Raw genomic sequence first — 144,179 nt, 5'->3', positions numbered from 1 at the left:
TGATAGACATTTTTCCTTTTTTTAATTATCTTTATTTAAACACTGTGATTACAAATATGATTGTAGTTGTATGATAAGTCATGTAAAGAACATCCCCTTTCACCAGTGCAAGATTCCCACCACCAATTTTCCAGATCTCCCTCCTCCCCACCCCACCCACACCTGTACTCAAGACAGACTTTCTATTTCCCTCATTCATTCACATTGTTATGATAGTTTTCATTGTAGTTATTTCTCTAACTGCACTCATCACTCTATGTGGTGAGCTTCATGTCATGACCTGCACATGGGAAGATGGGGGAAAAAAGGGTTGGGACTGAGGCAGTAAAAGATTAGAAATGAGCTTTGTAAGGCAATATCAAGGTCACAATACAAGATGGATATTATGCATATGTAAACTATATGCATACAATACTATCAATAGGAGACCAAGGAGAAAAAATTTCCAGTGACTGTCCCAAAATAAATCAGTGCTAGAACGACCCACCCTCCTCCCAAAGCACATTCTCATTACTGTAGGGAGAGGTAGGCGGAAAGCCTGATGACCCTTGTAGAGCCCACCTGGATTGACGCCCAGGGAAGGCCTGGAGTCTAGGGGAAAAGGAGAGGGACGGAAGGGGGCCTGCCAAGCGTCCCAGCTCTCCTCAGGCTAGGAAGAAGGCCTCGGGCATGGGGACTCCCAAACCCCATACCTGAGAAGAGCTGGCCTTCAAAATCAAAGGGGAAACCAGAAGCCAGATATCTGCCCGCCCTCCTCCCCATGCACCTCCCCCCTGGAGTATGGAAGGAGGAGGGAAGCCTGAGGATCCCTAAGAATCCACCTGAACCCACTTCTGGCCATCTGAGCCAACACCCAGGAGGGCTGGAGTCCAGGGGGAAAAGAGGGGGACTGCTGGGGGCCTGCCAAGCCTCCCAGCTCTCCCCAGGCTAGGGAGAAGCCTCCAGCATGGGGCCTCCCCAAACCCCATACCTGGCAAGAGCTGACCTCCAGAATCAAAGAGGAAACCGGAAGCCAGATATCTGCCCGCCCTCCTCCCCATGCACCTCCCCCCTAGAGTACGAAGGGAGGGGGGGAAGTCTGAGGACCCCTAAGAGTCCACCTGAACCCACTTCTGGCCATCTGAGCTGGCACCCAGGGAAGGCCTGGAGTCAGGGGAAAAAGACAAGGATGGCTGGGGGCCTGCCAAGCCTCCCAGCACTCTCCAGGCTAGGGAGAGGGCCTCCGGCATGGGGGGGGCATTATTTCTTAAGCTATTTCTTCTCTTTCATCCCCTACTCTCTCCTTCTCTGCTCCTCTGTCTCCTTCTCCTGTTACCCTATTCCCTTAACCTTTCTTTTTAATTCCTGATAATGTACATATTGTTTCTTAATGTATCTTTGCTTTAAAATACTCTGACTTCAGTTTGCTGCTCTCTCTGGTGGGTCTTCTAATTTCCTTATCTGCAGCTCATTTCTCTCTCTGCTCCTCTGCTTTATTTATCCTACCATTATACCTTCAATTCTATTTTCCAGATTTACCATTGCATTTTAAAAATGTTTTGAATTTGTCAATTCATTTAAAAAATGATTGAACCAGGGCCAGAGAGATATCATGGAGGTAAGGTGTTTGCCTTGCATGCAGAAGGTTGGTGGTTCAAATCCTGGCATCCCATATGGTCCCCTGAGCCTGCCAGGAGTGATTTCTCAGCATAGAGCCAGGAGTAACCCCTGAACACTGCAGGGTGTGGCCCCAAAACAAACAAAAACAAAAAAAACAAAAACAAAAATGGTTGGATCCTCTTGTAACCATTACTTTGAAGACTTTATCAGGAATTTTGCATGTCTTTAGGTCTTTACAGGATTCTCATATTACTCTCTTGTTTGGGACATGTTGCTCTGACTCCCTATTCTGTTTGATTCTACATTTTTGCCTCTATGTGTTACTTCCTCCTGGTCTTGAAATATCGGTCTTGTGAAAATGATGTCCCAATAAGTTAAGGGGTTCAGATCCCTTTAGTCACCCAAACTAGTCACTCAGCAAATGTGTCTTCTAGGCTGCACCTATCTGCCTTGAAATATCAGGGAAGCATGTCAAATCTGTAAGTCTGATCTAGCAATGTCATCATTATAAGATGGCCATGTCAAGGTGAACAGTTCTGCATTAGTGTAGGTGTTCTGTGGATCTGGTCCTACTTTGGCCAATGGTACTGTTCAGGTGATAAATGGATGGTCATGATCCTTCCCATGCATGATTTATGGTGCAGCACTTATACTCAGTGCTGAAGGAACCAGCTGGATGGTTGTCATAGAATTATATTATGGAGTCTGGAGCAGATTATGATCTCAGAGTACTTCAGGTGTGATGCTATGACATGCTTCTAGACACAATCTGCAACGTACATAGCAGGGATGAGTAGAGTTCAAAATAGGGATTGCCCCACACTAGCAGGATGGAAGGATACTCCAATATGTATCAGCAAGGTTGCAAGAGATTGCTAAGATGCTATCCACTAGGATTCTTAAAACTTTAGGAATTTCTCTAAAGTTTATTCTTACAAGGTACTTTGAGGCAAGTGGGCTTTGCTCTACTGGAATTTAAACACATTTCAAATGAATGTCACTGTCCTGAGTCCTTTGGCAAGTAAGTTAGTGTGCTTTCCTATTGTGGCAAGTTCTTAGTTACCTATAGCTTTGTGTTTCTCCTAGAAGTGTTTGGTAGTCATTGTTTACCTGACTCTTAAGGGTGGAGCACTCTGGAATTTTTTTGAGGGGGGAGGTGTAGTGGGGTGTGGTGACACTCAGGGGTTACTCCTGGCTATGCGCTCAGAAATGGCTCCTGGCTTGGGAGACCATATGGGACGCCAGGGATCGATCCGAGATCTGACCTGGGTCAGCCGTGTGCAAGGTAAAAGAGCTACTGCTGCACTATCGCTCCTGCCCCTGGGATTGTTTTTTAATGGGTTAAATCAAGGAGTCCAGTACCTGATTCCAAACACAACCCTCTTCCCATTTCCGAGAGAAGTTTCATACTTGACTACTAATTGTCACATCTCTATTTCTTTCCTAGTGAATAAATTTCTTTATCTCTACAACCTGTCTTGGTACTTCTTTGGAACCTCTATCTATCAGGATTTTAGATTTTCTTTAACTATAGATTTGTTATGTACACCTAAATGAGTGAGTTCAAATTATTACTATTGTGCTATCTATAATGTTTATATTATGATATAAAACCCAATGCATTCTAATTGCCTGATGTAGGAAATTGTTATTTTCCTACATAATATTCTGAAAACTCAGTAATTCTACCTTTTATGATTACACCTATAATCAAATTGGAGTGCATAGAATGAGATATGAATTATAACTTATGGGGCCGGCGAGGTGGCACTAGAGGTAAAGTGTCTGCCTTGCAAGCACTAGCCAAGGAAGGACTGTGGTTCAATCCCCTGGTGTCCCATATGGTTTCCCCAAGCCAGGGGCAATTTCTGAGCACTTAGCCAGGAGTAACCCCTGAGCATCAAATGGGTGTGGCCCGAAAAACCAAAAAAAAAAAAGAATTATAACTTATTGTCCCATATATTTTCAGAACTTAGAACCATTTTTTTAAGAGACTATCCTATTACATTGCTCTATAAATGTCTCATCATAAAACTAGTGTCTCTATGTTTGTGGGGTTCTTTATGGATTCTGTATTATTTCTTTTAATACACTTATGTTTTCTTGCATCAATAATTGTCTCTTAATTACTATAGTTTCATAACAAAATGAGATCCTTCATTGTGCAAATTTTCATTTTGCATCTAGCATAACTCTCTCAACTTGTTCTTTTAAAAAATGTTCTTGTTACTTTTGGACATTTTAATATGGATTTTGAATCAGCTTGTCAGTTTCTGAAAAGTGTCTGCCAAGATTTTGATTGATATTGCACTTTTTCTGCATGGAAATTTCAGAAAGAATGTGTATCATTTCAATGCTATGCTATTGTTTTTCAAAGTTTTTCTTAAGTATAAGTTGGTAGTTATTTTCTTTTCCCACTTTGAATATATTATTCTATTGTCTTATAAATTTCATTATTTCTGTCATAAGTTGCTGCTAATTCTAACGTTACTTCTTTAAATAAATGATGTTTCTTTCAAGATTTTTCTACTTTTTAGTTCTTTGTAATTTAATGTGTTAAGATTAATATCTTTATATTTACCTTAGTTGAGATTTAAAGTTCTTGAATCTATCAGTAAAATGAAGTCTTATCTATTTTAAAAAATGTAACCATTATTTCTTCATGTATTATTTCTGCCCAATTTGCTCTTTCCTCTTTTTTTGAATTTCCAACTAAATGCTTTAGAAAAGCTGTATTCATATATCTGATATTCTCTTACCTGCATTAATTATTTTTCTTTGTCTGACTTAACTTAGCTTTTTTTTCTCAAATAGCTCTCAGTTTACTAATCTTCTCTCCATTTGTGATAATATATGATAATCCATCATACATCTAAATTATTAATTTCAGCTATTTTAATTTTCCATTATAAAATTCCATTTCACATTCATAATTTCATTTTCAGCTAAAATAATCCATATGGTAATATAATTTCTAATATTATTAATTATTAAAATGATATACCAATGCAGTTCATATTGTAATTGAAATAGAACTAGAAAGTATCATGTAAAGTAAAATAAGATAGAAACAGAGGACAAATAAAAGATGATTTCACTCATCTGTGCTATATAGAAAAACAAATCAAAGGCACAAAAGTAAGAATTGATAACAAAATTTGGAATATAGATCTGAGAGTGCAAAGTTAGGGGGAAGGGAAAGAATAGAAGACACACTGGGAAAAATATGGAAATATGCATAAGTGGAAGGTCTTGAGCCTATGATGAGCAATGCTAAGGGAAGTAAACGGTATGCACCAAAACCATAAATGCTAGTTAACAAATAATAAGGTCAAGAGTGAGAGGGAAGGAACACTGGATAAGAGTGGACAGAGAAATATGGGAGAGGGGCAAGGCACTACAGTGGTAAGGTTGGGCAATATCTTCATAGATCAGTACCAGAAATATGAACACTATTTTAGTTCTCTCACCTATAATTAAACAATATAGTTCCTAAAGCTAAAAAGTAAAATAAAATTGTATGTGTAATAGTTCCAATGTCCTACCGCTGTGCTGTCTCTCTGGCCCCATCATCATCAGTTTCTTCAATCAGATGGTTTTGAAGGATCTCATAATTTTAAATTTGACTCTGGGTAACTTTATTTTTTCATGAAGTTTTGCTTCACTGCTAACAGAGTTGTAGAGACCAATTACTCAACCCAATCAAAGACTGAACTATTACAACTGAAATTCAATCTTTTGAGAGGGCTGTTTTACTTCTTTGCCTCTGTCGTCAAAGTATAGCCAACCAAAAAACTGAGAGGCTTATCTTTATCCCTGTTCCTTATTGGTTCTGAAGTCTCATTTTATTTCTCAGTATAGTAAGACTACCATTACTCAACTTCTCTGCTCTCTGCTTGTGAATCAGATCAAGGCACTGGGAAATTTAACTAAATGTTGAACTCATCTCCTTAGATTATCCTTTTATCACAGATCTTAGTACCTCAAGTAATTGCAGCCTTGGTAGTTCTTTGATGTCATCAAAACAAATCAATCAAATAGTTTGACTTTTCTAATTGACCTCGACTAAAAATTTGTTGATCAGCAACTATGTCCATCATTACATACTCAAAGATATATTGTATGTGATGAAAGAAAACTGTAAAAGAAAATATAGATCTTATTTATTATAAAAATACCAAGGACTTGGAATAGAGCTTAGTGGTAGATCATTTACTTCACATGTTTGAAGACCTTGTTTTGATAATCAACACTCCCTAAATATTGATTATTTATTAGAATGCCTAGAGAAATATCATCTGAAAAAATCATCCAAACATTTATATTTTTGCTCTCTTTGCTGTGCTTAAATTTTCTTACTCTATAATTTTGTAGTGTTTGTACTTTATTTTCAGTGAGATTATACTCATATAGAAAGGGCTTAATGTAACTAGTTCAAAAATGAAATACATAAAAATGGCATAATGAACAATGTAACTGGAAAATAAGGTTGTCTTCATCTCTGTTCCCTAATTCTCAAAAGATGAACTTACAGTATATCCAGATATTTAGGGAGAAATACGGAATCACAGTAAGCTTATATTCTACTTATTATATAATACGATCTAGGCAATATTCCCATCTACTAGTTTCATCAACTCATTTTTCTGAATAATCTTTTAGGTGTGATTGATATATCATATTATACTAGTTCTAGGTGCTAGCTCTAGGAACACAACATGATGACTTTGTATAGAATCACATATGAAAATAATTTCAATCTGTCTAGATTTTATATAGCCATCAACAGTTATAAATTATTTTCTTATCATAATCCTTTTTCTTTTCCTTTCTTTTTATTTTATTTTTTTGGTTTTGGGGCCACACCCAGCTGCACTCAGGGGTTACTCCTATCTCTGCATCCAGAAATCACTCATGGCAGGCTCGGGGGACCATATGGGATGCCAGAAATTGAACCCAGGCTCTTCCCAGGTCATTTGTGTACAAGGCAAATGCCCTACCACTGTGCTATCTCTCCGCCCCCTTTTTATTTTTAAAATAAATTCTTTAATTAAAGGGGGCTGGAGAGATAGCATGGAGGTAGGGTGTTTCCTTTGCATGCAGAAGGACAGTGGGGAACCATCCCGGCATCCTAGAATCATAGAATCAGGAGTAACCTCTGAGTGCTGCTGGGTGTGACACCCCCACCAAAAAAATTCTTTAATTGAATCACCCTGGATACACAGTTAAAAAGTTGAGTTTCAGTTATACAGTTAAAATAATTGAGTTTCAGTTATACAGTTATACAATGTCCAATGCCCTTCACAAGTGCACATTTCCCACCACCAATATCCTCAGTTTCCCTCTCATTCTCTCCTCTGTCTTTTCTTCTCTCTCTCTCCTTCATTCCCTTTCACTCTTTCTCTCTTTTTCAAGAAAAATATTTTCCTTGATGAACTAACATAAAATAGAGGAACTAGTCTTATATATTAAGTTAAAACTAATATAGAATTCCTATCTCAGGAATTTAGTAAAAAGTTGATAATAACTAAGATCTCAAAGGTTCTCACAAGTAAAAAACAATATTTGTATTATGTTTAATGTTAACCAAACTGATTGTCATCATTCCACAATATGTGTATGTACCAAATCATTATTCATATGACTTAAACTTATACATTGTCATGTTAATTATATCTCAAAAACTATGTGCAATGTAGGAACTTGACTTAATTGACTCAAGGGATAAGAGTATATATTATTTCAGGTAAATAGAAGCCAGGAGAAAAAAATCTATTAACTCAGTGACTCATGGGATCATCTAGATTTTATATATATATATATATATGTGTAATAAATACTGATACATATAAATAAATATAGATATTATGTATGTGGATATATGTTTTGAGGCAACAACTAGTAGTGCTCAAAGTTTACTCCAAGCTCCGTGTTCAGAGGTTACTCATCACAGTGTTTGAGGAGATAAATGTGGCACTGGGGATCTAACTGGTAATGTTCAGTGCAAGCCAAACATCTTAACACCAATACTCTTTATCCTAGGATCTATATTCATTCCAAATTTCACATTTGTCAATGTGCTCAACATTAATCTCAAGCTAGATCCTCTCATACTGACAAGTTGTGCCATTTCCAGAGTTGGTGTTGTTTAGAAAATAAAATTATTTATACCATCTTGAGGATTTCTTTTTTGGGAAAAGAAAATTTTTCTTAAAGCCCTTCTTGAACTCTTTACACATATCCCAGAAAATTTATTTACAGTCAATGAAAAAATTAATCACTTGAAGTGAAATGGAGTTGATATGGAAGGATCTACCTTGGATGAATATTACCTGATGAAAAGTATAAAAAAAATTCCATAAAGGAAAGCAATATGGAGATTCCTCCAAAAACTGGAAATTGGGCTCCTGTATGATCCAGCTATAGCACTCCTAGGGATATACCCTAGGAACACAAAAATACAATACAAAAATCCCTTCTTCACACCTATATTCATTACAGCGCTATTTACAATAGCCAGACTCTGGAAACAACCAAGATGCCCTTCAACAGATGAATGGCTAAAGAAACTGTGGTACATATACACAATGAAATATTATGCAGCCATCAGGAGAGATGAATGGCTAAAGAAATTATGGTGCATATACACAATGGAATATCATGCAGCCATCAGGAGAGATGAAATCATGAAATTTTCCTATACATGGATGTACATGGAATCTATTATGCTGAGTAAAATAAGTCAGAGAGAGATGCAGAATAGTCTCCCTCATCTATGGATTTTAAGAAAAATAAAAGATATTCTTGAAATAATTTTCAGAGACAAAATAGAGGAGGACTGGAAGGTCCAGCTCACAACATGAAGCTCACCACAAAGAGTGATGAGTGCAATTAGAGAAATAACTACATTGAGAACTATCATAACAATATGAATGAATGAGGGAAGTAGAAAGCCTGTTTAGAGTACAGGCAGGGGTGAGGTGGGGAGAAGGGAGATTTATGACATTGGTGGTGGGAATGTTGCACTGGTGAAGGGGGGGGGTATTCTTTACATGACTGAAACCCAACCACAATCATGTTTGTAATCAAGGTGTCTAAATAAAGATATTAATTAAAAATAAAGAAAGTTGACCCTGAGATATTCTATAAAATAATTTAGATATTTAATAATATTTCAAAAAATCAAAGAATTATGTTCTCTACTTAGTTCATCAAGAATATTTTGTGACTGAATAATAAAAAGGTGCACCAAAACAAGCCTGTATTTATAAATTTAATTTTATGACTAAAACGAGGTACAGAAATGAAAAAAAGATCCATAAAATCAAAACAACATACATTCCTTAATATATATGAGTGAATTAAAAATCTATGGTACATATATACAATATAATGCCATGCACCTGTTAGGAAAAGGAGTTCATGAAATTTGCTTAAACATGCATGGAGTGGAGAGTGTTATGCTGAGAAAATGAATCAGAGGGAAAGGGATAGATACAGAATAAATGCTTTATTTGTGAGATAAAAAATGGTAGCATGGTATTACTATCCAGAGGCAATAGAGAAGAGAGGTCCAGGAAGACTAGTCCATGGTAGGAAGCTTGCCACAAATAGTAAGAGAGTGCAGTTAGGGAAAGAGAAGGGAACACTATGATAGTGTAGTTGAAAATGATCACTCTGGACAAGAACTGAGTAATGAAAGAAGATAAAGTGATATGCACAATGCCCCTTCAGTAACAATATTGCAAACAGTGTCTAAAAGGGAAGAAAAGGAATATATGTATACATATACATATATATGTATGGGGAGAAAGGAAGAGAAACTGTGAACATTGTTGGTAGAAAAAGTGCATCGGTGAAGGGAGTTGTACATTGTATGAGGGAAACTCAATCATGAACAACTTTGTTACTGTGTCACCTGGTGAGTAAATTAAAGAATTTATTTATCTAAACAATGATGCAAAGTTAAAAGGAAAATAAAATAAATAATTTGCAGTAGAAAACCAGATTTTGGGCCGCACCTAGTGACGCTTAGGGGTTACTCCTGGCTCTGTGCTCAGAAGTCACTCCTGGCTTTGGGGACCAAATGGGATGCAAGGGGATCAAACGCTGTTAGTCCTAGGTCAAAGACGTGCCAGGCAAACATCCTACCACTGTGCCATTGCTTCAACCCCAAAGCCAGATTTCTTAAGAATTCATTTTGAAAAACTCTCCCTAGGGAAAAATGTATGTGCTAGGTAATTATGAAAATATGTAATATTAAAAATTATCAAAATTTTGACACATGTGTTACCAAAATAGAGATATCTTTCTTAACTCCTGTCCTATAACTAAGTTAATGTTAACAAAATAAAAAATAAGTTTACATTATTATATATTTATAGTTCTACATAATTTACAATTTAACCTTTCTTCTTTTTTCTTTCTTCCCCTCCCTCCCTTTCTCTTTCTTTCTTTCTTTCTTTCTTTCTTTCTTTCTTTCTTTCTTTCTTTCTTTCTTTCTTTCTTTCTTTCTTTCTTTCTTTCTTCCTTCCTTCCTTCCTTCCTTCCTTCCTTCCTTCCTTCCTTCCTTCCTTCCTTCCTTCCTTCCTTCCTTCCTTCCTTCCTTCCTTCCTTCTTTCTTTCTTTCTTTCTTTCTTTCTTTCTTTCTTTCTTTCTTTCTTTCTTTCTTTCTTTCTTTCTTTCTTTCTTTCTGTGATGCTCAGCACTTCTGGCTATGTGCTCAGAAATCACTCCTGGCTCAGGGACCATATGGGATGCTGGGTATGAAACCCAGGTCCATCCTGGGTCAGCCACATGCAAGGCAAACACCCTACTGCTGAGCTGTTGCTCTGGCCCCCTACATAATTTAAATTTTAAAAAGTTTTTTTTATTTTCTACAGATAACATTTTTACAATAATGAGAAAAAGGCTGAAGAATTTTGATTGATTTGCTCATGATAATCTGTCAAGGTCTAAGACTGGGTTGGGGGGTGTCAGGAGGGAACCTGGACTTGGTGGAGGGAAAAAAGATGGGTGGAGGGATAGGTGCTTGGGTCATAATATGTCTAAAACTCAAGAATAAAAAATTTTTTGGAAATCTTGGTTTTTAATAAACTATTTTTAAAAAGAAGAAAAAAAACAGTATTTACTCCCAGTAGAAAAATAACAAGAGAGCACATGTCAGTAAGCAGTGTTAGATTACAATTAAAGTACTAATAACTAGGACTTGTTGTGAGGGTCTTGAATATCAAATGGAGGAATTTAAAAGGGAGTAAATGAAAAGTAAAATAAAAATCTTGAGAATGATTTGATTCAAGAAGATATTTCAAGATATTTCATAGGGTTTGGACCAGGCAGCATTCCCACCAGCAGTGGATGAGAGTTCCTTTCTCACCACATCATTGCCAACAGAGATTGTTCCCATTATTTTGATATGTGCCATCCTCACTGGTATGAGATGAGATCTCATTGTTGTCTCTATTTGGATTTCCCTAGTGATAAGTGATGATGAGCATTTTTTCATGTGTCAGTTGGCCATCTGTTGGTCTTCCTCAGAGAAGTGTCTGTTTATTTCCTCTCCTCATTTTAGATGGGTTTCATGAAGTTAATCTTTGTAGAGTACTTTGTATGTCCTAGATATCAATCCTTTATCTGATTGATATGTTGAGTGTAAAATTGTGTTCCTATTTAGTTAGCTGTCTTCTAATATTAACCTGTATTTCTTTTGCATATAGAAAATTTTTAGTTTGATATAGTACCATATATTCAGATTTGATACTGTAGCCCTTGCCACTGGCATCCTATCATCAAAGACTTCTTTGAGGGTAAGTCTTAGAGTATTCTTCTTATGTCTTCCTTAATAAATTTTATGGATTCTGATCTAATCTCAAGGTCTTTAATCCAGTTTGAATTAACTTTTGTGTAAGGTGTGAGTTATCTATCTTTAATTCTTATAGATGGTTATCCAATTGTTCCAATACCATTTGTTGAAGAAACTCTTATTTTATTTCAAGTTCTTGTCTTCTTTGTCAAAAATAAGTTGCCCATATACATGGGGGTTTGTCTCTGGTTATTCTATTTTGACCCATTGGTCTGAACGTCTGTCTGTCTTTGTTCCAATTACCATGCTGATTTAGAAAATGATATGGATGGTTCTCAGTAAACTCAAATTTGGACTGCCTATGACTCAGCAATTCCTCTTTTGAATATCTATCCCCAAGGCAGAAAAACATTCACTCAAAAAGATGTATGCATATTGCTCATTGTTCATTGCAGCACTCATTACAATAACCAGGACTTGGAATCAACCTAGATGTCCAACAACACATGAAGATGTGGTACATATATATAATGGATGCAATCATGCAATTTGCAGCAACATGTATGAAACTGGAAGCTATTATGTTAAATGAAGTAAGCCAGGAGAAGATTAAATACAAAATGATATCATATATATGATATTTATAATAACTGCATAAAGAAACACAATGGTTTAAATGGGTGTTGTCTGGAACACCCTTGGCCCCAAGGAGAAGGAAAGAAAGGAATGGAAACTTAAATATAAAAGGATGGGGCCAGGGATCAAGTGGTCTCAGGTGCATTGGTATTTTTAGAATAGGACAAAACCAAATATCCAAACCAAAGACAACAACAATGGAATCAAGAGATTCAAACTTTAACGATCCAGATTTAAAATGGTCCTGTTATACTGGCAGGTTGGGGTGGTAAGTGGGGTTGGATGGGATGCACTTAGGGAACATTGGTGGAGGGATATGGACAGGGGTGGTGGAATCGGCCCTGATTAATTGTATGTCTGGAACCCAACTATGAAGGACTTTGTAAATCACAATGGTTTCAATAAAATATATTTTTTAAAAATGAAAAATTTTAATGAAAATAGATCAGACACTGGTTTTCAAAAAAACAATTCATTAGTAGCTTAAAAAATAGCATATAGAAAGGCCAGATTAAGCTTCAAATTTATTCATTTGTCTTCAACTAAATTTTAGTGAGCATATACTTTGTGGGATGTTCTATATTCAGCAATAGGGATCAGAGAATGAATAGACAGTTGTAGTGACTACCTATTTCAATTCAATTCTCTGGGAGGGGTGTCATCATTGATCTGATAAACTGGGTCATGCCACAGTAACAAATAAATATTGGTATTATGTGATTGGTCACCATCCAGAAATATTCCTGCTCATGTAAATTTTAAGGCATGAAGACCTTTTTTTATTCTCTTCTTAAGCCACTAGGAACTCTTGGTCTACAAAACAGCACTATAGGGCAAGAGAGATAAAGTAATAGTGTCAGCTTGGACAGACACAAGACTGTTCATATTCCAGTGGATAGCACTGGTCATATGACTCTTTTCCAAGTGACCAGAAAGGCTGGGAAATATATGCATTTAACTACCTCTGCCACAGAATTTAATATTAAATAACTCAGGTAAAGATTTATTTACTTATAAAGTACTATTGCAAGGAGTGGTTATATAAACATCACTTTAGTGACAACTGCTTGAGGAGGAAAAGTATCATATTAACCTTGCTTTCAGGCTGTGGGCACAAGGAGAAGATAAAGAATAACAAGTCAATACTAAAGAAAGGTGACATTTTTATTTCTTTGCCCTGCAGTGATGCAATGTAGAAAGAAAAGACCTCAATTTGCATTGCAGTTCTTCAAAGTGCTACTTTTGTATCCTTAAGCAAGTTTTTTAACCTCTGCAATTCCACTTCCTCAACTTAAAAAAAAAAACAACAAATAGGGTATTCTACCAACCAGAGTAAACTGACAAGAGGATTAAATTTTTGTTATGTCTATATACACAATTGTCTACCTTACACAGTAACTGAAACCATGTTTTCTTTCTTTCTTTTTCTTTCTTTCTTTCTTTCTTTCTTTCTTTCTTTCTTTCTTTCTTTCTTTCTTTCTTTCTTTCTTTCTTTCTTTCTTTCTTTCTTTCTTTCTTTCTCTTTCTTTCTTTCTTCTCTTTTTCTTTCTTTCTTTCTCTCTCTCTCTCTTTCTCTCTCTCTCTCTTTCTTTCTTTCTTTCTTTCTCTCTTTCTTTCTTTCTTTCTTTCTTTCTTTCTTTCTTTCTTTCTTTCTTTCTTCTTTCTTTCTTTCTTTCTCTTTCTTTCTTCTTTCTTTCTTTCTTTCTTCTTTCTTCTTTCTTTCATCTTTCTTTCTCTCTTTCTCCTTCCTTCCTTCCTTCCTTCCTTCCTTCCTTCCTTCCTTCCTTCCTTCCTTCCTTCCTTCCTTCCTTCCTTCCTTCCTTCCTTCCTTCCTTCCTTCCTTCCTTCCTTCCTTCCCATATGTGATACTCCCAGGAACTAAATTCAGATTCACCACATGCAAGGGAATCATTTTGCCTGCTGTATGCTGTACTATCTTTCTGACCCTAGCCACATGTCTTTGTCGCTCTCTTGGAGCCTTTTGCCACAAATCTAACTCTGGGTCTGGTCTTCATAACTCTTTTACATTGCCCTTCTTCCTCCTCCTCTCAAACCTTCTCAGACTCTTAATCTCACAAAGCTCTTCTCTTCAACACTCACTAAGTGCTCCAATTAGACCATTTGACTTGGTAAATGTTGCTTTGGGGACTCCCTACTCAACCCTCCCCTTTGTGGAAGGGTGTACTTCATGCTGCATTAACAGCTGGTTGTTCCTCTAAACTTGTTTCAACTTGTGAGAAGTAAGTGAGGAAGGTGTGAGCGAAGCTTTGAGAGTCAGGGCATGCTTTTCCTATCTTTCCCCCTCTGCCACAGAGAGTAGAGAGAAGCTTCTTTATCAGTTTTGTAGGTAAAACACAAGAGCAGAACAGCAGCTGGCTGAGGGTGATTTAGAAGACATTCTCCTTCAAAATCTAATGCTTTCTCAGCAAAGCCTCCCCTGATTATCCTGACCAGAATAGCCTCTCCCTTTTCTAAGTGACATCCCAATAATGTCTGGAAATAAGTGTAGACTATCTTAGATGGCTTTGCTTACATATTTTACCACTCCCACATTTTCCTGTGTCTTATAACCTCTAGTATGGATGTGGATCTTACATTTTTTAATTTCTGTACTTACAAGTACAGAAAAAAATGCATTTAAAGCACAATGATTGGTCATATGCTTATGCAGGTCCAACATCACATCCACCACCAGAGTGTCCACTTAAAAATCTATAGGGGGGGTGGAGAGATAGCATGGAGATAGGGCATTTGCCTTGCATGCAGAAGGACAATGGTTCTAATCCCAGCATCCCATATGGTCCCCCGAGCCTGCCAGGAGTAACCCCTGAGTGCTGCCGGGTGTTTCCCAAAATTCAAAAAAAAAAAATCTATAGGGGAGCCAGAGCCATAGCACAGCAGATAGGGCATTTGCCTTACATGCTGCCATTCGGGTTCAATCCCTGACATCCCATTTAGTCCTTTGATCCTGCCAGGAATGATATCTGAGTGTAGAGGAGTAACCCCTGAGCTCCATTAGTTATGACCCCAAAACAAAACGAAAACATCTGTTGACAATAAATGAGGTGAGTTTCAGTTTGGGGTAAGATAGAATAACACATTCTATTCTCTATTGTATGAGATTATTCAAGTTGGCACCACTGTACAAAATGGGAACTCAACTGGTGATATTTCTAGTTGCAGAGTTCCATCTTTCAGCAAAACATTAGCTGACATGTACTTTTAGATTGCAGAATGAGTTTCTTGGGATCGTCAAATGTAAAAACGTCCTGAATCTTTTGTTTTGCAACTAAGAATTGGTCAGTCCTTATATATGTTATCCAGAAAATTGGACTTTACTTAGATATAATGTTTTATTCTGTTGTCAGAATGTGAGAGACTAACAAGGGTTTTATTGACGTCTTTTTTGGGGGTGTTAACTTAATTATAAAATATGAAGTTCAGAGCTAACGTGTTGGGTGAGAACTCCCTGGGCACGGCACCTCTAGCCCCTTAGCTGGCGGGTCTGAAGATTGCAGGGTAACAGCGAAGAAATTAATTCATATGCAGTCAGTTAAAGTTTCATTGGAGTTATCTTACTTTTATTTTAAGGTCCTGTCAGTCATATGCTTTTCCTCATATGGCTTCTATGCTAAGCTTTTGCCAAGCAGCTTCTTCTTGCTGCTTCTCCTCTGGCTCTCCGTCTCTTTCTGCCTCCTCCCTTACTGTTAGCCAGACTCTATTATTCTATATTCAAAATCCCCCTGCCCATCTTAGGTGTGGGTAGATCTGACCATCCAGGAGGGATTAACATCTCAACAGAAAATTTAGGGCATTGGGGGAAGGGATGCCTTACAAAGGGTGTTGGATTTTGGAGCCATACCAGGTTCTACAGGAGTTATTCCAGGTACTTCATTCAGAAATCGCTCCTGGCAGACTCTGGGGCCCATATGGGATGCTGGGAATGGAACCTGGGTCAGTCAGCTGCCTGCATGGCAAACACTCTACCCACTGTGCTATTGCTCCAGCCCTGTAGTGACTTCTTTTTTAGAATTATGATAGCATAGCATTACTGTTGTTATTAGTTCATGAGATCAGAGAAAAAAGATGAATAAACAATTTAATGGAGCAAAATCAAATCTTAATTTTAATTTCAAGTCTAAGAGAAAACAAGATACTTGCAGAATATGTTGTAAGTAAATGAGGAGAAAAGCAGGATGGTCCAGAGTCATAATAAAACAAGTAGAACATTACCTTGTGCTTGTTTGATCAGGGTTTAATTCCCTACATCCCATATGATCTCATGAGCCCCACCAGAATTAATTCCTGAAAGCAGAGCCAAGAGGAACCCATAACTCATCCTGAATGTGGCCACCAAATCAAACTGAAAAGGCAGGAAAGAAGGAAATAGGAGGTAGCCCGAACTGGGATCTGAAGCACACATGTTCTGAGGGTATCACTTGTTTGCTAGTGATTCTAATTAGGGACAGTTTTAAAAAGCCTTCCTCTATAATGACTGTCATTTCCTGCCTGCCTAGAATGCCTGGCATGTGTGTAGTGATGGAAGGGTGGCGGGTAAATCAAAGGAGGGTGATGCTATTTCATTGCACAACTCTAGAGGGTGTACACACATTGTGTTTATGTAATGGTAGGAAATGTCATTCTTTTTTCTCATTAATAGGCTTCACAAAGAGTCACTGGCCAAATCCACTCTTTAGCACTTGCCTGAGTCACTTGCCAAATCCACTTTTCTATACAACTTCTATCATATACTTCATTCTTCAATTCTTCAAACTTTAGTTCAGGTTTTTTTGTTTTGTTTTGTTTTGTTTGTTTTGTTTTGTTTTTTTGGTTTTTGGGCCACACCCGGTGACGCTCAGGGGTTACTCCTGGCTATGCGCTCAGAAGTTGCTCCTGGCTTGGGGGACCATATGGGACACCGGGGGATCGAACCCGTCCTAGGCTAGCACTGGCAAAGCAGACACCTTACCTCTAGCGCCACCACGCCACCCCCACTTTAGTTCAGTTTTAATATTTTCTCTTCTTCCAACATTTTACTGACACAAGACACACTGAGTAGATTAAACTAAAGAATTGTATCTTCTTATCTTTAAAAAGAAAAGCTCTTTTTGCTAACTAGCCTCACTTCTTTAAATGTGTCTTTTTTTTTTTAAGTGCAAGTCCTCTAATCTAACTTGTAAAACATTTAATATTTTGGACATACAGCTTTAATGACCATCCAAAAGTCAGGGCAGTGGGACAATGGAACTGCCCGACTATTGTTCAATGGCCACAAAGCCATGAGGTGGCTCTTTCTACAGGGTCAGAAGGTCAGGCTCCACAGCATTAATTTTGCTGAGTTTCTTTGTTATAAATAACAAACAAGGTCATTTATTTTCATTTTCTTGTTTCTAATTGCATGCATCTACTCCCAAGGATGAACTCCATAAACAGGTGGCTGGAATGCTGGAGAGAAAGCTTGAAACGGTTCCAGAAAAGAGGGCATGTCCCACTCTGGTGAAACAGTTTGATGAGTTAGAGATTTCGTCACTGCAGGAGACGCACCTGCACTATTACTCGAAAAGCAAACATTGGTCTGTTTGGCACGCACAGATCTATGTAAATTAGGAGAGATTATTTTGCTGCTAGGTCTGTGATCAACTACAATTGTCTTCCATTTCATAAGAAACAGAATCTTTATTAGACCAAGTTTTTTTTCTTGGTGATTTTTTTCAATTTGATTGTACTATCATTATTAAAAATAACATGTCATATAAATTGAGCTTAGAAACACATAGGCTTATCAAAGAATGTCACCAGCAACTCCAACTATGAGAGATATTTATGGGCAATGGTATATAGATCTGTCATGGAAGGGTTTAATTAATATCTGCCTAATGATTTTCTCTCCTAAATGCCCTTTAATGCCCCTGAGCTGTCCCTAGATGAAGAATAAAAAATAGGCTACCCTCCTACCCATTTGCTGAGAGAGGATGGATCTTCAGCTTCCATTGTTTAAGCAGTATGCTTTGAGGACAATATTGTAGGGGCCCCTCCTGCTGGGAACCCTCTGAGATTCCTGATTTTCACTCCTGTAAAAGCCTCCTCCCCCATCACTACCTTTGTCTCTTTGGAGAAAAAAAAAATCTTTTTCACTTGAGCAAAATAAAAACTACCCAGTACTTGTTTCTGGAGTGTAATTATAAACTACATTGTACATTCTTCCTGGCTTTGATGCTTATCTTGAGAGTTCAGTGAAAATAAATTGTTTTTTATGAAAGCAGAGAAACCATTTGATAAACACGCTGTCTTTGAAAATTGTTCCTGCAAAAGAGGTCATTCTTTCACTTTAAAAGAAATAGAATATATTTCAGAAAACAGGCAGGACAACGCTTTAGGGTTTCTGTGAATACAGGATATATATACACATATATATGTGTACATATATATATATATGAGCACACACACACATATATATACAGAAACAGAGAGCCAGGCAGGGTGTAAATATCTTGAAAATTGCACACCTCCTGATTGTGTTGCATGTATTTTTTTAAAAATAGCTTTATTGAAGAGCAAATATTCACTGCATTTTATATTTTATATTTTTGGGAATGAATTCACAGTTCAGTACTTACTCATTTTGTTACTAAGAAAAAAGTGGGACATTGGGGAACCTATTCATAATTACTACATATATGTCAAAACCTATGGGGCTATCTATTCTTAGTAAAAATAATAGTCAACTGGGAAAATATTAGCTATTTGGAGCTCTTCTTTGACTGGTAGTACAGAGAACAATATGGCCAAAATTGGTTGGAGTAACATGTAAGTAATGTGAATCCTACTCTTAACAATATATATTTATTGTTATGTACAAAATATTTGCATATTTTCCCCCAAGTGCCCAACTTTTTATATTTTTGACCTAAGTGAAACATATCTAAGTAGTACATACTTCCAGAGCACAAAAGCTTGAATTCATTTAAAATTGAAACTAAGGGTGGCAATGCAGGGGGATTTTTTTTCATATCGTCTTTCCTGTGTGAACATTCTCTTGGTGATTAGTTTTCCAGTCTGAGCTGGAGATGTGTAATGAGGGCCCCAAGGTCAGAATTCTTCCTCTATACCATGTGTACATTCACTATTGTGAGAGCCTTTGTAGGTCTTGACTTGATTTTATCTGCATGGTGATTTAGACTATGAATGTGAAGTGTTGATTCTCTGCAAAGCTCTCCTACATTTCGTGGAGATGAATTAGGCAGATTCTAAGAATCCATGCTAGATAGAAAAGCTAGGCTTCATGACACAAAGCCAAATTCAAATCTAAAACTAAGTATAAGACATTTAACCAATATAATGCATTAGCTGTTACTATGGGAATAGAGTAGAAACTTGAGTAGTTTCTGGTCTTGTTAATTTCCATTTGGAGCTGCTGTTAATTTGACTATATTACATATTGCAAACAAGAATCAAAATATTTGGATAGAACTTTTCATCACAAAAAATCAAGAAAATTAAACTGTATATAATGCTTAATAGTATCCTCATCTCATCAGGGCAAGTAGGACAAGGAATGAATAGTGTTCATAGATTCCGAAAGCAGAGTTCCAATAAGATCTTGGCTTAAAAATCTAAGCAGGCTTAACGCCATTCTTGTGGGGATTTCTTGCTTAATTTGGAGCCAGATAAAATAGAGGAATAAAGTTTTGAATTCTGTCAAAATGTCAAAGAGTTTTCTTAGTAAGTGAAGTTTATGTATTATATCCCCCCTTCTTCTAGCCTCTTTTTAGAGATTCTTGGTTGACACATACTATTCAATTAGAATTATCAACCTATTAAGACTGACAGTTTAAACCCAAATAACATAAAATCCCTCTAAGGAGTTTTCTTATGTCCAGAAGTTGTATTTTGGCTGCATAACGGATTCTTGTTCTACCCTTCTAAATCGATGATTGCTAGCCCCATTCAGCATAGTTTCAAAGCATGTTTAAGATATGTTATTGAAGACATTTCTTCAAATTCAAGGCTAACTTAGCACAAAGGAAACCTTTGTCTATGGTATTTCAGAAACAAAACTGCTGACAGATTGAAAGGGTGACACCTTTAAGATGACAAATAGCATGTCAATTACAATTGTATTAAAATTTAAAAGCATTATACTAAAGTTTTTAATAAACGGGCTTCAAATCCACCAAAACCCTTAAATGAGAGAACCTTCATAATGCAAGGAGCAATGGGAAAACATATAGCTTTTATTCTGAATATACAGAGGATTAAAAACAGGGAAGTGCAAAAGGCCCCACCACCATAGGGTATTTGCTCTTATTCAAATCAGGGAGCCCAAGTTGAAATTATTCCTTAACCACATTGTCTGAAAATGACATTACACTGGAAAAGCATTCTTTCCTTCCTCTCCCCCACTTCTTCCTTTATTTCCTTCCCATCTGCCTTTCTTAAATGAACATGTATTTATTGTCAATCATCTAAGTATCAAGCAGTATCAGGAGGCGTGGGGGGTCTGCAGTAATTAGGGTTCTGGGATATTGCAGTGTTCAGGGTTGGACTCTTCAGTAGCCTGTCCATGCCCTCTCCTTTGACTTCTATTTTTCAAATATCCTAAAGGCGCAGTGCCCTACCTTAGGGAACTTTCTTCATCAGACTACTCTATAGCAGCAGGTGCTGTGCCACAACATGAACACAGGGATGGCAGGTGAGAGAGAGGGAAAATATGCATATGCATGGATGTGTGTGTCCAACTCATGATCCTCTTTAAGAACATCTCTGTGTGTTACTTGGGACCCTCTTCCTCAGACACAATGCCAATGAAATGGAGCATGGAGGAGGCACACAGAACATAGTTGATGAATACATGGAGAATCTGACAAAACTGGGAAGCTGGCAGGCTTCCCAAATAATTTTTTTATTTTTTCCATGTTAAGTACCCCCACAAATATGCTTTTAGAAGGATCAGAGTTTCTCTCTCCCCATTGCCCTCCCTTTATTTTTAATAATGATTTTTACTTTGACCAAAGTGGATTACATATCTTTCACAGTAATATTTTAGGTACATATTGACATAGGATCAGGGGAATTCCCATCACCAAAGTTGTCCTCCCTCCATCCTTGTTCCTAGCATGCATCCCATATTCCTCTCCTTTACCCTCCCATTGTCCCTTAATCAAGATCTACACTCAGATATTATTTGCTTTCCTTTCCTCCTAAATCATCATTATAAAATATTGCCTGAATGAATATTGTTTCCTCCCAACGGCATTTGCTTTGAATTTGGGGGAAGGGATTATAAGAGAAAGGCTCTTTCCAAAGAGGTGATATCCGGACCTGCTTCTGCCAGGCTTTGCAAACTCCCAAGAGCCTCCTGGGAGCAGGCTTACATTCTAGTAAGTTTCTAGACTTCTTTGCTTAAAGCTCAGGGCAAGTACAACAGCTTACATGCAATTCCAGTACCCACAGCTAGTGGGGTTTCCACCGTGAATATTTGTATTCCTGATCCTCCACGTCTGATTAAAACTTCAGGTTTAGTCTTTCTCTCTAACTTTGATTATACTTTCCTTCATCCTCTGTAATCAAGCTTAGATTGCTCCAGATGCACGACAGAATGTACAGAAGGTGAGCAATCTGAGTGCCAAGGAAAACTGTTCTCTAGCCCTGGGGGGGGGGGATTGAGGGGGGCTCCTTTTAACAATTCTCTAGGAGCAAAAATAATTTCTCTTTTGGTACCCCAGATCAGCAGGCGGCTCCTCTCCCATGACCAGATGAGGCACTATCCGCCATTGTTACATACTAATAGTGAAACTTTAAAGATGTTCTCTTTCGAGACAACAGGTGGCCGCTGCAACCGGCAGTTCTGATTGGTGGAAAGGCCACAAGCGCCCAGTGGCCCTGAGAAAGGGCCTCCACTTCAGTGTTTCAAGAACCTGCTCAATGGGGTGTTGTCCTGATAATATCTCAGCTCACTGCCAATTTGTGCAACCCGCTGGGCCATTAGGGAGCGCCGCTGGGTTGTCAACGTTAAATGGAGACTCTAGAGGGGAGACCAAAGCTTTTTGGGGGGGAGGGGGATCGGAGTCAACCCGGGGACAATGCGAGCAGTTGTTCTTTTTCTGAATACACACCGCGCTCTCTCAATCTCCACACTCACGTTTCGACTTAAGAAAAGAGTAAATACACAAACTTTTCGCCTGATTGAAGTTTATTTATTTATTTATTTATTTTTCTGCTTGGCTCTAGAAAGATATTAGGCAAAGGTATACAGGTGTCATCGAGCCCCAAGTGCCTACTTTAGAGAACAGAAGCACAGGGGGGGAAAAAAAGCCCCGTGTGATGATTTCTTATAAGTGTTCGAAAGCTCTGGGCCAGCAAAGTATTAATGTCAGCTAAAATATTTGCAGATTTCTCCATTCTGGGTGAAGTCGCTCCTAGAGAGCACAGAGATAACCATACCGAGGTCATTCTCGTTTGGTATAAAATCTTTGCCCATCGCCAAGCCAAGGTGGAGGAGGGCCAACTCTCAAATAAATCAAAAGCCAATAAAGTTGAGGTGTGTGTGTGTGTGTGTGTGTGTGTGTGTGTGTTTGTGTGTGTACACACTTCGTTTAAAGAAACAGAAAGAAATAAAGGGCGCTTCGGTGGATGGGTCAGTGCAGCGTAAGGAAGTTAATCACCCAAAACCTTTTAGGAAAATAGGGACATTTTCTCTCTGAGAATTGTGAATGATCTGCTCGGATCCAATTACTCCAATGTCTTTCGAATACAAACAGGAGCGAAGAAAATAGACAGAACCGACTCCAAGGCTTACCTTGGGAGGCCTGAAAGCTCTCAGTCGGCCTACCTGTGGAAGGAAGGCCAGGTACCAACAACACCCCGTCTAGAAAACACAGCACAGGTGCGCCCACCTGGGCTCCCGGTTCTTGGGGAGGCATTGGAGCAGGTTAGCTGCAGGGCGAAGGTTCCTACAAGTCCGGGCCATTCACAGAGCCAGGATTGTGCAGGAGGATCGAGGCACCACAGCCTGGGACCCGCGGGGGTGCAAGAATGGAGCCCCAGAGGGGAACTCAGTCAGTGCAAAGGTGTGGGGGGACGGACGGACGGATGGCAAAGAGGTGCAGGTGGCCAGTCCTGGGGGCGTCAAGGAACTCTGTGATTAGGAGGGTGAAAGAGGAACCAGTGGGGGCACCGGGCGAGCCCGATCGGCTAGGAGGAAAGAGGGGAGTGGGGAGCACTCCGAAGCAGCGGGGACAAAGAGGACCGGAGAGGCCAGGGGGCGAGGTGGGAAGCGGCGGGGCCGGGGCTGGGGCTGTGCGCGGGCTGCGGGCTGAGCCCCGGGGCGCGTGCGGGGCAGGGTGGGCGAGCCGGGCCGGGCCCGGTCGGGCGGGACGGGGAGCGCACCGGCGGGGCGGGCGGTTTGCCAGCTGCCCGCGGTGGGAGGGGCGGAGCGGCGGCGGCGCGGGGAGGGGACCCGCGGCGGAGGCAGGAGGGGAGACAGAGAGAGAGGGAGAGAGGAGGGGCCGGGCCCCTTGTCTCCTCGGCTCCGCTCCTCAGTCCGCCCGGGAGGAGGAGGACGAGGAGAAGGAGGAGGAGCGGGGCCAGCGCCGCCGCGGCCGTCCCAGCCTCGCCCCGCGCACCTGAACTCCACTCGCCGCGCCGCTCCGGGCCCCCCGCGCCCCGGGCGCCCGGCCCGCGCGCGGCGCTGCCTTCGCTGCCCCACGGCGGGGCGCGTCCCCCGGGCCACCTCCTCCCGCTCTCCCGCGGCTCGCGTGGCCGCGCCTTTGTGTGCGGCGGCCGCAGCTCCCGGGCGTCTCGGGCTCGGGTCTCGGGGCCCCCTCCAAGCCCGAGCCCCGCGCGCCGCCCCCCGGGCCACCCCGGCCGGGCGCTCCCGACGGTGGATCTAGCGGCACCAAGGAGGCGGGCACCGGCCCCGGCCCAGCCCCGCCACCAGCCCCGGCCCCGGGCCCGGCCTCGGGATGGATGTGAGGTTCTACCCCGCGGCGGCCGGGGACCCCGCCGGCCTGGACTTCGCGCAGTGCCTGGGGTACTACGGCTACAGCAAGGTGACCGGGCCGGGGCTGGGCGGGGACGGCGGCGGGGGCCAGGCGTACCCCGCTTCACCGACGGCTGCACTTTTCTTTCTTCACTCCTTTCTCCCCCCTGGTCCCCCGCGTTTTCATCTCTGACCAACTCTGTCCCCTTACTCTTGCTGCCCCTTCCCACACACACACCCTTTTTATTATTTGTCCCTCAGTGGGCGCTGAGCTCTGGCCCTCTGCTTCTCTCCTATCTGTCCCCCACTTTCAGTACCCACTGTCCTGCACACACCCCCCCACCCCTCCCCGGACTCTCTCTCTCTCGAGCTGCCCCCGAAATGCAAAGAGCCACTGGAGAGCCGAAAGAGAGGGGACTAGCATGTGATTCTTTGTTGTTGTTATTAGTAAACACGATCGCCGCCCCTTGACTTGGCGGGATGGGGTGCGAGCAAACGCAGGAGCCCCTCTAATCTCGTCGTCCGATCTCCTTGCCCCCTGCACCCCCGACCCAAGCCCATCCCTACTTACTGGAGAGCTGGACCTAGAGCCTCTCTGGAGAGGAGATGAAAAACTTTTGAGTGTGCCCTGGATGGGGTGGGGTTGGGGTTGAAGTTGGGGTGCGAGGAGCGGTGGGAACCCCCCCCCCCGGAGATAGCTTTTGCTGCCTACTGGTCAGGGCGCTTGGAATCGCGGACCATTGGTGCCTACCCCTAAACTGGTGAGCATAGGAGATTCATTCTCCGCTTGCATCTGTTAGGGAGGGGGAGGCTTTGCATTATTTGGGGGGGGGGCTTAAGATTGGACTTCACCGCACCTGGGTCTCTCCACTTCCCCCCTATGCCTACACCGAGGACCAAGTGCTTCATGTACCCCCAAACGGCTCACGAAAGGGAAAGGGCAGATGGAGGATTGGGCGGTGAGAATTGGTGCGCTGGCTGCTCCCTAGCGCAGGGTCCGCGCGGGCTGGCGATCCGTCTCCTCCCGCAGGCCCTGGGGCCAAGCTTTGGAGAAAACATCACCCCGAGGGCGACATTCAGAGAAAGAGCTGGGCTCCGGACCGCCAGTGCCTTTTCAAAGTGGTTTTTCTTTTTTCCTTCCCCGCCTCCTCCCACCTCCTCCCTTTCTCTTTCAAATCTTAGTTTGTTTATGATTGCTGGGATAACAGAGGAGGAAATAAGGAGCCGGGCTGAAAGAAAGGTGTTATGCAAAACTAATGAATAAATAACAGGAAGAGGAGGAATTGTATCTTTGGAGTAACAAGTTTGCTGTGCCCAGTGGCTGATAGAGGCTCGTGTTCCCTTCTCCCTTTTTGTACTCTGCTCCCAACTACAGGGCTGAAGTTTGTGAGAGACCTTTAAGGTCTTTTCTTTTTTTCTCATGCCCGTGCCATCATCTGCTCAGCTCTGTGCTCAAGACACTGGACTTCGCTGCCAATGTAGAGGGAAGCACATATTCTACATGTTTTAAACTGTGGTGGGTGGGGTGTCCACACACTTAAAATTCCAAGAGTGATCCTTTGGGCATTGAACAAGAAGCAAGAAAAGGCCTATACTCAAAAGTTAAAAAGGTTGCTTCTGTCCTCTGATTTTGGATTTACGCAGTTTATTAAATGCTTTAAAAAGTCCCCCATGTATACTCAGTTAGGGACTTAGGCAGCCTAATTAAGTATGGAGTGTTTCTGAGAATCCATCTAATTGTTCCAGTGGGGTACTATTTATCTTCTTACAACTTAGCCTGTTGTATGCAAGACTTGTCTAGCCTGGCATGCTCTTATTTTTGGAAGCCATTACCTTGCCTAATGTAACTACTTCTTTGATTTAAAATCAGCAACACTGGAATAACACCAAAAATAGAAACCTTTTGTATTAATCCAGTCACTGCCATGTGTGGCAAATCTCTGTTCACTAGGATCCCAAGGGTTCTTCAAGGAACGAGAAGAAATTGTGTGTGTGTGTGTGTGTGTGTGTGTGTGTGTGTGTATGTGTGTGTTACGTTTTGAGAAAGGCTATTTTGAGTCAATTTAAACTCAGAACATTTATTTTAGAGAGAAATCTTGAAGGCAGACCTTTTTTTTTTGAGATGATTGTTCAACTTCAGCAGTGGAGATGCAAATAGATTCCCTGTCATATTTTCTTAATGCATCTAGTTGCCTGCAGTAACTTGATTTCTTGGTAATCCAGCAATCTGGTCATCACAAGTGCTGTATGCATCCAAGTTATCAAAGCTAGACATCACACTTAATATTGGTAGCTATCAGACTGTACCTATCTTTAGCGATAACTAGTTGCCATTACTTCCTTGCAGATAAAAATGCAATGATTTAAAACTCAGCCAAATGATTTTATTTTCTTAATTTCAGGAGTGAAATTAACCCAACTTTATTTCCCATAATTTTTCTTTATAGGAAGAATATAGTGTAAGAGGAAGTATCAACTTTATGGGTATAAAACAGCAAGTGCTAATTAAGGGCTTGTAGCATTTTGTTTTGCATAAGCAAACTTGAGTGTCTGTGTAGTACTGTTTATTGTAGGTTTTTATAAGAAATATATAGATTTGCATCAGACATGCCTTTATTAATTTGGAAATCCTTGCAATATTGATCTTTTAGTACTTTAACTTTTGTTGACATCTATTATCTTTTGGGATGGGACATGGTAAATTTCAAAGAAAGTATGTTTCTAACCTTTCCATGTTTTAATGACCATCTGGGAAACTTTAGAATACAGAACCCTTTGCTTCATTCTTAACAAGTGAGAAGTTAGCGCTTATCTTTAAGTTTATTTACAAACCGTGAATAATAGGGTTTCATTCATTTCTTTCTTTAACAAATGACCAGAGTTCTTTGTATAAATGATATGCATGTGTATTATCTTCACATTCTGTGTGTATATGGATCCTTTTTAAATGTCAGCACTCATGAAAGTGTACTCTGTCTATGGAGAATGGATGAAAGAGTTTTGAGGGTTCAAAAGTCATTGCAAGTAGGAGAAGAACTTCAAATAAAATATAGTCAGGATCATTAAAATCAGTTAATAATTCATGAACCAGCCACTGATGTATAAACTTAGTCATCTCTATTTTGTAAGGGCTAATTTTCATTTTAATTTCAAGTGGAAAATCTACATTTTGAACATTGCTTTTTCTGGAGTGCTAAATTAAAATCTATCTACTCATCTATTTAAGGGCATATCTTGCTCAAGTGAATAAGTGACCCGTTGTCTATATGTATGGAATTTTTCTTTTATGGAGCTCACCAGTCTTTTCACTAATAAGAAGATAATAGACAGCCTGTCACAGTTACCCAAAAATGAATTAAGATACTTAGCATGAATGTAAGGTAGTGAAAAAGTGTATTTATAATGAATAAAGACTAAACTTTAAGTTAGTTTGTTCTTAGGGGTTCCTCCCACCTCCTTTCAGACTTCTTACCTTTTTTTTTTTTTGTAGAATAGTTTTATGCTCTAACCCATGCTTTCTAATTATTATTGATCTCTTTAATTAAGACATTCTGTTGTGAATGCTTTCACTCCAGTTTGTGGGGCACTGCATAGGCTAGCTTGAAAGGTAAAATGACCTGAAGGGTAATTTGCCACTTGTCTTTCTTCTTGGAGACTGATTCAAATTGAGAACATCTTGAGAAAGGATTTGATTGAAACTGTTCTTAAATTGATACCTTGCTTTAGCATAGAACTAATGATTTTATTCCTAGGGTCTGGGTTATGGGGGTGTTGAATTTCAAGAACAGATGGAGAGATTTCCATGTTAGATCTTCAAACAAGATATTAAAGCCACATTGTGAAATAGAAACACGTTTTTCTAAGGACCTCTCAGGAGTCAGAAGTTCAGAGTGTTTGCAGGGACAGCTGTGCCCCCCTTTCTGTACCTGCATGTGACTGGGGCTTGTGGTCAAGTAGAGAGCAGGCCTCACATTTACAGGGTAGCCTGCTTCAGCCCCAAGTTGTTCTCAGATAGATAGTCAAATGTAATGATAATACTCTGATTATATATGTATTTTCCTATAATGTAAAATGCTGGCAGCAAATTAATCATAATTAAAAGCATTCTCTAGGCCCCCCATACACTGTCCCAGAACAACTTTAGGCATTCATTCTTTTAGGAGCTTTTCTGTTAGATAAGATCAAGCAAATAAAAAACCCAAAAATCATTTTTTGATGTCACTTATGATTTATATTCAATAATGTAGAAAGTTCCACTTCCATGTCTGACTGTGGACAGTTCAGTTGGGCAAGTGGAGGAAGTGGAATCTAACCACATTCAATATCCTTCTAATCTGATCATTTGAGTTCTTTCACTTGTTAATTTTATGGTTTCAAGTCAATGGAGTAGTTATAGATCAGGGGTTGGCAGACTGTGGCCCAGAGGTCACAGCTGGCCTGCTGCCTGTTCTTGTTTGGTTTGTGAGTTAAGGATGCGTTTTACATTTTTACATGGCTGAAAAAAATCAAAAGAAGAATATTCATGACTGAAAATGACATGAAATTTACTTCTGTGTCTATAAAGAAAGTTTCTCTGGAACATGGCCCATTCAGGTGCTTTTGTATTGTCTGTTGCTATTCCCACAGTGTTGGCAGAGTCCAGAAATTGTAACAAACACTCTGGCTTCCAAAGATTCAATATTGACTTTCTGCCCTTGAAAGAAAAGTTTACTGACCCCTGTTCTAGATAATAAAACCCTTAGTCCTTCCTTTGCTCCAAATCTCAGCAGTAGAAAGAAAAGTAAGTTAACAAGATGGAATAAGTTTATTAACTCACAGAGGTGTCTAAAATAGAATAGTGGGTTCTCAGCACTGGCTACATATTAGCCATGCCTCATAAATCGATGTGTGTATATGTGTGTGTGTGTGTGTGTGTGTGTAATGGTGGAGGGAATAACACAAGATGACTTGTGAATGATACTTCTGCTTGGTTTCATCCTTAACAGAATGGGATCATTACTCTGGGCAGTAGAGTTTGTAAAGATTGCCTTTTAAAATGTGCAGTCCTGACAGAAAGCTTTGTTTTAAATTTAGAGAATCTGCCCTGTCATTTGTATAGTTTAAATCACATCTTTAAGGATCCTCAAGGTATAGTACAACCAGGAAAAAAAAGACATTTGTGGCAAGAATGCATGACCCATGAGAATATTGGGTAACTCAGGTTGGTACAAAAGGCTTTTATAGTATTTGATAGGTCTTGAGCACTGTTGATCTTGGCCATTTCCACCGGGGTCAGATACTGAAATGCATCTACATACTGTGTGTAGTATATGATAATGTCATATATGAGTTGTTGGTAATTAGTTGATTTATATTATGTATCTATTCAGATATTTATTTTAGTTTTATAGTTTGTGTGTTGTATGTAAATAAATTTGTTCTTCGTATTTGGTTTTTCATTGAACTTTTTGAGGGGCCTCTCAAGCAGTGCTCAGGGATCTGGGGCTACTCCTGAGGATATTTGGTTAACCAGGCTGTGAGATTCCTTGACTGGGTCTGGTAAGGTGCTGTTGCTCTGGTCTGGCAGTTATAGGGGCACTAGGGCCACCCAGTGGTGCTTGAATGCTTTTAAAGTAAGTAACATTCAGTGGTGCTTGAGATGGAACCAGAAGATTTCTGCCTTTAAGACCTAGATCCATTGCCCTTGAACTCTCCCTGGCACTTTCCCTCCCATTTAACATCTCTGTTGGCCCTTTCAAAACTTGTAGTTCTAGGTGATTAGTCATAGAGACTAATGGATAAAACGGCCTACTGATATTAAATAGAGGTCTTCAAAGTCTCCATTTTGCTAGCCAGTGTTATGGTAATGCTCACTCTTACAAACAAAGAAAAAAAATTAGTCATTTTGAGATTAAATCAGTGGAATGTTTGTGACCATAGTACTCAAAAGTAAGTGTAAACATTTCAAGAACTCTACTTCAGGTGGAAGCTGAATCCCCTTTGAGAATTTGTTTTATATAATCTGCATTAAAAAATTCCTTGCACATAAATGTGGATATCCAGATTTTCTGTAGAATAGTCATCAAGTGGTCAATGGTGGATTCATACTCTAGCATAGTTGTGTCTGATGTTTCCAATGGGATGCTTTCCACAATTCATCTTGTTCTAGCTACTATTTCTCTGTGCAGCCTCTTGCATTTCTCTCATGTTCTAGGGGGTCTTTGAGTTTGAAAACTAATACAAAGACTTAAATGAGCAATGTATGATGTTCAAACCTAAGTGACATGAGGTTATTGTCATTGGAGAAATGTATTATCAGCATTCCTTTTGGTGTTCAGGGTACTAGCAGATAAAACAGAAAAAAAGTATTGTGTGGTTATCTCAAGCTTCTTTGACATGTATGAGTCACCTGGGTAACTATTTATATATAGACTATTGGGACTCATCTATAAAGATTCTGAATTACAGGTCTGTATGAGACTCCTTGGTGATTTGATGGTGTGTCTATTGACTATACTAGGCTCAAAGCCTTTGCATAGAAGGCCTTCTATGGGAAGGTAAAGAGTTTGTGTTAGGTATGTTTATCATTTAGAACTTTTGGGCTGCAGGTAATTAAATACCCAACGAACAGTAGCATAGACCATAAGGACATCTGTTTACTTACAAAGAAGTCTTTATTTAGAGAGTCTCAGGCTGTTCTGTATGGTTCTGTCATTTCTTCAGACTTCTCCTTCTTTTTTCTCCTGCTCCTTTTTGCATTGTTGCAATCTCTGCAGTGTTCACAGATTGGTGCCAGTAGCTCAAGGAAGCTATGCAGTGGCAGTGGTGGGAGTGATTGAGGAAGATTATTTTCTCTTTCTGTACATTTCTTATCAAGATGAGGCATTTTCTAAACAGTTCCTCTAGACTTCAAAATAATCTAATTGATCAGAAATGGGTCACATGCCCGAGCCTAATCATTGACCAAGAAGTGTGTGTGTGTATGTGTGTGTGTGTGTGTGTGTGTGTGTGTGTTGAAGAGGTGTTGGTCTAATGTTATGTGAACATAATTCATACCATGTTTTGTTAGCAAGGAAAAGGACAAGTTAGCAAGGGAAAGGACTTGCTAGTCTTCTAACAAGTCCTTCTAAAAGGACTTCTAGAGAGAAAGGCAGCCTTCAATATCTTCTACTGTGTACTCAATGAATTTCAGTGTGCTGATAGGATTTGCACTAAGAAGATGTGTCTTTGGATAGAAGAAAAGGAGGACCTGGGCAAAACAACTCTGTAAATGGAGAAAAAGGAGGCATAGAGCTTTAGGATGTTTGAGCTTGGAGATGAATGAACCTTGAACAGAAGCAGAAAGATCAGAGGGGAAGTGGAATTGAAATTAAAGAAAAGTTGTTTTTGAGTTTATTTTGGTAGAGTATTCCCATAGAGACATCAAACATATTAGTCATTTATGAATTAAAACATTTCATATTTGTTTTTTGATGTAACAGGTGCAGTTTCAAATTGGATTTTGTGACATATTAATACTGTTAAAAGTATCTTGGAGCATCTGTTTTGACTATATTAATAAGGAAGAATGGACTTTTTTTGCCAAGTATACCTATAAATTCAATGTATTTTGAAGGTGGATTCAGTTCTTTAAGAAAGACAGCCTGTTTAAAATATAAGGAATAGAGGCTTTTATTCAAGGTCTGCTGAGCTTCTGACAGGTTTTATCTTCTCCCTTTGTAGTAAATCATTTTAGTTTCTTTGTTGCCTAGGTTTGTATCCTTAATCCTTTCCTCAGGGAAGCCATGTTCTCTTAAATATGTTCCAGGCTTGTGCAAAACTCATCAGTAATTGGAAAATGGCCTTGTTGTATGATAGGCATTCTGTATTTAAATTAATTCAATATTACTTTTTCTATAAAAGAAAATTTGCCATTTTTAATAACCTATAATTTAAATTGGCTAAAATCAAGAGGTATTTGGGTTTCCCTCTAGTCATGACTGAATGAAATACAGTCATTATATTTGAAGAGATAGATGTTTAATCTGGGCCCTTATGTTCTTAATGTTGCCAGTTATGTGGGCATTCCTATGGAATTGTTTACATAGAATCATTACATTAAATATGGTGATGAAATGAGTTTTTAGAAAATATTTTAGATATATTCCATCTAAAACTATTGGCTACTTGAAAATTGTTTCAAGTAGATCAGTGTTGTGCTCCATTAAGAGACTTAAAGAGATATTTGATACTTAATATTTGGTTCATTTAAAAAGTCTTAATAAAATGTCATAAAATTTATAAAGAAATGATTAAAACTGTCGTATTAACAGTGAAAATGCTGTTACTCATTACTGGAAGAAACTTCAAAATGGGTGAAATATATGTGAAAGGTTTTATAATTCTTTTCCAGACTTCCAAGGAATGTTGTTGAGACTTTCTGTTAGCTTTGCTTTCATCTGATTGGCTAATGCTTTGCTCAGGCTAGACTGTGTTGTAGAAGATACATTAAAAGCTCCCCGTCATGTTCCCGCAGCTCAGGCTGCAAGACAGAGAGACTCATTTCCACATATTTTAGCAGTTTCTTTGGATTAATTCAGTGGACAGACTTGAGCTTCAGGATCAGTTCCAAAGCCACATACCCAGCCTAGGAAAAGGGTGGGTGCTGTCGCCTTTTGGAAACCACATGAGTTCTGAGTCACCAGAAGCTGCAACTTCTCTTCTCCCTCAGGAAAAGCAAAGTACTGGCATCATAAAGAGGGAAAGTGGAGTTGTGGTGGAGAAAAGTCCATTTAAATGGCCAAGGAAAGGAAAGCCTGATCGTTTGGGAAATTTATGATCTTTAAATTATCCTTACTAACCATTACTCTTTAATGTAATTCAGAAGTAGTCCTTGCTTATTTGAGGTGGGTATTCTTATTATTTATTTATGCTTGTTAGGAAGGCCCATTTGTTGGGGGGCAACATTAGAAGTGGTCTGCCTTTGAGAAACCTCTATTTGGTAGAGGACTAGGTGTGTGCTCTTAAGTGTTCATGAATGTGTGTGTCTTGTATGTTTGAGGACATAAGGGAGGCACAGCCATACAGAGACATCTGACTCATGTCGAGATATCTGAAGTTAGTAGATGGTATAATTGAGACTACATTGGAAGAGGGAGAAGGAGCTCAGGTGGAATTATAGGTAAAAGCAGTCAATTAAGCATGGAATGGACAAGAAATGTTATTTTAGAAGAGAAATATGAAGGGATATGAGGCTTAACTTTCTGAAGAGCCTAACCGAGGCCACAGGAGATATCTGTCTGGTATGTCCCATCATACAGTGAATGGAGGTGAGTGATATATATATGTGAACATTTCCTGTAGTGAAAACTTTGATGGGCTGAAACCAGATTGTGTGTAGCTAAGACATCTTGTGAAAGAGGTGTGTGTGTGTGTGTGTATTTCAGTTGGAACTAGGAGGTGGCTGGTTAAGTAAGAAGACATTTTCAAGACATTATCTGAGAAGGCTTGAGAACTAGACCCTCCCTTGAGGACGCTCTACTGTGGGGCCTTTTCTACCACCTGAGTATAGATAGCTTGAGAGGGAGGGAATGATTGGATAACAGAGTATGTAATCAGTTGGTGTGAAAATGAAGGCTTAAAGGAAGGGTTGTGAACATGAAAGTTCATAACTATTTTGAGACAATAGGAATAAATGGAAGTTAACTAAAGCTTCAGTTTGAATGGCAAGGCCTAGAGGGATAGAGACAGGGTAAAAGATAAACATGAGGGTCAACAGATAAGAACCCCAAATCTGTCTTTGCCAACTTGTACTTATTTCGATCAATAGTCTCCCTACCCTTTTTGGTGTATCCTATCAACCCTTTGTCTTATACTTTGACATTTGCTCTTCCCTATGTCTAGAACCTAAGATCTCAACATTCAGCTTGTATGTAGGCCATGCTACCCTCAAACATAATCTGGCCATTAAAATATAACTAATTATTTCAAGTTAGATTCTATTCAGATGTTCTTACTTCAGTCTTTCATTTCAAATTGTTAGTTTTTGCACAGCATGCATCTATTTTTATTTACTCCTTTGGTCATATTTCTTGTTAATCTCTTTCCACTAGAGAGTAAACTCCAGGAGGGTAGCTTCTGTCGGCTTTCATGATATAGAACAGTACTTTATGCAGCAACAAAATGTGATAAGGATTAAACAAGAGGTGAATAACTACATCGTTGAGTTAAAAATATAGCTGCAATTTAATCTTTGCATAAATATATGCTTTGTGCTATATTGCTCATATTGTTCATGTCCCCAACTAAACTCTAAGTTACACGGAATGAAAGGTAAGTGGACAACTTTGGTATATTTTCTGAGTGAGGTTTGGGAAAACCTTGATGTATCTAAGTTTGAGATTTTTGTGTATAAACTGTAGTGTTATATTTTGATAAGCTACATTCAATTTTGTAGTTTTTATTCCCTCCTTGGTGGGTCCTCTTTGGAAGATCTCTCTTTGAAGCATTGATACATCATGAAAAGGATATCTTTTCTGTCCTTTCTCCAGTTTTGGAGTTTTATTTTGGGCATGCTTAAAATATCTGGTGATTTATGTTCTTTGCCGGAACTGCAAATCCTTATGTCCTAATTTTAATTGATTACCTATATTTTAGGCTCAAATTTCTTTTCAAAAGACTTTCTGAGTTTTTCTCAAGTTCTTATCATGACTAACGAAGTTTTAAGCTTAGTCAGTATTCAAAAATCTAGATTTAAAAAAAAAACGTTTTTTTGTTTTGTCAAACTCATATTTTAGATTACTCACAACAATGTATCCCATCTGAGACTTGTAGTTCTGTGTGCATTTTTTGTGCATTTTATCCACTTTTTTTGTTTTGTTTGTTTGTTTTTGGGTTTGTGGCCACAACCAGTGGTGCTCAGGGATTACTCTTGGCTCTAAGTTCAGAAATCGCTCCTGGCTAGGGGGACCATATGGGATGTTGGGGGATTGAACCCACATCTGTCTTGAGTCAGCTGCATGCAAGGCAAAGGCCCTATCACTGTGCTGCCACTGTGGCCCTTTCATCCACTTTTGTTAACCCTTTGTTAGTTTGCTTTGTTAGTCCCCAAAGCCTGTGGAATGCAGACACATCAACTCCCCTCCCACTTTACGCGCAGCCCTTTTCTCTCAATGTGAATTAGTGTTAGTCCTAAGTCAATATCATTTCTCAATTTTCAAATAACCGAAAACTCTGTTTTCCTATTAAAAATGAATGTTGTCTAGGTTCATCTGCTTCTTCTCATGGTCATTCCTCATAGTACATACACCTTCTTTTCAACTTCCAATCAGACCCACCTTTCCTCACTCATTCTTAGAAAGGCAACTGATTGCCTTGAAAAGAGAACCTAGGAAGTAAGGTGCTTATCTCCATGTGGCTATATTGGTTCCATGACTGGTCCCACATATGATTGGCACCACCTTCCCCCTCCCAATAAAAAAAGAAGGGAACACTCAATTTTTATTTCCTTATAATTAGAAATGGATGATATCCAAACATTTCTAAAAAACAGAAACCAGGGCCTGAATAGTAGTACTGTGATGCAGATAGGCACTTGCCTTGCAAGCAGCTGACCGGGTTCAGCCTCCAGCATTCAGTGTGCTCCCTGAGACCATCAGGAGTGATTTCTGAACTTAAAATCGGGAGTAAGCCCTGAGCACTGCGGATGTGCCCCCCAAACAAAAGCAAAATTAAATAAAACAAACCAAAACAGAAACCAGTTCTCATCCAGACTGAGGAGAGCATTGTCTACTCTTTGGGATAAATGCCTCCAATAGTGTTTCTCTTTTCTGATGGCTGACTGTTGGTTCTGCAGATCCCCCTCTCTCTTTTGTTCTATTCCTTCTGCTGTCAGCATGCCCAGATGTCTTTCTTCTATATTCTGTTGCCCAGTCTTAAGTTGGGTGAGTGCCACCTCTCTTTCAAACTTGCTCTCTCCTCAGTCTACTGCTTCCCATTTTTGTTTAAGTCAGACCCCCCACCTCCAATTCATGTAAAATGAAGATTATCACAAATGGAACATGCTATCATTTTCTATACAAAGAAGAAAATCTCAAAAATAAATATATGAGGAACATAGTTGAAAGGCCATTGGGGACCTAATTGAAACTCAGCAGAGAACTTGCTTGCCTAAGGCTTTGTTCTGTCTCGAAAAGGGAGATTTGCAAGTGTCAGAGAAGTTGGAGAAGATGTTTCAACACCAAATGGACTCGGGAGACTTTGGTTATGGCTGGGGGCTTAAAAGGCAATGCAGCATGGAATGACTCAAGGTAAAGAGTGGGCCTGACAGTTGGATTGCTAGCAAGTTCTTGAATCATGCTGATGCTGCTAGTTCCCTTCCTCGAGAAAGGACCAGCCATATTGTGCATTTTCATCTTTGTGCACTCCTTCCTTCACATCTCTTGGAGCAATTACACAAACAAGACATCCTTACCTAGGGTTCCATGCTATTCTCCTCTAAGACCTCCTAATACTCTGTAGTCTATTGCTGGTCTTCTTAAGTTACTAAAACTTTATATTCTTTCCACTGAGATTTATCTTTGTCAAATTAGACTTCATTCATGCTCCTCAAAATTGGCCTATGTTTCTGCTAAGCTCCATTGTCACCTCACTATCTAGTTATGTCTTTACATGGAGAGTCTACTTTGGGCTAGGCACTACTAGGTTCTGGAATGTGCTAGAAATTTCCCATCCTATGCTATCTTTTTCTCTACCTTTCTCCCATGTATTGGTTCCCTAATATTTTATATTGTAATACTTCTCTTGCTCTTGGTTTCTCCTCCAGTCTACTGCTTTACCTTATCTTCACAGGGTTGGAAACATTCTCTTAAAACTTTATGTCTTACTCTTTTGCTTCTGTATTTATAGTTTTTGTTTATTATTTGTATATGCCTTCTATTTCTATGTGGATTCTGCACTTAGTGGTTTCATCTCTGATGGTGATGTATCAGTTATCTGCTATTGTATAAAACTTTGTGACTTAAGACAAGCAATGCATTTTACTTGGTATTCTGTAGATCAGCAATACATCTGGAGATCATAGGTTCAGGTGCTCTTCTCTGAGCTGCATTGACTTTGTGTGTGTGTTAACAATATCAGGTTGGGACTAGAGAGATAGCACAGCAGTACCCAGGACGGACCTGGGTTCCATTCCTGGCATTCCATATGGTCCCCTGAACCTGCCAGGAGCAACTTCTGAGCACAGAGCCAGGAGTTACTTCTGAGCGCTGCCAGGTGTGACCCAAAACACACACACACACACACACACACACACACACAAAATATCAAGTTGGCTGGGGATTTGCTAATGGAAGCTGCTGCCTATTAGCTAAGACACCTCATTTCTTCTGTATGTAGTTTCTCACTTCCAACATCCTGAGGTGTATATAAAAACCTTGACCCCAGGTTCAAAGTGCTACAGTGTTCCTTCTGCCACACTTAGTGACCCCTAGAAAGACACAAGAGGAGTCCAGATTCAGGGGAGAAGAAAAGGGAGAGACATTGGTTGAGGAGACTTAAAGAACTGTGGACATATTTGCAATTTGTTCCAATGCCTTAAATCTTGAGCTTTAGTTTGACCACATTTTTAAATTTTCTATAAAGCTGCTATTGAATTTCACTTTTAATATCTGCCATCTACAAAAACCGGTATTGCTTTTATCATCAAGTTTTTCCTCTCTCCCTCCCTTCCTTCCTCCCTCCTTCCCTCCCTCCCTCCCTCCCTCCCTCCCTCCCCCTCCCTCCCTCCCTCCCTCCCTCCCTCCCTCCCTCCCTCCCTCCCTCCCTTCCTTCCTTCCTTCCTTCCTTCCTTCCTTCCTTCCTTCCTTCCTTCCTTCCTTCCTTCCTTCCTTCCTTCCTTCCTTCCTCCCTCCCTTCCTCCCTCCCTCCCTTCCTCCCTTCCTCCCTCCCTTCCTTTCTCCCTCCCTCCCTCCCTCCCTCCCTCCCTCCCTCCCTCCCTCCCTTCCTTCCTTCCTTCCTTCCTTCCTTCCTTCCTTCCTTCCTTCCTTCCTTCCTTCCTTCCTTCCTTCCTTCCTTCCTTCCTCTTCCTTCCTCCCTCCTGCCTCCCTCCTTGCTGTAATCAGGGCCTCTGCATTTAGGGACTGTACTCAGTCCTGACAGGACTTTGGAGACCATTTGAGAATTGACACCCAGAAGGTTGACAGTGAGCAAGGCAAGTGCTATAACTACTCCATGCTCTGTACCCTTTCTCCCATTGTTTCTAAGTCCAAAACATTTTATTTTGCATTCTGGGCCTTTCCTTTTCTCCATACAATGATAGTTATGCCATCTTCATTTCTCCCTGCTTGTCTTTCTCTTTCATATGCCCTTTCCTCACCTTTTTTTTATATGCCCTTTTTTTCTATTCCTAGTTTAGTTCTTAGTTTCTACATCTTTTAACCCTCAGTTTAATCTGTGCTTCACTTCTGATAGAGTCCTCCAAAAATTATCCATATAAAGTGCTATCCTCTCTGTAAAACACACTTATGGCTTGGCTTGATAAACCACAGTTCTTTCCAGATATGCAGCCTTTCTTTTGGCCTTATCTAACTATTATTAGTATAAATATTTACTTAAATTTTTTTTACCTTGATACACTTTCAAAGTTATATCACTGATACCTCAGGCAACCTTTGTATTGCTTGCTGTTGATATAAATACCCAAAGACTCAAAGCATGCATATTTAAAAATGTAACTTTATTGATATAATATGAAATTAATCCACTATGCATAATAGATACCAAAGTGCTGGCCCACAAGATAGATTGTTGTATCTTTAGTTTGACAGCAAAGAACTTCTACAGGTGGTATTAAAGTTACCATGTTAAGCGATGCAAAATTTTTAGAGAAAAACTGGTGAGGGTTCTTAAACATTAGAACTCTACTGTGGGTTATTGCAATGTGGGTTATAGACCAATGTCTCAGTTGTCTATTTTAATAATTTTTCACATTATTTAGAACTATTAGTTAGTTTTGAAAATATTAATTTAAAATCACATCTGTTCATGTTCCCTAAATGTCAGTTATCCAGAATAAATTATTTCCTGGATATCAGAATAGCTTTGCTCTGTCTGAATTAGTAAATCTCAAATATTCTCTCTAGTTTCGGTCTAATTTGACAGTTTTCTAATTGTGAATGGAGTCACATTCTATATAAGAGGCGTCCTTTTTATGGCTTGTTTCAGATTCCTAGAAAACACTAGTTGTGATCTGCACTGCTTTGATTATCCGAGTCCCTCTTGAAAGTTAGACATTGTGGAAATACTGGCCCTCAAGTAGGTGTAAGACAGTGGGTCACAATTAATGCTACCCTTTCCTCTGTATTTCTTGAGTCTGCATGCTTGTTAGGGAGTATCTGTTGAAGTTCAAGGCAGAAACCAAGCGAAGGACAAGCAGATCAAGCTAAAGGAATTCTGATGGGCTAATGAGAAGAATAAGAATAATGATCATAGATGACAAGAGACTATGGCTAGGGGAGAAGAGGCCTAAAACAGCATCTGGTTTGGAGAGGAAGAAGAGATGGATTAAAAAATCTGAATTAAGATTCACTCTTTACCCTGGAGATGGGCTTATATCTCTTAACCTAATAGATGTGTTCTCAGTGAGCCTTTTCCCCTTTGGAAAAGTAATACATGTTCTCTTGAGCATCTCTCTCTCTCTCTCTCTCTCTCTCTCTCTCTCTCTCTCTCTCTCTCTCTCTCTCTCTCTCTCTCCCCTCTCCCTCACATTCCTCCAAGTAAATTTCTTTAAATAAAACTATTTTTTGCTTCATTTAAAAAAAAAGAATGAAAATTCAACCCTTACATAATAGAAACTTTAGATAATAAACAACCCCTTATTACTTTAAAAATCTCTCATTTAAAATGACCATTTAAGAACATGAAAATTCTGCTTTCTGGGATGAGATTTTTTCTGCTGATAAAGTCTGCTCTCATATTTAGTTGTTGACCCAGCATTTTGTCCTATGATTTCTTATCAGAAATTATCATCTTGAAGTCTCAGCCACATGGTTCTTTTAAGAAAATTTTGCTTCAGGAAATCTTAATGGAGGTTTCGCTGAAGAAGACTCCCTCTGTGTCTGCATGAATGGACTAGGCCAGTGTGAGGTTTGAGTCCCTGAAGGAGTTGAAGACTGAATGGGACATGCTGTGTACACCATGGCCTAGGTCACTGTGTTGAATTGCATACTCATAGGACCTCCATTTACATGAATAATATTGGATTGCACTTTCATAAACATATTTCTTTTTTTTGCAGTTCAATTAACAAATGCTATTAATGAGTGTTTTTTTTTTAAATAATTATTTACTAGAAAATCTTAGGTGATTGTATTAGTAAGAGCTGAAAAAAATCACTTAGCTTTATCTCTTGGCTATTCTTTTTGTTTGTTTCTTTGTGTGATTGGTTGTATTTTGGGCTACACCTGGCAGTGCTCAGAGCTTACAAGCTCTGAGGGAAATGGGGGAACTATGTGGAGTTCTGGGGAGCGAATCTATGTTGGCCACATGCAAGACAAACCTCCTGCCCATTCTGCTATCACTCTAGCCTCTTCTTTTGGTCATTACTGACCTTATCATTCTTGGTTCTATTTATATTGGCTGCCAAGAACCTTGGTTTCAACCCCAAACACATTCACATCATCCAAGTGAGCAACCTTTTGTAGTACTAGGCATATTGACTTTATTGTTCTCTTCGTTTTCCTTTACTTTGACCTTGTAAACCTTATTCTTTTCAGAATAAAATATGTTACTAAAAGTTACTCCAATTCTTTTGTGGAGAAAAACAGGTTCTGAATATATATTCAAGTCCTTCTAAGTACAATGAGTATGCTTACATACTCATTGTAAAGGATACTTTACTTAACCCTCAGGTAGGGACATTTCCACTTAAAAGTATTTAATTGTCTTTCTAAGTCAATATTGTAAAACTAAGAATGTCTTTTTTCCCTCATCCCTTTTAAAGGATGAATGTCACTCTCAATTTATAGGACTTGCTATAGTTTGTTCATTTCCCCGAGAATTTCATTGAACCTATTGAAATAATAGAAATAAGAAAATTGGTGTCTGTTTGGACACTTTAATATCTGAATTCTTATTTTAAGAGGTACATATTCCTGAAAGTTTACATTAAGGCCCAGTCACATCTCTTTTCATGTATTGCATAAGATATGGCTTTAATTCTACATGGAGTTGTGCTAAGATCAATTTGGCCTGGGCAAAAAGGGGTTGTCCATTGGGTCAATGCCAAACGTGAACAGGTTTGCACAGACCTCTCAAGCCCCCTCTCCCCCAATGCTGGAAAGAGTTGCTTGACACAGTAGCAAACATATCCTTTGAGAAGTGTGTCTGCCCTGGTGTGGGGAAGCCTGCCAGCTGTAGTATGAGTCCCACTCCTGTGAACAAAACTGTTAACCTTCTGGAAAAGCAGCCACCCTCTCAGAGTGCTTGAAGGTGACTCATGATGGTGTAGAGGCACTTGGCTGTTGTCCTGGGCTCACTGCTTTGTTTGTAATTAGCTTCTTAAAAAGTGAAGTAACTTTGAAAGGTAGCCTGACTCACTCCTCCCTCATTGGTGCTGCGTATCTAAAGTTACACATAAGAGAGCTGAGGGATTTTGATGACTCCACATGAAGCAATGAAAAGGATGACTTACCAGCTTTGTGATCTCCAGAACTTTTTTTTAAGCCACTCAGTGTCCTCATCTCTAAAGCCAGGATTTTACTCTGGTGAGTGCTGAAGAGACTGTGATAAATGAAGGAGAATTTTAAGTGCTCCACAGAACTTATATTTTGAGGGCTGGAGAATCCATCCCACTTCCTTGGATTACTCCCTGTGATAAGCTTGCTTTATAGAGAAAAATAATGCTAAAGAGTGGTTGCAAATATTGACTGTTACACTTTTTTATTTTTATTTTTTGATGGTAGGGGACATACACCAGTGGTGCTCCTGGATTGTAACTCAAAGACCACTCCTGTTGGGGCTTGTGGAATCATTAAGAGTGCTGGGGATTGAAGCAGGTCTGCCATTTTCAAGGCAAACACCCAACCCACTGTGTTCTCACTTCTGTCTTAAACTTTCATTAAAGGTAGCTTTTGTCTGCATTATTCTAAAATATTCTTGTTATCCTAAGAACAGATACATTGGATAGACTACATTCATAGTCTATGTTAGAGAAACAGGAGGATGTTATGCATTGAGCATTGCTTGGGGAATCCCCTGTTCTTTGACTAATATGTCACTCGAACAGTTTCTTAGCCTTGGCATGGTTGATGTTTGGTCCTGGATAATACTTTGGTCTGAGACTCTTCCATGCACAGAAGAGATTTAGCACCCTCCCAGGGCACAGCCAGATGTTCCTGGGGCAGAGACAAAATTAAAGTAGAAAACCACTTAGCTAGAGGAATATTTTAGAAAACTTTCTGGATTTGTCATTTAGAAAGTGCTAACCGAGATGAGTTGCTCCTTTGTTACAAAGGGCATTTATCTAAATATAGGGAGGTTATTTTTCTCAGAGCTGATGGATCTAAAAGGAGAATCCACCATTCTGCATTCTTCAGAATAGTTAAGATGGCCCACGTCCATTCTGAGGCATAGACTGTTGCTTGGGAAGAAGTTCCTGGACCAAGTTAGAGAATTTATACTTGTATTTGCATCTGACACCTTTAAACTGTTCTCATTCTTTTTTCCCCTCTGATTTCCACTTTCAAAATCTCTGGGTCAGTAAAAATATCTTTTGAAAGATGTAGTAAGTTAAAAAGGGAAGGTTGATATTCATTAAAAGGACTAACTGTCCTTGGCTAGGAATTGGCTTAAGAATGTCTTCTTGTGTCTGTAGGTGCTCGATCTAAGTTAGTTACAAAGCTATTTGAAATGAAGGGTTTATGTATCCTTATGGACACATTTGGAGCTGTGATTGTGCTGAAATAACATATAGGATCCAGAGTTGAAAAATTCAGACTTATTATTCCATTTTTTCTTATTTATATAGAAAAGGGAACACAGAAGTTGGTTATTTTTTGTTTTATTATGCATGGTATATGTTCTTGTTATTTCTTTATATTTATTTTTGAATCATGTGACTCGATTTCAGACATCTTCAGTCATTCATTCTCCAATGTCTTTTTTTAAATTTTAATTTTATTGAAACCATTGTGATAAACAATGTCCTTCATAATTGAATTTCATATCTGCAGTGAATCAGGCCCAATCCCACCACCAGAGTCAACCTCTCTCTACCAATGATCCCAGAGTGCATCCTGTACCACCACCCTTTGCCCCCTGGTCTGCCAGTATAACAGGCCCATTTAAGTTTAGATGGTTAAAGTTTAAAATTCTCCAATATTTTTGGCATTGTTGCTCATAGGTCATAACATGCATGGCATTTTCAGGAAGATTTGTCCTGCCAAATGAACTTTCAGAGAGCCACAAATATGCTAATTTTGTTTGCTGCTATAGTCTCCTTATCCAGATGCAGGTATATAAACAAACCTTACTACCTGTCTAGTTAGAGGACTTTATATGATTATTCAGTGTCCTTTGCTTCAAGATTTATTGACTGGTTATTTTATATGTTGTTTGACAAATTGACAGGTGTCTGAAGGAAGTTTGTAACAATGTGCTTAAGACAGATTGGCTATCCAGAGTTTTTTTTTTTTTTTTTTTTGCAGTTACCCTAAAATCCTACCTGGCTGATCCTTCCTAGGGCAGTTGTTACCATACCCCTCCCCTCTCCACCATGCCTGGAATTCCCAAAGGAAGGCAGGAGTGCCATGGACAACAGTGTCCCTTCTCTGCCTCTGATCAGGGTTTTATTGTCAGGAAATCCCCCTTTTCAGGGACTTCATTGTCTGCATCCTCTAGCCAGCTTCCCCCAACCCCCACCTTCTGCCCGCCAAAGATTTCAAGGCTTTATGGAAATGAAAAGTTGCTCTTCTTCACAAAAAAAGATTGGGGGAGATAAAGTGATTAACACTTACTTTGTTCGAGAATCCATCCACACTACCATCCTTGAACACTCATTTGGCTTGTTGGAAGAGTAATCTCTTTCAGAAACACTGGACAGAATTGACCAATTCATTATGTATGTAAGTCTGCTTAAGAATGTTTAATTCACTGAGCCCTCATCTCCTGGCTTCCTAATCTCCTGCTTTGGCTCTTCTATTCTCTTTGAGTTTCTGTAGCTCATTTCTCTCTTGATTATTGAATCTTTCCCTAGACATTCCAGACTTGGTAGCATCTCAGTGAGTATATTTATGGAGGAAACAATTTCATCCTCTTATAGGCTCTTGTTGATGACTGAATTGTTTTGAGGCAATAACTTAAGGCACCACAAATTTGGGCAGAAAAGTATAAGGCTGCTGAAGTCAAAGACAACATCAGAGACTGTCTTAGAGGTAGTGACAAATTCTCTTAAAAAGTAGCACTTTGGATAATGGGCAGTTTTTGCTGAGCTTATTATGGAAGATCTGAATGAGAATAATTCACATGTCATTATTTATGAGCAGACTGATGTTATACTGTTTAAGGATAGGAACTAATAATGCAGTTTTAGACGTATTTTTTAGGGGCACACCACATCCTAAGACATGCTTTCTAGCAGTGATCAGGGAAACACAAGGTGGCAGGGATTGAACCCAGGCCTTCTGCATTCATGTGTTCAGCCATTTGAGTTCTGTGGTTTTTTGGGTTTTATTTATTTATTTATTATTTATTTATTCATTCATTCATTCATTCATTTTTGGTTTTTGGGCCACACCTGGTAATGCTCAGGGGTCACTTCTGGCTCTGTGCTCAGAAATTGCTCCTGGCATGGGGAACCACATGGGATGCTGGGGATTGAATCCCGGTCTGTCCTAGGTCAGCTGCGTATAAGGCAAATACCCTACCACTATACTATTGCTTCACTACCTCCTTTGGGCTTTAAAAATATGAGTATGCATTACATTCTTTTTCCTTTTTTTAGTTTTATATTATTCTTATCTGTAAGGGGAGAGCAAGAATAAGCAAAATATTTGAAAATGGTATAAGAGATGTGCATGTGTCCTTATATGTGTATGCATTCATTTATCTGCACTTTATGAGACTGGCAGAATTCCCAAGGGTGCAAAGGAGTATGAGAACAATCCCTCCCATTAGTTGCTGTTCCTTATACTTTATGCCCCTGTTATCTCTCGCTACAAAAACCAAAACTAAGTATCTCAAAAAAAAATTGAGTTCAGTTGATAAATGCTTGGCAGGCTGTGCTGCTTTCTAATTAGTATTTACACCTCTAGGTATAGCTGGTCAAATTAGTGATGGCAGGATGCATGGAATCTCTTAACAGTTGGCCAGATCCCCGAGGTATAATTTCATTATTTATTTTTGTGTGCACTTCTAGCTTAGTAATTTCAGTAGGTATTCTTGACACTAGATACAGGAATTTTCACTTCATTTCTATTAGGAAGGCTTTTCAGGAAAAGTACCCTCCCCAAATTAAAAAAAGAAACAAAACAAAACCAAACAACCTGTACTTGTTCAGGTGAATCTTTAAGTGCTTCAAAAACAGGGATCACGTATCTCGTCTTCTCTTTATCAGAAACCATTGCTGCTCATTGGATTGACTGTGTCAGCATAAATTTAGAATCCTAAGTAATCATAAAATCTGGTTTAAAAAAAAAAAAAAACAACCCAAAATCTACCTGTCTTTTTTCTTTTGCTCTCTGAAATGTCTTACCTTTTAGGTTTTTGAAATCAGAATAGAACAAAATTGACTTTTTCTTTTATAGTTTTACCTTAGCTAAAGGAACTTTCTTTTGGGAGGGGGTGAGAATTTTACCTTAATCTGAGTGAGGTGGGTGAACCAGAGGGAAAACATGGCATTCTACAAAGGCGGAAAATGGGAGTGTTAAAGGGAGATGCAGAAAGAATGGCTTTGAGTTTGTGAACATCTTGCTTGTCATGTTTCCAAGTTTGACCTTCGTATTGAAGGTACTTTAAGCTCAGCACACTTCCAGGGCTTTACTTGGATTTTTTGTTTGGAACCTGAGTGGAGTGAGGGGAAGGCAAAGGAGAGGATGAGAAGAGAACCGTCTGCGTTCTTTTCACAAGACCGCAGTCCCTTGAAGATCTGGGTGGGAAAAGGAAAGGCGTGGAGCCTTCGTTTGTTCAGTGAATGTTCGTCTTGTTCAGTGAATGCAGAATCTCATTAAGAGACTTTGTAATCATGTACACGTACCCGTGGTGATTTGAAACCATTTGCATTTATGTTCCATCCATGTAAATCATAGTAATTTTAGGAAGAATTGCAAACATCTAAAAAATTCATTTGAATACATTTCTCAAAACTCCGTTTTTAATATATCCCTTTTCTTTCAGGCAATCTCATGTCATATCAAAATTATTTTTAAAAACCAAAATAGACCACTTTTAGGCCCTACTGGACTCAGCAAGTTATTAAATTTCACATCTTCCAGGGTTTATTTTTTTCTGATGCCACAGTTCAAGATAATGTTTTTTTAATACTACATGCAGAATTCCAGAGATTCATAATAGCTTATGACATCTTAATGTCCACAGTGACATTCCACTGGTACTATCCAACAGTGATAAACAGTCCTCAGCTCAATAAAGACGACATTCTCTGAGTAAAGCACAGGAAGGTGAAAACAGTCCCTCAATCTTATGAGTAATGTTCCACTTCCTGAATGCTAATTTTGAAGCAAACACATGTTTAAATTTAAAGTTTATGCCTTCAATTCAGAGTCCTTTTATTCTTTCAGGAAAAAAAAATATCAAACAGCAATACTTTAAATGAATTTAATGAACTGCAAAGACTGACATTTTCACTATAAAAGTCACACTTCATTTAATGAGTAGTTAAATATTGATGCTATATTAAAATACAGGCGGAATAAAAATGGCACAATGGATTTCAAAGTAGGAATTCAGGGTTCTTTTATGTTGAAAATTTCATGAACTGAAAAAAGTATCCTTCATCACAATATCTTCATAAACACAAACATTCCAGTGAAATGGCATATTTGCCTGAAGTACATAAATCCCAGTAGATGAACAATGGTAAGTCTTTCTCTTTACTCTTTGATTCTATTTCAGTCCTTGTTGTTAAAAGACCAAATGATGTTAAATGTGGTTTCTGTCCTCAATGGGAAGGATACTGAAATTACAGAAGGTGGGAGGTAGATTTAGTTCCCTTTAGCTGACCTACTTGGATATGAAGAAAACAAGAACACTATATATATTGATGACTATTTTAGAAAAGTCATTGAGCTGGCTCCCATGACTGCTATTCCTCCTCTGCTCAGATCTTTCCAGTTGCTTCCTCACTCATTCCTGACAAAATCCAAGTGTACAGATAGCCTATGAAGCCTTAAATATTGCTTTGGTCTCTTTGACTTCATGAGGTGTGTCTCATGTCCACCACCATCCTGGCTTCTCATTATATCCTGCAAAATTCAGCTACTCTTATTACCTCAAAACTTTTATTTTACTTTCCTCGGCTCCAACTTTGGTTTCTTCACTTATTTTTATGGCTTGCTTCCTCTAGGACTCAGTGTTTTTCCTCAAATGTCATTTTTACCCCCAGGGAGACATTGCATGATTTCTCTATGTAAAATTAAATTCTCCCCCCACCATATTTTTTTCCCCACACTCAGCAATGCTCGGGGGGTTATTCCTGGCTCTTCCTTCACTCAGGAATTACTGCTGGTAGTGATTGAGAAAACCATACCAGGAGAATTACTTTTGGTAATGCTGTGATGCTGAAGATTGAAACTAGATCAGCCACATGTAAGGCAAGCCCCCTAACTGGTATATTATTGCTCTGGCCCTATTTCCCTTTCTTTTTTTTTTTTTTCTTAATTTTTTTTGGCCGCATCCAGTGACACCTGGGTTTCTCCTGGCTATGCACTCAGAAATTGCTCCTGGCTTGGGGGACCATATGGGACGCTGGGGGATCGAACGGAGGTCCGTCCTAGGTTAGCCACTTGCAAGGCAAACGCCCTACTGCTGCGCCACTGTTCCGGCCCCATCCCTTTCTATTATTATGCTTCACCTTTCCTCTTTATTTCCCCCCTCAAAGTGTTTGTTTTAAAACAGACTCTTATTTGTTTACTAGTTGTTTGCCTCCTCTCTCCCCTTTTCCCCCAGTTAGAACATAACCTTGTTTTGTCTCTCGTTCATTGCTTTCTTTATCCCCATTGCCCAAAACAATGCCTTTTGCAGTAGAGTCATTCAAGAACTCTTTGTAGACTGCAGGAAGACATTTTTGAGGTAGAAGTGGGATTTGAAAATATTCCCCATGGTAGTTGGAAATGGGGACTGTGTAAAATGTAGACTTGGGGGCCATCTGCCTGGAATAAGTAACCAACTCATAGGCAGTGAGTTGGTGCTGACCTCCCAGTGTTAGCATGGAAGATCTGTTTTCTGGGAACCCATTTTATTTCCTACAGACAGGAGTGCTTAGCCACACTAGCCATGAAAAACATAGGAAGTGTTAGAGTTTGCAAGAGGACAGGACTTAGAAACTCATATATTGTAGAATCTAATGTGAGGAGACACTAGCTGTAGCTGACTGACTGAGGGCTACAGTGCACATAGGAACTTCAGACTTACTATGGCATGGTTATACTTCAACTCTGAACAACAGAAGTCTTAAGGAATTATCTGAATGCCTAATTTTTCAAGGAAAATCAAATTCTGATTTTATGATTTGCTAGCTTACCCAAAAACTTTAAATGCTTACAAAACATGTGGCCTGTGAACTGTCATTGAACTCTTCTGAAGTAGAAGAGATACTGGGATTCTTGTGAACTTTAATTGTGAAGATCTCTATGCAGAGTATAGTTATTAGATGTCTTTATTGTTAAGGGAAATGAAATACATCGTTAATTTCAGGTGAAGATTTTATGTAGTTTATATAGAATAATTTCAATATTTGTGGACTATTAAATATTTCCAGGAGTTATTCTAAGCACTTAACATTTACTTACAAAATGGTAAGCACTACTCATGTCCCAATTAACAACTGAGAAAATTGAGGTATGGCTAGATTAAATCACTCATTCAAGGTCACAGGCTAAATAGTGTTAGGTCTGGAATTTAAACCCAAAAGATTCATCCTGGGGCTTATGTTCCTTACAGCTATGCTTTTCAAATTTTAATGAGCATCAGAATGTATACAAAAAACCATACATTTTTTGTATATGTGTAGCATACAAAAAACTTTAGGGCCTATTAAATTCTAGATTGTGGGGGACTGGAGTGGTAATATAGCTAATTAAGTATGGCACTTGTCTTGTATGCAGCTGACCTGAGTTCAATCCCTGTTACCACAGTCAGTTGCCAGAGTGACTCTAGAACACAGAGTTTGAGCACTTCTGGGTATGGCCTCCAAAATCACACATACAACATTAAAATTCAGATTTGTCAAGTCCTGCATTTAAGAGTTAGTTTGGAATAGGCCAATAAATTGGGATAGGCCAAGAAGGCTTCCAGAGATTCTTCCAGAGATAAGATAATCTAAATTTGTTTATCACTGCTTGAAAACCACCCCAAGCCTCTGGAGGAACCATTGGGAAGAATGCTCTTGCAATTTCTGGAGCTATGCACACATGACTGATTTTTGCAGTCGTACCTGCATTCTATGATGATTGCAGTGTCTTCCACAAAAGCCAGCATAGATAGAGGCAGAATATATTTAACAGGTACAGAGAATGGATTTTATGAAAAATGAAGCACTCCCTGCACTCTTATAAAGTTTATTTTCTGCTAAATATCTTGCTTCCCAACATTTCACAGTGAAGTCAGGAACCAGTACACACTGGAGTGATGTAGGGAGGACCAGCGGAAGCTGGGTAGTGGTGAATTAACTACCATTTGTTCAGGGAATGTGATGTTTAATGACAAGCATATGTCATGAAGCCATATTGAATTACATTGAAAGCTTTTCTTTTTTATTTCCCTTCTGTATTATATCAGTGCAAAAACTCTGGTATGAAATGAAATTAGTGCCTAATTCTTGCTAAGTTTTTCTTTTTTCAAAGAGAGATTGAGAGACAGGAAAGGGAGAAGCCTAGTAAGGGAGAAGAGAGAAGATGAAGGAGGAGCAAAGATGAGGAAAAGAGAAGGATACTATTGTTTAGGCTGCAATGGTTCCATTGGTTAATCAAATTGTTTTTATGCAAAAAATTACTTACAGAGAATTTGTAGGTCATAGTACTCAATTCATACTTTACAAATTCTAAAGGATCTGAAACGTTAAACTATTAAGTTTACAATAACACTTTCACTGCAGGGAATTTAATATTTGTGGGTGTTTGTGAGATTTCTGTTCTGCACCCTGACTTTTTTTGTTTGGTGTTTCACTTGTAGTGCTCAGACTCTGCACTCAGGGATCACTCCTGGTAGGCTCAAAGTATGCCAGGTATCATATGATTATACTCAGATCAGTTATATGCAAGGCAAACACCTTCTACCACTTTGCTATGACTCTAGTCCCTTCTTCATTGAGACATTTTGCTGTAGAACTCTGTGGATTTGATAATGGAGTGCTGTCTCAGATAATGAGTAGAATGTAGCGAATGAAAACACTATCATTTTTATAAATCTCGAAAACTTTTCATTGGAAAACACATTTAGCCTCAATTTTTTGGATAGGGAAAGATGGGGCTTACTTTTACTGGCAGAATTCATAGAAACAAATACATAATTGAAATTTGGCAGACACTGATTTTAGATGACAAGATGAAATTTGAGGTGAGTAATATTAACACTTGCAGAACAAACATAACATCTAATGGGATTTCTCAGCTTTTGCTTGCTAGACACAACCTGCAGTGGTTGCATCTGCTTTCTGCATGATTACTGTAGTTTGCCTAAAATAAGGTGCTTGCCCTGCCCTTGGGCTTCTCAGAAAGAAAAATGATTATCCAATAAATTTCCTAATTTCATTGGAAATCTGAAGATACTCAATCGAGCCAATTTGTAATGATTCAGAAATACTATTTCAGGATTTAATAACTGCGCCAATTGCTCGCATTTTTTTATATTGAGATTTTATATATTGGACTTCACAATGTTAAGAATATCTGACTGCCAGTATCTGCCACCATCTCCAGTTTCCAGGAGCATTGACTGTGTGTAAGTCATTTTGGTATAGTGGTCTAGGAACAGGGAAGTAGGATGAAATAGACAATGGCCCCAGAGAGAAATTCCTAAAAATAGACTCAGGATATGTACTTTGGGTATGTAGAAGGTAATTCCCTTCAACATCCTGTTTTGAGAGAGAGAGAAGAGAGACAAGTGAGTAAGTACAGTGGGTAGAGCACTAGTCTTGCATGTTCCTGATAATTACTTTCAACATCCTGTTGAGGGGGGGGGGAGAGAGAGACAGAGAGAGAGAGAGACAGAGAGAGACAGAGAGAGAGACAGAGAGACAGACAGACAGACAGAGAGAGAGAGAGAGAGAGAGAGAGAGAGAGAGAGAGAGAGAGAGAGAGAACAGTGGGTAGAGAGCACTTGCCTTGCATGTTCCTGACTCAGGTTTGATTCCCTCCACTGTATATAGTTCCCGGAGCACCACTAGGTTTTATCCCTGAGCACAGAGCCAGGTAGAAATCTAGTGCACAGATTTGTCCCCCCTCCCCCCAAAAAAACCCCAAAAAACCAAAAGCAACAAACATACAACGGGCTTCTTTCCAAGACCTTCGTTCCAACCCTTTGTCTTACTAACTTGCTTTCCTTAAATTCAGTGCAAAATACAAACATATCCCCCAGTTAATAAAATGTAAAAATAAGTTTTTTTATTGTTATTTTCCCTTGTCAGCCTCCTGGAGGAGACCCTCTTACAACCAACTTCTCTACCCTTTCCTTCTTTTCCTCAAAATTTTTTTTTTTTTTTTTTTTTGGTTTTTGGGCCACACCCGGTAACGCTCAGGGGTTACTCCTGGCTATGCGCTCAGAAGTCGCTCCTGGCTTGGGGGACCATATGGGACGCCGGGGGATCGAACCGCGGTCCGTCTCCTAGGCTAGCGCAGGTAAGGCAGGCACCTTACCTCCAGCGCCACCGCCCGGCCCCTTTTCCTCAAAATTTCTAAGCATTTGGTTGTTGCAGTCTCCAGTCCTCTGCTTTCATTTTTACCACCTAAGGACAAGAACATGAGTACCTTATAATGATTTAGCTCCTTATGTTGTTGAGGTAGTGGCTGGTGGTGAGGCCTATCTTCTCAGTATCAACACAGTTAGTAATTTTCTTTTGATAAATTAGAATATTAGCTTTTTACTCAACAGAATTTAGAAGCATAGAGGACACAGAAATGGTAGAGAAGATTCAGATAGATGCTTACAAAAAATACACTTCAAGTTATTTGGCCAGTTCAAGTGCTGGGCATTCTGATATGAGATTGATTACCTGTTAACCAGCTACTTATACTAGACCTAATCTTCTCGGCAGGCGGGCTAATGAAGCATGGTAGTTAAATTGACAGTGTATTTTTTTTTTATCAAATTGTCTGATAAATGAACAACTCTTCACATTTCTAGTTGAACAGAAATGAAAATGGGAATAACTAGGTATAGTTTTCAATATAGCATGCACCAGCTCATGTAGGTTTCATGGGCTTTAAACAATTTGTAGCCTCATTTGTACATAACTCAAGGCAGTTGAGCTTTAGTGCCAGAAGAGCTCTACATGCCTTGAATGATACTGTTTCCCTTTGATCTTCTTGGCAAGAGTTGTCCCATAAGCCATGAGGAAGGATTTTCCTATAACTGGCGTTTTTTTCCTTTATATCTTCCTTTGGCTTCTAAATTCAGGCTCATTAGTCATTTGTCCTTTGTATTTACACTCAAGTGTACATTTTGGTAGAGAAAAGTGAAATAAGATATTCAGCCACAGAATATTAATGATTATTGAAATGTGATTCAAATCAGAAATACGTCCTACCATGGGAGAGAATGTTTGGAAAAGCAGTTCATTGTTCATGCTTGAAATCTGTGAAAAAAAAATAAACTGAGTAAAGTAGATTTTCTTTATTTTTATATTATTCAGATGGACATTAAGCTCCCAGATTTAAATTATTTTAAGCTATTCTTCATCTTCGTGCCATATAGTGTTGCCAGTATTACATTTTTCAAAATAAATATAGATATTTGAAGAATGTGTGGTGACAATTCTTGTAAATATTCAAATTTTGTATTAGAATATTGATATTAAAGCTGTATTAGAATTGATATCATTAGTAGAAATATAGAGAAGATGTTTTATTAAATACTAATTTTGCATGTTATTTAACAAGTAGCTTTTAATCTCGCTTTTTAATTCAAGGTTGATGGTCTGGGTTTTACATATTGTATCCCTGAATAGGCCATTCAATAACTATGCAAAATATCTATTTCTCCCATGGGTATTTGTGCTTTGATATATTCTGATCCTTATTAAATTTAAACAGGATCAAATTTATACAGCTCTGGCAGAGATTTATTAAAATACACCGAATGGACAGCTTGTGGGAGCATAGTGTACTATAATAACATATGCCTTTTACTAGAGAATAGTAATTATTGAGAATCAAATAAATCTGTAGGAGGTTAAGTATATATGGAAAAGATATCAATTGCAGTTCTGTAAATCTAGCCTGTAATATTATTTGAGGATGTGTTACTGTGCACAATAATGAACCTCGTCCTTTAGACTCTAAATATTTAGCAATATTTAAAAATGCAGGTTTTAGGGATGCTTTAAGTTCCAAAAAGAGAGGGGAAAGGATTCAGCATTATCAGAGGTGTTACATGTGTTGAATATACTCCATCTGTAGAGGCACCTGTTTTTTACTTTGCCCTACTTTTTATTAAAGTGAAAGCAAATGGAGATACAGTTTGAAAAATTTGTTTTCTAGAAGCAGAAATCTGTCTTTTTTGCTTGATAGTTGGGAAAGGGATCTCCTATAAAAACATTTTATTTTTTAGCCACATCCAGTGATGCTCAGGGTTTACTCCTGGCTATGTGCTCAGAAATTACTTCTGGCTTGAGGGACCATATGGGATGCTGGGGGTTGAAACTACGGTCCATCCTAGGCTAGCAGTGTGCAAGGCAGATGCCTTACCCCTTGTGCCACTGCTCCAGCCCCTATTTTGTAATTTAACAGTGCATGTGTATGTATATTTTTTTCACTTGGGGGGACATAGGGGTATTCCTGTCAGTGCTTATGATTCCATATGTGGTAAAGGGATAAGGCTCTTGCTTTGCATGCAATTGAGCCCAGTAATATATATAATAATATATATGACAATGTAAATAAAAGTCGTTTTCAATGTTTCTGTGGGGGTAGGGATGACATATAGTACCTGGGATTAAACTCAGGCCTCTCACCTTCTAGGCATGTGCTTGTTCATATTTGATTTCTTTTGTTTATTTTTGGGCCACTTCCAGCATTGCTCAGGGTTTTACTTCTGGCTCTGTACTCAGGGTTACTCCTGCCAGGGCTCTGGGAACCATAAGGAGTGCCATGAATAAAACCCAGTTTGACTGCTTTGCAAGGCAAGCACCATACCCACTTTGCTTTATCTCCAGCCTCAGTTTTATAATATTAATTTTAGTTAATGTTAACCTTTTTCTTCTTAATTTTATGATTTTCTACATGTTTTCAAAGTGTCTCGCATGTTTAATGTGGCTGAAGAAGTTGTGTCATTCCTAGTTTATTCCTTTTGGTGTCATAGTGAACACTGGGATTTGAGCACTGGTAGGTAGGTATAGTTCATGCATCCTGTTCTTTTGGGTCCCAGGGTTCTAATATATTATACTTCATGAATTATTTAATTAGGTTACATTTGTCATTATTAGTGCTTTTGCTCTTCTCTTTTCTATTCATAGACACTCTTGGGAGCATGCTAGGCTATCAATAGAAAGAAGGAAGCTACCATTGTATAATGAAGGCATTGCCACAACAAAGCATCCTGACTTGCTACCCAGGGTTCAGTTTTTAAGGGGAGTTCATGAGAATTGAACCCGGGGCTTCAAATCTCAATAGTGCTTTACCACTGACAGTATCCCTAACTCCTGGTATTAGATTAAAAACAATTTCATTCTTTCTAGTCTAGAGAAACAGGCACAGGTAGAGATCGGATAATCTTCCCTGATAAGTCATGTGAGTGTTAAATGAGAATTGACAGAAGTATCTGGCATTCAAGATAATCTTTTACTTTCCAGAGGAAGTGAATTAGGACTTGGAAATTTCCACACTTCTAAATTCAGCTCAGTGTCAGTAAATCATAGTTAAGGTAGGGTGTGGAAGTTTAACCTAATTTTTGAACTAACTGCCAATGAGATGTACATATATCATATATTTTGTGTTATAGGAAAATGGGTATAACTCTTTGTAGTTTGGGGGCTGCTTGCTTATCTTATAGGCCCCACATCCTCTGGTCCTCAGTGCTCTTTTCTCTGGGCTCACTTCTGATGGGTCTGAACCCAGGTCAGCTTTGTGCAAGTCAAGCACCCTACTTGTTGTGTACTATTGCTCTGGTCCCTGTAGTTTTTTTCTTTCCTCTTCGTTTTTTGGGCCACACCCAGTAATGATGAGGGATTACTCCTGGCTATATGCTCAGAAATCACTCCTGGCTTGGAGGATCATATGGGACACGGGGGGATGGAACCGCGGTCTGTCCCAGGTCAGCTACGTGCAAGGCAAACACTCTATCACTGTGTCACCACTCCGGCCCCATGGTCCCTGTAGTTTTATTTTTAGTCATAGTATTTGTGTGACCATGATGTTGTAGGTAGATACTTTAGAAATTATGTTATTCAGGTCTCATAGTATATCATGATTTGTGAGATTTTTTTTCAATCAGATTCATGGAGATATAATTTATATACAATAGATTTTGTGATTTTAAATGTATGTTTTGTCAATCTGAAGAAATTGTTATGAAAGACTTGTTATAAATGATAACCATTAATATATATATATAAATTATAAAAATATGTATTTTATATAGTTGTGGTTGTGAACATTCACTAACGTGGAAATATAGAAATTTTCATCACCATGGAAAGTTCATTTCTGCCTCTTTGATTATTTACCCTCAAACTATGATCCTCATGTTCTCCTGAGACTCATCAATTTTTTACAGTGGCAATTAAGTTAAACCAATAAATATAATATGGTAGATAGAAGGATAATAGTAAGCTTATTTTGGTTAATGTGTTTATATGTGGATTTGGCTTTTGGGGCCACACCTGGCAGTTCATGGGGCCTACATCTGACTCTGTGTTTGTGAGTTTCTCCTGGTGGTGCTCAAGGACAATATGGTACCAGGAATAAAACAGGCTGGTTGTATTCCAAACAAGTGCCTTAACCCCTTTCTGTCTCTCTTGCCACATATTTTTTAAATCTTTTGTTATAATTTTTAATGTTTTGTCATTTTTAAAAAGAGGGAATATGAGAAATTTTAATCAAAAGTTTATATATCAATCACAGTGAAAAAGGTTTCATTACATAGGACATAAATACAGTTGATTCTGTTGACAACTTTTATCATCCTTGCTGATGATTGAGAGACTTCTCTAAATATATAAGTGATACATTCTGATCTTTTTCTCCTGAAATTAAAAAGTTCTTATTAATGTGTTTTTTGTATATAGGGAAAATACTGTAAATTTTTTTTGTAATATTGAGTGTTGGTTAGCTCCACAGGGTTTCATAGACCTAGTTTCTGAAATTTAAATTGATGAAAATATTTAATAAGACAGTTTATTAATTGAAATGTGTTAACATTATTCTTTGGTTGGCTCATTTTCTTGAGCGTTATATCCTTGATCATGTTGGATCAAGCTGTGAAGCTTGAAAGTTATTTTACGTTCAAAATCATCAGGTATAATAGCACTTTGGACATGATTGACCTCAAAATCCCATTTCAATTTTGAAATAAATAATCCTTTAAATTTTGAAAACAAATATATGTGTGTATTTAATTTTTGGTGTGTGATTATATGTGTTTTTACCTCTTTATACAAACATAAATTGCAAATGGAATTTGCAGTGATTGTTTTTAGAGTAACTAAAATGTATATATGTATGCAACTTTCAGAATATTGATTAAAGATATAAATATATATCTTGACATAAAGATAAATGAAATTTTAAAATATTGTAGATGCTGATTATGCTAAGGTGCAACAGTGAATAAAAAGCTATGTAATAGATAACTGCTATATATGTATACTGAATATACCAAGAAAAATACAGAAAAAGGGAATAAAGAGGAAAAGTTTCACTATTTCTTTCTTTTTTTTTTTTTTTTACTTCTTTCTAATGTAGAGTAACATGATCACTAGCTCCATAAATTGCCAAGCTCTTAAATCTTTTGCAGTAACAAGGGCATGTTTTAGTGTTGTCAGAACTTTTGTTTGCACCTGGTGTTACACTTGATCACTGAATAATTGAGTGATAATGACTGCTATTTTTAAACTAAAGTTTAGCATCAGGGGAGGATGAGAAGAAACACATACTGCCCAACTTCCCAAAGGGAGTAGGGAAAATATTTATAAGTGTTAAAAGCATTATAGAACTCTTGAAAGTACATACAGTCAGCTATGACAACTCGGAACAGAAGTTAAGAATGATTTGATCTGCAAAATCTAGCTCATTTTTTTTTAACCCCAGAAAGACAAAAATTCAAATGGAGACGTTCTGGTACAATTTAGAAAACCCGGTAAACTGGGATTAGGAAACACATTCATAACTAACCAAACAAAATTGTTCAGGACCAAGGACAGGGGTCCAAGTATGCCTCTCCCCACTTAAAAAAATTTTTTTTAAGTCAAGTGTTCATTGAGATGCTTTTGAAATATTCATTTGTTTCATTGTCTCACTTAGCAATTACCTGCTCCATATAAACTGAGTGATAAAACCAGATACCCCAGGGGCCAGAGTGATAGCACAGTGGGAGGGTGTTTGCCTTGCATGCAGATAACCCCGGACAGACCCAGGTTCAGCCACTGCATCCCATATGATCCCCTAAGCCTGCAAGGAGCTATTTTTGAAGTAGAGGCAGGAGGCCAGGAGTAATCCCTGAGAGCAGTGGGTGTGGCCCAAAAACAAAAAACCAAAAAACAAACAAAATCTTACCACCACAACAAGAAAAAACCAAAGCAGAAACCTCAGAGCTCTGCTCATGTGGCAACTGTATTCATTTTAGTTCTTTGACAGTTAATTCTATGATAAACTTAAAAGTTTTCTTTTTGTAGGCCCAGCCTCTTCTCACCACCATTGACCCTTCCACAGTAATTCTGATCTTTATATGAATACTTCATTTTAGGGACCCGTACTCTTCCTCCTACCTTCTTCACAGGCTATTTCTGGCTCTATGGAGCTTACTAGAATGGTTCTCTTGGCCTTTTACAACCATATTGAGAAAACAATATCTGGTTTCCTTAATGTTAAGTGGAGGCTTCAAGATGAATGCAGTGTGTGGTGTGAACAATTTAGTAACTAAGTAGCAGGTGTGATCGTGCTCTAGTCACTTGACTGGAGTTAAATTTGTAGCAGTGGCTCTGCATTTATGGCTGAAAGACAGAAAAATAAGGAAAATATATTGTACTTAATAAAACAGTATCTATTTAGGTACTCACATCTTGAATTTGTTGAATGCACACAGTTGAGTGACAGTTGAGCATAGTGGGAATGCATGGATTTGTGGATTTGCAGCCTGAAATAACCTCTTAGATGTCTGCATCATGATTTCTTAGTGCCTTTATTTACAATATTTATTATTTCTGAACTTTGATATTTTTTCCAGAAAAAATTGAACAGCACCTACTTTGTAATAAAGCAGTTAGAAAAATATATGTAAATGACCTGCCCTCCTTCTAATTGTTCTTTTTTTCCTTCTAATTGTTCTTAATGCATGAGATAAAGTAGGAACTTCGCTTTATTTATATATTTTGGTTTTTGGACCACACCCAGTGATGCTCATAGATTGCTCCTAGCTATGCGCTCAGAAATCACTCCTGGCTTGGGGGATCATATGGAATGCCAGGGGATCAAACTGAGATCTGTCCTGGGTCAGCCATGTGCAAAGCAAATACCCTACCACTGCACTATTACTCTGGCACCTCACCTTATTAGCTTTGCATGATCATTAATTTTTTTTTAATTACCTTTTCATTTCAACTTTAGTTCACTCTTACTCAGAATGGAATGTTTGATTTAGGATTAAAGTTGAAGCAACTCAGAAAAATCACTCTTATTTGAAAAGGAAGACACTGTGTCTGAATAGGATCCTGAGTATTCTTGGAGCTTTGAAGTTACTTTTCCGTTTCAACTCTGAGTGTGTCATAACTCATTGGGTTTTTGGTGATTTTTCATGCATGGCCTTCATCCTTACAGCTATGGTAGTTAACTCAGTAGTGGGAATGGATAGGTGTGGTTCTAGCTTCTCTACATTAAATAAGCAAAGAGCCAGTGGTTGAAATATCACCCTTCCCAACAGGTATTTCTAGGAACAGGTGACATGGTAACATTGGCCATGGTTTGGAAGAGGCTGCTGCCAAGAGTGAAGACTCATTGGGTATGAGTAAGAAAAGAATCATTACTTTTTCTGCAGAACATTGCCTGAACAATGTTCTCTGGGGTCTTCCCCAGATGTCAGCCTCTTTGCATTGATAGCTGCATTAATTTTTTTCTTAAGCTCCAATAAAAAAACCAGTTGCTGTTTATTGTATTTAGCTATTTTTTCATGATATTGTACTAGAGCACACAATGTGATATCATATATAGAAGAAGTTTTTGAAACTGCACAAAGAAAAATGCATCAACTTTTGGATTTAAGAGTAATAGTTATTCTTTTTGCTTACCTTGCTCACACAATGTTCTTTACTCCTGCCTTCCTCTTTAAGCTCTCCATAATATTACTTTGTATTCACTATAAGCCATTCCCCCCCCTTTCTTTCATCATCTTTTAAAAAAATACGGGGCACATTCCTAACTCAGCACTTTTACTGGTCTTGGAAAGGAACTCCTTCTCAGCATTTTTGTCTCAGCTCAAAATATCACCTCCTCCTGAAAGTCTGTCCCACTAGCCTCTCCAAAGCATCCTTTATACTCTCTCTCTCTCTCTGTGTGTGTGTGTGTGTGTGTGTGTGTGTGTGTGTGTGTGTGTGTGTGTGGTCACACCCTATGATGCTTAGGGCTTTCTCCTGGCTCTGTATTTAGTGATCACTCCTGGTTAGACTTGGGTGAGAAGGATTAAACCTGGGTTCCACGTGCAAGGCAAACATAACATCTCTCCAGTTGTCTAAATTATTTTTTAAGTCACAAATCTATCTTTGTTTTTCTCTTATGAAATTCTTGTTTTAAAGGGGGTGATAATTGGGCCACCTGGCTGTGCTTAGGGCTTATACGTTGCTCCTCATTCAGGCATCACTCCTGACAAGGCTCTGGGGACCATGTGTCATGATAGAGAGTGCACTCAGATTGGGGGTTAGGTGCATGCAAAGCTAGTGCCCTACTACTGTACAATCTTTCCAGCTTTCTTAAGAAATACTTATTTGTTGGGGCCGGAGCGATGGTGTTTGCCGTGCACGAGGCTGACCCAGGATGGACCTCAGTTTGATTCCCTGGAGTCCCATATGGCCCCCCATGCCAGGAGCAATTTCTGAGCACATAGCTAGTAGTAAACCCTGAGCGTTACCGGGTGTGGCCCCCCCCCAAAAAAAACCAAAAGAAAACAAAAAAGGAATTCTTATTGTTACTAATATTATCTCCATTTATCAGTGGCAGAGACAGAAACCTTGGTGTATTTTGCTTCTTACTGTATCTAAAAAAATAGATTAGTGCTGAGCATTTCTGAGAAATATAACATTTGTTGCATAATTGGATATATTGAACAGTAGTCGTATTCCAGGTAAATTAGGAAGCAAATATTGATGGTATTTTGATAACTTAAATATAATACCTCAACTTTATAAGGTTCCCTAAACAAAAAAAAAAAAAAAAAAGAAAACATTCTGCCATGTTGGCAACTATTTCTGAGGGAGATTTTTAATCCTTTTGATTTAGTTGAAAGAAAATCAATTTGAGCCAATATTTCTGTATCTTTTCCAGAATATGCCCTGATTTCTGGGACATGGTAATAAAAATATCTTCTTCTTTTCATAGATAAACTATCTTAAGGATGAACCACCAAATGCTGTCAAACAAATACAAGCTGTACGGATTGTCAGTATATTTATGTATATAGATATAAAATATATACACCACATTGAATTTTCATATTTATTTCAGAGGGAATATGGCAGGTACTAACATTTTTAAGTTAGAAAATAGAAAAATTTCTTCATGAGTTCACTTCACTATACTTAGCTGCTTCTTTTAGGAGTCCTAAAGTTTTCTAGGTGGGCAATAGCTATATTGCTTGATTTTTAGTATTTTTGAGACTATAAGGACAGATGTGATTTCTTTTTTATTGGGAGAATAGGGCACATCTGGTGGTAATCAGGGGCCTCCCCTGGCTCTCTACTCAAAGGTTACTCCTGGTAGAATGCTAGGGACACTCTGATGCTAGAGTTTGAACTCCTGTTTTCCTTATGCAAAGTATGTGTGTAGCTCATTGAACTGTCGTCTCTCCAACTCCTTTTTATACTGAAGTCCCCAGTTTTTTTTTTTAAGTATAGTCCATTTTTTTAGTTTATTAGATCAACTAGATCTTAAACTTTTTGAGACCTTAAGACTCATTCTAGAAACCATTATTATAAACCTCCAAAGAACTAAATTTAAAAAAAAAAAAGGACACACTCTTCAAGCTAGATCCTCTACATTTCCTGGAATGACTTTCACTTTTCTGGAACAATTTGGGTTATTCATCTTGTGTCTTCATGACTTCCAGCAAACAAAGGTAATGAAAAATGCAGAGCCATACTTGAAGTGAATGCTTTATATAAGAAACAGACTGGCCATGTCTGTGAACCTGTCACCACCTGAAAATTTCTTTTTAATTTTAAATTGAAAAACATTTACATTTATTTTAATCATTCCGCTTTTGTATCACAAATTCCTTATATACTATACTTTATTTATTTATTTATTTATTCATTTATTTATTTTTGGTTTTTTTTTGGGGGGGGGAAACACACCCGGCAGCACTCAGGGGTTACTCCTGGCTCTATGCTCAGAAATTGCTCCTGGTAGGCTCGGGGACCATATGGGATGCTGGGATTCGAACCAATGACCTTCTGCATGAAAGGCAAACACCCTACCTCCATGCTATCTCTCTGAACCCACTATACTTTATTTTTAAAATTGGAAATAGGTTTATAGGAACTTAGTAAAGGACATAGTTCCTATTATGGTATACTTCATATTACCTTTCTATTTTTGTTTCCCAACTAGTCTTTTTATAGGAGGTGCTTATAGCTACTAATTAGGATTCACTTTCTCATGTTGGTTGTCATTGGTCACTTCTGAGAGGCTCCTGATATTTAATCCTGGTTTGCTCTTTCTAAAAGACTTCTTTTGTTCTCTGAAAATCTCAGGAAGGTCCAGTCCATCATGGTTTTCTCTTTTCCCAGCATAAAGAATCAGCTATTCTTTATTGAGTTCTGATTATTTTAATAGAGAACAGTACTAGAACCTAACATTTTTATGAATGCCGCTCAAATAAATAACTGTACAAGGAGGAATGACACTTCATTAAATCATTGCAGGCAGTGAGCAGAACAGTCATTTTTGAAGGCCAGGAATTAAGATAGCTGTTTCTAACTCAGCATCACTATATTTGTTTTTATTTTGGACTGATATAAATTTTAATTGATATTCCTGCTCAAGAATACTTATGCTAAATTTATAAAACCCAGATCCTAAATATTGTTTTTACTTTATTTTTTCCCTTGAATCTTTATGTCTCATCCATCACTTACCATAGTCACATTATTGACAGTTGTTTTGAGGTTAGTTATGCTTATCATGAGAGAAAAGAGACGCAGGTGAAAAGGAATGTTTCATTTTATCGTGTATGTGACATTACATTTTAACAAGGTCTGTTTTATTTTTCTTAGAAATGAACAGATGTTTTCTGAGAAACAAGATAAGAGGTGCATTTTCCAGGGTGAGAGGACAGAGGTGTGACACTCTGGAGCTCACTTCTCACATCTCTGGTTTCTGCAAGGGGTAGAAATGGGGACTCTTTGGTTTCACTTAACACAATTTATGACTTGTCATAATAGATAGCTTGAGAACCATTTTGGGCTTTTCCATTTAATATTAAATGTTTCATCATATTAATAGAACTGTTATTATATTTATTATATATAATAATATCATTATTATATATTTGTATAAATTATATAGAATTTTAATATATTTTCACCAATACCTAGCGGTTATATTTACTTAGGTGTAAGCACTAAGCATTAATGTGTGTATGTATATATACACACTGTGTATTTAGTATGTTTGTGTGTGTACACTGTGTATTTCATATATTTGTGTATATATATATATACATACACACAGTATAAATCACAGTGAATGATATGGAAAAATTATGAGTGGGTGTGTGTGATTGGCAAGTGTGAAACTGAATTTCATATGCAATTCTCTGTTTTAGGTAGAATATTTGAGAGAACATTAATAGAAGAAAACTGTCTAACTTTGGGAAAAATGGCTTCCATGTTTTTGGAAACAAAAGGTCTGAATGTTAAAATTTCACTTCAGTGGCAAAATACTTTTAGACTCCATTGAAGATTTCGTTTTAGTAGGGAGACTTTAACTTGCCTATAACATGAGCTACAAGTTATTAATTGCACCAAAGAGAACATACTAATTAATTAAGAGATTCATGTATAGTTGTCAGAGGTTAACCGTGCATACTGACAGACTTGGAACAGAAACTAATTATATTATGTTGTCTAAGAGAAGTACTTTTACCCTCTCATATAAAATACCTTATTATAGTACTGTTTTTTTCTTAGCTTGGGAAATTTAGATGTTCTGTGTAATAAAGCTGCAATGATAAACATTTAAACTAATGATGAGGCTATAGAAATAGCTTTATTTGCAACATTAACTTCAAGCCAACTTGTAGAGAGAATCCCAAATAAACATGTATTTATATGTGAAGCTTAGAAGGAAAATACACAAAGTAAAAATCTCCACAGTCTTGTTATTCTGAATTATAACAATATTGTACAATAGATTTTGCTAGTAGTACTCTTTTTTTTTTTTTTTTTTTGGTTTTTTTTTGGGTCTCACCCGGCAGTGCTCAGGAGTTACTCCTGGCTCCATGCTCAGAAGTCGCTCCTGGCGAGCACGGGGGACCATATGGGACGCCGGGATTCGAACCGATGACCTTTTGCATGAGAGGCAAACGCCTTACCTCCATGCTATCTCTCCGGCCCCGCTAGTAGTACTCTTAATGCTTATTTCGAAGAACTTGATCAATAGCAGTCATCTGTTGTTCAGTAGACTTTTATGCATATTTTTTGTGTGTACAGTGGTACTAGTGATCAAATTCACAGTCTCACTTATAGAATACAGGTGCTTTGCCACAGCTACATACTTAACCTCTTACGTTGCAGTAAATATAATTTTGTTTGGGGGCCACACTTGACAGTGTCCAGGGCTTACTCCTGGCTCTAAGCTCAGGGATCATACCTAAATTGGGTTGAAGAACCATATGAGGTACTAGGGATCATATCTGGATCATCTGGAGTGCCCTACTCATTGAACTATCTCGCTGGCCCCTATTTAGCTTCATTTGCAATCTTAATTATTTAAGACACACACATATAAGTATACATGTGCATTTAAATGATAAAATATATAAGATTATAATTGAGTAAATTCATAGTAAAATTACTTAGAACACTCAACTGGATAGAAAGTTGGCAATAATTTTGAAATTCCTGTGTGGCTGTTTAGTTACAACTCTCTTGGTCCCGCTTCTCAAAGATAGTCACATTCGTAATTTTACATTTGCCATTCCCTTGTCTGTTCTTATAGTTTCACCACACATCTATTTATCATTTGATAATATATTTAATTTTGCATGTGTCTGATCTCTTTATAAATTGGATCATACTGTATCCACTCCCCCCTTATTATTTTGTGCTATTTATGTACCGTATTTTCTGGTGTATGACGATTTTTTAAAATTTTTTTATTTTGAATTATGAGAACAAAAGATGCAAAGAAAGAGGACAAGGTAAAATTACAGTGGAAGGACAATCACCCATAACATAATTCTCAGAAGAAGTCCCCTTGCTGATATCTTAACTTTGAACTTTCAGCCAAAGAACATTAAGATAAATAAAACAGAATCCATGTACAATTACTTTGTCCCTCAAGTCCCCAGATTGTAGCACATTATAATATTTCTTAACAGCACACAAGGCAATCTAAAGCCATAAAACTTATGTAACTCCTTAAACATTAGAGGCATAGTATTTTTTACATTTCCATGTACATGCATATTCGCTTAAGTTAACCTCAAATTTTAAGTGGGTGCATTTTAAGGATTAGAGTCAAAGGAGCCCAGTAAAAACGGTAAGTTAACCTCAAATTTTAAGTGGGTGCATTTTAAGGATTAGAGTCAAAGGAGCACAGTAAAAACGGTGTAGGAGTGGCAAATGTTGTTTGCATCGGCCCACCAAAATATGAGAGGCATGGAAAGGAATAACCTTGGCCTAAATACAAAGAGATCCTACCCCTGAAGTTTCCTGGTATAAGACCAACTCTAGGCTTCAGGCAAGTTATCGTCCGATCCAAGACATTGTCCGTAGTGCCAACACACTTTTCACACAGTCTCTGTTGTTGGTGTCATGTTTTTGTATTAAAGATTCTGGAATCTGCATATCCTACATTGAAGTCATGATGTGGAGTGTCTTCTCGTTTCACCTCACCATGAAAGGGCAATGCAGGAAGCCCTGTCCTGTAAGCAGGTTGTTGTTGTTAAGTTTTCTCAGTATTTAGGGAAGTCTCTTTTGAGCAGGACGATGTCTGAGCAGTGGTAGGGTCTTCCGTGGTAGAGGATTGCTTCCAGGTGATGTTATAGACAAACCTCACAATTAAGGGGCAATACAGCAAGCCCTGTCCAGTAAGCAGGTCATTGTTCTTGTTAAGTCTTCTCAGTGTTAAGGGAAGTCTCTTTTGAGTAGATCGATGTCAGAGTAGCTGTAGGGTAAGAGGATTTTTTAACCCATGAAAAACTTATGAAAAGTCGGGGTCATCTTATACTCCGGTATACGGTATGCTGAAACTTACTCCAGCTTCAGGGACAGTGATCAGCACCCCTCTTACTACCGCATCCCATCCAGCTGCCAGGCATCATCACTCAGTCCTCTGCTTGTCCTGATTCATCTTTCAGGGCACACAGAAGAGCTGAGTTACTAAGCACTGCATCCCATCTAGCCTCCAGGTGTCATCGCTTGTATGCAGCTTTCCGGTGCTCAGTCCTCCGTTCAGCTTTTATGGGACTCATAGGAGGCGCTCTGTCTCCCTCTAGCTGTCCTATTAATCACTGCACCCCAGCCAGCTGCTCTTGGAGGAGCCCTCTTCCCTGCTCTCAATGTAGATCACTGTTTTATGTTTACATGTTTGATGACAAATAGCCTAATGTTTATAAGTGACCGTTTTTCAGCTAAGTACATGGATGACAGAAGCATTTGACTTAAAATTTCCATATTGAAATCAAATCTTACGTTTTTTTTTTTAATTTCCATTTGGTGTGCATTAAAAGAGAGGTATTCTTATATGGCGAATATAGCCCAAAACCTATTAAATTTTAACAGAAAAAGTAGGTGGTCGTTTTATATGCCCAATTGGCTATATGCTGAAAAATACGGTAAGTTCATGCATGTGGTTCTTTTGTTTCTACTGCTGCATAGTATTCCATTTCTGACAATGAATATTGGATTTGTCATCAACACTTTGTCTTAATAAATATCAACTCTGCAGTATATCCTGTATCTGTTGCCTGCTGCAGAATGTGAGATTTTCAGACGTACATACTTAGATGTGGACTAAGAGACTATCGGGCAGTGCATGTGTTTGAATGTGTGTAATAGGAATGATTTTCGAGACATACTAACTTATGTTTCTATTCAGAATGTGTTTATATTAGCCATATCCTAATCATTCTTCATAATAAAGTCTCCTGATAATTCAATGATTAACTCTATTTAAAGTAAAGGGAAAATTTCCTTGTGTTCCAGAAACTTAGAGGAGTTTTGCTATGATAGCATATTTCTTTGTTTGTAGTGCTTAGTCAAAATCACTCAATATTTTTAATCAAATATTAAACATGTTCCATAATAAACCTGAAACTCATTTATAAATATTGTTATAGTTATACAACTCCATAGCTTTATAGTGATATAGATGAGTCATCTTATTTAGTTTCATTTCCTCCTAGACTTTTCTTCTGCTACCTGACATAATAGGAGGTTATTATTTTTAAGTAAGATCTAGATACCAAGAAGAAAAAAAATAATCAGTATTAATTTTAATAAAATGTAACAGAGCATAGATAAATTATAAATAACATGTAATGTGTTTTATTTTCCAGTATATCTTCTGGAATAACATATCTTGGGTTATTTTTGTCAGTCTTTATTATTATGAAAAAATTAAGTATACTTTTTCTTTTCTTTCTTCCTTCTTTCTTTCTTCTTTCTTTCTTTCTTTCTTTCTTTCTTTCTTTCTTTCTTTCTTTCTTTCTTTCTTTCTTTCTTTCTTTCTTTCTCTTTCTTTTCTCTTTCTTTCTTTCTTTCTTTCTTTCTTTCTTTCTTTCTTTCTTTCTTTCTTTCTTTCTTTCGTTCTTTCTTTCTTTCTTTCTTTTCTCTCTTTCTCTTTCTTTCTTTCTTTCTTTCTTTCTCTTTCTTTCTTTCTTTCTTTCTTTCTTTCTTTCTTTCTTTCTTTCTTTCTTTCTTTCTTTCTTTCTTTCTTTCTTTCTTTCTTTCTTTCTTTCTTTCTTTCTTTCTTTCTTTCTTTCTTTCTCTCTCTTTCTCTCTCTCTCTCTTTCTTTCTTTCTTTTCCTTCCTTCCTTCCTTCCTTCCTTCCTTCCTTCCTTCCTTCCTTCCTTCCTTCCTTCCTTCCTTCCTTCCTTCCTTCCTTCCTTCCTTCCTTCCTCCCTCTCTCCCTCCTTTCCTCCTCCCTCCCTCCCTCCTTTCCTCCTCCCTCCCTCCCTCCCTCCCTCCCTCCCTCCCTCCCTCCCTCCCTCCCTCCCTCCCTCCCTCCCTCCCTTCCTTCCTTCCTTCCTTCCTTCCTGTCCACACCTGATGGCGCTCAGGGTTACTCCTGCCTCTGCTCTCAGATATCGCTCCTGACAGACTCGGGGAATATATGGGATGCTGGAGATCAAACCCAGGTCGGTCCCAGGTCAGCCATATGCAAGGCAAACATTGTATTATCGCTCCTACTGCAATTTACTTCATTTTTAATGATACAATTTAACAATTTTTAAGGTACAGTTGTTTGTGTTTATAGCCTAACAAAAGCATGAGCAAATAATTAGGCATAAATGTTAAAGAATGAATGTACCTGTGATTTCTTAAAAGGGAAAGGAATATGTCTCAAGTGGTAGATCACATGCCTCATGAGGCCCTGGATTTGATCAGGTGTGGTTTCTTGAACTAACAACAAAAAGGCCACTTTTTCAAACTGTTCTAGAAGTACCTCAATGGCAAAGAACTCTTACTCCTCTGTTCTAGAAGTACCTCAATGGCAAAGAACTCTTACTCCTCAGTTACTTATTTAGCTTGCAGCCTTTTAGAAAAGTTTCTTGTTTTAATTTTTACTGCAGATTGTGTGTTCTTTCCCAGAATATCTTTGTTTGCATAAAACTCACAGTTCCCTCTCTTGCCTGTGTTCTGAGAAAAATTATTATCCGTGACACTCTTAAGTTCTTTCTGTGACTTTGAAACAATTTTATTTACATCCTCAGTGCCTCCCAGTTTAAAAAGCAGGTGCCATATTTGGAATATTAATTATTAATTCAATGGGTCTGATCTCATCTCCTTGGGTGGTATTTGCTATTTTTAGGGGAAGATTTGAACAGTTTGAGCAGAATTCAAATTTCTATTGGTGTCTCTAGTCAGGATTTCTAGCTACATAATTCCATTAGTTGCCATGATGGTCTTCTTTGAGAATTCAACATTAAAAATAGGGGCCGGGCGGTGGCGCTAGAGGTAAGGTGCCTGCCTTGCCTGTGCTAGCCTAGGACGGACGGCGGTTCGATCCCCCGGCGTCCCATATGGTCCCCCAAGCCAGGAGTGACTTCTGAGCGCATAGCCAGGAGTAACCCCTGAGCGTCACCGGGTGTGGCCCCCCCCAAAAAAAAACAACATTAAAAATAATATAATAGATGATGTTAGATTTACTTTAAGTAGATTTTTGAGTCTAAGAAAAACTTGGAGGCTGAGGATAATGTTAACATGTAAGTTAATCATTGTCATGTTTTTGAGTTTTCAGAATGCTTTCACATTGTTAACATAATTGGAAACCTCACAACAAAATTCTCACCCCCTCACCTGTAAGAGTCCTTTACAGTACATTTCTCAAGTGGACAGTATTGCCCCTCTGGGGTCTATGGATCTAGCTGAGTAGTAGTTTTGAGTGCAATTTGGAGGTATTTTCTGTTTGTTTGTTTCTTAAAGAAGATTTTTCAGAGGGATACTAGATAATGCTATTTTTTTTTTTCTTCAGAAAAGGGGATGGTAAGGCCAATTAAGTTAGGGAACCTCTACTCAAAAGGCCCTAATTACTTGGTAAACCTCATTATTTTCTGAACTCTTTATTTGTTCTACTTCTTATCTTTTAGTATCTTTGGACATCTGAGTAGTGGAACTTGGATATTTTTATATTTCAAGTGTGAGCTTAATGAGTCTTGAACTCAAAGAGGCTCTTGAAGGCATTGCTTTAGCATGAGAAGTGATAGTTGTGTAGCTCCTCAAATCCTTGGCTGTATGTAAAAGAGCATTACAGTTGAATACTGAAGCCCATCTTTTATAGTGATTGTAATGTAGACAAGAATTGTCAATTCAAGGCTAAGTTAATAAAATACATCACTGAGATTTTAAATAGGTTTAACTAGAAATTGAGACTTTTCCCAGGGATTCTTAATTCTTGTTGCCATATAAAAATTATTAGCTTGTTGAATGAGATTTGAACTGTTTTTATTCTCTAGGAGGAACTTGGGACTTATTCATGAGGCCATTCTCAGGAGGCCAAAGCAATTGGTGATTTTTGTGGCAAAATCCACTCATCAGCTTTATGAAAACCCTATCTAGTTATATTGTAGTAACATAATCTGTAATTATTCCTAGCCTTCCAAATTGTCAATCAATTTGTTTAATGCTTGGTTTGGAGACCTTGACATTCAGAGTTTATTATAGTTAAAGAAACAAGCAAATAAGTAATCCCTCTAAAGAAATGGATTAGCTAGATGATCATTGTTATCTGAATGAGAGGATAATGAAATCAGAACTACTGCTGGCGTAAATTAATGCTTATATCCTAACTGCATTGATGACTAACCAGAGCTAGTGAAATGTGAAGATTCAGGAATTCCCTAGGTCCCATGTATTGCTTTCCTTACCTGATCTTCATTATCTTATTTATTTAAGTTTCTTTGAATATACTCCGGGGACCTCTCTTTGTCTGATATATCTTTTTAATCTTAACTCTCCATTTCCCTAGATTGAGTTTGTCTCCTGTTTTTTTTTCTTTTAAATTTTTTTGTCTCTTTTTTTATTTGTCCAATAGGGCTTTAAAAGTCTTCTTTATCCCACTGGTAAACCAAACTTTTATAATTTGCATCTGACCTGTATTTTGAAATATTATCATGAGAGCTGAGAGATAATAGAAGTGACTGTGTTCTCTGACTCATGTGTCCATCTATGTCCCATTGTGCCCACAGGCCTCTCTTTTTCCTCTTTATTTTATAATGTGAGCATCTTTAGGAAATAAAAGGGCCCAACAGCAGGAATTATTGCATGATTAGAAGTGTTGGCATATGCTGCCCTCTTGTTCAGTTCTGCTAAGAAATGATTTAATCCATGGATTTTTCAGAACTTGTTGCTTATTAAATATCTCAGGCTGTAACAAATCTGAAGTTGGTGAGTCTGTTGTAAAACAAATACCAGAATATGACCACTTGACTTTAAAACAAAAAATGGTTTTAGAATGTTCTATACATTATTGGATATATTTGTTTTTAGAAAATTATTTGATTGCATTTGAATTAGCTAATTTACTAAGCCTTTATACTCTAAAATCAGTCCTTGACTCAATAATTAATATAAAATAAGAGTTCTTTATATTTATCTTATTTGGAGTTAGGAAAAAGCAAATTTCATAGAAATTTCTTTGGAAAATGTATCAATATCACTTAAATATTAACAACTTTCTGTGACCTCTTTTCTCTGTAAATAATTAGAAGACTCAAACAGTAATTTAATGTGGGGCCCTAAGTTCTGCCATCTCTTATTTGCTCATTAATTTAGTATTTAAAAATACTATTATAGATAAATGGGGGAAGTTGATAGTGATTTGTGTGATAGGATATTGGTATGGTTATGCTTTGTGTTTATTTTCTTCTCTGATTCTCATAGTGAGTAACCCTATAAGCTTAGTTCTATCATGGGCTCCATTTTTCAGGTAAAGAATCTGACTCCTTGACAGCAAGCACTTGAGCTGTCAGAGTTGCATAGCTAGACTGGAACACAACCCTATTTGACCAAGTGATGCTTCATTATGAAGTTGTAGTTTCATTCTGTAGACTCTAGACACTGTAGACTCTAGATGAAGTTTAATTCTTTAGATTCTCTGGCTTCATTCTGTAGTTTGTTTTCTAACATTTTTTGTTCAAGTAGGCAATTTTCATTTAAAGGAGAGAGATAAAAGGTATCATCCAAGGAAGAGCATGGTTTTACCCAAGAGGAGACTATCCCATGAAGTAAAAAAAAAAAAAAAAAAAAAAAAAAAAAAGAATTCATAGGGTCTTGGGCAATTCCAAGCTGGAATGCACTAGTTTGTAATTTTTCTAATGCACACACTTTTTTTTGGTCTTGTTTTGTTTTTTGTTTTTTTGGGTCACACCTGGCAGTCCTCAGAGGTTACTCCTGGCTCTATGCTCTGAAATAGCTCCTGGCAGGCTCAGGGGACCATATGGGATGCTAGGATTTAAACCACTGACCTTTTTCATGCAAGGCAAACACCTTACCTCCATGCTATCTCTCCGGCCCTGCACAAACTTTTTTTAATGAGCAAACAAAAGTTTTTTTTTTTTATAGTGGGAAAGTCCTAATCAACATTAGTATTAGTTGTAAAGAGTAATTCATTTCAAATAATTAAAAAAATTGTCTTCATTCCAAATAACTTAAACCAGAGGGCATTCTCTTGTGTGTTTTCCTTTTCTGGGGTCCCTTTCATGCTACATCAGACAGATCTGAGAACAAGAGAGACGGGACAGCCCACAGATCTCAAACCTGTATTCTCTGGCCCTTTAAACATATTTTTTCTTGAATTTTATTGCATTTTTAATATAATTTTTATTTTGATCATAGTGGCTTACATATTGTTGACAATAATATTTTAGTACATGTTAACTTAATATCAGGGGGATTCCCATCACTGAATTGTTCTCCCTACACCTCCATTCCCATCCTACCTTCCATATCTTCCTCCCTCACCCCCGAGGCTGCAAGAATATGTGGTCTTCTTTGTGCCTAAGTTGCTACTCAGTGGTCTTACACCTGTTTGGTCTTGGTAGCTCCCTTATTTCCTCCTATAACTGGGAGGCGGGACAAGATAGATAAAATTTTATTGCATTTTTAAAGAATGTTGCTGTCAGAACTAGTGGAAATTTTTCTTGCAATTGAAATACTTTTTATAATTTATGCTTTGTTGCTAATAATAGACTTATATTTTTTTTTACTTGAAATTCTTATTTTCTTAAGACTCTGGCCTATATATTTATTGATTCTTATTTTGATAGAAACTGGTTTTCTGCCTGATATATAAAGAAAGACATTTTCGAAATGGCAATTAAATTTTAAGGATGGAAGAAGGTGGCTTTTCTCACTAGTGTTAGATCTCCCTCCTGCTTTTAATTTTGAGATCTTGATCCTGCTTTTCTATAGCTTTTATTTTTGCATTCCCTCCACAGGGGGTGGTAAACCATAGGAACTTAGGAATGCTTGATACTTGTTCAGTTGGAAGAAATCCTCAGGAAAAAATAAAAATAAAGTTACTATAGAAAACTGCATTGAAAACAACCTGGGAAGATGTGGCAACTTTTCCCACTCTTGACATGGCCCAAGTTTTATTCCATAGCTGTTTACATGACAGGAAGTTTGTGATCTCTTTCTTTTTGTTCCTTCTGCTACCTTCTTTCAAGGTAAGAAGCATTGCTAGTAGTATGGTCATCCCTTATAAATCATTCTAGTGAGGGAGTTTTGTAAATCAGATTCTGTTTATATTAGTCACCCTAAGAATTGGAGAAGAAAGCATTAGTGCTTTCTGTTATCTTTTAAAAGTTGATTTGGTATGCTTTGAAATATGCCTAATGTAAAAAAAAAAGAAATATGCCTAATGTATCATAAAGATGAAATTCATTAAAGTATAATTATGTGGTGTAAGTAGATTACCATATTTTACATCTTAGTTTTTTGGGGTTTGGGCCACACCTATTGATGCTCAAAGTTTACTTCTGGCTCTGTGCTAAGGGATCAGTTCTGGCGGGGTTTGAGTGTCAAATGGAGTAATAGGGATTGAACCCAGACTTGCTGTGATAAAGAAAACAACCTACCTACTTTCCTATCTCTCCAGCCCTAAACCCAATACATACTGTTCCTCACATTTTAGTATGTCCTTATTGAATTGTAATGTCCAATTAGTGGTATCTCTTATTTTATAAAATAATTTTCACAAAATGATAGCTTTCATTTTGTAGCTATAAAGGATAAATTAGGTAATTGATGAAAAGGAATTAGAATCATACAAAAGGTGCTCAGTAAATATTAATGGTTACTATTCAAATACACTGGCATCTGCACTATTCTGAAAGGCAAGTGAGAAAGCAAATTGATAGAACTTGGTTGGTTTTCGAGATGAACCCTTGTTATATGGTAGTGAAAGCACGATTCTAACCTTCACAGATCTGGAAATAACTTCTGATACCCATCTTGAGGGATATGATTGCATCTCTATCTTCCCTAAATATCTCTGTAGAATATTTCTGTTGATGATTTGGTTTCTGTGATCAAATGCTGGTGGAGATGGTGCCAATACTGATTAATTAGCAGAGTATTTGTTGATTATATGGCTGTGTCTGGAATTAAAGCTTGTGTGGAATATACCTATTTTATTTATAAGGTCCTTGGTTTTGTTTGAGTCATGCTGCCACTTCCTCCAATAACTGAGCTATTTAAACAAACAATGTGCAGATACAGGGTGAAATTTGATGCAATGTGACTTCCTTTGCCAACTAAATATTTGTAAATTGTGGTTGTTTTTTTTTAATCTCTTAAATAGAACACACTTCTTTTTTTGCCGAAGAAAAACGTGGTCAGCAAATGCTTTTCCAGTTCTAGAATTCCTTGTCTTTGCAGAGATGGAAAACTTCTGACCTATATAAAATATTCCTTCTTACACTGCAGAAATTCACAGTTGTTGCTTTGTAACCAGTGACTCTTGAGTTTAGGCTCACGGGTGCTGCTTGCCATGGCTTGCTGCACTTTTCTTTTATATTTTGTATATTCTGAGCCCCACAGAGAACCAACTAGGAAAGAAATAGTGTAAAGGGCCTTGCATCCTTACCTAGGGTGATAGAATTATTGTTCGGCTGCTTCTCTGTGCACTTCTCTACCTGTCCAAACAGGTGTGTTTGAAGCCCCAGGGAAAGCATATTTTCATCTACATAGAACCAGGTATCCAGGTGTGCACTATGTCAGCTAAGAGTATCCTGAGGTGGTTCTTAGATCCTTCCAGACTGCCAAAGAGAAGATAGGTTTAGAAATAATCACAAGGTCTACTGCCTTTTTATTTCTCGTGGGAGCAAGGTTAAAAGGGGCCCTTTGACCAAAATCCTCAAGTAGTTCTATTTTGTTAATTGTATATATTTTGTTAATTTATATATTTTGTTAATTGTGATTTTCACGATCAGGTTCTAGAATGCTAATCTCAGAAGTGATATATTCTTGATACATCCCTTAGTGCACTGCCTTTGTTGTTGCTTTTTAATCAGAAACTATCCACATTGGTTTAAAGTGAACATTAGGAATCTCTGGAATACATTGCCATGAGGGAAAATGAAAGGAATCTCTTCCACTGATTCACCAGAACTTGTAATGCTTGTCGTTCTAAAGTCAGTGCTGCCTGGCTCTCTGAGTCGCTGGCTGTTCCGCTAAGCCTGGTCTGCAAGCACCTAATTCCCTTCGTACCTACTGGCTTTCTAATTTTTCCCTTGTGATTATAGTTATAAAACCTAATTTCCAGGGGGTCTTGTGAGTCATATTAGTAGCTTTGTGTTATAATAGCAATTTTATATTGCATTGGTATTCATTTTCACTATTACGGAATAATCAAATCAGCTCCTCTCTTATTATGCCGTTGAAATAGAAAATAATGGGACTGTAATGTAAAACTGCTAATGTGATGAAACTCGCTCATTGTGTTAGAGGAAGAATGTCCTCCTTTCTTGTTCCAGCTCACTTGAAACTGTGATTGAAGAAGGAAATGGAAAGCATTTCTACATTTGTGATAAGGTCCCCTGTACATCCTTCATTTGAATATGTAATTGTCTTTTATGGCTCCAGGGATGCTTGTTCACTGGGCGATGTGCTGGTGGACCTGCTGCTGCATGGACAGCGGTTTACCATGGTTCCACTTTTAATCACAAACATTTGATGTGGCTCTGTTTCCTGAGGAATTGTTGGTTCCCTCTTTCATGCTGATCAGGACGGCCTTCTGACTTTATTTATTAATTTTTTTAACATAAAGGGCACACTCAGGCGACATTGTTAGAAAGGTCCGCTTGCTCCCCTAAAGGTTCTGATTTGACAGGGATGTTGGGAGGCAGGTCAAGTGACTTCCTAATGAAGATGAATGAAGAAAATTGCTGGTACCAGGATCACATGGGGGCTCCCAGCCCAGGTTGTTGAAAGTGTGATGGAATCTCATCGCTTCATCTATCAGTGTCATATTTGGGCTAAAAGTGAGCAGTATTGTTCTCATTTCTCCCAGATGGATAGGTCAACTTTAATATTTATTGCTCTTGTAGAACATTTGTTTGATGTATTTCCATTAGCTAGGCAATAATAGAAAAGCAGTGGAGAGAAACATAAAACAGTTCCCTTCCTATTCAGTTGAAATACAGCATACACTAATGTAGAACTACGGCTTGAAGTGCCATTGATTTCCCCCCTTTTGGCTGATGACATGATTGTATATATTAAAGATTCTCATGAAAATAATGGGGGAGGCAGCGTGAATATAATATATATTGAGAGCAGCTGGCAGAGTATAAATTGTGTTGTCTTTCGATTTTCATGATTTGGTCATATAATTGGTGGATGTCTCTTGGCTGTATATTAAATTCTTAGCCCAAGATCATATTTTAGAATTGGGAATAATGTGCAATAGATCTCATCATCCTCTGGGTTCTATGGCAAATCCCAATAAAACTAGAATTTTCTTCCCATTATGGAGCAAATTGTTTTCAGTTGCTGAATAATGTTGATTTTTTTTCTTTCTATCTTTGTAGAAAGAAAAATACCTCATTATAAAAAGCATTTTCCCATATGTTTTAAGTGTATTAAAGATAAAACCCCAAACATTCGGAAAGATTGGCACAGCAAGGACATCTAGCTCCCGATTTATTAGCTGATGTTCACATTTTGCAGGAATCTGAATATTGGGATATTTTTTTAGGCTGTGGAACAAACCTAGTTCTTTGTGAGGTAGGTGTTGTCTTAAGTGCAAAGCAAACATCCTAGCCATATGTTTCTGTAATTTAAATTAATTTGGTACAGTCATACTGTTAATCTTTAGTGACTTGTTGATTGGCATTTTGCAGACATATTTCTGGAAGGCTACCAATACCATTTTCTGCAGCCTTTCTGGCAGTAGCAAAGAGCAACATTTCCACAAATTGGAATCTTGTACAGCACTGGGAAGCGAGCCAAGATTTAAATTAGACAATAACCTCTGCTCTGTATATAGCTCCTATTCTTCAGCTGTAGGCAGAGTGATTTGTTTAATACAGTCAGCCCTGTAGCATATAATAGACTGATATATGAGTCACTCCTTGGCAATGTGTGTTTCTTAAATTTATATAGATTGAACAACTGGTTGGTAATGTACTTAGTTACAGTTGTACAAACAATAACTATTAGCAGGGCTGAAACAGTCCTGCAAAAGCTCTACTGGGCTGGTGTTTGTGAGGATCTTGAAGTATTGCCGAATTTCAGAATAATTCTCCTTTCGAGGCTAAGGGAGATTCTATTTCATAAACATGAAGTGTGCTTCTTTAGCAAAGTAGCAATAAAAGTTTTATGTTATAGTTTTCTGTTTCTCATTTTCTAGTTATTCAAAATTGAATTGGAGAACCTAATTTGCTTCAAAAATTAAATCTAACATAAGTCTACATTGGGGTAAGATAATTTGGTTGCAGGGCTTTCTGTGTTTGTAATGTGTTTGTGTGTTAGCATTTACTCTTTCTTTAACAAAAAAAAAACAACATTGGCATAAAAATGTGTTTCCTATTTTTCTCCCAGGTTACACTGTTATTGCCATTAACTGTTCATAGGTTGAAGTATATCTTTCTGAACAACAAAGATCTTTTAAGGGAAAAAGCCTGTGCTCCAAGTTCAGCTCATGTTTATTTAAAAGATTAAAATCATTTGACCAGATCTCACTTTTTTTGTCCAAAAGAAAATTGATTTTGCTCCCCATAAAAGTGGGATCGGAGAGTGGACATTCAGGAATACGCAAATAGAGATGATGGAGAAATCTGTTTGTGCAGCTGAACAAAGCAATTTTGTTTTTACCGCTGAGCATTTACTTAGCCTTGGTGTGAAAATTTTTGTACAGAATTGTCACCTGTCTTTAGAGAGTACCTCTTTTGTAAGGCAAAGGGGATCATTTTGATCTGAAATGTTTTAATGTCTTTTTTTCTTTTTACTTCTGCCAACTGGAGCATTTATAAAATAAAGCACCCTGTAAATATTGAACAATACAAAGACATCTTTCATAACAGTTTATAGTATGTTGCGTGAGCTTAGTGGAAGCCAAGCAGTAGTTAGTGGCAAATGATATGCCAATCAAAAATTATTATTGCAAGTATAACCTGGTATAATGCACTATCTTATCTGGAAGTGTCAACTTGATATAAGCCAACTCTTTGTCTTTTAAAGTTAAGCTCTTGTTTGCCCTCAGTTAATTCTGTCTCCCAAAGGCTCATTTGAATTGCATAAAGGATAATCTACTTGACAGTTTTATACATTTAAACAATCTTGATTATATGGTATTTTACATGTTTTTTTAAAGCTCCCAGTTTCTGTTTTATGTAGACTTTTCAGTCTTTAGTTAGAAAAAAATCGAGAAGAGAAACCTATATGTGGAAATCAATGTAGAATTCAATATATGGCATTTAGTAACACTGGATACCACCTTTGTTCATTGTTCTGTGACTAATGTTGTTATTATTTGATCAATATTATTATTATTATTATTATTATTATTATTATTTGGTTTTTGGGCCACACCCAGTAGCACCGAGGGATTAGTTATTTCTGGCTCTGTGCTCAGAACTAGCTTCTGGCAGGCTTGGGGGACCATATGGGATGCTGGGGATAGAGCCTGAGTCTGTCCCAGGTTGGCCACATTCAAGGCAAACACCTATTTTGATAATAATTGATAATAGAGGAAAATATTTAAATTCCAAAGTTTTCATATCCAAATTCTATAGAGAGTAAATGGCATCAAATGAGTTACTCAAATTTCATTCTTTTGAAAAAGAGATTATAATCATTTGTTTATCTCTTCTCAATTATATGAAGAATTTTTTTAGATGACTTTGGGGGAAATTTTAGGATCAAGTGCTTTTCTGCAAATATTTGGAGATTTATGTGACTGCTGTCTGCTGGAGAGACATATATATATATATATACATATATATATGTATAAAAGCTCTGTGTTGGTCTTAAAACACATACTGTCTGGTATCAGACACATTGAGTTCATAGCCTATGACCACATTGTACTAAGTGGTTTGTTCCTCTCCTCCCTTCCCCTCCCTTCCTCTTCCTTTCCCCTTCCTTCCCCTCTCCTCTCCTCTCCTCTCCTCTCCTCTCTCTTCCCCCCTCTCCTCTCCTCTCCTCTCCTCTCCTCTCCTCTCCTCTCCTCTCCTCTCCTCTCCTCTCCTCTCCTCTCCTCTCCTCTCCTCTCCCCTTCCCTCTCCTCCCCTCTCCTCCCCTCTTCTCTCCTCTCTCCTCTCCTCTCCTCTCCTCTCCTCTCCTCTTCTCCCCTCTCCTCTCGTCTCCTCTCCTTCCCTCTCCTCTCCTCTTCTCCTCCCCTCCCCTCTCCTCCCCTTCTCTCTTCTCCTTCCCTCCCATGCCCTCCCCTCCTCTCCTCCCTTTGATCCTTCCCTCTTCTCTCCTTTTCTCTCCTTTCCCCTCTCCTTCCACCCCTCTCATCCCCTCCCCTGTATTCCTCTATCCCTTCCTCTTCTTCCTTCTCCTCCCCTTCCTTCCTCTCTTCTTCCCTTCTATCCCCTCTCATCTCCTTCCCTTCTCTCCCCTCTCATCCACTACTCTCATTTTCCATTCTCTTCCCTCTCCTTCCATCTCCTTTCCTCCCCTTCTTCCCTCTCTTCTCCTCTCCTCTTCTCTCTTCTTTTCTCTCATCCCTTCTCTCCTCCACTCTCCTCCCCTCCCTTCTCCTTTCTTTCCTTCCCTTCCTCTCCACTCTGGTTCTTTCTCTGCTTTCCCTTCCCTTTATTGTTTCATTTTCTCTTTGTTTTTGAATTACATCTGACAGTGCTCAAGTCTTACTCCTAAGTCTGTGCAAGAAATCACTCCTGGCAATACTCAGGGACCCTATGTTGTGCTGGGGATGGAATCTAGGTCAGCTGCGTGCAAGGTAAAAACCTTAACTGATGTACTATCTCTTTGGGTTCTATAACTTTTCAGTGAACTGTTCAGTGTCATTGAGAACAGGCTTGTGCATTTGCAATTAGGGGCAACATTAACCTTTCCCTCATAGGGAAATCAAGGTGAAATGGTCTGAGATACCAATAAACAGTGTTAATATGATCTTCTGGTAGATGTTTTACGAGAAGTCTCAAACTATGGCCCACGGGCCATAGGCGTCATGCTAAGGACATTTATCTGGCCCATGAGGTATTTATGTCACCACTTCCTGTCCTGCTTAGCAGGCAACTCGCCCTGGGCCCACAGTGCGCATGTGTGGAATGTGGGCCCCAGTGCGCACATGTGGAATGTATGCCCACAGTGCGCATGTGTGGGATGTGCCCCACACTCTCTGACCCTCCTCCTCTCTGTCTCTTGACTCTTCCTCTTTGTCTCGGTAGGATGTCCTCAAACTATGGCCCGCCAAAAATAGGCCCTTAGTAGTTCTCATTGAAATACTGATAAGTTTGTTGATTTAATTTCACTTGTTCTTCATTTTAAATATTGTATTTGTTCCCTCCTTTTTTACTTCAAAATAAGATGTGTATTGTGCATAGGAATTTGTTCATAGCTTTTTTATTTAAACTAAAATCTGCCCCCCCAATAATCTGAGGGACAGTGAACTGGCCCCCTGTTTAAAATGTTTGAGGACCCCTCAAACATTGAGTTGGAAAGACTAGAGTGTTAAATTCAGTTTACTAGAAAATTATGTGATAATTATTTAAAGAACTACAAGAAAGTTATATGGTTACCTGCCATTTCTGCTAAAGAAATCAATTTTGAGAGAAAATAATGCACCAGAGTTTTGTGTTGTGAGGAGAAAAGAAAAAATGTATGTCCTGAGCTTTCCCCTCTTTGGCAGGCATTTTATGATATAGGTGAGAGGAGATTGTTCACATTTTTTTTCTGTTGATGGTCTACAGCCCTACAGAGTCAGCATAAATGTTATCTATGTACTATAGATGGGGAAATGGCTTTAAGAAATATATATATATATATATATATATATATATATATTGTTTCATGCCAGCTGGTAGATGAGATTTGAACCCATACCCCTATCTTCTTCACTGCAAATTCTCTTTCCAACCATAGAGAACAGCAATATTTCAGTTGTTAGAATAACTTCCTGGAGGATCTATTATTTTTTTTACTACCATTGTCTATATCATGTTCTTTGCATAAATGATTTAATTAAATGCTGGTAAGCTTGTACCCACTGATGGAGGTTTTGTTACCAGAAAGCAAACAAAATAAAACAATCTCTTGTCTCTCCAGTATCTTTTGATCAGGTTGGCAAAATACCTTTGCATCTATGTTAAGAGTATTATGTAAATATTTGACAGAGGATTGAGTGATGTCACTGAGTGCAAGTGAATATAATTTTAACAATTTTTTTTAAGTATTGAGATTGGTTTTGGATAGGAATCTTTATCAAAGAGATGGACTCGATTAGGGTTTGTCAGACTTTGGAATGATCTAAATTGTGTAGAAAATCTGAGATGGTCTCAAAGATATGAAAGTATAAATGAGCAAATAGAAGATGGTGATCTGATGAGAGGAGCTTCAGAGCTTTAATAGAGATAGCCCAATTCAGAAGGTAAACATTAAAGAAGTGAATTTTTAGATCAGATATATGGTTCAAGGTTGGTCTGATTCAAAGACATTTTCAGAAAAAAAAATCATGTATTGTACCCTGGAAACTTACCTGCTTTAAACTTGCAGAAAGTACCACCCCCATTGTATGTAAGGCTACTACTGTGGCCCCTCTTGTTCCAGGGTCTGGGGTGGTGGTGGGGAGGGTTATATCACCCACTTTGGGAAACACTAAGCAGGGTGAATATTGGCTGGTGGATTTTATATTTTTTTTAAATTTGTTTTTAAAATTTAGATTCCATGATTTACTGGTTGCCAACAGCCAGCTGGGAAAGAAGGGAAAGAGAAGGCAGAGAAGCCACATTTGATTCTTAACTGCTTTGGCCTCCAAAAGCCTGTAGCCTTTTTGTTTCTGTTGGGTTGGTGAGCACATTTGTGAGTCTTAGTAGTATGTCTCCACGAAATTGCAAGGGATTCAAAATAGCTAGTAATTTTTTTTTTTATCATGGAAAGAGGAGCCTAGCTTTTTAGAAAGTACAACCTATAATAACAGCAGATTTGTTTGATTATAGATTTATAAACATGTTTATAAAATTATTAAAATTGTGGTTGGACACCAGGAACCAAACTCCCTCTGGGAAAATCTTTTTTTTTTTTTTTTTATTTTTTGGGCCACACCCGGCGGTGCTCAGGGGTTACTCCTGGCTGTCTGCTCAGAAATAGCTCCTGGCAGGCACGGGGGACCATATGGGACACCGGGATTCGAACCAACCACCTTTGGTCCTGGATCGGCTGCTTGCAAGGCAAACGCCGCTGTGCTATCTCTCTGGGCCCATGGAAAATCTTAATATCTCTCTAACACCAACTTAGGCCAGTTTTGATATGACATCCTGACAAAGAGGAAATGACAATAACTTGATGTAAGAGCAGAACGTCCTAATGGTAAGATGAAATCAGAAGACACGTTGTCCTTTGACCTATGCAAAGACCAAGATTACCAACTACTGAAGACTGACATTGACAGCCAAGACTGGGCATAACTTACCCTCGGACTAATAAAAAGGACCCTAGCCTAGGCTTTGGCCTAGATTCTGTACAAAAACCAAGATCTCCAATACCAGAGGTCTGACTGTAACAACTGCAATGGAGTAGAACTTCTAGAATCATAATCTAAAAACTCTATTCCAGGCTTTGCCCTAGGATCCTTGCAAAAACCGAGACCACCAGTTATAAAAGTCTGATTACAACAATAGTGATGGAACAGAACTTCTAGAACTATAAAGAAAGATTATTCCTAGGCTTCGTCCTATGACCTGTGTAAATACCAAGATATCGAGTTAGAGAGACCTGATTACATCATCCACAACTGAGTGGAAAGATGCCTGGCACCATAAAAAACACCTTGAGGAGAGAAAAAGAGGGTGTATGGAGCCTGTAGTGGTTCTCATGACAGCATGCTTCAAGGGTGGAGATACCCGAAATCTCTTAGGCTAAGGGAATTCCCTTTCTAACTTCCCCAATACTTACTATGCCTTTGCAAAAAAAAAAAAAAAAAAAAAAAGATGAAGAAGAAGCACAAACCATTTTATGTAGTTGCTGGTGCTGGTTGGGTTTTCTTTTTAATTTTTTTCTCTTTTTTTTATTGTTTTTTTTTTTTTTTTTGTATTTGCTGGCTTTTTTTTTTGTTTGTTGTGTTTTTCTTTTTTTTTAATTTTTTTAAAAAAATTCATTTTTTTTCCTCTGTCCATGTTTTTCTTTTTTATTGTGGTTTATTTTTTTTGGTTCTGTTTTTTTTTTTTTTTTTTGGGCCACACCCGGTAACGCTCAGGGCTCAGGGGTTACTCCTGGCTATGCGCTCAGAAGTCACTCCTGGCTTGGGGGACCATATGGGACACCGGGGGATCGAACCGCGGTCCGTCCAAGGCTAGCGCAGGCAAGGCAGGCACCTTACCTCTTGCACCACCTCCCGGCCCCACTTGGTTCTGTTTTCTGTATTTTTCTTGTTATGCTTTTTTGTTTTGTTTTTGTATTGTGACCTTTTTCTTTTTTTCCTGCCCTTTTCTAAATTGGTATTTACAACATGTAGAACTCCTCCTAGTTGTTTTTTTTTTCTTCTCTTTTCTTTTCCTATTTTTCTATATCTCCAACAGAATCACATTGTTTGAATCATCTTGTTCAGCCTTATAATTGAAAGGGGGGAAAAACAAATGGTACCAGGTCCACTTGCATGAACATTTAGTGGAAATAAAAAATGGTCAGACCTGAACATCAAACCCAGAGTCAAGGACAACAAAATCTATACCTAATCCACAGCAAGCTGTACAAGTGGGGACCAGTTATACTATTATTCTGGGGGCGGTAAAGGAGGAGATATGGGATGCATGCTGGGAACAGGGGTGGAGGGAGGACATCACTGGTGCTGGGAATGTCCCTGATTGATTGTCACTATGTACCTTAAATATTACTGTGAAAGATTTGTAATTCACTTCGGCCACAATAAAAATTAAAAAAAAAATTGTGGCTGGAATGGGCCGGAGTGGTGGTGTAAATGGCAAGACATCTGCATTGCCCACGCTAGACTAGAATGGACTGCGGTTCAATCCTCTGGCATCCCATATAGTCCCCCAAGCCAGGAGCGATTTCTGAGTGCAAAGTCAGGAGTAACCCCTGAGCATCACAGGGTATGGTCCCCCCAAAAAATTGGTGGCTGGAAGTTATATAGAGGAGAGTTTTGATTTATCAGTCAGAAAATATCTGCTCTCCTAAGATAAAAGTCAAACTTTTCAGCATTGGTGAAGATAAATGTTTCAAGAGAAAGTGCCCACAGGGAGAGTTACAAACACTGAGAAAGCATCTGAAATATTGACGTTGAATATAAGGAGTGTAGCAATGAGTGAAGAGCTGCCTGAGTAATTATGGGCTTAAGTGGAAAGAGTTTGAGAAATAATCACTTTATTTCTTCCAAGTCAAGGAGGAAATTTTGTAGGAAAGACGGCATATCAGGAAGTTGAAGCTGATGTATTGGTTAATTAAGTGAGGAGGCAGGTTCTCCTAACCAAGGCAGAATTTTAAAAACAATTTTAAGGTTAAAAATATAGTAGACACTGAGGAAATTTTCTTGTAAGAAAGAGGGGGTTGGGAAGGACAAAAGAGTATTTATATTGTCAATATTTATAATTGATTGTCTCCTTATTCTGGCTACTAAGTAATTCTCCTTGGATGATATTTGGTATAAAATGTGCTTTATTGCTTTTCATCACTCTATAGTTTATTTATACATTTCTATTTTAACCTCTCTTGGGAACTCACCATTACTACTTTTATTTTATGGTCTGATTTATGGTTATGCTGAACATGAATAAAAATGATAGCTTTCACTTTTATAAAGAGCTGGGAGCTGAGTGGAAGGGGGTTGATGTGAATGTTAATGTATTTATTTGTGTGTGCATATGCATGTTTGTGTACGCATGTGCATGTTTGTGTGTGTGTGCATGTGTATTTCCAAGGTTAAATATTGGTTACTCTTATTTTGCATTTATTTATTTTTTTTGTACATTGTTCTGCAGAAGTTGTTTGGAGTACTGGTACTGACTTCCTGTTCCCTTTGCCCCAGCTGAAAGTCACTGGTTTCATATGTCTGTTCATTTGTAGCAGAGGAGTCCTTTGCAGGTGTGAGTATTAACCAGGTAGAGGGAAGGTTGATTTTGTCCACTTACTCCATGTACAATGAAAGTGCAAAGTGTATGTTTACTTCACTTGTTAGTATGAAGGGAAAAAACCCACCTGTTTTGCCTTCAGAAAAATTCTTTTGATCTTACTGTTCTCAGTCAGAATAAAAGCTTGTGTCAACTCTTTTTCCATTGTGTTGTCTGATCTACCTTGTGGCTCTCATGAAAACAAAATTGGGAGTTGAAAAGAGTGTGTTCTTGAGTAAAAAAAAAAAGATCTTTTCATCAACTGGCAAACCAGAAGTCAATGTAAGACTTTTATTTTTCTCGTCATATCCAATAACACCTGGTAACATTTGAAACCCTGACTCAGTTGGGAAGGGAAAATGTGGCTTAATTTTGATTGACCATCTGTGATTTAGAGACATTGTATGAAAATTCAGTTTCTCATGAATGTTCTATATAAAAGGAAATTGATTGGTCTTAAAAATGACAAGAGTAGCTTTATTAAAAAGTTAAATAATATTACCAGAGTCATTTGTTACCAACATTTAACAGAGATCCATTTAGAGAAATGTATCTAATTTTGAAAGCCAGAGAAAACCAAGGGAGTAATATTTCAAAGTCAGTTTTTGTCATGTCAAGGGGGCCTAGCAAAGCTATTCAGGTGTTAGTCAGGAGATATTTCAAAAGAAAGCCAAGCATCCTATTGCTCCTGGCAACATAGCATGCAGCCCTGAGCATAACTTGGTGTGTGATTTTGAGTACCTTTTTGCAGAGAGATAAGAAATCCTCAAAAAAAAATCACACACTCATGATATCTTCTGAATTTTGAACTAAATCCCCAACTAAAGTGCTTTTACTTTGGTTTATACTCCCTAAGAAGTGACCATTGCTAGTGATCTCAAAGAACATTTATTCATTTATGCAGAAAATGTTTAGCACCATCTGTGTTCTACACATGTGTGTCTGATACTCAGGACAAAATCAGAAGTCACACAGATACCATTCCATTGTGACATTTGTAGTTAATGTGTAGGGCAAGAATTAAGTATATTGGTAATTATCCATATGCATATAAAATACAACGCTGAAGCTCATGTGTTTTATGAAAACACATTTGTTACAGTCAATAGATGTGAGCTTTTGTTGTAAATATTACAGTCAATATTAACCTGGTGGCATTCTTCATTTAAAAGAGTAACCCTTTTTATTTAACACAGATTCGAGAGACTGCTGAATATGTCCACTGTTTAGTAAGATAATATGTCTCCCAGATGGACTCATAGAAACAAGTCATCTTCAGTATTAAAGATATCCAGGGCAGGTTTGCTGCAAGACTAATCACCATTGGATTGGAAGAAGAAAAGCATTTCCAGGAGATATATTGGCAGAACTAAGAAATAAAGGATCACAGAACTAGAGGGGGCGCGTTTGAAAACAGGGAAAGAAAAAAGAATGAGGCCTTTGACTTGTAAAAAGACTCTCTTTCACCCCAAAACACACAAATGAGAAAATGGGCTTATTATCTGTAAAATATGATCAGCCTTTAAAAGAGTTTTAAACCTGATAGGACATACATAATCAAATTTTCATTTTGGAAGACTAACCTAACTAAGAGCTGGTTATGTAAGTCAATTCTTACAAAGTAATGGTTAGGGACTGGTTGCATATTATTTTTTAGTGTAACTATTGTGTTAAGATAATTTAACTGAACTTTATATTTGTTGCTAAGAGCTCTGTAGCAGAATTAAGGAGATAGAAATTTGCATCTCAGAATAACAGCAGATATTTGGACTGCCAATTAATGATGATGTTTCATACATCAGGATGTTATGAACTTCCAGTGAATGTTTTCAGAAGAAAATGAAAAATCTATCGGGGTTGTAAAAAATGGCAGAGAGGGCAAATGAAAAGATTCTTTCAAAATAAGAGTGGTTGAAAAGTGATCATTTGAAATAAACATTGGAGGAGGAAGGAAGTAGATTTAGACTTCTGGGTTTTGGGTGATAAGTTGATTACTTGATAGTTCAACTGTGCCTCTTTTCAGGCAAGAGACAGTTCTTTATTGGAGGAGTGGGTGAGGATTGGGATAGAGAGCTTAAATAAAGAGGTATTTTTATATTAAATTAAGATAAGGTAATGCATTTACAATGTTTACATTTATGATCTTGATGTAGTTATCTCACCTTACCACCAACAGACTATCCCCTTGCTTATGTTCCTGCTTCACTTACAGCCCACCTATAATGTGATATTCTCAGTTTGTAATTCATTATCCAGATTGTTATCAATTAATCTTATCTATACTCTTGTTTTGGGAAACAGTATTCTTCACATTCTCAACTTCCCATCCCTTTGCTTGTCTTACTAATTTTTTTTAAAGTTTTATTTTCTCTATAACCACCATAAAATTAGAAAATTATTCCTGCTTGGGTTTCAGGCTTGCAATATTGCAACACCAATTCCTTCATCAGTGTCTACTTCTCACCACCAATGTCTCACTTCCACTTGCTTCCACTTCTACTTCTGACCAGTCTGCTTCTATAAGAGGCACTTTTGTTTAGTATAGATTTTTGCACTGTGATTTACAGTACTGTTGCTGATAGAGTTTCATGCATAACATTTTACCACCTATCAGCATTTCCTCCTCCTCCTGGTTGAATGCTCATCTACAATAGCATTCCCCTAATAGAGATTTGATAGATTTTGCTTTGGAAAATATTTAGGAATAGTTTACAAGGGATTGCTGAACTCCTGAAGAGTCTATGCTAAGATCTGAAACCTAAGGATAAAGAAATTGTGTCCACTGGGAGATATTTAATTTTAGTCTCATGTCTTCAAAACTTATTAATCCTGTATGTGCACATTTTATACATATACCCAGATGTGCCGTAATGAAGACCCCTATACACATTTTTTAAATAAAGGAGTTAATTGTAGATTTGTATACCTTCTATTTTTAGTCTAATTTCTGGACATCAAGTGACATGATTCAATTATTTTTCTTTGTTAATCTTACTTTGGTCACTTTAGACTTATTTGTAGTTCATAGTTTTTCTTTCAAAAATGAAGAGTTTATGATATAATTAAAAACTATATTAAAATATTAAAGGGTCAGAGCAATAGTATAGCAGGAAAGGTACCTAGCTCTTAAGGATTTACAGTATGGTAAATTATGCACAGGAAGGGAAGCACAGGAAGGAATTTATTATTAGCAGTAAGTACTGAGTGATACCACAATGGTAGGGCATTTGCCTTTCACTTCGATAACCCAGGATGGACCCAAGTTTGATCCCCAACATCCTATAAGGTCCTGAGTCAGGAGCGATTTCTGAGCACAGAGCCAGAAGCAACCACTGAGTGCTGCTGGGTATGGCCCCAAATCAAAACAAACAACAAAAAAGATGGAAACTAAGGATTTGGAGATTCTTAAGTTGGAGACAGCAGATCTAGTGGCCTATGCTTAGAGGAGAAGAGTTGTTTACATTGCGTTTTATGAATAAGTGGAATTTCTACAGGATGCCATAGTCTTGGGGGTAATGGTATGTTGAAATCTGGGTAGAATAAGCAGTTTGGAAGGAGTAGCCTTAAGTTTTCTTTTTTGTTTGCTTTTTAGATTTTGGGGCCACAACCAGCAGTGCTCAGGGATTACTCCTGATTCTGTGTTCAAAATCACTCCTGGCAGACTTTGGGGGACTATATGGGATGATGAAAATTGAACCTGGGTCGGCCACGTGCAAGGCAAGCACCTTACCCACTGTGCTAATGCTCTGGCCCAGAAATAACCTTAAGTTTGGAAAATGTGATGTGTTTAAGAAGAAAACTATAAACCAGAAGGCTACATATGGAGGAAATATAGTGAATTCCTTGTTTTCAGGTTCAGGGAATTTTACCTACTTCATAATAGTGCTGATATCAGATTCAGTAGCTCCTCAGATGAAAGGTGAATGTCCTTATGGAGGAATTAATTTTATATATATATACATATATATATATAAATCAAGAAGGAAAATTACTTTTCATAATTAGTCATTATTACATTTTCCATTCCAAAAAATTTGCAGACTCAAAGAATTTGCATTGCTTTGCCCGGTTTAAAAGTGCCCAACATCAACATTTATCAAAACCAAATTGCTTTTTGAGACCTGGTTTCAAATTTCTGTTTAATATTTCATGCATCAGATTTAACTACAGCTAGTCTGATTCTCTTTTAAAAACAACATTGAGAAGACTCAGTGGACTTTTGGGCTTACAAAATTTGTTGTTCAGGAGACAGAAATAATCCATTTAATCCTGTTCCTTCTAGTAGATGTCATTTTCAACTGAATACCACTGGATCTGCACCCAAGAATTACTTATGGCTGGTTCTCCGTGGATCAAAACGATGTCAGAGATTGAACATGAATTGACCAGATTGTAAGGCAAATGATCTACCCACTGTACTATCTCTTCAATCCTAAAATATTTCTGTTATAGAATTAAGTCTTGAGGTGAAGTCAAACTTATATATGTCTTGGTTTGGAAGGTTATTAGTAAATTTCATTTTTATTCCCCCTTTCATCACTCACATTGAAGGAAATATCTTTTTATTTTCTCTTTTTGTCATCAATAACTCAACTAGTCTGGAGTCTCCTGAGTAAAGAGACATGGAACTCACAGTACTTTTTATTGACAAAGACCATCTATTTGTGGGACAAAGCTCTTCCAGTTCATTGGTGAATGAGATCTTTTACTAATCTTAACAGATTCATCATCTGCTTTATTATAAGAATATGTTTTTTGTTAAACAAGGTTTTTAAATAAAATATCTTATATTTTAAAAATAAAAAAGTACAGTTTTGGGATTCATTTGGTTTATGAATTTTTCGTTTATAAACATTTTTGGACATTATCACTAGTAGCTATCTATATGCATATATACTATTTTTAATTATTTTCTCTCATAAGAATTTAAGTCTCAAGGGGCTGGGTATATAATACACTTACCTTACATTCAGTAGATTAGAACTCTGGCACCCCATATTGTCTCCTGAGCCCTGCCAGAAAGTGGCCCAGAACACAGGAGTAACCCCTGAGCATTTTGGGCTGAGCTGCACGTAACTCAAAAACCAAATTAAATCCTTGGGGTGGGTGCTTACCACATTCTTTTTTTTGTATATATGTAAATCTTACTTGGTTGTGGTATCTTTTGTTTCCTCCCTGAAACTGATGTTGAGCATCTGATTTCCTTTAGGACACAGTTTCATGGTTGTAACTTTGTTATGGCAACTGGGACTTATCCCTTCCTCATATTTCTGCTTAGTGCCTTCTGTGAATGATAGTGTCTGAGTGTCACTAAACTCAGTAGGTTTGTTTTTAGCCTCATCAGAGTTCCAAATCTTGAATTTTTAATATAATTGATACTTTTTCCTATTTCTTTTTATTCAAGCACTGTGATTTACAAAGCTTCTAATAATAAGATTTTGGCCACTGTTCTTTCTGAAGTCTTCTCTTGATAGTCATTATACAAATCTCTCTGCTATAGTATCTATATTAGAGATGCATGTAAAATTACAGAGAAATATTCTTTCTTAGAGCATGTTGGAGAAAGGATGACCCTGTGTCATCTTGATTTGGAATTAGTGCTCACTAAATTACAAGGGAATAATCCTCAAATTAGTGGTAAACCACTAGTGGTAGTTTGTTTCAGCAATACCAGGAAACAAATACAATTGTAAATTACTTTCAATTGTACCTTAAAGCAATAAATTTTATGGTATCCAAATTATACCTCAATAAAGCTGTTAATAAAAATTAAATTTAAAATATAGACCAGGGGAAAGTAGGCACCAGATGAACTGCTAACGAATAAAAAGCCACTTTTGCTTTTTCTCAGATAGGTGGAAAGAATTATCATTAGAGCTATAGCAAATTTCTGCTAGTTGGTGCTGCTTTTCTTGCTGCCAGTTTGTCTCCCTAAACCTTGTTCCCTGCTGATTCTTTTTTGTTTTGTTTGTTTGTTTGTTTGTTTGTTTGTTTGTTTTTGGGCCACACTCAGTGAGATCATGGGTAACTCCTCCTGTCTATGTGCTCAGAAATAGCTCCTGGCTTGAGGGACTATATGGGACGCTGGGGGATCGAACCTAGACTAGCTTGCGCAAGGTAGATGCCTTACCTACCGCTTGCACCACTGCTTTGGCCCCATGCTGATTCTTGTTATCATCATTTCTTATCTCATGACTGTGAGAAGCTTCTATGATCTTGGATACTGGCACTGTTCTGGGTTTCCCTTTTCAGTTGTCTTCTCAACTCTTCACTGCCGTAGATGATCCAGGTGTCTCAGTGTCCTGGACCTTAATATTCCACTTCCTTAAGTTTTGCTCTAGACTTGGCCCCAAAATCATTATGTAAGTTTTCTTTTCCTAATCTTTTTCTTACATGTGACTTCATTGAACAATTGTACCCACACATCTTAGAAAAAAATGTCTCTATTCCAGACCTTTCCTAGAAATACGTTATCTCTTGGTACTTCATTCTCACCGTGTTTTAAATACATTCACATTTCAACTTACTCCCCAAGACTGATTCTGTTCCTTTTCTATGTCTTTCTTTCTTTCTTTTTAGGGTGGGGCCACATTCAGTGTTCTTAGTCACGCCTGAATTTGGACTTGGGGGACTATATGGTGCAAGGGATAGAACCTAGACATATGCTCAGATTATTCAACTATCTCTGGCCCCTTTTGGGAAATGGGGGATTTGGATCATCCTCAGTAGTAATGCAGTAGTAACACTGCATTACATAGTAGTAGTAGTCTTGTGCTGGGATTGCTCCCAGTACTCTGGGGATCTTTCAGTGCTGTAGATCAAAACCAGGCTTTCTGTATGTAGAGCAGGCTCTCCAGTCTATCGAGCTCTCTTTCCACTTCTTTTAAACCAGACTGATTCTGTGTGCTTTCTTCTGTTTTGCTGAATGGAGCTGTCACGTTCTCATTGTTTAGTTACACACACACTATATTTAGCTATCTTTCTTAATTTTCTTTATCATTTGCACCTATTGATTCTTCCAGGCCAGGGAGATATCCTGAAGTCCATATGCCAACTTTCCCCACTTTCACTTTCAGCCTAACCAAAGCTACCTCAGTCCCATTTTTTTGTTTGTTTGTTTGGTTGGTTGGTTTTTTGCTGGTTTGACAATATTTTTCTTTCCTCTAACCTTTCAGCACTCTTTCTAGTGCATTTTGCACCAGGTCCTTCTTGGCATGCTCCACAGGTGAAAAAGTTTCACCATTCAGCTCTTTATCTTTTTAATCATTTGATTACTTTCTTCTTACCTATCAAAGCAAGGGCCAACCCTTATTTGCGTTCATGTTGTGTTTTCAGTACTTGAGCAAACTTGAGCAAACAGATATTACTAGGAAATTTAAGGGTGAGTACTTGAACAGTTGGAATTGCTTTTTTTTGGTTTTTGGGCTACACCCGTATTTGCTGCAGAACATCATTTATTGAAGTTCCAGATGATCTTTTTTTGTTTTTTGTTTTTTGTTTTTTTTTGGTTTTTGGGCCACACCCGGCGGTGCTCAGGGGTTACTCCTGGCTGTCTGCTCAGAAATAGCTCCTGGCAAGCACGGGGGACCATATGGGACACCGGGATTCGAACCAACCACCTTAGGTCCTGGATGGGCTGCTTGCAAGGCAAACGCCGTTATGCTATCTCTCCGGGCCCCCAGATGATTGTAAGACAGGCCTTCTTCAACATTTTCCATTATGAGTATTTTACCTAAGAAAAAAACAGCACAGGAAGACACTGTCCAGTATCTTGGATTTGATACACTGTTGAGTTGGAATTAATATTTTGGTCATTATGTGTTCAGAAACCTTTAACTATGACACATTTTTTTTGCAGCTTTCACTTTCAGTTTTGTGAACTATAGGGGTTGCATCTCAACTTTAGGTTATGCCATTAGACATTATAAATTCTCTCTCTCTCTCTCTCTCTCTCTCTCTCTCGGGGACCATACCCAGCTGGTTTAGGGGTTACTCCTGGTTCTGCACTCAGAAATCACTTCTGGCAGGCTTGGGGAACCATATGGGGTGCTGGAACTAAACCCAAGTCCATCCCAGGTCAGCCGTGTGCACAGCAAGCACCCTATCACTATGCCATTACTCTGGCCCTTCTCTTTGGTTTTAAGAACTACCTTGGCTACTAGAAGCAGCAGCTTTCCAAACGCTCACCCATTAGTATATGCATAAGCATGGGACTGCTTGGCACTGGTTTCTGAAAGTATTTCGAGGGGCATTTGTAAGTATTTGGTGTTGCAATGGAAGGAGCACTGGGGTATCTCATCCCTTCTCTTCTGTCTATTATGTTTACCTGCATACGTTTCTCTTATTTCAGGAGGGTTGATTTTTTTTTCCCAAGGGCAAATCTGATCTCTTTAAAAATTCAGTTGTGCCTAGGATATTCATCTTCACCTCTTTGTAATCTTACTAAAGACATTAAAGCATGAGAATGAAACAGTTGGGGGTGACATGCATAGTTTTGGAGGTGTGGTCTTTCTGCAAGTGCTTAATTTGGGGACAGGGTGTTGAGAGAGAACAGTGGTAAAGGGAACAGCTTATGGTCAGTGCCAGATGGACAGTTCTCCTGTAGTCTGTTCCTTATCCCAAGATCTCTGTTATAGTGGGGGTTTATTTTTAATATTAATTTTAATATGAAGGCAGCTGCAGTTCTTTAAAAAATCATGCCTCTAACTTTTATACTGGCCAAAGAAATTTTTATATAGACTTTATAAAGGGATCTTATTTTCTCCTGTAGTTAATATACAGCACTCTGGAATGCATAGTCATTTCTCCTTTGTGCCATATATATTCTTTCATTAGCAGCACTGAGAAGAAAGTCTCTTTCTAGGAATAAATAGAGTGATTATGGATTGGTCAGATATGTATTTACTATAAGAATTACTGTGAAGAGGTGCTAACATTTTATTTCAAATCCAAGTAGTTTCATCTTTTTTCAAAGTTTCTAAGCAAAATGTTTGCTTTCTAAATGGATTATATTTAAGCATAAAATATCAGGAAGATTAATAATTTTTTGTCCAGTAGTCATTGTCTTTAGCTTAAAAATGCAAGCTAATTGTCCTCTCATTTCTGCCTTTTTTATTTTTTACAATTTCTGCATTTTTCCATACCTTTTGGGGTCACTTTTGCATTTTCAACTGGCTATGATTTACCTTCATATAGTTGAGTCACCCTCTAGAACATAATTCATTTTTTGCTGAAGTGAGTAAAATTTGATATATGAGTTGAGATGAGATAGTTATAAATTGCTGTGTAATCACATCTTTTAAAATTCACTTAAGGAAATGTTAAGGTAATCATGAACGTGTTAAGTATACAGTAACAATTTGGGATTTCAAGGATAAAATGCTTCCTCTGTTTAGAAATATCTTAAGTTGTGCTTATTTAATCTAAAATGGTAAAATAGGTTTGAGCTATAAACATTATCAATGACATCTTGACTGAAGTCAGTTATTTGTCTTCAGAATGAAAGCCCATGGCCTATACTATGGAGAAATATTATCTTATGGTTGTTATTATTAACTTCATAACTTAAAAGTAGTTGAAGTATAAGTCTAGAAAAAATATTATTAGTAACTTCCAACTATACATAATTAAAACATAGGTCTTGGAAAATCTTTTTAAATAAACAAAAGACATGAAATTTTAAATGTGGTTTTGGATTTGCTGGTTGGGAAGAATATAATTTTCCTCCATCCTACCCCAGTACCTTATCAGAAATAGGATTTAGACTTGCAGGGGTCTCAACCTCAATTTACCTGGGAGCCACAGGAGGCAAAGTCGGGGTGATCCTTGAAAGCAAAGTCAGTAGTAAACCTTGAACATTGCGGGATGTGACCCAAACAACTAAAACAAGACAAAAAAGATCCCTCTAGGGCAGGGCCATAAAATGTTTTACAATTGGCCGCAAAGGGCCTGCGGGCCTCGAGTTTGAGACCCCCCCCCCATAGTCTCCTTTTTTCCTCCCTTTGGTGTTTGGACCACACCCAGTGACTCTCAGGGGTTACTCCTGGCTATGTGTTCAGAAATCACTCCTGATTTGGGGGACCATATGGGATGCCAGGGGATCAAACCACAGTCCATCCTAGGTCAGCTGCATGCAAGGCAAATGCCCTATGACTGCGCCACCACTCCAGCCCCTAGAGTCTCCATTAAATTCTGACCCAATAAAATATTTTAGGTAAAAGTCAGCAAATACAATTGGTAAGTTACAAAGAACTAAAAGAAGCCGTGTGATTATCTGGTTAAAAATTATCCTTACAGAAATGAGGCAATCATAAAATCACAGAAAATAAATGTAATCAAGATATTCTTGCTGTGTGAGCAAGAGCTCTTTATGTTAAGCTGTAAAATGTAAGACCAGACACATTTCCATGGGCAGACTGGTCCACTGGCTTAGTTTTTTATTGGATATTTGAGTCTAGTTTTAAAACTTTGAAAAGGATAGTTGTGAATTTATGGACATTAACAGACCACATATATATAACTCTGTTTGATTTAATTAGCTGTTATAGATGCTTGGGAATTTACTTGAAGTTAAATAGGTTTCCAATATTTAGTTTATCAGATATCTTTTTAAAATATTAATAAAATATAAACTATATTAAAATATGGAAAAAATAAACATATTAAATCACTTATAATTCTTTGTAGAACTTATAGATTTACTGATTTTTTTAAAAAATTAGCCTGAAAATAACATATTTATATATTTTGATGGAAAAATATAAAGGCATTTGTAGGATAAGTTAAGAAAAAATATAAATATATATAAATGAAGAAAGATTTTTAGCTGATAACCAAGGAATTGACACTTACTTGAAACACAATGAAGATAATCCTGATTGTAGTCAATAATCTTATAAGTAGATACACCCAAAGTCAGCCTAATTCCCACTTGAAGAAAGAATAATGATTATATTTGTGTGGTCTAGAAGCATTGGTTTTATAAGACTTATTTTTAAGCTCTTCAAATATCTTTGGCTATACTATTTATTTGGGGGCTTCTGCGTCTTGTCACTATTGCCATTTTGGAGAGGTAGATTCTTTGTGGGTGCTACTGTGTGCTTAGTTAGCTATACAACAACATCTCAAGACGTTTCTTACTGGGTGCAAGAACCATTGACTATTTAAGACAGTAAAAACTCCTAGACTGTTTCAAATGTCCCCAAAGGCAGAAACAAAATACCTCTAGTCATCTATATACCTATATGTTTTTATCTGTGGCTTTATTCACATCTGTAAAGTCATCTACTTGTCTTGGATACCTGAGTAAGTTGCAGGAATGGAAGACAATATTGAAATTCATGGATGTTTTGGTGGATTTCCTAATCATTGAGTGATTAATTGCAACTAAAGAATGAGTGTTTTTAACATTAGTGTTTGACCATTGAACTAAATAAATGTAATTAGGTAGTATGTGTCCATTTTTAAAATACTGGAGAATAATGAGGAATTTCTGCTTGATTTGTCATTCTTTTTAGGGTTTTGCAAAAAGTAAAGCCCAGGTGACTACCTAAAGACATTCTATATAAATGCTTCATGCCATTGGAGACCATAACATTTTATTTCAGCAGAAAGTCTCTAAGATCCTTAATCATTTGATTGCAACATGAACTACAAAGTTGGCTATACAAGGAAAGAAACTCAGATTTTATCCTATATGACTTTTCATTTTAATTTTGTTTAAAGGCCTGGCAATCCTTGCATGTGTACCGTCATGTGCTCAGAAAAAGAAATGGTCTGAATTGTTTTTAATCATAGAGGAACTGCCAATTGCAGTTACCATTGAGGTTGAACCTCAGCCCATTGCACTATCATTGCACTGTATGTCTGACTAAGGTGCTACAATGATCATTGAGACACTTCAGTCTCCATCTCACAAGAGAATGATCCCAAAGACAGATCATGGGGTAGAGGGGATATCATGGGGTAGAGGTGCTGCTTAGGTATCCATAGTTTTTGGAAGAGTTCAGTCCAGTGCCAGGTGGGAAAATGGAACCAAGGAAGATTTTTCCAAGGAGTTATTTTCTGTTCATCCACAGAGTTATTTTCTGTTCATCCAACAGTGGATGTGTATATTATAAATGAGCTTACATTAACGAGCCCCTGACAGATGACAGCTAAGTTGTTGGTCCCCAGGGATACTGAAATTTATCATGGTATAGCCTTTTCACACCTAAGTGATACACTGCTTATAATAATGGGTTTTCTGCATGTGAAAGTCAAATCTTTCAGGCCAGGAAGAGGTCTTCTTTCTGGCTCTTACAGTGACATCACCCTTTCTATCTGGAGTAATGGCTGTACTTAGTGGTTCCTGACTTTGCTAGAGAGACCAAGTGGTGCTGGGGATTGATTTAGGATTGACAGCATAAAAAGCAGGTTCTTCAACCCCTGCACTGTTTTTCTGATCCAGTGGCCCCTATATTTTCCCCAGATTTATGATTCCCTACTTTTCTATTCTCCTCATTCTTAACTCTCTGACCTTGATCAAGTACCTCTCTTGAATGAGATCTATTGCTGGAGACTTGTGTCATCTCCATTCTCATCTCCATTCTCCTTAGTCTGATTGTACAAAATTCTTTTTCTCCTTAAAATGAGTCAACAGAGGTTCAGAGCCAATTACTTGATGGTAGAATCAAACTTGTAAATGTAGAACTTGGGTTGGAAATCTCTGTTCAGGTACTTAATTTGAATAGGGATAAATACTTTTACATTCACTCATGTATTCAACACACATATGCATGTATATTTATATGTACTTAAAACATACCTCCTGTGGGGCAGCTATTGTCCTAAGACCAGATATATCTGCCCTGAACCAGATGAATTCCTTATCATCTTGTACTCCCATCCTAAAGAGAAGAGAGACAGCCAACAGAGTAATATCATCTGCAATGAAATTAGGCAGTTACCTGTCCTCTGAAGGGTCATAAAGAAGCTGAGGACAAGAAGGGAGACTGAGGATGCAGTGTGCATAGTATGTTAGCTAAAGTGATTCTGGAAGCTCTTTTGAAGACAAGAGAATTTTAAACAGGAGCCTATACAAGTAAGAACTGGAGAGGAAAGTACACCTGGCAAGGGGCACAAAGAATACCAGTCTAAAGACAAAGTGAAAGACAGGCAGGCAGGACCTGGATCTTGGTGGAGGAGAGTGGCATTCTGAGCAGGGAGTTGGACAACAACAGCATCCAGATTGTGTGGGAGTTTGTTTTCCAGGTACAGATATGTGAATTTTACTCAAAAATATTATTGAAAACCCTTTGGAGTACTTTTAAGTAGTGATGCTCTAATTCTTTAATTTGTAAAATGGATATGGTGATCTGATTTTATTATTCAGACTTCACTAACATTGATCCTTGCCCATTAATACAGATAGAAAAGGTGTCCATTTTGTTTGTTATGTAGGCTGCATCTGGCAGTGCTTGGGAAAACCACTTACTCTACTGTGTTATTTCTATAGCATAAAAAGGCATATTTATAGGCACTATAACTCACTTACTCCTCAAAACCCAAGTAATAGAAAATACTGTTTTTTTATCTCCATATTTTAGGTGGGGAATCTGAGGCACAAAGAGGCTAAATAGTGTGTATACAGTTACTTAGCTAGCAGAAACTTACCTGGGCTTTGAACGTGGTCTTAAGAAAGGTTAGCTAGGAACTTGGGAGATAGTACAGGTTTAGGTTGTATACCTTACAGATACTCCTCATTTCATATTGATTCCCTAGTACCACATGCCCTGTGTGCCTGCCTACTAGTACCCCCAAGGTATAGTCTTAGGAGAGTAACATTGGTGTGACTCTAGTGGCCCATAGCTAGGCACTTATAGCCATCTGAAGTATCTGAACTACCTTCATTCCATCTTTGCCAGTGCTGATACTGTATACCTCACCCTCCTCATATAGTTGCTCTTTGCCTTCTACTTCACCCTCTAGTGTTCTCCTCCAACAAAATTGCTCATGGTGGCTCTAGTTCATTACATTTTCAAGCTCTCTGGAGTTCTGTAAAACCTGGCTGCCGACAAGCCCACTCAACTTACCCTTCCTGTCTTTCAATATTGGTATCTCCCCTCAAATTGACCACTTGCACAAGTGGTCAATTTCCTCTCTGCTTCGTTCTTCCTTCAGTTAAATTTATGGCACAGGAGTCTATAGCTTTGCTTACTTCATTTTCTCTTCTGGGGTGCCCCTTTCTCCTGCCTTCTTCCTTGGCTCTAACCTTGTTCCTTTTCTCATCCTTCTAATATTCTAGATCTTTTGTCAGTGTCACTGAATAACTTGGCCCTTGAGTTCAATACATGGTTTGTTTCATCACCCTAACATCTATTTTTAAAGACAACAAGCATAGAATACATCAACATTTGGGTGGAGATATGGTAAAAAGGGAACCCTTATTTATTGTTGGTGAGAATGTTGTCTAGTTCAGACTCTATGATAAGCAGTATAGAGATTCTGGGGAAAAAAAGGTAAAAATAGTGCTCCCATATAAGCTAGTAATTCCACTTCATGACATCTTTATCCCAAAACACAAAAATTGAAAAGATATTTTTTAAATCTATGTTCACTGCAGTGCTTAATGCAATAGCCAGCTAACCCAAATGTTTAATAATAGATGGTGTACAAGGAAACTGGCAAATATACACAATAGGATATTATGTTGACATAAGAAAAATGTGAAATCATACAGTTAACTGCAATATGGTTAGAACTGGAAGATATCATACTACTTGGAATAAGTTAGAGGGAAAAGGACAAATACTGGATTATCATATTTATCTGTGTTATCTCAAGTTGCAAATCAAGGGAATAGATAGTGTGGAACCCTTGGACTTGGATTATAAACTCATTACCAGACAAGAATTTGGGACTTACCTGGGAGAAGGAAAAAGTGGAGTAAAGATGACATAGGGACACTTCAGTAGTGGTGGGTGCAGAAACTTTGTATTTCAATACAATAAATTTAACATAGTGTAATTATATTACCTAAAAATACATTATTAAAATGATTCACATCTGTAAACTGACGCACTTCCTAAATTTGCTGTGCTAATGTTTATTGGTGCTTAAACTGATTTGCATTTGTATTTGTAAGGCTTCGGGAGGAATTTGGTAAACCAGAATTGTGCAAAAGGTATGATTAAGAAATAATATGTGTTATTGACTGTGTGTGTGCATAAGGGTGTGTATGTGTGTGTGTTTGTGGAGGAAAAATCAGAACCTTTACCAGTTCTGTGAGTATTGATTATTACTGGATGTTGGGGCAATTCTGACTGCTCTGTTTTGCTAAAAAGAAAACTTTTGAAGCCTTACTATATTCTCCTACTTACATTTCTTTTCCTGGTATTAAACAAGTGCATTTGGGTTTGAGAGGATGTATTTTTTCCTTGTCACTTATAACTATTCCAGATGGTTATGCAATTCACAGATTCAAATGTGTCCAGATCATGAAAATCCAAAGGCCTCCGTGTTTGGGTAAAGTCCATATGTTTAGGCATCGTCGTGCCTTGTGTGGGTCCACAGAGCTTGTTGAAACATCTCACAGTGGAACTTGCATTTCCTACTTGGTCTCAGTTAGGATGTTCCTTTCTTTACTTCCTGTGATGAGGGTGGAAATAATTTGGGTGGATGGTCACCTCCCAAATCACTATATTTTTAAAAAGCGAGATGTTGCGAGATGTAAGTGATTGAACTGACTCTTCTGTATTAAACAAAACAGCTTATGTTGTATTAGTACTTCAGTATGAAATCAATATATTTTATATATTTGATTAAGGTCCTTAGATATATGAAAAGGTTTATTTTTAAAAAATGTAATTCTCAGCTGGAGCCATAGCACAGTGGTAAGGCATTTACTTTGCATGTGGCTGACCCAGGACAGACCGGGTTTGATCTGTGGCATCCCGTATGGTACCTCAAAGCCAGGGGCTATTTCTGAGAGCATAGCCCGGAGTAACCCCTGAGAGTCACCGAGCGTGGCCCAAAAACCAAAAAAAAAAAAAAAATGTAGATCTCAGGGCCAGAAAGATAAACACAGTGGTAGGGCATTTTCCTTGCTAGCAGCCAACCCAGGAGAGAAGGTGGTTCAAATCCGGGCATCTCTTAAGTTCCCCCGAACCTGCCAGGAACAATTTCTGAGCACACAGCCGAATAATCCTTGAGTGTCACAGGGTATGACCCAAAATCCACCCCCCAAAATGTAGATCTCATTGGTCTCCAGTGAAATAGGTGAAGTTGTTTACAAATATAGACATTAGAGTTCTTTAGATTTTGGTTGAAGTATGTTAGAAACTTAGGCCCCACTGCATAGAGATTCTGATAAGACATATCCAGGGTAGGGGCCAGGATTTTTAGTAGACATATGGTTATTTTATGAACCCTGGTACCATACTTTGAAAATCTTTGACTTAAACTATATGGGAAAAAGCTGTATCAAAAAGAATCGACTATACTGTAAAAAATAAGTCAAATTTAATTCTCCAATTCTTGCTCCATCAACATTTTTTCCTTGTCCTAGTCTTAGCATAGAGCTAAAATTCATGTTCGTTATATTGTTTTCAACAGCTTAAAATTCCCATTTCTTACACCCTCTTTTCTTTGTAAAAGGGCCCACTTTTTCCAGCATTAACAGTATTAATTTTAGAGGTATATATAAGTTTATGTCACCATTTTTTCTTCAATGGTGTGGTCTGTGGAGAAATCAGTAGCAGCAAATGCTTTTGAGTTTTGTTTTCATTTTTTGCTTGAATATTAAGTGCTTTTATTGTGTCCTGCTGGTCTTGGAGAACAATTTTGCTGCCATTATTTCATCTAAAAATCAATTAATTTGTCCATTCAGTAGAGGTTTATTGAACACCTATTATTTATCACTCTTCCTGGCACTGAGACATCAGTGTAAACAATGGACAGTACATTCTTATCTTCATTAAATTTGCATTTTTATGGAAAGAGAAATAAATTAGCTATGTTTGTTGAAAAGCATTGTGGGAAAAAAATCAACAGTGAAATTGAGATGGAGCCTTGCTGGTGAGAAAGCCTTAGGAAAATACATAGGTTACTCACTCATGAGAGAGGAAATTCTAAGAAGCACTGAAGAAACCCTGTGGAGAAATTTGAAGAGACAACAATTTGAGCAGAGGGACAGTCAATTTAAAGATACTAACAGGGAATTTATATAGGTTAGTGAAGGCCACTCTAGGAGGGAATGTGTAATGAGAGTCATATGAGAAGGAAGGAGATCATTAGCCAATGCTCATGGAGGAGAGGGGCCTGTTGTAAGTAGTACTTGGATTACTTGGGCCTGTTGTAAGTAATAACTTGGGTTACTTCCTGAGTGAAGTAAAAGCTTTTGGAATGTTGTAAACAAAAGGAATGAAGTAATTGATTTGACTTAGGTTTTTCAAAGGGTCTCTGACTCTCAGCTGAGCAAGAATTAGTGAAAAACTAGGAGAATCAGTGGGGTCTCATGGAAGTATCTGGCAGTATTTCAGGAGGGAGTAAATGGCCTGGTGAATCCAAGGGAGATGGTGACAAGGGGTCAGTTTGAGGATCCATTGGAAATATGAGCCTCTAGATTCTCCTGACAGTTTTCAAGGTAAAGAGAGAAAAATATGTAATATTTTTTTTGACCTGTGTCATTAGAACTGTGCCACTGTCCCAGCATAGGAGATACGGAAGACTGTGTGAAAGGGTGCAAGTTTGGAAGAGCAAATGAGGACATGTGTTTAGGATGCATGGTGATGCTCAGTGAAAGGGAAGTTAATAGTTGGATACATCTGGAGGACTTTAGCATGTGGAAAGGCAAATTATATTTTTAAAAGATTATTGTCCTCAAATCTTATGTATTTGAACCCATTAATGTATATATAATGTATGAGTGTAAGTCAGTGTCTATACAAAACTCCTTATTTGTACATACATAATTTGAAGTCATGTTTGCATGTGAATATATATGTGTTTATGTTTAGATTCTTTCTAAATGTGCATATGTATGTATATATATATATATATATATATATATATATATATATATATATATATATTTGTGCTCCTTTAGAGAATTACACAGCCCAATTTTTACAAGTTTTGTTTCTCAAATCCTGTTGCTGCCTTTATCTTTGGTATAGCCTGTCTTTGTTCATTGAATCAATCATTGTTTTCCAATGTGGTGCTTTAGATTCACCTTTCAATAGTCTATTCACTCCTTTTTAGTATTATTGTCATTTGCCCTATCATCCTTCTGTTCATTCTTTGGGGCTTTATATTCTCCAATGGGTTACCACTGAAAGTAGTTGAAATTTGATAACTCTGGTAAGTTATTTGCCATGTATTAGTTAACCAGAACCTTCTAAAGAATGTGAAAAATACAGAACCATCTTCTCCAATCATGTGATGTGGTTGGCACACTTGAGGCACTGTGCACAGTTCATTTGTGTAAGCAAGTTGACAGATGTCCTTACTGAGGCATCAAATTGGATGGTGTCTGCTAACAAACCTAATGGAAAAGGGGGAAGAATAAGATAATTCAAAGAATTATTGTTTTTTTATGGATTAAATCTGTGCCATTTAGCTATTTGATACTCTGTAGTTAAAAGCTGCTTTATTAGAAACTTATATAGTTCTTTAATGGATGTTAAAATAATTTCAGTGGAAATAATGTGGTGTGGACTCAACAGCCCGAAAGTTTTCATCTTGTGATTACAGATGGTTTTTTGTCTCTGCCGCTCCAATTTCTTCCAAGTCTTTGCTGGGTAAGCTAGATGTAACCATCTCCATTAATTTACTTTGGCATTTTATGCCGTTAGGATAGGCCATGAACACAGGGTCTTTAACATTTTTTTTAATCCTGCAAAGTTCCTTTCTAATTGATGTCCTTCATAAATTATATTTGCCAAAGCTCTAATTACTCCTCAAGCAGAAAAAGCAAATCTACCTCCAAGTACAATGAAGATGTTCTTTTGTGAAATTATTGAGTTACAGAAGTTTGACATGCAGAATAATTTAGTTCTGCTTTATAATGATATCTTTGGGGAGTCTATCTTTGGGGATCACATCTATTATAGCCTATCAAAGTGGAAAGTACCAATCATCACCACTACGTCTCATGAATGCCCCTGTACAAGGTTGACACTTTATATACAGATGCTCTTTAAAACACTTGAAAACAGTTGAGATTTTTTTTTTACTATATTTTGTATGCTCTTCCCAGCAGTTTACTGTGCTTTAACTGTGCTTAGTTAATGTGGTTTAATTTGAAATATTTGGTGTGGGTTTTTTATTTGTTGTTTGTTTTGGTGGCCACACCTGACTGTTCTGGTCTTACTTCTGGCTCTGCCCCTCAGGGTTCATTCCTCTTGGGCTTGAGGACCATATGGGATGCCGGGGATTGAACCCATATTCAGGGCAAGCAGCCTACACACTGTACAATTGCTTTGGTTCCTGAAATATTTTGTGGTGAATTTTGAAATAGCTTAGAAAAACCTCTGTGATTGATTAGGGCTTCTTTAAGGGGCAGCATAGAAAGTAACTGTAATACATTTTGAAATGGGCCAAATTAAGGTGACAAAGAATAAGAATGTATCTCTAAAAAAACTTAGTTTCCTTACAAAATGCATACACCATATCAGGATATAAAATAAGTTTTTATTAGACGGAATTATAGGAAACAAATTACTGTCGATTAAATACTTAAATAAAGACTTCCCATATTATGACATTCCTATAGGTGTGAAAGAGGAGACAAAAGGAAGTGTATCACCATGGTCAAGGGGAAGTGTGGTAGAAAAAGATAAGTTCCTCCAAATAGGATACTTGTCATCTCTTCTTCTGTTCTGTCTATCTCTGTGCCTTGAGCTGTGACTTACACATCTTTAAAATATTAGCCCCCAGCTTTATGCTGAGGGATGGAGTGCAGGAAACATCAGTGCCTTTAACACTAGAGCATCATTTTCTGTGATGAATCAGACACAGTAGAGGACTTTAGATGGTCCCAAATCTACTTGGCTACAGGTACCTTTTTCTTGAGAAATCTTTTATTCTGCTTGAACATTTTGAAAGACCTTCTGAGAAATTCTGTTGAGTAAGACCCACAAAAATAAAGTTTCAAAATGGAGTTGATCACTGAATGAAATTGTCACGTTTCTATGGATTTTGCCACGTGAAAGGGGACACACAGCAAGACTACCATGGAATTGCAGCCAGTGCTATTGCATCCCAAAGTCTTCATCTATTAATCTATAAATTAAGAAAAATAACTATACTTATCTAACTGGTTGTTGTGAAAATGAATTACATTCAGTCCTTTCATGAAAATTTAATGAAATGATATGTAGAGATTTTCACTGGGCTGAACTATGATAATCATTATTATAATAATGATTTAAAAATTTAAACTATTGTTAAATTTAAATAATTTTTAAATGGTAAAATGATTCCAGTTACAATGGCTGATTATAAGACACTAAAATTGAACTGTTTACTATGTTTCTCCTATTCTTCAAACTAAACTGAAGTACTTATTACAGACTAGGCAATGCTAGTTCCTTGGGGGAAAGGCCCCTTCCTCTCAATGAATCTAGAGGGTTTTTACCCTCCTCATATAATGTGTTTACTGATGCCGCTATCTAGAGTATAAAGTAAATTTAATGGTATGTAATTCAGTTAGAGTTAATTGTTCTGAGGTCATTATATTAGAGACCTGCCTCAAAGGATTACTGTTTCTGTCAAAGTTAGATGTGTTCTTCCACAAAATAAGCAGAGTAGGATTCACAGGTTGCATTTTAAAATGTAGAAAATTAAGCTGGCACTGCTCGGATGAGATCAGTCATATGGAAAATGCCTCAACTTTTTACCCTGATCCCATTAGGGGTAAGATTGAACAAATAAAAAGGCACGATGCTTATTTAACCTTGGTGTTCAGATAACAGAGAATACTTTATTAGCATGAATATGTTCCAAATAGTTCTTGAGCTATACTTATACTAAACAGAAAAAAAGGCAGTTTAAAAATCCACAGTAGCTATTTAAAATAAAGGTATCCCTAGTTTATGGGACTGCCCATAGCCACTCTAAAAGCAGAGTCCAGCCACTAACGTGGGGGAAAAAAAGACCATTGCATGCAACAAGTTAAGGTTGGAGGGGGTCGATGTAATGGAATTATTTTACCCTAAACCAAATAGAAACCTTTGCCTCTATTTGAAATGATTTATAATGGTTCCCACCTGATCGTCAAGTGTTTCCAAATTAAAAGCCATTAATTAAGGCCTTATATAGATACAAAAGATAGGCAAGGAGTGCTTTGTAATTCCAGCTCAGTACTTCAGGTGAGAGCTTTTCAAATTATGTGGACCACTGAAGCCACCTGCCTGACTAACCACAGCATGGCCAGCGCAGCCCATCAGCGCACTGTGGCGCCCGCGTGTTACTGATTTTTCTCATTTCTCCAGGGCAAATACTAATTAATGGATACAATTCACAGCTGATTAGCTGTAGTTTCTTCAGTAATTACATTCGCATACTAACTGTTCAGAAGAGGATTTCTAACCCAGTTCTTATTTCACTCTAAGCTTAATTTGTTTTTTGAATTGTTTAGGCCCTTAGTTTAATAGCCATTTTATTTTTCTTTGTTGTTTTAGGTGCTATTAGATAATAAGTGAGTTTAATCTTAAAAAAAATACTCTCTGATAATGAGCCGTTTGCTTTAAATGGATTTCTAATTCCCCCAACAAAACCTACATTTAAATAACGTTAAAGTTGTGATACTGACTGACTGGAGGTGCAGGGAGCCAGGACTGGTGCATGAAGTACAGATTGTGGGGCTACTTGTCAGGAGGATCCAGAAAGAACCTTTGAATGGGAGGTTTGAGATTTATACCAGGATCAAAAATACCTTGAGGCAGATCTTATTTTTCTTGAATATATGTATTATAATAGCGAAATGGCAACCTAGCCACATGCATCTGTGTCCACCTCTTCACATGTGGCTTTTAAAATCTTTTCTAGTAAATTACTTTATAGAGGTATGCTGGGTTCAAGAAGCTTGATACAGGTTTAATTTTCACAACTGGATAACCTTGGTAATGTAGACATTCATAAAAACAACATGTTTGTGACATCCCCTGCCTTCAGAGAAGCAAGATAAAGACCGTTCTTCTTTGCTAACAGACACATCTTTTCTAGAAATGTCCCCATACAGACATTCACCTAAGAATCTAAGGGCTCTTTGAGAGCCTTGCTGAGAGCTCATGGCAAGAGTGTGTTGATATGTCATTTTACAGAGTGGGCTTTTGCATCTGTGGATCATCATTGCTCTTTGGAATCAGTAGAGTCCTTCATATAAATCCTGTTTAGTTCTTGGATCCCTAACATGATAATATACGTAGCATGTCAATCCCACGCCTGTGCGCACATTCTGTGGGGTAGAGCTGAGGACTGAGAGCCTCAGAAATCAATGTTGCCAATTTTATTGAGAGGATTATTTAGGTCTCCCATAGCTTTGCCTGTGTTTGTATAGTATTTATTTCGGCATCTCTTTATCCATCTATCCATCTATCTATGTTCGTCTTTGAGAAAAATGGCCCTTTTGCATAATACAAATTATGAGCATTATATTAGAGAGTAGGTATATGCGTTTCAACTTTTAAAAGCCAAATCTGTGTTATTTGATACATTGAAGGCAGGAAAGGCTATACTTTGTGAAAAGACAGGCATCTTTTACCTTCTAAAATCTTGGGGAAAAAATATTATCTCCAGATAATTTTGTTCGCAGAGCCTATCTATGTCACCAGACTGATAATAGAATGTTTAAAGCAACAAAATGTGCCTACTTAGACCATCTAAATCTGAAATGCATTTCTGCCAAACTCCAAGTTTTACATTTTGATAACAGATTTCAAAAAGTAAAGAGCTTATGTCTGAAATGCTGATACAGTCTTATTTGTGATGGTATGAATGGGCTATTGTGTTTGGAAATTAAATAAAAATTGCCGTGTTCAGAGAATCCCACTTATTTTTAAACCTCTTTGCACTTAAAGTTACAGTGAGAGATTAAATATCAACTGTTTTCAATAGTTCTGATGGATATATAGATAATATGTACGAAGCTCTAGTTGAGGTTTAAACAATTTCTTTTAGTCTTATTATTTATTTATATTCATGCCACACCCTGTTACTAGAAAATAGAATTTGAGTCCTGGGAATTGAATTCTATTTTCTATAATTCACATTTTAACCTACCCACACTGTGACATCTGTTCTTGAAAAGTCAGCTATGAAATCCCAACGTGCTTTTAAAAAAGTGTCAAGGTGATTTTCTAAGAAACTCTTTTCTTTCCAACCTCTGACAAATGCCAGTTCAATGAACAACACCCACAAGTAAATAGTTGGCCAAATGTTTGTAATCATCACCTTTCACTATTAGTCTCATTGAGAAACAAGACTATTTTTAGAATTCTTGAGTTAGTGGAACTCTGTGCTTTATTTTCTAAGGGTGCTGGTCCATCTTATAGTGCTTGGTGCTTTGAAACCTCTGTCAGAGCTCACATTTGGTCTGAGAAAAGCCACCTTTTTTATCTCCTAATACCAGCATTCTTTCCAAATCCCATTGAGTATTGAGTAAACCACCGGAATACTTTATTATGCTACATATTAACATAAAACATTCTGTTTTCTTTCAGTTTGGAAATAACAATAACTACATGAATATGGCTGAGGCAAACAACGCTTTCTTTGCAGCCAGTGAGGTGAGTGAGTGTCTGTCTTAATGTGTCTGTAACTGCTTTGTTTGTTATTAAGATCATTGGAAAGACTTGAAGTGGAAAGCAAAGTAAAGTAGCAAATTTATTTCTCTTGTGTAACACAAGGGAACAACTTTGGAGGAGATATGAGACTATTGGGGGAAAAGAAAACAACCTGACAAATGTTTATTATCACTTGTCCATAGATTTTTCATAACATTTGTAATTTAACCAGACTACTTGATAAAGAAAATATGCAAGTTAAAATTAATATATGAAAGTATTTAATGCTATTATTGAAAAATAAGCAGGGAGGAGGCTGTTTTGAAAACTAGGCTGAAAGTGAATTTTAATAACTTGGAGGTGGGGCACACCTTGTGGTACTCAGGGGTTACTTCTGGATTTGGACTCAGGAATAACTTTTGGAGGGCTCAGGAACTAAATAGGATGCTGGAAATTGAACCTGGATCAGTCAGTGTTCTACCTGATGTACTCTCTCTCCAGCCCTTTAATAATTTTTTTTAAAAGTGTCTAGGGAGTTTGTTTATTGAGTTGCCATGGTACTTCTTTTTAATCTTTGATGGGAGTTTTGTTTTCTCTCCCACTGGCATAGAAGTATCTGGTCCTTAGTAGAGGCTCAGAAAATATTCCTTGAAAGAAGAAAAAAGTATTCCAAGGCCTGGTTATAAAACTGAATGTTAGAATCTAACAGCATTGCACATAACTGTGTTTGTCTTCATTTATGTGTGCAAAAAAAAGCCATTGTGTTGCTGTTTCCTAGTATTGACTTAGGGATGGTGTCTGTCTCAATGGCTTGGCTTTCAAGAAAACCTCGATATTGATGAGATCAAGAAATAATTTCCTAAAAAACATATTCTGGGGGCCGGAGAGATAGCATGGAGGTAAGGTGTTTGCCTTGCATGCAAAAAGACGGTGGTTCAAATCCCGGCATCCCATATGGTCTCCCGAGCCTGCCGAGGGCGATTTCTGAGAGTAGAGCCAGGAGTAACCTCTGAGCACTGCCGGGTGTGACCCCAAAACAAAAACAAAACAAAACAAACATATTCTGGACATTTAAGACTTTAAAATAGGAATGAAGGCTGGAGTGATAATACAGTGGGTAGGACACTTACTTTGTATGCAGCCTACCTAGGTTTGATCCCCAGAATTCCATACCCTGCCAGGAGGGATTCTGATCACAGAGCCAGGAGTAACCCCTGAGTATTAAAAAAAAGAATAAAAGAATAAACAGAAGTGAAATTGGTCCAAATGAAACATTTCCTCTTGTGGTTCCTGTACTAAAAAGTCTTCATTTTCCAGATACATTCAAAAATAGGAATCTGAACTAGCCTGACCCCTGAGAATGAAATTCTTAATGGCTTCATAAATGATGGTACAGAAAAGAAAGTGGTATGGAAGAAATTAATTTGGAGAAATTATTAGGAAAAATGGGTAATCAAGAATTAAGGACAGTTACAGCTTAATCATTTCTTAGTGACCATCATCTCTCTAACCAAGAAGTCAGCCTAGATAGGAAATAGTATTTGGCACTGGCTGCTGTGTTGTTTGTGATAATGAACACAAACCCCATCTGTAAGGACAACATGATGTTTCATTCTGTAGGATTTTTTTTCCTCTACATTTGAATCAAACATTGATGAAAGCTCTACTGCCAGCAGCTGTTCAGAGACAATTTAATTCCAGCTGTGATAATTCACCGTGTCAGACATTGGCTGTTATATGTTGATACAACAGTTCTCCAGATTTGCATTTTTATCAAAAGGAACAAATGTTTTGAACATTTCAGTACAGATGGTATTTAACCATGTACATACTACTTTAAACATGTTCAAGGTAAACACTGGAAAGTCAATATCTGTAAAAAGTGTATTCATAGAAAGTACATAATTAAGCTGACACTAGTTATTGATCTAATGGCAAAAATGAATGCAATTTTCTTTTACTCTTACTACTATGCATCACTATTTTTATAATTCACAAATCTGGGGTTTAAGTACTCCAAGGAATGCTAAATTCATATTTAATGTATTACTTTTTCATTAAAAGCTCATTAAGATTCTAGCATTATTTTGGGTATGTATTTTAATTTAATTATTTAAGTCATGTTATAATAATGTAATGAATTCTAACTTAAACTTAATTTGTCTTTAGAAGAACTAAACTCTAGGGATATATAATATACATGATCTCCTTAATGAAAATAAAAATGAATATCACTTCTTTAATTTTGACTTCCTAGGAGAAAACATTCGTTGTTTAAGTTTTAGTAGTAATCTTATCAAAAAATTTCAGTGCAAATCTTTTCTTAAGCAAAAAATAAAGCCTACCCAAATGCTATTGCATTTCATGGTAGCATGTGCCTCATTTCCCTATCACAGCATTAAAAGTAAATTTATTTATTTTTAACATTTTAATGAGTGCAAAGTCATTCAGGAAGACTCTAGGTTTGAATCTGTGAAGTTGAAATTGTGTCTGAAACCAATTCCCTTCATATAGAAACTGCCCTGTAGATAAAACTGCTGGAACTAGGATACTCTGAGTCTAAAATTCACACATTTGCTTTATGTTTTCTGTCTGTGTCATGATTACCCTGACCATTTTTAAAGTACTTTAAATATTTATTGAAATAATATTTCAAGTGTTAATTACAGTGGTAATGAAAACAGCCAAATGCCACATATCAAGAATGAGTGTTTATCCGTATTGTTAATGTGATATGTTAGATTTCATTAAGCAGTAATGGGGTAGCAAATGAGTCACAAATTACAGTTGCATCTGTTACTAGACCACATTAGTGCCAAAATAACGGCAAATGCAGCCATAGGGTTACGTTCATTAGCCAACCACGTTTGCGCCCAATTCATCCCTTTGTGTTTGAAAACTCGGGGTACACATGTTGAGAAATTTCCAACTCAGGGGGTCATTAATAGAATAAATAAGACATACATTTCAAATATGTTGCTATTCTGTGATGTGTTGCTTGTAGTTGAATTTAAGAACCCCAAGATGGTCAGTTGCTCTGTCATTAAACTTCCATCGTTTTGACTTTCTTATTTTGGGTATAAAACAAATAACAATTGGCACCTTGTAAATACAAAAAGTGCCCGTTTTTTCTTCAAGTTTCTATTTTTCTCAAGAAGTCATCATGTTATATCATTGTTGATATTTTGAAAAATGATACTTTTTGTCTCTTAGGTCTCAACCTATTAAAATTGATTCAAATTGCATTGCACCAATTTAGTTTTTGAAAATAGTATAAATAGTAAGTAAGCTGTAACTTCGGCCATCTGAACTTCACTCTACCAAAAATAAACCCTAGGCCTTGATATTTTACCCCAGATCCAGGTTCAGTTTTAAGAACTTTGTTGTGCGTAAGTGACAAAGTAACCCTGATGTATACCAAAAGGCCTCATTTAAGTAGCTGTATAGAAAATAGTGCATTATTTATTTGAGTCTTGAGATATAATGCTAGCTTACCAATCAGGTGGGTGATAACAATTGAGGTAGTACATCTATTTTAGCTTAACTCTGTGCTCATTCATGCTATAGGTAAGTTTTTAAGATTTAAAGACTGATAGAAATGTTCTGATAAATACATATAAAATTTTCATGCAGAAGAGAAATACTCCCCTTATTAGAGTTCAGGAATAAGCATCAGGACCTAGAAGTCTGAGTTCTGATAATCCTCATATTAAATGTCATATTGCTAACAGAAACAATTTTCATACAAGTGTTCATTGCGCTTGGGACTATACCAATAAGGAAATTTGAGTAGCAAGCCACAAATTTCATATTACTTGCTTTATATGTTGTGGCAGAAAGTAAATATGTGTAATGTTCAATTCTGGATTAATGTTGTGTGTGTGCACCACAATGTCGTCAGCATTTTATGAAGCATGTGGCTAATGTAAGCAGCTTGAGCTGTTTCCCTAACATATCAATAAAGTGGCAATTTGTTATATAGCCAAATCTAATGTCGCTGATGCTCCAACTAACAACAAAGACAGATGTTACTAATTAAGGACACATTAAAAAACTGTTAATACTGATACTCCATTAAAACCATATGATAATGAGACTTAAATCTTTAATCAGAATGATCAGCAAAACTTTCTATATGGAAATCTGTGTTTAAGATGTTTTCATTTGAGAAATATATAGGTTATATTGCTAGTATTTTGTTGCAAAATGTTTTCTCTCATCGACCCCAAAGGGAAGTAAGATCGGAGTAAAATATGAAGATATCTACATTTTTGTTTCCTTTTAGCAGACATTCCATACGCCAAGCCTTGGGGATGAGGAGTTTGAAATCCCCCCAATCACGCCTCCGCCAGAGTCAGACCCCGCCCTGGGCATGCCTGATGTTCTTCTACCCTTTCAAGGCCTCAGTGATCCATTGCCTTCCCAGGGAAGTGAATTTACACCCCAGTTCCCCCCTCAGAGTCTGGATCTTCCTTCTATTACAATTTCAAGAAATCTCGTGGAACAAGATGGCGTGCTACATAGCAGTGGGTTGCATATGGTAGGCACCACATTTTTACTTGAAAATACTGTTTTGTTGTTCTTTGTATGTTGCATGGCAAAGATCTGAAAGTCTGTGTGAGAAGCATGTCTATTTTTTTTATTTTTTCATGGACATGTGGGTTTTTCTTTTAGTCTTAGTGAAACACAAGTACTAGATTAATTCCTGGTATTGATAAGAGGGTCTTGGGGTGGTTGATGGATGGCATGGCAGTCACAAAGAATATGTATTCAATATGATCTATCTGACTTGATTAAAAAAACATCTGAATTTTTAAAATGTTGAAGTCATTGGTTTAGAAGCAGTCTTTGCTTGTTTTTGATTTAACAGATTTATGCTTAATTTGAAATGTTGCCCAGGAGAAATTTTAGAAATCGAAGCCCTTACCAAAGTGCCTAGGTCTTTTGTATTTATTGGATTACACTATAATGTTTGTGATACATAATTTGCTTTTACCTCAAATGAAATAGCCAACTGTGACACAGTGAAAGGATAAAAGAATAATTGCTTGTAACCAGTGAAAGAAAGTATAGAGTAGGTTATTGTGTGAAATACACCTAATTGTCATAAACATAGAATAAGGAACTCCACAGAGCCCAGATTACCAATGCAATCATTTTGGTTCTCTTTTTCATAGTGTGCAATTATAGTTAACAATCACCAGAGTAAATCTGCCTTAAGTATTTTAAACTCTTTTTTTAGGATTTTTTTTCTCTTACTATACTATAAAATGCATTTGTTTCTAAGTGAAGTCCTAAGTAGATATTTAAAAACAAGATTAATAGTTTATAGGGTTTTTCTTAAACCCTGGTAAAAATGAAGCAGATGTGTTGGTATAGCAAAGAACAAATCCTATTGCTTGTTTACATATTTCTCTGCACATTAGGACCATGCCAGTGATGTTTATTGGTTTCATTGTTAATTCCCCAGATAACAACAGATGATTGCAAAATATGTAGTGGATTAGCAGTACAAAGATTCAGTGTGCTCCCTGAAATATAAGATTACTTTCCTAAATAGGATTGCAGCAACATAATTTTCTTTGCCTGTGATCTTTTGTGTTTGAGCTGAGCATCAGGGTTTTTTATTTTTACTTTTTTGTCAGAAAAGAATGCAGTGAACAGTCGGGAAATGGTCATTAAGTATTCATAAGTGTTCCTCACCATCACAAATAATTGTTTCCTGTGGACTTTCTTACACTTTTGTTCCTTTGACACTGGAATGGAGGGTTCTGTTGTGTATTTCTCTAGAATCCGACTTTGCAGTGTTGTGCCTCAAAAACGATGAAAATAAAAAGGGTGTATAGACACCAAGGGAGTTGGCCAGGGTTCACCATTATTCATAGATGTTCAGCAAGGCTCATTTAAGTTGCAGAAATAGTTAAAGGACCATATAACGCATGCTAAAATGTGTACTTTATTAAATTGGTAAATATTTATTAATAATATAAGAATCTGCCTTTAAATTAAACATCTGATGAATTACCTTGCCTTAAAGCTATAAAACTGTTATTGCTGCTATAAAAAAGTGTAAAGGAGGCATTTTGACTATGAAATTTCATTTCATGGTCAATTGAATTTACTATATTGGAAAGAACTAAAGATGGAATCATAAAATAATTATGATATTCACATACACTTAAAGAACAATGCTTTCAGACCTGAGTTGGGAGAGAGGACTCAATTTTTAATGCTGCTTTTGTAGTAAATTGCTAGTCATAATCACTAAAGCAGTTGAATTATTTTGTTGATTTTTAAAAGTATTAAGTACTTTAGCTAAGTGCAGACTGTTGTCATGAGATTATGTCATGAACCTCATCCCATTTATTGGTGGCTTTCTGAAGTTTCTCTGAACCTGAATGATATTTATTTTGGATCTCAACAAACTAATCTTGTTGAAAATTCTAGTCGAATTTCACCTTGAAGAAATGTCATGGGATTTTAAATCACAAATGTTGGAAAAAACAAAATGTACTAGGACAGAATTATGATGAATACAATGTGTCGTTGGCTTTGTTCTATGTACTACCTGACATGTTCACCTATAAACTTGAATTCAGAATCGCTAGAGGCATGGTTAAAAATAGGTTACGTCAAGGTTCTTCTATATCTCCCTCCGGGTACCCAATTGGCTAGCTACATCATAATGCTCCAGAGCAGCTCCTGGGAGATTTCCCTCAGGAAGGTCACCAGAAAAATAATAAGTAATACTGTATACATCATGCATTTGACCTCTCAGTATGCATTGGTTATTTCCTATTTATACACATAAAAGTTTTATTATCCAAATGAATATAGCTTGTCTGTTTAGGATTGCTATGGTAAATTAAGACTATCATATAAGAAGAAAAGCCAGTTTGTTTGTGTTATATCAAACAGGATTTTTCCTCAGAGCTTCATTGGATTTTTTCTTTATAAGGAGTGACAGTTTGTCAAATTACTGATTAGCTGCATTTTTTTTGGTTATTGTTGGCAACAAGCATGGCATGCTGATCTTCCTTAAATTTATGCCATTATATTTAAAAACAGAAAGCAGGAACAAAAGCAGAATATTAAAAAAAAGAATCCAACGACTAACATTTACATCTTAAAATATGCAAATACTGCCCTAGTAGTCAAAAGCAAATGTTGAAAAATTGAATATAGATGTATGTGACTTCAAAGAACAACCTTGATTTGCTTGGTGTAGGTATGTATATTTTAAAACAGAATGCACTTGGCAACTTAAACTTAGTAGTCATTGTCAGTTTGGTTGATCATATGGATTGTCTTTGTACATTAAAATTATTTGAATCAACAAAGATTGCAATTCAAAAAAATAAACACCCCCCAAACTACAATGTGTGCTCCAAACGTTTTTTTTAACACCTCTCTATAATCTGCCCAGCCTGCTGAGTAGCATTGACATCAGTAGTACATCAATTTCAGAAAGTGGATTATTTTTACTAGACAGCTATTGTGACATATTGGGTCAGTCATAAATGAAAGATATTCATGCAAGCATGCAATACTTGTAATGAAGTCTCACTCTGACCTTCTGTATGATTGATTCTGTAATTTAGTTTTCTCAGGCAGTGCCTGAAATGAAATGAAATCATGTTGAACAAGTTTTGAATACCCACAGTGCACCAGGAGAAGAAAAATCTGCAGCCCTAGAGGCTTGAGAGAGAGCAGCTGAACGATTTATCTCTATGCTATTATAGCCTTTGCCAGCATTCAACATTTCTTTCTTTTTTTTTTTTTTCTTATTTGGCTTAAGTACTTAATTCTGCAGGTAGCTGTAAATGGGAAAATAAAATGCTGTTCAGATTTAAAATGACAGGACAGGAGTATGTGCAGGGGACTGATAAAATATCTTGAATAGAACTGACCTTTCATGTAGCTGAAAGTTACTGGGGGATTCATCCTCATAATTACCATATAGATTATTTTTATTTCTTTCCTGCAATGAAACATTTCAGAGAGCAGTAGTGCTGATTGAATGAAAATTGAACTTGTTAACATTCTTTTCAGCTTAGCCTGTTGTACATAACAGAAGGTTAGCTTTGATGAATTTCAAAATTCTCTTTGATATCCAAGAAACAGACAGTAAAATAATTGTCTCTCGTCTGATATTTTTTATGTCCCCCCAAAGAGAATTTATAAAACATACTGATAATTCACATGCTTTTTTCATACATTATGTTTCATGTTTAGAGGACTGACATTTTCTATTTGATATTGCTTTGAATTTAATTGTGATAGCACATGTGTATAGAAAATGCTTCACTTGTGCTCTATAACATCAAACATAGTTTTATAAAATTGGAAAAAATGGAAGCAGAGTTACTGTGTTTGAGTGTACCTGGTCTCTGTACCTCTTAAGGAAAGAGAAAAAGAGTGTGAAAAGCTCTATAAAAGGTATGCATGCAGAGAAGAAAATAAGTTATTAAAATATATACAATTATTAACTTATAAGTCAGATAAATACTACTTTTGATTATGAAAAAATGGAATTATGTCAAAATTATGCATCTAAAATTACCAGGCATAGTTTAGAGGTTTTTGTTTTTCATAGAGTTATTTGGTATGGCTCTAATTTTAAAGCTGAATTATTTTTGATTTTACAAAATGGCTCTTGTGCCAGTTTTGTACTTTAAAAAATCTTGCATTACGAGAAATAGCAGACTTTCAATTAATACATTGTTTTAGCAATGTTGCTTAATGTGTTACAGATAAAACAGTTATTTCATGGGTCATTAATGTGTTTAATGCGTGGAACGTTCTATTAAAACAAGCCCTTATTATTGTTATGAACATGTTCATCGCCATTGTCAATATAGGCTGCAGAGCAAAATTTCACAGTATGATTACCATTTAGCCACTGGGAGGACTGACAATTTCTTATACAAAATGAATGATTACTTTGGTAATGTTTATTTTGGGCCAAGTTATGGTCCAAATATATTTTAAGTTAGCACTAGAAAATATGTGACATATCAGCAAAAATTCCATTCAGAAGGAATAGGATCTGCTTGGAGAATATGAATATAAAATCATAATGATTTACAGGAGATAGTTACTAAAGAAAATGTCACATATTATTCTTCATGATTAATACTGATAATACTATATCAGTTTTTTCTAGATTACCAGTATCTATTCCACGCAATAGAAAAGCTCAGATTGATTATATCTTCAAAGGTGCTTATCATCCAGAGCCATGTTTAACTTAAGTGTTACTGTGCCTTGATGTTTGCCTATTGGAAGTACCATAGTCATATTTTAGTTAGCTTTCTTTGTGGAACAAATGGCCTTGTACCATGCATAAATAACTTTAAAATAACTTTTAAATATAAATCTATAAATACCAGTTGATGCCAGACATATGTTGGTTTCAAGGTAAAATTAAATTTGGGGGTCATCTATGAAAGTAGGAATGTGTTCTAAATGTCTACTTTATCCAATTAACTATTGAAAGTGTAGTGCATGATTTTTTGTTTGATCTATAATATTTAATGTTTTTGTTTATCTGTTTTGGCTTTTTTTGTTTTGTTGTTGTTGTGTTTTTTTTTGGAGGGCTATACTCAGCAGTGCTCAGGACTTAATTTTAATTCTTCAATCAGAGATCATTCCGGTATTGCATAGGGGACCATTTATGGTACCAGGAATCAAACTAGAGTTGTCCGTGCACAATACAATCACCTTAATTGCTAACTTATCTATCTCTTATTTTTTTCTCATAGTTTAGTTTAAATTGTTACTTTAGCGTCAACTCTTATGGTATTGATGTATAGTTCGATTAACTTTTCTACTCTCTTTTTTCCTCCAATAATTTCCCTGTGGCTCAAAGAGAGTAGAAACACTATTTTATATCATTCATATTCCCAGTGATCGTGCATAAATAGTGAGGATGGGTAACAGGGAAGTAAGTCAATAGGCTGAAACACATGTTTGCATGTTTAAGGCACAAGGTTCAATCCCTGAAACCACATGCTCCTTACTTTTTCTAAGAGTGATGATCCCTGAGCTTTGGGTATGGCTGACACTTTATTTTAAGGAAGTGAGGATTACTTTTTAATTTCTTGTTCATAGACCACTGATGGTATAGAAAACTTGAAAACCAAGTCTGCCACCTTGGTTATAACTGCCAGTCTATGAACCAGCATGTCAGACAAGTGCCAGTCTACAGGTATAACAAGTTTGAAGAATTCTACTTAGTAATGATTTCTTTTTTTCCCCCCAGAACCTGTTATAATTTAAAATGTATATTTTAAATGTATTTTAATGTATAATTTAAACCTGTTATAATTTAAAATGATTTCCTTTGCTTGTTTCTGGCGTTTCCCAATATACCCTTCAGTAAGGCAGGAAGTTGGCCTGTCTCATTGGTTGTTTCATGCCGGAGCCTAGAATGGTATCTGGGCTAAAACACACTGGGTTCCCAAAAATACTCTGTCAGATATATAGATGCATGAAAAAGTAAAAAGGATATTTATATGTTATTAAGAACATTCCTTGACTATTACATTTAAATGGAAGTCAGTGGAGTGGACTTAAAGTATATACCACTGTAAAAATAAAACTTTCTTCTTTAGACCTTTAATTTAGGACTGCATAAAATAAACATGAAACTGATTCCATGGCAGAACAAAGTAGTCACAGTGTATACCAATAAGACACCACTGAATGTTTTATGATAAACTTTTAAAAGTTTTGTTTTGCTGACAAACTATTAATTAACTTTAATGAAGGCTTATTTTGCAAAACATTCATAAGCAAATATATATGATTATAATACTGAGAGTAGTCATTAAGTAAAAATGATCTATTTCAGTGCTGATATTTTCCAGAATATAAAGTTTGTGGTAAGTAGGTCTGTAATTATCATTGGTATGGATTTGGCATAACTATATTTGTACGAGAGTTTATTGGGGTTAGGAATATAGTAGCTGGTATAACTGTTGACTAATTTTCGAATAAAAACTAAACATGGCAATAAAATATGTTTAAATAATTGAGCATAAAATGATTAGCCTGAATTTTATATTTGTAGTTCCTTGTCATCTATTAATACAAAGAAATTTTATTACTGATAATTGCTTACACGCTTTATTTCTTAGGAAATATTGATTAAAAACCTGGCACAGTAAAAATGCATTTAGCCACACTCTAATATATTTGGGCTATTTACTTCTTAATTAGATGTTGTCTTCTATTGTGAAAATCTAATATTGGATTATTACAGAGACTTACAAACATGTAATTAATGTATCTTCCATATCTGAAAAGTACATGAAACACGTTTGCCTATTTTAGTTAAAAGTTTTCTTGTAAAATCAGTGCTAGTAGAAGTGAGAACCCCTGTAATAAGTAGGATACTTAAAATAAAACACAGGGGCAGAGAGTTAGTATAGTGAGTAAGATGCTTGCATTGCATTCAAGTGACTAGTGTATAAGATTCCCCAGCACCCCCATAGGTTCTCTCTAGCTTGCCAACAGTGATCCTGAGTGCAGATCCAGGAGGAGTAAATCCTGAGCACAACTGGGCATGTCCCCCAATCATGACAAACAATAAAACAAAAAAATAAGACATTATTGTAAAAGTTAATAACTTATATATGCAAAAGAAATGGAATCAACACAATAAGACATGTAGGTGGGTGCTACTTAGGGTGCAAAGCAAAAATAACTCCCCCCTCCCAGGTATTGATTCATATTCTAGGTCCACAACATTTCCAAAGTGAGAGATCCCACCTTTGGAATAAGGGAGGGGGGATGCTGCAATCAGGCAAAAGTAGCCTCAGGTGCAATTTTGGGACACTTTTAGTGCGTTCAATTAATGGTAGTTTTTAGGGGTTGCATTGAATAATATTTCTCCTTGAAAAGGGGTAGCAAAGCCAACAAAACTTGGAAACATATGTGGTTATCATGCATTATCTGCCTCTTACTCCAGGGCTGAAATAGTTTTTTGTGTAGAGAAGATAAAGTGTTATTAGCTAAGAACAGAAGATCAGACTAAATCTGGACAACTTCTCAGCCCTCACCCTTATCTCTTATATGAATGTGGACATGGTAATACAATGTACAGAATTACTTAGAAAGAACATTTTTCACTGGGCAATGCTATTTCAGTCTTAATTACATGAAGGGAAAAATATTCATTTGGAGCTATTTTGTTTTCATACCTTTTCTTTACCATTTGAATAAGAAAAATAAAAAGCCTAAACCAGAGATTTAGGCCGGTCCTTTGTCTTTACTGACTGTAAAGCTTTTATTTTCTGGTCTTGGAATATATTGGACAATGTATTGATCAAGTATAGTTCCAATTTTTTGGTATGTTGGTTGGTTTTGAGACCATGCCCAATGTGCTCAGAGGAGGTCAGTGTTCAGGGGTAACTCCCAACAATGTTTCCTGGGTTCACATAGGGCCAGGGATGGAATCTGAGCCCATAGTGAAACTGAGGGTTACAGTCAAATGTAACTGTCACAGTCACAGTAATGACAGGGAAGTTGTGAAAATTTTGGCCATAGTGATAAAAAAAAAGTACCAAATCAGGTTGTGAGGTGTTTCTTGCAGTGCTCGCATTTGCTTATTATGAGTAAAAAGTGGTTGTGAATAGAAAAACTTTACATTTTAAATTGGGAAACTTAATTTAACATTTCCTTTTAAATATAAAGTTCTATTTTAACAGTTGACTCAAGTGATTAATGGTTAGTAAAGAGACTGAGTTTCAAGCAATTTAAGAAAATGAGGAGCTACTACCAGAAATATCCATTTCTCAGTTTCCTGTTTAAAAAAAAGAGACAAAAAGACATTCATCAGGTGAAGAGAGAAACATGTCTCAGCTGAACACTCTCTCCACTAAGAAATGCACAAACTAGTTGGGCTTTATTGAGTTGCTCTTATTAGTCAACAGAGACAAGGCTCCTCTTCCTCTCAGTTCAGAGCACTTCATGGACTCACGGGCCTGCCCATTCTCTTCACCCACTTGCTTGGTTGCAGTAACTTCTTATAAACCTAGGTTTACATGTGAGGATATATATTTCTATTAAGAGCTTTGGGTTATATTGAAACGAAATCAGATTGTTTAGCGACAAACAATTCGCCTATTTTAATGAAAAGTTTTCTTTGTGATAAAGCCAGTGCCAATAAAAAGTGAGAACCCCTATAATGAGTAAAAAAGAAAAAGCAATCATGATATGTGATATTTAAAATGAAACACTGGGCCAGACAATTAGTACAGTGGGTAAAACGCTTGCATTGCACTCAAGTGACCAGGGTTTGATTCCCCAGTACCTCCATCTGGTCTCTCAAGCCTGCCAGGAATGATCCTTGGGTGCAGACACAATGAACCCTGACCCCCTCTGAGCACACTGGGTATGGTCTCAAACCAAACCAAACAACAAACAAAAAACTGGGACTATGATTGGTCGATGGATTGTTCTTATATATTCAAGATTAGAATATAAGAGCTTTACAGTCAATCAAGACATGGAATATGCCTAAGTTTCTAGGTTGGGCTTTTGCTATTTCTTATTTAAAATGGTAGAGAAAAGGTATGAAAACATAGTAATTCCAAATGCAGATTTTCTCCTTCATGTAATTTATTAAACTAGATAATTATTCAGAAAACACAATCAGTTATTATCTATTAGAATAAATAATCTCACTTGGTACCAAGTTTTCATTTTATATATATTTTGTTGCTTTTGCGCCATACCCAGCAATGCTCAGGAATCATTCCTGGAAGGCCTTAGGGTATGCCAGGGATGAACCCAGGTTGGTTGCCTGTATTGCAATGCCCCCTATTTGTTGTACTATTGCTCTATCCCTGTACCAAACCTTTACATTTTCAACTGTGTCTTTCTGCAACTATGAATAAATAAAATCCCTGACCTACCACTTTATGGTCTACTTGCCTCTCAAGCTTGAAAGTCAACCTTGCTTTTCCTGACACAGTACAATTGGCCTCTTCATTTTTTGATGTTCTTCCTCATATCCAGATATGTTCACATGTGCTTCTCTGCTTAGGATCCTCTCTCTACTTAGTATTCTGGTTTAGGGTGTTATCTACTTCTTTTAGCTGAACTCAGTGCATCATTTCCTTAGGAAAGTACTCCTTAGTTTTTTACAGTTTATCATCTTGCCTATTTCTGTTACCCAATCCTGCTACATTCACTCTTCTCCTGTCTTTTTTCCTTGTTCATTGGCCTCTTTTCCATTTCTCATACATAACTAGTTCTGCCCACTGAGACTTTGTACATGCTAATTCCTCTGCCTGAAACTTGCTTTCCTTCTATCTCTGGTTGATTTTTCCTTTAACATTTAGGTATCAATACAGCTTCTTGTGGAGAACTTCCCTTACATTAAGTAATCAGAAGTAGCTACCTTTCCTGTAATGTATTTTCTTGGTTGTGGATTCGGGAGTTAGGTCAGAGGACTGGAGTACATGTTTGGCATGCAAAAGGCCCCACGTTTGATCTCCAGCATCTCCTGCTCTCCCCTATGCCAAGTATAGTTCTGGAGTTCTGGCTACAAGCAAGCATTGACTCCTCAGTTTGCATAGTAACCAGGCTACATATTGCCAGGTATGGTCATAGGAACCCTGAACACCGCTTAGGAGGTTCAAAATAAATTGATATTTAACATTTTAGTTGCTTTTATAGAATCTGTTTATTTGCTGTGCAGTAGTTATTGCTACTTTGAGTCTTGTTTTTGCATGTTTTCTGTTTCTATCGAATGGAGCATAAGCATTCCCTTCTCCCAGCCTCACAGCAAACGATTTTTGAATTTTCAAAATATGAGTTTTGAATCTTAAACTTTCTAACTCCCATTTAGGTGGAGAGGTTTCATTGTATCATAAGCAAATTCCATACATCTGATTTGATTTATGAAGGGAATATGTATTATGATACAAGCATTCAGTTTGAATGGTAGAGATGGGGGAGAAGGTTCAGAAGCACTATAGGGAGCTCAGTCTAGAGAGTTCCCAGCTGATGACAGATCTGTGGAAGTGAGGGGAGGGAGAAGACTGTGAGTTTCTATTAAAAGGCTTTTGCACCTGGAGACATGTAGACCATGGGTGCTGAGCTTAGAAGCTGTCTCAAATTGGCTTAATTTTGCTCCTTTAATAAACTGTTAAATTCATTTAGGTGGGACTTCTGGTACAATCAGATTTTATTGGGTCTATTTATCAGGCTTCACAAACAAAGGGTTGCTCTTTAATTGGTAACTCTTTTTTCATTGTTCTATTCCATTTGCCTTTACCTTTTGATCAGTCAGGATCAATACAACAATTTGTCCAGTTAAGTGGTCCTCACTTGAGAATAATTTTGTCCCCACAATGGACATTGGCCACTATTGAAGACACTGAGATTGGCACAGCCTGGTGTGGGAGAGAGGACTACTAGTGTCTCGTGGGCAGAAGCCTCATCCTCCTATGTCTTCAGCACAGGACGCTCCTTCCAATAAAGAATTGTCCAAAGCAAAATGTCATTTCTGGCTAGGTTGAAAACTTCTTGTCTAATCTTAATTAGAAAAGTGAGTGAGACCGAAAAGGAGAGAAGGATGAGTCATTTTTTAATGGAGAGCTATTTAGAAAATTCTTCAAGTAACCAACCCTACATAATAAAATATAAATTATGAAAGAAATAAAAAAATACATCAGCATTCAATTCTTATTGATAATGGCAATCCCTGGTAATCTATGTCATTTCTTTGCCTTTTAGTGATTATTTCAAAGACTTAATTTTAATAAATGAGAGGTAATGATTTACAAAAACGTATTAAAGTTCTTAGAGTATATTGTTACTCATATATTTTCTTATGTCTTTACTACTAGGAAAAATTTGAGCTATTTTGGAGAGTATATATAAATTATTCTTGCCTATACTTTGTCACAGTAAATTTATTATTCCATTCTAAATTGTATTTAATTAAAGTCATGTTTAAAAGAATCATGGTAATTTTCTAGTTTTCAAATATGTGAACCTTAGTATATTGGCCTTTCTAGCCTGGAGCACAGTAAGTTCTCAATAAGTATATTTATATTGAGTTGACATCTTTTTCTTTTTAAGTAGGAATCATAAGATCAAAGGAAGCTTCATATAAAGGTTCCATTTTTTTAAATAGAAAATGATCAGAGTTGTCAAGGGTCGCCATGCTCCCTAAGGCAGTTGTTAATAATTGGTACTCTAGAAGATTTTAATTTTTAAAGAGATACTTTAACCATTAATCTTTTTATACTGTAATTCTCAATCATTGAAAGTTATTGAATCATTATGAACTATAGAAGATGCTCACACAAATGGATACATTGATTATATGATTTAGAAGTTACCTGAAAATATTCTAGAGAAACTTGATATGTTGTATTATGGGAGATAAGGAAAATGGGCTTGCAGTTGTTTTCTGGATTTGAAGATTATATGTTAGTGGCTGTAAGTTTTGTCAAGATCCTACCACCACTGTAATATAGGAGTAGTTTCCTGTCCCCACCTTTCATTTAAGTTCAAAAGAAAGCAAGTGAAATTGCCTTCATTTGAACAGTAAAATAGAGCCTGGCCCTTCATTCATCTGTAGTCAATACAAGCCAATGTCATTGAACACTATGACTTTCGAGAACAGATTTTCCATCAAGCAAACACTAACTAGCCCCAGACTAGAGGAATCACTCTTATCTAAGAACATGTATAATACTATTAACTCAGGAAGTTACTACTTATTTAGAGGACTGCATTGGAAAGTACATGTCATACTTAATATAATTTCTGGCACATGGAAAATATACAGTAAATATTTTTATTATAGCGAACATAACTGTCAGTAGGAGCTCTTAAGCAAGTAGATCCAAAAATTAAGTAGTAAATTTCAGGTAAATTCTAAAAAGTCTTACGAAGTTAAGAAAATATATTTGTGACCTTCCTTTTGGCCATGAGATTGCTCTGAAATGTTGTCAAGTATATATGTGTCAAGTAAATATTTCTTCAAGCTGATTAATAGGCATTGAAACAAAAGAGCAAAGTAACTCCTCTTCTGAGAAAGCTGTGTAACTGAGATCATGATATTTCATGTCTCTGCCAGTTAATACATTTATTATTATAAGTCAGATTTAAAATACATATTTAAACCATGGAAGTTGCCCATACATGCTGCTGTGAAACCATTTGATAGAAACAAGTCTGAAGGTTTCTAAAAAGGCACTATGAAAGACATGAATAGAAAGTAAAATTAAGAATTGGGAAAGAGGGGCCAGAGAGATAGCATGGAGGTAAGGCATTTGCTTTGCATGCAGAACGTTTGAATCCCGGCATCCCGTATGGTCCCCTGAGCCTGCCAGGAGCAATTCTGAACATAGAGCCAGGAGTATCCCCTGAACACTGTGGGTGTGACCCAAAAACCAAAAAGAAAAATTGGAAAAGAGCTGGAAAGATAGTATTTGGGATATGTTTTTGTGTTGTATGTGGCCAGCCCTAGATCAATTCCAGCTTTGCATTTAGTGTCCCATACACTCCCAGGAGAATTCTTACTGAGTACAGAGCTAGGAATAAGCCCTGAGAACTTGTGAGTGTAACACAATATCCCCCCAAGTTTTCAAAGAATAAAACAGTATAGTTTCTAAAAGTTGTAGGGCAGAAGTGATGTAAGCAAGTAGTAGTTGAATTTCAAAAGAATATAGAAAAGAGAACAGAGCTCAAAGTAATTTTTAGAAGAAATGGCTAAGTGTGTACTAGATGCTATTCAAAATTAGGACATGTGAGCAGAGAAATGGTACAGGCAGTAAGATATTTAACTTGCCTACAGCTGACCCCAGTTCAATCCCCAGCACCACATGAATGATTCTTAGCAATATTTTCTTAACGTTAAGAGACCCATTGCTTTAATTAAATAATAATTTGATCATATACAGTTTTTTTCATAGAGAGCAGAACAAGTCTTATCTGAAAGACTCAAGAGGAACAGTAAGAATTCATAGGCTTATATATAAAATTAGATTCTAGGTCACTCTGAGTCAGAGAATTTGGTTTCAATAAAATCAAAGGCTTACGTACTTTAAATGAAAGTCTTAAAGTAAGTAATTTGAAAAAGAATATCTTCATTTTTGAATCCTTGAAAATAAAAAAAAATAAGTGACAATGGCTCTAACATCTCTCCATGACTTCCCAAAACAGAGAAGACTGTTTGAATTCATTGCAATAATTTACAGAGAAAGTTCACTTTGATGATCTTTACCTCTTCCTTTTACATATATTTTAAAAACCATTAGTACATTAAACCATGGTAAGTCAAACAAAAGAAAAGTCAGGTTTAAGATGAAAAAAATGATATCAATTCAAAAGACATGAAATGACTTCCAGATGCCTTTGACAATGTAATTCTGAATCAAAATGACCTTCTAGTTAACCGCAGAGGGTTTTACAGAAGGGTGCCCTGAAGCAAACAGATGTTTGCTGTGTGTGTGTTTTTTTTTAATTTTTAAATTATTTTAGCCCATCCTCTCTGTGTTGTATGTTTTCTAGAAGGGTCAACTAGAGAATAGATTCTCCCTGCTTACAGGACTAGGCCAAAGGGAATGGAACCAGAATTATGTGTGAGAGGATGGCAAATCATATTGTCCACTTGAAAAGGATGGAACATTTACTTGTGTTTGTGTTTGGTGTTTCTTTAGTTTGTTAGAGTACCCAATGACAGTTCTATGATGACATACACTGGATTTGATAATATGTGTTTTGATCTTGCAACTATTTGCCAGTAGACCTCAGTTAATAAATTCACAGAGCCCATCATTTTGGGACAGAGTAAACTATCAAAATTGCAACACGATCAGGCTGTGGAAGAAATTGCTAACAAAAAATATACTAATAGTGGAAAAACTAAGTGTCTCTTTCTCCCCCTTTGCTTTTCTTTTATGTCAGGATCAGAGTCACACGCAAGTTTCTCAGTACCGCCAGGATCCCTCCTTGATCATGAGGTCCATCGTCCATATGACTGACGCTGCTCGAACTGGGATAATGCCTCCTACCCAGCTAACAACCATCAACCAGTCTCAGCTCAGCACCCAATTGGGGTTGAATTTGGGAGGTGCCAGCCTGCCCCACACTTCTCCTTCCCCTCCAGCCAGCAAATCAGCCACTCCCTCCCCTTCCAGCTCAATCAATGAAGAGGATGCTGATGAGTCCAACAGAGTAAGTTAGCTGCTCAAATTAGTTTGCAACCTTCCAGAGGATTTGGAATTGGCTTTTTTTTTCATAGATTTGAAGTAGTGTTTAAGTCTACTGATGATTTATTTTTTTCTTCTTCACTCTTTTACCCATTGGTTCCTTGGGGGAAAGTATATTTAAATGGAAATCTTCATAGTTATAAATATTGAGTAGGAATTTTAACTAATGTTGCTTTCTCCAGTCTGCTTGTACCAAACCTTTTAGAAATTGAACTACTCTAGTTCTTTTTTAAAAATTTTATTGTATTGAAAAAATTGTGTTCAACAAATACCTTCATAGTAGAATTTGATTATGAGTTAGGGCCCTTCTCACCACTAGTGTCAACTTCCCTCCACCAATGGCCCCAGAGCGCATCCTATACCACCACCCTTTGCCCCCTGGCCTGCCAGTATAACAGGTCCCTTTAAGTTTAGATTGTTAAAATTAGGTCCCTTGATTTTATTATCATTGACTTTGGCTATTTATAAACTACTCTAGTTCTAACTAAATGTCTATGTGGGTAGTTTTCTCCAGCTACTTGGCTGAACTGTTACCAGTTTTGACAATCTTAGACCCTGGTTAATGTTTACCATGTAGAAAGTTATCATTTTCACATTTTTGCCATTGTTGTGGAAAGTGTATCTTATCTATATATGCATAGTTGGAAACAAAGACCTAATTTCAGTCTATGATTTTCTCCAACTGCCTAGAAAAGCATTCTGTTTGGTTAATGTTGGTTAGGTACATTTACTCCTTCTTTGTTCAGTCGCTATGTACGGAGCACCTACTCTGTGCTTGGCATGTTACTTGATTCTGGTGTTACAAATATTTTAAGAGAATTACTGCCTATGGGACTCCCCACTGGGGATAAATAGCAATGTTTAAAACTAGCTCCAGATGTGATTAGTGGTATAATTGATGTATCTGGTGTGCTGAGATTGTAATCGATTCTGCTTGTGAGAGTGATTTGAGGAAGACTTTATTGAGAAGGTGATATTTGAATTAGGTCTTAGAGGATACATAAAAGTTTGTGAGGCAGAAGAGAGAGGCCAGCATTCTGGTGAGGGAGTGGTGAAGAGTAATGTAAATACAGGTCCTTTTAGTGAATCATGACTATGGGACAATAAGGAAATGGCTGAAACATGGAAGACTTCTGGTAGATGGGCAGTGATTAATTCTTTGTATGGAGGAGTAGCATAAGCAGAATTTTGCTTTAGAAACATAGTGTGGCTACTTATGGAACACATTTACTAAGGAGGGGATCAGAGAAAAAGAAGCAGTTAGAAAAGATTTTTGCTAGAAAGTGTTTTCATTTTAGCAAAAAAAGAAATAGGCACATGGTACAAGATTAGTGATGCATTGAAAATAAGAGATTCTCATAATATTTGAGAATCAACAAAACTTGGAATCAAAAAATTCCAAATTCATTCTGATTTGTTGTAGGAAATAGTAAGTCGGATATAATTTTGAGAGTAGGTATGAACATCAGTGAATGAGGGGATCCACTCAGAGAGAAGTTAATCTGCACCCCCTTCCAGGGGAAAGATAAGATTTTGAAATGAAGGCTAGAACTCAGTTCATTGGAACTGCAGATGGTAATCTGGGGACCCTTGAAGGAATCATCAATTTTTTGGTATTTAAAGAGTAAGTTAAAGCCAGAACTTTTAACATACATTTTTGAGTTGTGAATAGAAGATGTGGCACAAGCTAGAAAAGATGAAGAAGGAAGAAAGGTTAGAGAACTTAACAGTGGTTTTAAGAAGGAGGCATTATTCTGGAAAACCATATTCACATCCTACTAGAACTTTTTCCTTAGTAGCTAGTTTTCACTAATACTCAGAAGGACTTCAAGAAGTGAAGTGAGAAGAAATAAGTTAAAAAATCTAGAGAAATATATATAAGAGTTTTCACACATTTCCAGTGAATTCTTTTCATTTCACACAGGTTTCCTCTGCACTTAATGCAGCAGTGTCCCCTCCCATTTGTTAGGAGATATGTTCCAACATCCCAAGTAGATATCTTACATGGATGATACTACTGAGTACTATATATTTGTATATAGTTTTCATTTTTCTCTACATACATTTCTATGATAAACTTTGTAATTAGACCATAGCAAATGATCATAATATAATAAATATTAAATGTATCATAATAAAATATATGTGAAATGTTATTTCTTGCTCTCAAAATAATCTTACTGCATATGAACTTTTTGGATTGCAATTGACCATCAGTGACCAAAAACATGGGAATAGAAAGTACAGATAAGGGAGGGAAGCTCTTTTATTTTTAAACCCCTGAACCAGTTAGGATTGTACTGCATAAAGAGAACCTTACAAAGGACATCTCTCTGCTCCATTTTGAGCATGGACTAGATTTTCCATAAAGACAAGGAATCCAATTTAACACTTTCCTGAGAAAGAAAGCTTGAAATTACAATTGATAATGTCTCTCTTGAGCAAAGCCTTGTTTTTTTCTAATTTCCTCAACTTTTTTAAGTCAATCACACAAAAGTTTCTCTAAGAGAAATAATTCTGGGAATTTATTTAAATGGAGTATTATTTCCATTTATACTTAAAAGTAATGATAAATATGGCAAGTCATGGCTATCAAAGGTTAGCTAGCTATCAAAGGTTGTCAACATTTGAATGTGGTTTTACAGAATAAAATTAAACTCTTATTTAGAAAAATCTACTCTATAGGTTTCTTTCATTTTGTCATTGATTAGAGTACTGTTGGTGCTAACAGTACCAAACGTTTTCCCAGGAAAAGAATATACTTGTTTGACTCAGAAAAATGTGTGTATATGGGTTTTTTGTTGTTGTTGTTGCCAAAGAAATATTTCTTCGTTGAAGGAAACTTGGCTCCAGTGGATTCTTAGATGGCATCTGACTCCCTTACAAGTTCAAATTTATTAACTAGAATTAAACAAGTCTCACATATGCTGAGAATTTTGCAAAGAACACAATTATAATGTCTATGGCATTATTGAATTAGTAGTTGAAAAATGAATTAATAGTGTTAGGAAGATAGGCTTTTGTACAAGAGGGGGCATGACACTTAACACCACTAACAGTTTACAAGGATGTAAAACTTCTTGTGTTAAGTAGAGGTGTTTTTTTCACTCAAATAGATGGAACATTAGGCCCACATAGAAATAGGCTAATGTTTTCTTAATAAAGGGACGATTCAGAGTTTTCAAAGACAAGTTACTTAGCAGTTTCCTCCCCAGAATCCTAGTAATTGGATTAAGTTCCAAATCACCCTGAATCTGAAAGTAATGATACTCTTGGAAAACTTGAATTAGGATTTAAGACTAAAAGCCATTAAAAGACAATCTGTTAGTAACTCAAATCAATCTCTCTTGATCTTTTCCAAGATTGACTTTTAAGGCAAATTTTGTCAAACACTTCAATGTTCTTGATGAAGCTAACCACAAAATTATGTTCAACATCGTCATCTTGTAGTCTAATCAGATAAAGCTGATAATTCACTTCCTTTCTTTCTCTTAAAAATATGTAAGTGGATCATTAAAATCTGATGACAGTATAAGCTAAATGTCTATCTTTGTGGTATGAAAGTTTGGTGAGTTATACCCTTTCATTTCCATGGTTTTGATCTCAGAATTGATATTTGTAACTATTCTCTAGAAAATTCTTTAAGGCAATAATAACATATTATAACTATCATCTATTAGATTTTTCATGTTGCTTTTTATGAGTTTTAATTTTATGAAATCTTATCAATTTCTTTTCTATCCGCTTAAAGGAAGAGTGACATGTTCACATTTCTTATTATAATTTCTTTAAAAATGTATTACTTTTTAGGCACAGAGGGGACCACTTATTTTGGCAGTCCTGGGAGTGAGGGAGGAGGATATAGGAGTAGGACAGGAACAGAGGTGGAAGAAGGACAATTAGGTGATGGTAATTCCCCTGATTTTATGTTAATATATACCTAAAATATTATTGTCAATAATATGTAGGCCACTATGATTAAAATAAAAATTATATTAAATAAAAGAAAAAATGTATTACTTTTGAGAAAATAAAGGTGACCTTATCTTTATTGGGTAAAGTTAGATATGGCAGTTAATTTCCCTTTGAGTTTCCAGAGACATTAACAAAGTAACATCATGGTATAAAATGAAATATTAGCCTCAAAAAATCAATTCATATATGACATGTAACTATAACAAAGGACCTTATTGAAGATATCTGAATATGATCCACATCCTGATTATTTAGTGGATTTACTTCTAAAATCTATGGAAATGTAAATTATTTTTCTTTTGTGCTTACATACATTCTGTCTTTCTCTCTCTCTCTCTCTCTCTCTCTCTCTCTCACACACACACACACACACACACACACACACTCTACTGGTAGAGTTTCTGTTTTCCATTACTCATAATTGCTATATAGAACATATGTTGTGAATTTTTGGAACATACTCCTGGATCTCATTAATGTTCTAAATGCAAATCTCTGTTGTCCGGTGAACTTGAAGGAAATTCAACCCTCCCCCGTTTTTTTGCTGGTGATTCATCTGCTGATGATGCTAACAAAATCTTATAAGAACAATTGGATCTGAGTAAATCTCGCTACAGTCTCCAAAAGTACATTCGAGGCAGTGAATTTTCTTCCTGCTTTGCAGGCCATTGGAGAGAAAAGAGCTGCTCCAGATTCTGGAAAGAAGCCCAAGACTCCAAAGAAAAAGAAAAAGAAAGATCCCAATGAGCCCCAGAAGCCAGTGTCAGCATATGCCCTGTTTTTCAGAGACACACAGGCTGCAATTAAAGGTCAAAACCCTAATGCAACCTTTGGAGAGGTCTCAAAAATCGTAGCATCTATGTGGGACAGCCTTGGAGAAGAACAAAAGCAGGTAAGGAAAAGATCCACAAAGCCATGTATTGGAGTTACTAGAATATTCCTTAGTCCTTTTCTGATGGAATGTATTTATTTAATGGGATTGTTTCTCATGAAAACCTTTCTAAGCTCTAGAATTTAAAACATAAATAACATAAGCATATAAATCCTTGTATGATTGACTCTGCAGTTTACAGAATTCTCAGTCCCATAGAATGTATGCAGAACCCATTCAGGTATAAATTGGAGGATGCAGTAGTATCATGCAAATATCAACTTTATTTTTAAAAATATGGAACCTCCTTAACCCCCTTGTTCAAATAGGCACTACATAGGGATTAGGTCCAACTCACTTGCCCTTTTTTTTAATCACCTTTACAAACTCTTGTGATATCCTAGTGGGGTCTAATACTTTGAAGCTGCCTCTACATATCTCATGTGCCTATTATCAATAGGCAGTTGAAATTATAATCCAAGTTCATGTGATATTTTGGACATGCAAGAGGTATTGAAGCATTAGCTATATTGGTAGGAAACACTTCCTTAAGGCCAGTCTCTTGCTTTTCCCGTGCAATTTCCCCTTGCAGATGGAGAGAGTATTAATTTTCTTGCAGGTCACCCTCCACACACACACACACACACACACACACACACACACACACACACACAAACACAATTATACACATACTTTTCTCCTTATTCCTAGTAGCAGCTACAATGAGCATTAGATACTAATATGAGATAACTTGACTTTCTTGAGAATTGACTACTATTCACAGTAAAATAGAATATTTGTTTCAGAAATGAAGAATAATAGCCCTTCATTTTTCTTTCTTTTCCTTGTTGGGGAAAAAAAGGGGGGGGTAGTTTTCAGGCCACATGAGGAAGAACATATGGAGTGCTGGGATCAAACTTGAGTCAGCTATGCACAAGGCAAATACTACCCTCTGTTTTCAGTCCCAAGCCTTTCTTTTACCTTTACAAATCATGAATTCATTACACTAGCTGGTTAGCTATGTGATCTTGAATTGTCAGATTTGTATCTTTCTAGTGAATTTACTGCTCTCTATGGCAGATTCCATTTTCTTTTTTTTTCTTCAAAATTTTCTTTTTTTTTTTAATTTAAACAACTTTATTACATACATGATTATGTTTGGGTTTCAGTCATGTAAAGAACACCACCCATCACCAGTGCAACATTCCCATCACCAATGTCCCAAATCTCCCTCCTCCTCACCCAACCCCCCGCCTGTACTCTAGACAGTCTTTATTTCCCTCGTACATTCTCATTATTAGGACAGTTCAAAACGTAGTTATTTCTCTAACTAAACTCATCCCTGTTGGTGGTGAGCTTCATGTGGTGAGCTGTAACTTCCAGCTATTTTCTCTTTTGTGTCTGAAAGTTATTATTGCAAGAATGTCTTTCATTTTTCTTAAAACCCATAGATGAGTGAGACCATTCTGCATCTTTCTCTCTCCCTCTGACTTATTTCACTCAGCATAATAGATTCCATGTACATCCATGTATAGGAAAATTTCACGACTTCATCTCTCCTGACAGCTGCATAATATTCCATTGTGTATATGTACCACAGTTTCTTTAGCCATTCATCTGTTGAAGGGGTATCTTGGCTGTTTCCAGAGTCTTGCTACAGTAAAAAGTGCTGCAATCAATATAGGTGTAAGGAAGGGATTTTTGTATTGTATTTTTGTGTTCCTAGGGTATATTCCTAGGAGTGGTATAGCTGGGTCGTATGGGAGCTTGATTTCCAGTTTTTGGAGGAATCTTCATATTGCTTTCCATAAAGGTTGATCTAGACGGCATTCCCACCAGAATCCATTTTCTATCCCAGAATGTAGTCCTATGAGAATGGCAAATGCTATATCTAATTTTTAAACTCTGGGGAGTAAGATAGTTAGGCTTTGATTTAACAATCATATCCTAAGACCGAATTAAGAAAAGAAGCATAAATATTTTTAAAATATGTTATTGTTGTACCTCATTAGTCTTACTAATGGAAATCTCGAATCTTTTATTATTTCTGAATTTTTTATTTCTTCCAAGTGATATCCAGGGTTGAAAAGCCTCCATTGTTTTTCTTCTGTCCTCATACACTATCCTTTTGTTGATTTTCTAAACCTGGGACTTGTTACAGTTTAGAAAAGTGTGTGAAGGGGAAAAAAAAAAGACATTGATGGAGAAACTCGTTACTTTCTATAATTTAAACTATTTGCAGCAAATTTTCCTCCTCTTGCTACCTTATTTACTGCCTTCACATGAGACTTTCGGCATTTTCTCTCAAGGAATTTAAGCTGCACCTTGAAATCTTTTTCTGATTTAAAATAGTAAACGTCGAAATTGTACTCTGGCGAAGGTGAGAAGACTTGCTTTTGTTTCAGCATCACTTTTGTTTCAACAAACACATGTTTGTGCTTGTGTTTACATTTAGAAAGCAGAACCACACAGACCAGTTTTGCTGGTGATGTGTGTGAACTCATTTATGTAGCAGTTACTTCGTGGCTAAAATTATGTATGCAGAAATGCTAATTGTGTGGTCCTTTACTAGGTATACAAAAGGAAAACAGAAGCTGCCAAAAAAGAATACCTGAAGGCCCTGGCTGCTTACAGGGCCAGCTTGGTCTCTAAGGTAAGCCAGCAACAGAAAGATTTACTATGTCCAAGACAGCCCTTGGGTATTGGAGATAAAAAATATACCTCTCTTTCAACTTTCAAAAGTAAAAGTAACTTGAGTAGCTAAAAAAAGAAATTGTTTCTGTTAGATTAGCCTGATGAGGATATAAAAAAAAGGGGGGGGGGAATTTAAACTGCTAAATCAAAATAATTTCCAGAAGATTCACTGACATCCATTTTTGTGCTAAAGTTATTTAATTTATTTAGACAAATACTGAACAGCCTCCTCTTCTGTCCTTTTTGTCAGTGACGGAGATCTGTTTGAATGGTAAGTGTTTCTCAGGCAGTTGTGGACAGGAGATCTTTGATTCTGTAATTGTTACATTAGTGTAATAGAGTATTTTGCATTTTTGACCAAACTGTTCCGTATCATCTAAAAAAGGTAAAAGTCATGATTATTTAAAATGAAATTATGCTTTAAGTACTTTAAGCAAAACACATGTATATGTATTATACATTGAGCATGCCCTGAGCCATTGATGTATTTTAAACTGCACCACCAGCCCAAACTACATTCCATTCTAGATTAGTATGACCTTGATCCAAAGGGAGTGTGAGCTATACATTACATAATTTTAGCATTTAGGGCACTTTGTTTTTAGTTCTCCTAGAATTTGAAGAGGCTTTGGGGAGAATCATTTGAATTAATGTTTTGCTCTTGATGTATTCCTCTGGCAAATTGAGATCCCAACTTAAAATCATTGTGGCTTCAGCATAGGGGAAACAATTTCAGCAAGGTATTTTAAAAGGATTTTTTTTCTCTGCCTCACCTCAGTTGGTTTTTACTTTGTATTAAGTTTTAGGCCTTGTAGTTTCTCCAGCCCAGTTCATAAAAATCTCTCTTGTCTTCTTCGATAGTTTTTAGGACACACCCCTACTTTATTAGAAAGAGGAGATATCCATTAGGTCATTAGCAAAATCTCTTTTTGAGACTTTGAAGAGGCCTTGAAAGATGTTCCAGTACTAGACTTAGATTTGCATACTGACAGAAAATAGCTAAATTCATGGATTACTGATGTCAAGATTGTAAACATAGTTGAAGACTAATTAGGAGTGAGATGAGTTGGAGTAACAATGTGCATATACTTCTTAGATAGATCCTTTACTTATTCATTTACTCAGAAGGAGATATAGGTGATTTCTGTGCATTAGAGCATGAATAATTTATCATACATGGATTTAAGCCAAAGGCCTAATACTCAAAAGAAACTCAAAAGGTATTTAGATAATAGCAGCCATGATTGGATTTATCAGTTTGGTAATGGAATTAGAAGGGATGACTTAAAAAGTTCTTCTTTGAAGACTGGAATCAAAATTTAGGAAAATACCTAATGGACATTGGTGTGTCTCCAAAACTGGTTCTGTTTATCATGGACAGTATTAAATTGTATCAAAATTTAAAAGAATAAGTAAAAATTATTTCTGATGAAATTTTAAAGGGATGAAACTTTAAAAGTACATATTTTGAAGGAATAAATTTGTAAGTAAGTTTTGGGGTTTTGTTGCATTTTTATTTCATGAAGTAAGTAGAATTTAAGAACATCCTAAATTTATATTCAGAGATCTGACAGGCAACTAAAATAGTCCTTGAGATATAAATTTCACCTGAACTTTAAAGTGTGAAATAGCTGCTAATATGATGCTCTCACAGGAAGCAGCATCTAATTGTAGTGAGATGATTAGAACACATCTGAAGAATTGGTTCTGTTTTGTATATGAAAATTTACAAAGAAATGGCGACTAGTGGAAGATCTCTCTAGAAAGATCTTCTCAACCTCTTTCTGACTGATCTCCCCTTCTAACCATTTTTTTTACCATGCTCCCTATTCAACTACCAGTGGCTCCACAAATCTCATAATGCGACCCTCCATTTATATTTTCATTTTTGATCCCCACCCACCCCCTGTTATATCCTGGAATCCATGGAGTTCCATATGGACCTCAGTTGAAAAAAATATCTCTAGAGAGTTGCCCATGTGATGATGAGAATGAAACCCAAATCTTTTTCAAATAATAGAAAGAATTAAATATTAGCCCTCGAAATCATAAGCATCATATAAGGGAAGTTCACATTTAATGTATCTTAAATAAAATTCATTCACAGAGTGAGACTACAGGAAGCAAGATTTATTTTTAATTTTTTAAATTATAGTTGTTTTATTTTTATTTATATAACTTTATATTTAAAATTTGACTCAATTTAATTATATAAATGGGGAAAACTTTTGACAAAATCAAATTAAATCAATTAAATTTTAACTTTCTTAATAGACATCAGCTTTTGGGTTTGGAACTTTTTTTTTTAACCAACTTTATTACATAGAAGCAAGATTTTAGCTTCAGCCTTAAAAATAGTAAAGTGCATTACATATTGCATTTCAATTATGCCTCTACTTTCAGAGACTGGAACTCCCTTTCTTTAGATGTGATATTAGGGGACAATGAGAAAGCACAAAGGTCTGGAGTACATATTCTGAATGTGAGAGGCTCAGGTTCAATTTTCAGGGCTGTATTGTTTTCTGAGTATTCTTAAGAATGACTCTCAAGCTGTGTATGGCCCAAACAGCAACAGAAAATAAAAATAAAAATGTGACTTTACTTTCACTTTAATCAATAGGAGAATAAAATTAAACCAAGGGATATAAATAAGACTAGTAAATTCAATCCCTAAAATAATCTGCCCATCTCCATTGACAGCGAGGTTGAGAAATTAAAGGCACAATGGGGTGATTGCACAAATAAGTGCAGATTAGACTTTGCTTGTAGATTCTTAAGGTGATTGTATGTATTTGTTTGTAAAGCTGATGTATTCTACTTTAAGGGCAATTTAGGTTTTTCCTCCATTGATAATCATGAATTTTTGTAGGCTACTTTTTTTGCTCAGGACTTTAGAACATGACCCTCCAGTACACTGTAGTCCCACTACATTATTGAAACTGGATTGCTGCTCACTGAGGGATAGAGCTTTACAAGAATATTATGTGTGCGAATAGAAGCCATTTGGTATGGCTTTTCAAGCATGGAGTAATATTTTATATAAAGCCATTTCTCGGTTACCTACTAAAATCAGGTTTTCTAAATCATAGTAATAAAAATATAGGAGGGGGCCGGAGAGATAGCATGGAGGTAGGGTTTTTGCCTTGCATGCAGAAGAATGGTGGTTCAAATCCCAGCATCCCATATGGTCCCCTGAGCCTGCCAGGAGTGATTTCTGAGCAGAGTAATTTCTAAGTGATTTCTCAGTAGATTTCTCAGAGTGATTTCTGAGTAGAGCCAGGAGTAATCCCTGAGCACTGCCGGGTGTGACCCAAAAACCAAAAATAAATAAATAAATAAAATATAGGAATATCATTCAAAAATCATTAAAGGTAGTGGCTACCAGTATTATCCAAAATTTGTTCTATGCAAACACTTTTAATTTTTTGAAGAGAAAAAAGTACTCTTATTTACGAAGATGATCACAATCGCTTTTGCCTACGTAACATAATTTATGTTTGTGCAGGCAATTGTATTTTCTTAACACCAAGTGCAAATTGGGAGTTTTGTCTATAGTAAGACCCAGATTGTTTGTTAATTTCATGTCAGGTTGTTGCCAGCAAGAGTAGTGAATATTCTCTCTTTACCTCTGATATACCTTTTATAAATTATGAAAATTTTTGAAGAACTTTTTCTAGAGTCAAAGAGTATGTCAACTTAGCATCCTGAAGGATATACTATGTTATTTATTTATTTATTTTTATATTTAGGGGAGTACTATAAATAATTATGCAGTTACGGAGCTTTTAAGTTTTCTAGGAGCAGTGATTTTCTAGTAGTATAAATTGTTCATTTTTTTCTTAAATAATAGTTTTTCCAGGGTCCAGAGTGATAGCACAGCATATAGGGTGTCTTTTTTTTTTTTTGCAGTGACCAACCCAGGTTTGATCCCTGGCATCCTATATGGTCCCCCGAGCCTGCCAGGAGTGATTTCTGCGTGCAGAAACAGTAGTACTGTGTCCCCAAAACCAAAAATAAATAAATAAAAATAAAATAGTGCTATTTCCAGTAAGTCAGACACTGTTTTGAATACTTAACTTATAGGACTTAAATTTAATTCTCATAACCCCTGCCTAAGTTAGATATCCATTTTCTATATAAAAAAAAAAGAAACCAGGGGCTGAAACGGTGGCCTAAGCAGTAAGGCATTTGCCTTGCACATGCTAACCTAGGACATTGTCCTAGGTTGATCCTCTGTTGTCCCATATGGTCCCCCAAGCCAGGCGTGATTTCTGAGCACATAGCAAGGAGTAACCCCTGGGCGTCACCAGGTGTGCCCACCCCCCAAAAAAAAGAAAAGAAATAGAAAGAAAAAAAAAGTAATGAAAAGAAAAGAAACCAAAGAAGAATTTGTGTGAGTTCCCTTGTCCAGAGTTGGCAAGTTCTTAAGTAACAGAGCTACATTAGAACTCAAGCTTCTCATCTCCGTCTTTTAATAGATGATTCTTGTTGGTCAGGTTAATTCAGATTTAAATGCTGAATAATTGTTCTTGAATGTGTGTATCATTTCTCTTTTGCTACATCTGTGTTGTGTAACACAGTCACAAAGTCCAGTGATCTGAGAAGATAAGCATCACTGAGGACTAGTTAGCTGGCCAACTCCAGATCCAGGTTGGCCTCAGAGACTGCAGCCAGGGTGTGCTCATTCACAGATTTGGCAGTTACCTGACTCTTGTGCATCACACATTCATAGTCAGGCCTGTAACAGTGGCAGGGTTGGAGAGAGAGTGGAAGCACTGCTTCTTGAAGCTTCATTTTAACTTCACTACATTGATTATACCAAAGACACCAAGCTGTCACTCAATTCAGGGGAGGGGACTTTTGGTTCCACCTCTGAAAGGAGCTAAAATAGCCCCATGACAATTGGCTATAATTGGGTATAAGGAAGCATGAAGAATGGTGGTCTTTAGAAAAATCAACCCTTTAAAATATTTAGATATTTTTAAATATTTGTGTATTTTAATATTTTGGACATTATTCTTCCAAAATGCAGGCTGCCGCTGAATCAGCAGAAGCCCAAACCATCCGTTCTGTTCAGCAGACCCTCGCGTCCACCAATCTGACATCCTCCCTTCTTCTCAATCCTCCACTGTCTCAACATGGAACAGTATCAGCCTCTCCTCAGACTCTCCAACAATCGCTCCCTAGGTCAATCGCTCCCAAACCTTTAACCATGAGACTCCCTATGAACCAGATCGTCACTTCAGTCACCATCGCAGCCAACATGCCATCGAACATTGGGGCTCCACTGATGAGCTCCATGGGCACGACCATGGTTGGTTCAACATCCTCCACCCAAGTGAGTCCTTCCGTGCAAACGCAGCAGCATCAGATGCAGTTGCAGCAGCAGCAACAGCAACAGCAGCAGCAGATGCAGCAGCAGATGCAGCAGCAGCAACTCCAGCAGCACCAAATGCATCAGCAAATTCAGCAACAGATGCAGCAGCAGCATTTCCAGCATCACATGCAACAGCACCTGCAGCAGCAGCAGCAGCTGCAGCAGCAGATCAACCAACAGCAGCTGCAGCAGCAACTGCAGCAGCATCTCCAGCTGCAGCAGCTGCAACAACACATGCAACATCAGTCTCAGCCTTCTCCTCGGCAGCACTCCCCTGTCACCTCTCAAATTACGTCCCCTCTCCCTGCCATTGGGAGCCCCCAGCCAGCCTCGCAGCAGCACCAGTCACAAATACAGTCTCAGACACAGACTCAAGTATTATCACAGGTCAGTATTTTCTGAAGACATATATGGCAGATGGAGCTGCATGTCTGGAGGAGATTGGCAGAGAAGGGGTAAACCTTTTGTGGCTGAACCGGTGTAAGTTGTGTTGGTTATGCAGAAATGTGTAACAGATCACGTGGTCCTCGCAAAGTGTCTATTAGATAGGCAATAAGAACTACAGTGTAGCTGAGTATCATCTTTTAGCTGACTATAAATCACTTTGTTTTTAAACAAGAAAGCTGTGCTCTTGTATATGATGCCTTTTTTATTTATTCAGGCTATACCTACGATATGTGAATCGAACCATATAATGAATCCTGGGACATACTGATGACTAGAAACTGGCCTCTCTGAGTCATAGAAAATGGCTTTATTTCTTCAGAAGTGAATAAACCACACTTCAAGGCTATCTGAACTTCCGAAGTCCTAAAAATAAAAAGCACAGTTGTAACTACCTGAAATAATGAAGATCCGGTTTCATACAAACATTTGTATGATGTGAATAGTTGATGGCATTTTTTGTCATGAAAAAAATAATGTAAATCACAGACTTTTGCCAAAGCTCTTATTTTTTTCCTAAATCTCTCCAGAAAAAAATGCAAGTGATTAGATTCAATTATTGACTCATTTCCACTTTTTACCCATGACTTCTCCAACTCGAACCACAGTATATGTTGTAACAATATATATGACCACTGTTAGCCCATTATATTCATTCCAATTAGAAGAAAAGAATGTGAATATTATATTGTGTTTTGAGTGACAAGTTTCGAAAAATAAAACACTGTATTTTTCAAAGGGAAATGCACTTAAATGAAAACAGTTATTACGAAAGTTAAGATTTAAAAAAACAAGAGTTTTTATTATGATGTAATACTCGTAGAATATTTAAAAGGCGCACCACATCTGAATAATCAATGTAAATATTTTCTTTCCAAGTGTAAGTTTTCATATCATGTGTTGTAAAGTTTTCATAAACGAGGCTTTAACGTAAACACTGGTGACACGAACCATTCATTGCTACGTTGCTTATTGTGTTTTTATGCTGTTTTATACTTTTTTATGAGTTACGATAGCAGCAATTAAGTTGTTTGTATTTTGCTTAACTAAAACAAAAATGCTTTTATCTTGCTATAGAATAAACACATTTCAGTAAAAACTGTGGACTGTATTTTGATGCAACAACAAGGAAACTGTTCACTTTTCAAATAAAAGGATATGTCAAATTTCACTCCTTGTTCCTTGAATACATATCAGGTGGCAGAACTGTGCCATCGGCCATATTTTATTTGAACCCTAGTGTTATCTTCTTGCTCTTTCTTCTACTGGACATACTCTAGTCTTAGTTAGGAATTTGCATCGCCTGGGCCCAAATTAGAACTATTAAGCAAACCCCCAGAAATATTACTTTTGTAATCATCTTAATGCAAGTGTCAAGGTAAGACCAGAGAGGAACGCAATCACTTTGTGTTGGGGACTAAAACTGACTGGGAATATGATGTTATTACTATTAAGATGGAGGGTGAGTGCTAATTCTTAGGCCAATATAATCATTGCAATGCCCACTTCTTCCCCTTTTCCTTGCTCTGTCGTGTCACCTCTTTGTGAACAGTGTGGCCACAATCCCCAGTTGTCTTGCATGATTAATTACAGCATCTGTCCTGTCAGAAGCTATAATGAAGAGGTCTTGATAAAAATTGCAAATTACCACTGGCAACAGTCTTAAACTGCTTATGATAAAATGAAAATTAAAAACAGCAAGTGTCAACCCTGAGCAGAATCCTAATCTGGGAAAAATGAGGGTGTGAATTGCAGTGACCATCGCTAGTGTGTACAATATATTCATATAGATTGAAATATGGATTCCTCAAAGTTGTTGTTGTATTTTAAAGAATATTTACTGTATGTTGTGGGCTATAAATAATGAATTCACTTTTCAATATTTCATAATCCTCTCATACTCTGTATTATGTACAAATATTGAACAGCAAGAGATTCTAATTATAAATTTATAGATTTCTTGCTGTAGAAAAATTTATGTCTAAATTGAAGCTTTTTAAATGCTGTATTAGCTGACAGGTATCAGTGTTCAAACAATTCTTAGAATGATGCCTAATCGCGTCTACGTGGGGGTGATTGTAGATTCCACAAAGAAATGATCTGCCTGCATCAGGCTCATCCAACACAGATTTTCTGTGAATTGAAAATAACATTACATAACAATAAGAACCATTTTATATTCTGTTGTGAAACCTTTAGACAAATGTCTTCAAAATTAATTGCTAAACTACATGTGACAGTAATTGTGTATTAGTTCTGTAATTGTCATTTTGAAAACCCATGAAGTATTGCTTGGGAAAAAGAATGTCACTAGTGATAAGACTTAATTGC

General features: G+C 37.2%; 1 protein-coding gene across 1 annotated transcript; it reads left to right on the top strand.

Moving 5' to 3' along the window:
* The first annotated feature begins 24,000 nt into the window (after positions 1–24,000).
* On the top strand, positions 24,001–142,330 carry TOX3 (TOX high mobility group box family member 3). The gene is made up of 7 exons (XM_049786071.1): positions 24,001–24,087; positions 109,184–109,249; positions 113,532–113,786; positions 128,183–128,452; positions 133,127–133,354; positions 135,906–135,986; positions 141,060–142,330. Exons 1-7 carry the CDS (start codon positions 24,001–24,003, stop codon positions 141,804–141,806), a joined length of 1,734 nt encoding a protein of 577 aa, XP_049642028.1. The 3' UTR covers positions 141,807–142,330.
* Positions 142,331–144,179: the final 1,849 nt, after the last annotated feature.

The sequence above is a fragment of the Suncus etruscus genome, chromosome 14, assembly GCF_024139225.1.
Source record: "Suncus etruscus isolate mSunEtr1 chromosome 14, mSunEtr1.pri.cur, whole genome shotgun sequence".
Taxonomy (NCBI): Eukaryota; Metazoa; Chordata; class Mammalia; order Eulipotyphla; family Soricidae; genus Suncus; species Suncus etruscus.
This window is presented reverse-complemented; position numbering and strand designations above follow the sequence as displayed.

Bases quoted from the DNA above. Each gene is read 5' to 3' on its own strand.
- TOX3 (XM_049786071.1), top strand. From the start codon at position 24,001: ATGGATGTGAGGTTCTACCCCGCGGCGGCCGGGGACCCCGCCGGCCTG. The intron at 113,787-128,182 runs GTAGGCACCACA...CTTTTATGTCAG, and splicing joins ATAGCAGTGGGTTGCATATG to GATCAGAGTCACACGCAAGT. The intron at 133,355-135,905 runs GTAAGGAAAAGA...GTCCTTTACTAG, and splicing joins TTGGAGAAGAACAAAAGCAG to GTATACAAAAGGAAAACAGA.